The sequence below is a fragment of the Cydia pomonella genome, chromosome 10, assembly GCF_033807575.1.
Source record: "Cydia pomonella isolate Wapato2018A chromosome 10, ilCydPomo1, whole genome shotgun sequence".
Classification (NCBI taxonomy): Eukaryota; Metazoa; Arthropoda; class Insecta; order Lepidoptera; family Tortricidae; genus Cydia; species Cydia pomonella.
In genome coordinates, this window is record NC_084712.1 from 22,079,855 (window position 1) to 22,224,033 (window position 144,179).

At 39.7% G+C, this 144,179-nt stretch overlaps 6 protein-coding genes across 11 annotated transcripts in view; 4 read left to right on the forward strand and 2 right to left on the reverse strand.

Moving 5' to 3' along the window:
* Positions 1-969: 969 nt before the first annotated feature.
* Positions 970-57,256, forward strand: LOC133522432 (klaroid protein-like). The gene is made up of 13 exons (XM_061857778.1): positions 970-1,613; positions 3,290-3,491; positions 19,172-19,278; positions 27,827-27,982; positions 36,449-36,638; positions 36,964-37,156; positions 38,136-38,242; positions 39,285-39,405; positions 46,194-46,796; positions 47,500-47,670; positions 50,372-50,484; positions 50,792-50,994; positions 52,912-57,256. Exons 1-13 carry the CDS (start codon positions 1,459-1,461, stop codon positions 52,985-52,987), a joined length of 2,397 nt encoding a protein of 798 aa, XP_061713762.1. The 5' UTR covers positions 970-1,458; the 3' UTR covers positions 52,988-57,256.
* Positions 57,257-58,874: 1,618 nt separating this feature from the next.
* Positions 58,875-61,101, reverse strand: LOC133522431 (actin-5C). The gene is made up of 3 exons (XM_061857777.1): positions 60,946-61,101; positions 60,064-60,424; positions 58,875-59,954 (listed from the first exon to the last, which is right to left on the reverse strand). The coding sequence occupies exons 2-3, from the start codon at positions 60,411-60,413 to the stop codon at positions 59,174-59,176; spliced, it is 1,131 nt and encodes a 376-aa protein (XP_061713761.1). The 5' UTR covers positions 60,414-60,424; positions 60,946-61,101; the 3' UTR covers positions 58,875-59,173.
* A 7,961-nt stretch (positions 61,102-69,062) lies between these two features.
* On the reverse strand, positions 69,063-71,453 carry LOC133522422 (actin, cytoplasmic A3a). The gene is made up of 3 exons (XM_061857761.1): positions 71,336-71,453; positions 70,201-70,561; positions 69,063-70,093 (listed from the first exon to the last, which is right to left on the reverse strand). Exons 2-3 carry the CDS (start codon positions 70,548-70,550, stop codon positions 69,313-69,315), a joined length of 1,131 nt encoding a protein of 376 aa, XP_061713745.1. The 5' UTR covers positions 70,551-70,561; positions 71,336-71,453; the 3' UTR covers positions 69,063-69,312.
* Positions 71,454-104,368: 32,915 nt separating this feature from the next.
* Positions 104,369-105,087, forward strand: LOC133522424 (uncharacterized). Its single transcript, XM_061857768.1, has 2 exons — positions 104,369-104,575; positions 104,675-105,087. Exons 1-2 carry the CDS (start codon positions 104,484-104,486, stop codon positions 104,976-104,978), a joined length of 396 nt encoding a protein of 131 aa, XP_061713752.1. The 5' UTR covers positions 104,369-104,483; the 3' UTR covers positions 104,979-105,087.
* A 159-nt stretch (positions 105,088-105,246) lies between these two features.
* Positions 105,247-129,189, forward strand: LOC133522423 (zinc finger protein 853-like). 6 transcript variants are annotated; one of them, XM_061857764.1, is made up of 15 exons: positions 105,247-105,603; positions 108,467-108,605; positions 109,361-109,472; positions 110,673-110,774; positions 112,924-112,935; positions 115,503-115,583; positions 116,140-116,234; positions 116,893-117,011; positions 117,141-117,165; positions 118,177-118,275; positions 118,690-118,828; positions 119,997-120,225; positions 121,482-121,648; positions 122,292-122,467; positions 125,167-129,189. In XM_061857764.1, exons 2-15 carry the CDS (start codon positions 108,483-108,485, stop codon positions 125,302-125,304), a joined length of 1,617 nt encoding a protein of 538 aa, XP_061713748.1. In that variant the 5' UTR covers positions 105,247-105,603; positions 108,467-108,482; the 3' UTR covers positions 125,305-129,189. The 6 variants fall into 6 exon arrangements, 5 of the variants coding, with proteins under 5 accessions (XP_061713748.1, XP_061713751.1, XP_061713746.1 ...); XR_009800056.1 differs by lacking the exon at positions 117,141-117,165 and adding an exon at positions 123,591-123,647 and having other exon boundaries at positions 105,255-105,603; positions 116,893-117,036; positions 125,167-125,284; XM_061857767.1 differs by lacking the exon at positions 112,924-112,935 and having other exon boundaries at positions 105,249-105,603.
* Positions 129,190-130,938: 1,749 nt separating this feature from the next.
* Positions 130,939-144,179, forward strand: part of LOC133522425 (transcription factor E4F1-like) — a 15,717-nt gene continuing 2,476 nt past the window's right edge. Inside the window, exons 1-9 of the mRNA XM_061857769.1 lie at positions 130,939-131,358; positions 133,774-133,899; positions 134,783-134,945; positions 135,388-135,546; positions 135,746-135,874; positions 137,589-137,749; positions 138,181-138,325; positions 138,413-138,509; positions 143,571-143,764. Of these exons, the coding sequence (XP_061713753.1) occupies positions 133,783-133,899; positions 134,783-134,945; positions 135,388-135,546; positions 135,746-135,874; positions 137,589-137,749; positions 138,181-138,325; positions 138,413-138,509; positions 143,571-143,764 (1,165 nt within the window). The 5' untranslated portion in view covers positions 130,939-131,358; positions 133,774-133,782. The remainder of the gene's footprint in view (positions 131,359-133,773; positions 133,900-134,782; positions 134,946-135,387; positions 135,547-135,745; positions 135,875-137,588; positions 137,750-138,180; positions 138,326-138,412; positions 138,510-143,570; positions 143,765-144,179) is intronic.

Here is a 144,179-nt window from a genome sequence, read left to right on the forward strand (position 1 = left end):
TGTGTTAGTGTATCAGTGTGAGCATTGTGAGAGGGTGTGTGAATGTTGGGTGTAAATATATGAATATGTGTATGGTGAAGAGAGTGAGTTCAGATTAGTAGACAAGAGACCTAACCATATCAACGGATACGAAGTTAGAAGTTTGGGATTAAATATTTAACAATTACATCTCTCATAACTAATATCCAATGTAGTTAATTTGCAAAACAATAACTTCAATAAGATACATAAATATACATTTCATACTACAATTTTATCCTTACTGGTCCTGGTTCCCGATTGCATCATCAGCAACTGCTTCTATACTTATCAAAGTCTAAAAAAATTACATTAAGGGTTAGAGAAGTGAAAACTGTACCTTTAGTTTAGACCGATACGATGGAGTGTTGTCTAAAAATCCATTAAATAGGCAATCAATTATTTTACTTCCATCACTATTTAGAATTCGTCGCGGTAAATACTTCATTATCTGAAAATAAAACAGACGTATTAAGACAAAACTTTCGGGAGGAGAATCATGATTCTTTGTGAAATTACGACATACCTGATCAATATTTTGATTGCATAGTTCACGTAACTCTGGGCGTTTCGTGTTAGTATAGCCAAGTTCCTTTAATTTCGTAAATACCTCGTTGACTTCCATATTATTTTCAAAATAAATTGTAAATAAACGTAAAACAGTCCCTAAAGTCAATGACAGACAATGACAGTACAGACAAACCTCCCGCCAAAACTTTTTTATTTCAATCGGGCATACGCAGTGTATGTTCGACTTCGACGAGCGTTTTGTCTGAATTATTTGCTGAGGGGGGAATCAGGAGGAATGTAGCCGGAACAAGTAAATTTTCAGTTACTTGCATCGTGTAAATGAACTTTTAATACTTTTGCTTGAAGTTTGACCGCTTGAGCAAAATTTGCTTGCGCAAGTACTAACGCGGAGGCTTTGTGTTTTTATGGCCTTTTCAGTCATAGACAATTAAATCGATATCGATTTGAACTGTGGCAAAGAAAACTGAACTCAAACACAATTTACCATAGAGAACCAACGGTTCTACTCATGTTCTACTGCTAATGACGTCATCAGTTTATGTTTAGCGTGATAGCGAGAGCTTACTGGCAGTTACGAAATTTACGAATTTCAACGTTACGGGTTCGTTTTATATACAATACATTATTTGTATTAAATTTTTTATAGTTAAGTAACACTATACAATTATAAATATCTCATTGTTAAAGTGATTTATAAACTCAGTGTTGTTGAAAGTCAACAAGGTGTTGTTACGTTACTTTTGGCGGCATCACCGAAGCCACCGAAATAGATTTCCTTGTGCAATATCAGCGCGTATCAGTGATCGATGAACTAATCTGCATATGGACCGGTTCGCACAAATAGGTCACGGTTTGTGAAGATGTCGAAAAGGTGATATCGTGAAATTTTGTGTCACACGTTTATCAGAGATGGAGGGCTCAACCGTTAGTGGATTGCGGTCAAGGTCGCGGTCGAAAACTCCCTTCCTGCGATCGAGCTGCGACCATGAGCACTGCACGGAGACGGAGGAGCACACACACAAGTCAGGGCGGAAAACACCCATCAAAAGAAGCACCCCTGTCAAGTAAGTTTTAGACAAACTGGTTTGTTTTCGCAATCCCACGCGTTTTACAATAAGATTGTTTTCTTTTATTTTGAGAATGTTATTGTTAGGAATTAGGAAATCTAGTTCCGTATTTACTTTTGAAATTGTTAGGTTATGAAAATCTTCAAGGTACAATACAAATACATAGTATGAATAGGTACTCAATGTTTTATGAGTTGCATGCAAGCTGATTTAGAAGAGCAGGTGTTATGTTTCAGCTGCTTATTCAAATTGTAAAATAATTTATAAATAAACATAATGGGCAACCAAAAAGTGGAAGTCAGGGTAAATTTTTGTCTGTATGTTGTTTATTCACTTATCAGTTCTTATTGATATCACATAGAAATTAGCTTGAAGTTGATATCATTGAAACAGATAAGTAATCAAAGTGACATCATGGGTTTACATGTTATGTTTACCTAGTGATGTCATAAGCTACAAAATCCCATTATTTTGAGGTCATAGTGACCTCATGAGAGACCTTACCTTGAAACATTGTCACTTGACAAATGAACTGATTTTATAACTTCAGTGGACCTTCACTTGTATCCTTGATTTTATGATCTAGGGCAGTTCAAGTTTGATTTATATTCATGTTCTTGCTTGCTCACATAGATTGTAGAACCTAAATTTCCATTGTTACACTTAGCATAATATTTACATAAGATCTTGCCTTTTACTATAAGTACTTCGTTTTTTTAGCATTAGAAAGAAAGTCTTGCGACCTTGACATGGTTTTTTGTTGAAAAACACTTGAAAAATAAGCCACATCAAATATGTAACAATTTTTATAAATCATTTACAAGCATTTACATTCTTTTGCTTTCATTTCATAATTATTAATATAAACTAATTCTTTCAATAAAAAAAGACTGAAGATTGTATACCTGTCAATGTAAAAATAAAATAAAAATAAAGTAATAATGTTGATAGAAACCAACATTATTTATTCATAATGATAAACATTAATTAGATTATGGTATGCAGTCTGTCTAGAATTTCAGGTGTTTTGACCCTTTGAAAGCAATAATAACAATATGGAAAAGTTTTTGGCAAAAATGTCATGTTTGGTACAAGCTTTTATTGCCAACTGTACTTTTCTTACCACAGTCAACTAATACTCATTGTGACAATTCTAAAAACCCCAAACATGATTAGGTTGCGTTGATTCACAGAGTTCGTAGGGCGACCTCCTCTCTCCATCGTTAGATAAGCTCTATGGTACCATAATAATGCATTGTCACCCAACACATACATTAGCAAATTTTCAGCTCAATCGGAAAACGGGAAGTGGGTCAACTTGTGATAAAAATTATAAGCTTACTGCTTATACCAATAAGGTTGTTCAATGATACTCAGGGTTCATTCATCTTGATTTTTTCCACATTTTGTACAGATACAGAAATTTCCACAAAATTGTTCTTGAAAGGATTGCAGTAAAAAAAGGTGCATCAAATTTTATTGAAAATGTGTTATTCTCGATCTGGCGACCATATTTGATTATTATTGCCCTAAATATTTATCTTACTGCTAACTTTCATAGATGTGATCACTTTATTTCCCATACTGGCCTATGGGATCCATGACATCTATGGACTCGTAGAATTGTAATATAATTTAAAACCTGCATAAACTATAATACCGATACTTTTCAGGCAACAGCAACAAACCACAACCAGGTCAAAAACAACAACAACAACAGAAGTGATAAGAGAGGAATCAGAAGAGCTGGTCTCTCCGCCCACCACCCGGACCAGGCAGTCCTTGAAGGCTGCTGCTGACCTGGTCAAAAGCTCAGACTACTCCTCCGAAGAGAGCCTGGACAGGCTCCAGGGGCACAGGAAGGAAATATTCGAGGTATGTTTATTATTATTATTATTTTTATATAGCCCTTTGTTCTGAACATGATTGTTCTTTTTGATAGTAAGTCTTGAATAGTCATATGAAGTCTCTTAGTTCAGTGTGCCTGTCGGCAAAGGCCTTCTCCAACTCCTTCCAGTATCTCCTCTCTCTTGCCACCCTTGTCCAGAGTGGTATCCCACTGTATGTATAATTTCATCTTCCCATCTTGTTAATTGAGGGCCTTGCGATCTTGACCCGTCTGTAGGGTGCCACATGAGAATTCTTTGGCTCCACTTTTCTGTCTTACATCTTATAGTGTGACCTGCCCACCTCCATTTTTGCATATCTATGTGGGTGAGGATATTTGCTACTTTTGTTCTAGATAGCTCTTATGTCAGAGCTGCGGTTTCTATCCTGTAATTTTACACCGAGCATGCTCCTCTCCATGGCTTTCTGGCACTTTGCAAGTTTATCTCTTTGTTTTTTAGTAAGAGACCAAGTTTCGCAGCCATAAGTTAGACACGGAAGGACACATGTGTTGAAAGTTTTGCTTTTTATCCGTATACCTAGGTTGCATTTCATGATTTCTTTAAGTGACCATTATTTGCTCCAGCCGGATGCTATTATTTTTTCGATTTCTTTGTCCATTTGGTCCTTGAAAGATATTATTTGACCTAGATATACGTATTCCTCAACATAATCTAAAATGACTGTGATTTCTTGAATCCTAGAATTTGTCATCAATCTAGTCTTGTTTGAGTTAAGTTCCAGTCCCACGGCTCTATTTCATTGATACTGAGCAACCTAAATTCTTAATTTTCTAATTAAAGCAAAACCTCGCTAAAACAGTTTTGATTACCAAAATCGCGTTTTAAGCGGGAAAGCGTTTTAACCATGCAAATATGTCCAGAAACAACTATGCAAATACGGGACCAGTGTAAAATGAACATATGAAGCTGATTTTACTGTACTTTTTTTAGAAGGAGATAAGTCAATAGAATCACTTCTGATTTTGCTTTGACACCCTTTTTTTTTTGGAAATACGCCATTCAAAGATAACCAGAAATCTTTTAAGCTGTATATGTACTAATATTTTTTTTACTTTTCAATACGTCAGAATTGCCTCGCGCGTATGTTTGCTCTGTGTAAACCCGTCTTATTAATTTAAAAAAATGTATGTCATTAATTATGTGGCGGAATGTAATTGGAATATACTGTATTTACTCAACACAACTTGTATCTATTTATAATCTGCATTCTTGCAAATAAATGTATTTATGTTTCCAAATAAATCAACCATAAATCCACTTAGTCAAATGACCTCTGGTAGAAACTAATTGCAAACAAATAAGGTCTAGTGTTGAGGTCAGTATGTTGCTCTTTGTACAGGGTTAGTTACATTAATTAGGTGTATTTAAGATGTGTATTGAAATATGAAATACAAGCGGGGCCACGGGTACTAGAAAAGCAAACATGCGACTTCATGGAACAGAGTTGGGTAGTTCTAGTTAAAAGCAAACATGCGACTTCATGGAACAGAGTTGGGTAGTTCTATTTAAAAGCAAACATGCGACTTCATGGAACAGAGTTGGGTAGTTCTATTTAAAAGCAAACATGCGACTTCATGGAACAGAGTTGGGTAGTTCTATTTAAAAGCAAACATGCGACTTCATGGAACAGAGTTGGGTAGTTCTATTTAAAAGCAAACATGCGACTTCATGGAACAGAGTTGGGTAGTTCTATTTAAAAGCAAACATGCGACTTCATGGAACAGAGTTGGGTAGTTCTATTTAAAAGCAAACATGCGACTTCATGGAACAGAGTTGGGTAGTTCTATTTAAAAGCAAACATGCGACTTCATTGAACAGAGTTGGGTAGTTCTATTTAAAAGCAAACATGCGACTTCATGGAACAGAGTTGGGTAGTTCTATTTAAAAGCAAACATGCGACTTCATTGAACAGAGTTGGGTAGTTCTATTTAAAAGCAAACATGCGACTTCATTGAACAGAGTTGGGTAGTTCTATTTAAAAGCAAACATGCGACTTCATGGAACAGAGTTGGGTAGTTCTATTTAAAAGGAACAGGTTTAGAGGATTCCTAAAATGTTTTCAATCTCCAAACGCACATACATTGTTGTAAAATAACAATAGCGTTCATGCAATTCATGGAGTTCAGGACACAATGCAGTTGACACATTTGTATTACAACAAGATAGGAGCATAAGTGTGCATTAAGATCAGTGACAGATGTAATAGCAATAATATTCGCGAAAAAACTAAATTAATAGACGCAGGACAACACGCTCTACAGCTGAAATGGAGATGGGCGGGACACGTAGCTCGCATCACAGACAGAAGATGGACAAAGCGGGTAACTGAATGGGCGGGCCCTATCGGAAAAAGAGGCCAAGGGAGACCCAAAGACCGCTGGATTGATGAAATTCAAAGAATTGCTGGTAGAGACTGGAAGCTTAAAGCACAGAATAGGAAAAAATGGAAACAGATGGAGGAGGCCTTTACCCAAAGCGGGGCCATGTAAAGAAAAAAAAAAAAAACACTAAATTTAATTACTTTATAAAAACTATATGTAAATTTGCATGGAAATAAAAGGGCTTTATTATTATTATTATTTATTATAGTAGTGTTTCTACTTGAAATAGATTAAGATTTTACGAAGACCCACACGGAAGCACCATATCACCAACGCTCTCCCTCGACGACACAACCTACCCCACCTGCCTTCCAATATTGGCTCTAGGCTGCATAGCCGGCTGATTATAACTATCCCTTTCCCATCCCAAGAGCGTGTCACTCCCCATAAAATTACGTCCCCCGGTATGCCGGCTAGACCGGAGCAGGCATGTCCCTGGCCGGGAGCGGCGTCTCTTGTCTTGTCTTGTAGTAGTGTTTCTATACTTGAAATAAAAGCTGAAAATAATTTAATTTGTTCTAATACTTCTTGTGTGTAAATGCCTCTCATCTACCAATCGATCCAATTACCTAAACTATCGGTCGCCTCCTCATGACCATCGAACGTTTAATCCCTTATAATAGGGTTTCGGCAACATGTCGATTTCTACCGAAAGAAATGTCAAATATAACGGCATCAATGATTAAAATCTAATTTACTAAACGTACATTTACAACGCACATCTCTGTTGTAGATTTCTGTGTAGGTTCGTGACAGTGACTCGTTAATTTGGGGAATAAAATGATAGGCACATTCAGTAACGATTGTAACGATTGACATATATCTAAGGTCGGGCCTTACGGGTACTAAGAATGGTACTAGTTCAGCGGTGTCACGAATTCGAGCCAATCGTGCAGTCTAACGCAACTAGTTGCGACCAATCGCGCGCGTGATGCGAACTCGTCAACCAATCGCGTTATGGCGTTAGACTGCACGATTGGCTCGAATTCGTGTGCGTGACACCGCTGTACTGGCCCCATTCTTATCCATAAGGCCCGTCCTTAGATATATATGTCAATGATTGTAATACAATCTATCAAAATTAGTGTCCTAGCGAAACCCGTTTTTTTTGCTGAAATTGAAGATTCGGTTTTGCTCAAGTTTCGTGTGAAACCGAACCTTCGGTCGAAGCAGAACCTGCAGAAAACTTCAGTTACAGTGTCACCTAAACAGTCAACTAAATACAGTGTCGTCGCAGCCGAAAAGGTCGACAGGGTTTTGCCGTTTTTGGCCGAAACATGATGTTATGCGGAGACCTTAGTTGAAATCCCCAAGCACTAAGTATGTCTGGAATGTCTGGTTTGCAGCGCTACTGACTGGATTTCCTCCAGACTTTATATTTCTGGCTACAAGACCTTGGTGTCTGAATAGAAAAAGCGAAAATCGCCTGAGTACATATGTCCTTGATCCTAATTTGCTTTCCTGTTAAATCGTCATCTATAGCCTAGCTATAGAGATAGGCCACTTATGGCACTGGTCCCACCGCCGGCTACAAACTATAAGCGAGTGAAACTATAAACTACAAACTAGTGGGCGAGCGGCGAGAAGCGAGTATAGTTTTACTAGTTTAGACGCTGAGCTATAAGCGAGTGTTTGCGTGCGACGGGCGATTACTCGCTCCACTAGCTCAGCCGGGTGGCCCAGCATAAAGGTAAAAAACTTAAGAGGGCCCTATTCGCCAATGACCTATACAGGGTGGAAATAGATTTTGGGTCAGTGAGTGCAGCCACCAGATTCCGTACTGCTAAGCGAAAATGGTCTTAGAAGACCTTCCTTCTATTTCAAATTAATAAAGATTGGCGTTTAAAGATTTTTGAAAAAACATACGGGGTGCGAGAAAATTTTTGACAAACTTTTTTATTATGTCTATCGATTCTATTCCTATCCAGTATCAATAGTTTCCGTGGGTCAGCTTTCGGTAATGTACAAAAAAGTCAGAAATAAAAAAAAATGTTTTCGTACATTTACTATGAAGAAAAATTTACAATTGAGTGTTACAAAAATAGGTACCTTATTAGTGCGGTAGAGACAGGTAGATGCGATTAACCCGCAATTTTTTCCTTTATATAATAAGTTCGATCGACCACTTGCAAAGTATGGTTAACTATGTACAAGGTATATTTAATTGCCGCAGCCAAGGTGTTAAAAAAAAGAAAATCCTAATCAAAATGTTTGTTAAATAAATAGATCTCTTTCAATTGGCACATGGCACACGTCAAAATCTATCAATCTAAAAAAAGTATAGAATTTTTTCATTTTCGTATAAGCACTTGCTTATGCTCGGCCTCCTAAGGAATGAAATCTTGATATCCTCGGAAAAAATCACTTACTTATGTTTATACTATCACCGAGAAAAGTGGCTTGCTTCCATCTAAAAATGCAGCTTTTTTCATAACATATTCTATGATCCTAGCAAGGGTCGGGATTACACTATCTGAAGGAAGGGGTGTATGACTAAACATACTGGACCCTTTTTAGGGTTCCGTAGCCAAATGGCAAAAAACGGAACCCTTATAGATTCGTCATGTCCGTCTGTCTGTCCGATTCTGTCACAGCCACTTTTTTCCGAAACTATAAGAGCTGTACTGTTCAAACTTAGTATGTGGATGTATTCTATGAACCGCATTAAGATTTTCACACAAAAATAGAAAAAAAAACAATAAATTTTGGGGGTTCCCCAAGGGTTTTTGGGGGTACTTAGAACTGCAACTGAAAAAATCTTTTTTCATCAAACCCATACGTGTGGGGTATCTATGGATAGGTCTTCAAAAATGATATTGAGGTTTGTAATATCATTTTTTTCTAAAATGAATAGTTTGCGCGAGAGACACTTCCAAAGTGGTAAAATGTGTGTGTCCCCCCCCCCGTAACTTCTAAAATAACAGAATGAAAAATCTAAAAAAAATATTATGATATACATTGCCATGTAAACTTCCACCGAAAATTGGTTTGAACGAGATCTAGTAAGTAGTTTTTTTTTAATACGTCATGAAATTAAAAAAAAAATTTTTTTTCATCATACCCATACGTGTGGGGTATCTATGGATAGGTCTTCAAAAATGATATTAAGGTTTCTAATATCATTTTTTTCTAAACTGAATAGTTTGCGCGAGAGAACCTTCCAAAGTGAAAAAAAGTGTGTCCCCCCCTGTAACTTCTAAAATAACAGAATGAAAAATCTAAAAAAAATATATGATATACATTACCATGCAAACTTCCACTGAAAATTGGTTTGAACGAGATCTAGTGAGTAGTTTTTTTTAATACGTCATAAAATTTTAAAATAAATTTTTTCATCAAACATACGTGTGGGGTATCTATGGATAGGTCTTCAAAAATGATATTTAGGTTCTCAGAAAATATATCACGTGTAATTCTTTTTCAAAGCAGGGAAACCAAAAACAACAATCATTGTTTTCATTTTTCTACTATTTATTATTTACTACTATTTCATTAAATCAATTTTTAAGTAACATAATCAAAAATTTAATCAGATCAAATAATCCGCTCTATTTTATATGCGTAAGTATTTACCCAATAAAAAACATTCATCGCACCAACTTTAAAACATTAATAATAAAAGCTCGCATAGCATCGCATATTTTAGTCAAAAATAGGCCAAATATGATCACATGATTTCTGGACGACCCCTAAGGTCCACCCATGGAATGGAGTTTGTTAGTAAAGTAAGGACGCGAAGCACAAAGAATTTCGTACATTGTACACCCGCCTGTATCTAATGATGCCGGCGCGCCAGCGGGACAGCAATATTATTATGCGCGTGCGATAGAGATAGCAAATGATGGATCAATACTATCGTAATAGGGACCGTGCGCGTTGGAGGGTCTGCCATCTTTTGGCCTGAATCGGAACAATAAACATGTAAATTTACACGTGACGTGTTTTCTTGTGCATAGTAGGTTCTGCCATCTTGTGGGCTACATTGGAACAATAAACATCACATTTACGCCTCGCGCCAAAAATCTGACGGCTCCTGTGCTGCCTCCTATAGTTCATGCACGCTCCCTATAACATTGGCTCGTAGGATGCTACCGCGACATTCCAAGATGTAAGTTGATCTACATGGCTCTAATAATGTCCGTAATATTCAGAATGCAGATAGACGATTATGAATAACGTACAAATGCCAAATTTCTGAATTTCGTGTTTGCATTCCCATCAAATTCCGCGGAGGGCGCGCAGCTGCACTTCGTGACCATTACTCTGATCGTTTGTAAACATTTGCAGACCGCCTCATAATGGACGTATATGGTCACTATAGTATGTCCTTGTTTATTCAGTGCTAGTAGTGCTACCTCTAGTAAGAGCTGGCGATTGGCGGCGAGTATATTTTTTTTACTTCGCGGGCGAATTTCTTTGTTAGACTAGCTTATTATTTTTAACTTGAACCTTGTTATATCCTTTAGCGGCCCATCATACGAGGCAATCGAACTTGAATTAATCAATGGCATTAGAATGTAGAATTAATTTTTTAGTGTTTTAAATCGGCATTTCATTGATATTTAAATTTCATTAGCGATAATTTGTACTAGTATTAGGACATTGAACCCCAAGAGGGTAAAGTAAATTGTGTTTTTTCGTTTTTTTAAGAAAGCAGTCAAACGAAGGAATTGCTACTTTATTTGGTTTATGAAAGGTACTAATTAAATTAAAACGGAGTGTACATTGTAATGTACAAAAGGTCTTACGAGTATAGGCAATGCTAACTGTCAAAGATCACGTGAAAACCACATCTAGGTAATGAAACTAAACATTATCCGGTATAAAAAGTTGAATAGAAAGAAGAAGAGAATCATATAGTATTAAAGCTATTTTTTTTATTTATTAAAATGTCCCAAAAAAGTATGGGTTTGAAAAAAACCGTTAATGCGATTCACATTTCACATTAAGGGTTTTGTTAAGATAACAGTAGCTCTAACAGTTACTTCATTCATAACCCGATTACTCTGAAAGACTGTTTAATATGAGCATAAGAGGCTTTACATTAATAAATAGATTAGGAATCCATATCAGTCTTGTTTTATTGCACTCGACATTCTTATCGCTCCATTTTACATCAGACAAACCGCTGGTCAACATTCAATTACAATTATATAAAACACATAAATAACAATCTAGCAATTAAAAACAGACTCCCTCTCAACCCTAGCTATTTACAGTTAAACCTTAAAAAGAATACGTTAAGATCTATTTTAGATCGTCGCATTTAAAAGCTTGTTCTCTAACGCTCGAAATTTATAAATGGATTCGATTTTCGAATCCCCCACGCGGTTTATTTTTAACCCCGAACGCATATGGGCATTTCCCGCCAAGCAGTCGGTCGTCTTGTAACGAAGTTTACATACGTTTAACCTTTGAGTGTACTTAGTATTTGGCTATTTACGGAGTAATTGACCTGGTTTGAGGAATATCAAGGATGCGAGTGAGGTACGTTTCTATGGAGATGTTTGGATTCTTGGAATCGATTGGTGTGCGAGATGTGCGCTTCGTATTGGGTGAGTTTGTTAATTTTGTTTCTTAAGGAGAATTAACAGGGAAATTAAAGTCATAGAATTTATATGAGCTGTGTTTAGTGGTATTCAGTCTCAATATGTTGATGATAAGTGTTTGTTTTATATTTGTGTACGCGAGTGAAAGAGATGGTAAAGCTTCATCGGTAGTGTGACAGTGTGGAGACAGTGTTTAAGGTACAAATATGTTTATGGCAAAAAAAAAAAAACATTTTCGGTACAAGCTTTCATCGCTGTCTTTACTTTTCTTACCACAGGCAACTAATACTCATCGAGACAATTTTAAAAACCCAAAACAATTAGGTTGCGTTGTTTTATCACAGAGTTCCCATGGCCACCTCATGTCTCCATCATCAGATCAGCAGATTTAGGCTTTTCAAATGCGTTAACTAACATTTTAACTTTGGATAATTATGGTCCGAAATAACCCTTATTTTTTACAACGAGATATACTCCTCAAGACGTTTTGTTATCCTCAAGTTAGAGCTATCTTTGCGCATATGGATATTATGTTTATCGTATTACGCATAGTTATTATGTGTTTATCGTATCCATTATTATCGCCTGTGATAGATTATTATCAACTTCCGCGCCTGTTTCGTACTAACCGTTGCCGACATCCCAACCTAGTAATGTGGGGCCATAGAGACAGCGTTTCTACTTGACCGGACACAAGCGGTCAAACGCTTACTTTGTTTAGTAGTCTCATGTTTATTTAGGATGAAACATCCACTAAAGATGCGCGTTACTATGTAAATGTTTACTATTTACTTACAATCCAACGAACTGATTTGTGATCTGCCATATAACATTTTCACAGTAGGCTGGTTTAGACGGCACGCGAACGCGATTTTAGTTACATTGCGGACTATTGAGGTTACATCCAATTCGCCGACCGATCAAATACCGCAATGTAATGAAACTCGAATGCGAGTTCTCGCACCGTCTAAATTAGCCCAGTGTCATAATAGTTTTACTTTTTTAATCAATGTAATGCCAATGTCGTGTCGTAGTAAATGTAAAAATGTTTTACAGAGGGTCAGGAATCAAGTTGTTCTATAGTAAAGTGGAGTTCAATAGAGATGGCTATTGGATGGATGGATGGATAGTTCAATTAACATATATTTTAACTAGTAATTGATATTTAAGTATATAAACTGATGATTGTCCACAAAAAGTGCGAAATTACGAAGAAAAGACAAAAAGTTTTGTTTTAAATAAATAATTTAATTAATATTTCAATAAAAAGGCAACCAAGCATACGGCACCCTGCCAAATACTTATAGGTTATAAATAAATAAACAAATATTTTAGGACATTATTACACAAATTAACTAAGTCCCACAGTAAGCTTTAATAAGCCTTGTGTTGTGGATACTTACGCAATAGTATTTTATGCAACAGTTGTATAAGAAGGGTCAAAAAAGGCGAGTGGCGTGAGTTACAATGTGAGCCGGAGCCGAAGGCGTAGGCGAACATTGTAAAGGAATACGCCACGAGAATTTTTTGACCTACTTATACAACGTTGCATACAAAATTTTTCCTACGAGTAGGGATTGCAATCCGGTCCGGCGGATCCGGTAATCCGGCCGGATCCGGCACTTTTCAGGAGCTACCGGATCCGGTCTAAAATCACCGGATCCGGACCGGATCCGGTAAAATAAAAAAACGCCTATATACAGCACGCACTGTGCGTTTTAGACGAGGAAAAGGCGACGAATGAGAGGTATGAAGTTTAACAGAGCAAAAAACGAAAGATTTTATTAAAATTTAGTTAAATAAAAATATATTTATTATGACGATGACTGGGAACAGAAGATGCCTTTCATGTTGGTGACACGATATGACGATTACAGAAATATTGTAATAGAAGGAAAAATTAAAGGATGGAGATGCCTTGGAAGGAATTTGTAATTTATGCTCAAGAGAAGGTTAATGTTGTGTCATAATGTTGTGATAGGATATTGAAAGTAAACAATGAGCAGGATTAAGTCGGCGGTACTCAATCGACTAGAGTTGGGTAATAATATGTGTTATATGTGTGAATGAATATATGATAACATTGATAATCTTTAGTTTACTCCGATTATATATATATATTTCTATTCAAATTTAAGAGAGAACTTTTGTATTTACAATTTCATCCAATCTTATGCAATTTCCTTCATCTCCTGGTACATGCTAACGTCTAACCAATTCTTTATTTGATCCATGTAATTTTTCTTAGGGAGTTCCTTTCCGCGATGGATTTCAATCCTACACTCTATTATTTTTCGCATGAGATTGTCGTGTCGTGTTCCATTCCCTATAATTTGTCTGATATTATTTTCTATAAATTAAGAAAAAGTTAATTTTTTTAAATCATACAGTCTACTACTTTCTCGGGCAAAAAAATGAGGGCAAATTTAATATCATTTTGGTTAATAGTAAAATTTCTTATTTTCTTACTAGAATGGATAATATTTTTTACACGTTACAAAGAATTCAATCAAAGAACAGTTACGAAAACACTTGTGAATGGTTAAATATAATAAATGACCGATTTTATATTTTGTTTTTAAAGTGATATTGACAGTGTCACACTTTTTACTACTAAGTTCTATTTTATTGTTATTAAGAAGTTATTTATTAACTTCAAATTATAGATTTAGGACTACGTATTACGCAAAAAACTAGAAAAATATGTCATTTAATTAACTTTAATATCCCTATACCAAACCGGATCCGGTCCGGCCGGATCCGGCCGGGTTATGGCCAAAATCCGGCCGGATCCGGCCGGATTGAAAATCAATCCGGTTTGCAATCCCTACCTACGAGTCAACAAAAATAAATCTTAATTTTGGTAAACAAATTACAGCAAAAGTATATAGCCAAGACGCGCGAGCATACCTTGTTACGCGGCCGGCCGGTCGGCGACACCTCCTCGTAACTCATGAGGCCCTGGTACTTGCTACTTGCTAAATTAATTTTTTGGACAGTTTTTTCTCAATTTTGGCCACCGTAGCCTACTAACAAGCAACGCTAAGCGGTCTTCGTAGTCTATGGGTGTTGCTATATTACGGATGTCACATGCGTGTTTCTGACTTATGAAGTAATTATTTTTACTATGCAACCAAATTAATATTTTGTAAGTTGGCATCAATGCACTTAATTTAAAACTGTATTCGTTTTGGTTTTGTTAGGTTGGTAGACATTAATCGCAGTAACATTATAGCTTATAAAAGCACAAGAGCTTTTATGAGGAATAGACAATATAGACTTTTCTTGAAATCTTTTATGTATGTTCTTATATTCGTGTTAATGAATGCATAAATGACAGATAACAGTAGAGGAGTAGGAAAAGATTATAATATACAAAACACCCATGACTCAGGAACAAATATCCGTGCTCTTCACACAAATAAATGCCCTTACCAGGAATTGCCCTTATCGGCTCACTACCCACTAGGCCAGACAGGTTATCAAAAGGTTAGGTTATATGTCAAATGCTAACAAAATCTGTCACATTTATTTCAATTATTTGCCATTTCTATTGAACCCTACTTTACAGTTGTGTGCAATATAATAGCAGTACACTCTGTGATGAAGACCGTCTTATAGAAAAGTTTATTTTTTTCTGGATGACTTGGGTTTAGATGTAAAGCTTTGATTGAAAATAATAGGAAAGATTCTAAATTACAATTATAGTACACAATTGTATTTTTTTCGTAGGGTTTTACGTTTTTATAGGAATTTCCGCAACTTAGTAAAAACAGCCGATTTTAATTTTTTTTTACTTCCAATATCATTCAAGTAAAGGTTACAGTTAATTTTGAAACAATATCAAGTAATGCAGAATAATGATATAAAAAGATACAATATTATTGATCTAAAGTTATAGTTTTCCCTTAATTTACATTTTCTTATGTATTGCTATTATATTGCACACAACTGTACATCGTGCTGATATTTGGTAATTTTAGCTGGTCAAGTATATTCTTTACACCGTTTGTACCAACACGCTGTAACTATAGACCCAACGCCGTTCTCCGTTCCTATGGCCCCACAATCAATGCATGAGTCAGTGCTCTGTGCAGCACGCTTCAATTAACACTGAATTCGCGAGCCACTATGATGTCATGCTCGGAGCAAGGCCATGGCGATGACCGGTAGCAAGAAGTTTGGGCTACTTGGTTGGTGCGATCACTTCGCCGTGAGAGCACTTCAATCGGTGAGAGAACACTGCAAATTATGTATATGTAATGTAATGCTTATTAGTCACAGAGAAAAGAGTTCGAAATCATCTGAGCAATCGCAATATTCCATTCGGTATTATAATACTTTATCGATATGATTTATTATTTATACTTTTACCGTAGACCTCATTATGTTACTAAGATAATTAGTATTTTGAACTTCTACATTATCCTTATTAGGTATCATTTGTATTCGCTTTGTTCACATATGTGGTTGCAATAGTGCGTAATCTTAGTTTAGTATTATGTCACTACCTGTGAGTTCCTATGGCTTCCTGTATCTACTATATTTTTTCTATGTTAATGTCACAGCTGTTGGAACTCCAAATAAATAAATAATAAAAAAAAAAAAAAATCTTATATAAACGTTGCCTGTCTCCAGCATCTTTATTAAAATGTCGTATTCAGCTTCCAAATAATCCGATTAAGAGGATTAAACTTGTATTTGTTTGGCTTGTAAGTTTTATATAATCCGACAATCTTGGAGGATTTAACAACTGAAGTCGCCTTTAAGAGCTAAGCCCTCTGTCAAAAACCTGGGCCAATGGTCATATGTATTGTATGGTCCGAAGTTTATCTGACATGGCATACGTTACGTACAAAGACCCATACAGTAGACGTGCCCCTCCCCCGCAAATTCTGCAGACTGTTTTGTACAGAAAAGTTCAGGCAAGGCGTCTCCAGTTGTCAAAGCAGTCCTCCAAGCCGACAATTGACAAACCAAGAGAGATTATCTAAGGGTCGATTTACCAAACGGTCTGTCAAAATACATTTATATCGAATGATGTTGATCAGTTCCTTACTTGTGGGTGATGCTATTCCTAATTGATTTGTAACTCTTAAGGCCCTTCACGTACGCTTTTTAAGTATATCCGGAAGCAAATTACCGTTAAGTTTATTGCCTGCATCCTATTTTACACTGTTAACGCTACTCGCTCGCTTCAGAATGTAATTTGATCCTCAAATTGGATTAAACAGTTAATTTCATTTTGGTATAAGCTTTGTGCATTACCGATGCCGCAGATATTTTACTTAGAGGCCTGAGTTCGTTACTTCCGCTAGAAATACGCGCATGTAACACCTCTGGCGTTGCAGGCGTCCATAGGCTGCGGTGACTGCTTACCATCGGGCGGGCCGTATGCTTGTTTGCTACCGTCGTGGTATAAAAAATGATTGTAGAAATCTAATTCAACATTATAACATTTATGATTTATATTTCGACAAATAAGTTCATCTCTTAAAGAGAGTAATATTTTTCAAGTAGGCATATTGCAATGCGCTTATGAACATCCAATAAAGCTACACCGGCTCCCTATACCACTGCCCGAGAAGATTTAAATCCCTAGTTAATTATCCCAATATGGGACTTGCTGGACGTAACATTCATCACTTTTAAAAACATTTGCAGCTGACTGTACAATTTGACCCAGAATTCAAAAAGGTTCACTAATTTCACTATACGTGAGAACGTAAAATCATTATGTCACGTTATGTGTAGGTTGAATGCACCCATTTTCACCCAAATTGGATTAGACTGATTTATGATAAGCTGTGGTAACGACCCCAGGTTATTACAATGGCTCTGACGTTCGGTGGGCGTGGGCTTCTAGTATAATAACATTAAATTATTTTTTGTAAAGCATGCAGACGCTTTTCAGATAGATTTCCGTACATTGACCCGCATGTTGCTATCTCTATTGCACGCGCACAATTATATTGCTGTCCCGCCCATGATGCCTGTTGTTAATGTCACTGTGCGAGTTTGACAGCAATATAATTACGCGCGTGCAATAGAGATAGCAACAGGCGTGTCAATCTACGAAAATCTATCTGGAAAGCATCTCTTATTTTGTTGGAATTCTTGTGTATCCTTATGAACAGCTCGAAGTAGTTAGAACTTAAATTGATTATTCGTTTATTTTGTCCACAAGGAACAGTAACCTGCAATATATATATAGTCCTCCACATCGATTTCGATGACGGCGACCTCAGCAATCAAGGGTTTTTTCCTCTTATGAGCTCTTATGTGGCTGGCCAGGCCAAACTTGCTCTTAAACACCCTTTCACATTCCCAACAGTATAGTTGACCGGCCGCGTTGTATGTATACACGTAGGAGGGCTTAGGTCTATCCTTGCGTAGTTGGCGTTTTACGTCTAATGTCGCGAGGCGGTTTTCGTCAAACGACTTGGTAGATTCGAAGATGGTAGACCTGCAATAATATGTATCTGGCACGGCGAAGGACACAAAATACGTTAGGGCCTCTTTGATTAGTGTTTAATGCGAGTTTAATGTTCTACTTGTGTCTAATGAACTTAACATTAATCAATGTGCAAACAAGGCCTTAGATAAATTTTTATGGTTCTGTGACTAAACTCGTCTCAGATAGGCAGTTATTTTTGAGCGGATTGGGTAATAAACTGTAGGTACCTATTCCACTATATCACCGAAGCGTATTTTTTTGTGTAACCTTGCAAAAAATATCTACTATGGGCTCTATGAGCTGAAGATTTCGCGTTAAGCTTAGAAAATGTAAAAGTGAAAAAGTGACGAATGTGTCCGGGATCTGCAATATTTACAAGGAAAGATACCCAACTGGCCGGTGCCGATTTAATTTATATTTATATATGTTATAGAGTAGTCTAAAATAACGGACACGTATTTTTTTAGCTGCCCAAACTCAACCTATTGGGAGAAATTGTCCTCCAGAGTACAAAAAAAATACTAAATCTTGTAACTCCTATAGAAAGTGATGCTCAAGAAACTTGCTGGTTAATAGCTGGTTTGAGTATATGTTTGAGAGCAGGAAAAAATAATGAGCACGTGAAATACGTGTCCGTTATTTTAGACTACTCTATAACATATATAAACATAAATCAAATCGGAACCGGACAGTTGGGTACCTTTCCTTGTTAGTTCGTTGAGTCGTTATCCCAGTGAACTCACAATGGTGTTAAGCGCCATAGACGCTATTGACGCTTCATAATAAAAAAATCCTTAATGCAAAAAATTCCGAAAACTGGATCGACAAATAATATATTTAATCATAGAATCTGGTCACAACATTTCACAAGAATCGGTTGAGAATTGCGACCTGTAGTGAAGGACATCCGGACGTACGAAAGCAGTTTGCTCGAGTCAAAACGGGGACCTTCGCTAACGCTACGGTCAATTATTCATCTTTGCATTAACTAACTAGCAGTGGCCCAGCGATCATTTAACTCTGTTCCTACGGCTTTTGCATTCGCAAGTTCCTTATTCAACACGTCTCGCCCAACGGATTTTTTAATTTGACGCATCTTAGACAGCTTACGCATATCCCACTACACGGTCTCTTGAATTAAGCAGAGAGAGATCGTTAATTGTATGATAATTATTCTCTCGTATATAGCACTAGAAACTCAACGGTTAATTTTACATCGGTATAGAACAGTTGTTTAATTTAGTGTTTTTGTCGACAGAACGAGGTGAACAGCCAATATGAACGAGTGTCCACCACCAGCCGGTACCAGACGCTGGCGGACCTCACGCTCAGTCCCATCCACGCCGCCAATGTCACCGCCGACCGGTAAGTACCACCCTGTCATTGACAATTCGTAACGCTTACTGCAAAGTGTTCCGATGGTCAGTTAACACGTATGTTATTAGTTATTAGTAGGTACTAATACAATTATTGTTTATTTAGTCACCTGCAATAATTTACGGGCTGAATATATAAATCATACTGAGCAACTTTTACTATAAGACCAACCCTTTTTTTTTTTTTTTTGTTGACGCAGGGGTAAATGCTTTTACGCATCTCACCCCGGGCTGGGGAGGCCCATTGGGGGGTGGTATGTGGGACTCGCTCCTTCCTTTTCCCCCTCTGCTATTCAGAGGGGGGTGGAGGAGAATACCCACTAACTTCCCCTGCGGCGTTTCCGTCCATGCCGTTAAGGGAGGTGCAGTGGGCTCGCAAGCACGTCACCTCTGCACCGCCCCGGCAGTCCCGTTGAACCGGGACTTAAGTCCAGTTCGGGGAGAGTCAGCAAACGCATAACTGAGTCTCCCCCCTCCCATGTAGGGCCACGTTGTGCGGGTCCCCTACCCGCTGCCCTACTGGGGCATGGCACGGTTCACACTGGCAAACCGCCCGCGCCACCCTCCGAATTATCTGCACCGGCTCGGAAGCGCACTCGAGGTACTCCTCGCGCTCCCGTTTCTCGACCTGTTTAAGGGCACTACGTTTCCATCGGCTGTCGATCCATCTCATGTTCAGGCACACTCGGGGTGGCCGCAACGGCAGCTGCGGGACCAGCCGTGAGGGCCTCCTTCCCTCTAACTGGTGGGGGGTTGCAAGCATGCCCACCCATCACATGTCCGGCCTTTAGTCCAGCATGGTGGCATACAGCACACCACGGGGCCAGCGCCGTGCAGTCTTTCCTTATGTGGCCTGGTTTGCTACACCTGTAGCACCAGTCTCCTCTTACCACCGAAGACGGGCACAAAGGCCTCGTATGTCCCGCCCCCATGCAGCGGTAACAACGTAGGGGTAGCTGTTCCATAGCCTCTACACGCGCCGCTGACCACCCGAGCATAATGCGTCCAGCCGTTGCGACCGCTTTAGCCGCTGCTAGTGGGCAGCGTAGAATGACTGAGCCAGACCCATTGGCCGCCATTCTAAGTGCCCCAACCGTCACCTGATCTTTATGGCAATTGCCTCTGACGGCAACCTCCCTTTGTAGGATCTCCGGGGTGACGGACTCGTCAAACCCGGAAATCTTAATTTCGCCCTTTTTGAGTGGCCGGTACACTTCAGCCACGTCGCCTACTAAAGCCCGGAGCCGGTCTGCCAGATTGTCGGCCGCCTGGCTGCTCTGCGCTCCGGGGACCTCAATTATTCGCGCCCCTGTGGCCGTCTTGCGCACCTTGAGGTAGTCAACCCCAAGTTCCGCCAATTGTAGCGTGGTGGCCTTTTCCATAACCGACCTGTAATCGGTTGTAGCGTCAGGCTTAAGAGCCACAACGACCGCCGCCATAGTTGGAGCCACAAGTTTTGGGGCCATCCTTTTTTTTGGGGCTTTACCCCTGGTCATAGTCTGCTGCTGTTGGGGCTGGGGAGGGATAGGACCCTTGCCCTTGCCCTTGCTCTTCTTGACCACCGTGGTCCATCTTTCCTGCGGGGGTGCAGGCGGCGGAGGCGGCGGTATGCTCGGACGAGCCTTTCTCCTTGCCCTGGTAGCAGGGGCCACCGGTTGGGATTTTTTGGCCCTTGGTTCCGGTACAGGTCTGGTTTGGATCTGCCCAGCCGGCGTTGGTGGCGGCTGCAACTGGGGCCTTTCTGTCACTCGGGGCGCCCCTCCTGGTGATTGGCTGGACGCAATCCGGGAGACCGACTGAGATGTCCCCCTACTTCTCTTTGTCGGCCTTGGGGCGCTAGTCTCGTCAGCTTGGTGTTCCGTCACTTCTGGGTCCAGGGGCATCCTCCTCCTATCGGATGCCAACGGTGGTCGGAGGATGGGCTCAGGTGGTAAGCGTCCCTCCACCCTTTCCAGGCGGGCATCAACCATCCTTCCTAGGGACACGAACATTTCGCGCGCGAAATTTCCTAGGCGAGCGTCCATAAGAGTGCCCAATTCTTGAAGGAGGGCATTCGTGGTGTCTTCCCTCTCTGTCGTAGGCTCCTTCATCTGATTAACAGCCTTGTGGAGCGCCTCGGTTTCTAGGCGGAGATTCTCCAACTCCCTTCGTAACCTTTGGTTGTCCGCTTTAAGTGATCGGACAACCTCTGACTCCTCGAGCGACTCTGCGATGTTCATTAACCTTTTGCACGCAGAGTTAATACTACCCCATGTCTCGCCCTTGAGGTTTTTGCTCCTGGCCGCATCGTCCATAATGCCCTGTGCATGGGCCTTAATGCGATCGCCAGGAGTTTTGAACACCTCTTGACTGCTACGGCGGGGAGTGCAAGATTTGCGCACCGGAACCTCATCTACGCTATCTGAGTTCTCTCTTCCCCTTTTTTCCCTTCTTCCCCTATTCTCCCTTTCTCTTTTCCCGCTCAGTCTACCCGCTCCATCAGCCTCCTTGAGACTGGCTCCGTCGTCAGTAGACATCTCTGAGAGGTCCTCCTCCACGCCAAATTCCTCCCGATACTTCTCCATAGTAGGGGTGGAGGAGGGATTCTCCCTCCCAAAGTACCCCCTACTATATTCCTCTGAACTTCCATCCCTTTGGGACCTCATATCGGTCCCCACTCCCCCAGAACACTTATTACCCCCACTTTTGATCCGCTCCCTACCATCCCCTCCATTATTCCCACCTGGAACCGGGGTTTCCCCCTCAACAACCGTTGCCTCCTTCGATATTTTAGGTGCCGATCGACGAGTAAACCGTCCCTTAGAATCACGCGACGGCGATCCGCCACCCTTCAATCTCAAGATGCCCAAGCTCGAGCGTATTCCGGCATTCTTGGTGATATGTGAGTCCTTCACCAGTAACCCTTCTCCATCGTCTCTGTCATCCCGCTCCGGTAGACTCTGAGAAGAGCCGTCTTTTGTTTGGCCCTGAAAAGGGCCGTTTTTAGGTTGGCCCTTAGAAGGGCCATTTTTAAAGTTTGGTTTTTCAGTCAAATTTGCCATGTAAATCCCACGAGAAGGGGAGAACAAAAACTCCACAGGGGCAGAGATCCCCGTACCCAAGCTGTGGCCCTATATACTCTGTGAGGTCGGGCGGTTTCACAGGTTTGGCCACCAGTAGCTGATGAGCACCCCAGCCGCTCTAAAAAGAGCACCCCAGCACGGTGAACCGCCATGCGGGGGGTTGTGGATTTTTTATTGAGGTTAACTCCTCTCGACCCGGCCGACCAAGGCAAGGTCCTCGGTCCCATCAAAGGCTGCTAGACATGACAACAACACCTTATCATTTGGGATAACGAGTTTTGGGACGGTGGCTAGGGCCTGTCCACCCGGTTTCGACACCGAAAGCAGGTAAACCCGTCCCCCCCCCCTCCCTGCTCCTGGTAATGTCCCTCCCTCTTCGCCTGCCCGGTTTGGGTAGCCCTGTCCGGTATAGCCTAGGAGATCATAGAGACACGCCAAGAGCATCCTACCCCCGCCCCTCCCGGGATGTTCCCGGGTGTCGGGTTATTGGCAGCACCAGTAAGCAATCCCACGCATGAAATCACTTACCGTTGCCCCCAGGGCGCACCAGCCATAAGCCATTCCCTTGACTGCGGATCCGCGAGGATCAACAGAAATTGGAATGACCCAGACCCTCGTGGAGGTTACCCGACCTAGCGCCCCCTATAAGACCAACCCTGAAATAGCGAAAAAAAAAAAAAAAAAAAAAAAAAAAAAAAAAAAAAAAAAAAAATTTTGCTCTCCCATAGAAAATGTCAAGGCCAGACAATGTATGAAACAGCCAATTTATTTTCGCGATTTCAGGGTAGCGTAGGTCCATAGGAAAAGTTGCTCAGTGTGACCTATACATATTTTCACCCCGTAAATTATGGCAGGTGACTAAATAAACAGCCTGTATAGTACATCTACTTGATACACGGCGACAGTGACGTGACGAGTGACGATTGTCCAGAGGAGCGCATACGACGGGGCGTGCAGCGTGGCATCGAGCTTTCAAGGGGTTAGAGCAGCGCACTGGGGCTTACATACGTTTGCACCGCACGCGCCGCTCGCTCGAGCGTCCAGGCGTCCACTCGGTTTGCGCGCGAATACCTAGGACTAGGAAGCAAAAGGAGATGGCCGCTCAAAGTATTTAGGTTTTATCTGTGAATCTTACGAATAGTGACAATTTTTTTTTCATGGCCGCCAAATCTCTTAGAACAAAACTAGAAACAGGTAAAACCTACACCTGCGCCATCTATAAAAACTTTTGACAGGTGCCAACCCCACTGAATCCCATCTTGCTGTACTGTACCTATGTATATGGTTTTCCGTTTAGTAAATGAACTATTCATATTCTATCTCTCTCATCGTATGCAATCTAGAATAGCGCCATCTACAATTAGCTTTCACCGGACTTTCCTATAGCGGTTACAACTTACAAACGCAAGTGCGTACGTGACGTTATGGTGTCTTGAGATACTGTTTGAAAGTTGTTGTTTAATACTAACACAACACACGCTGGCTCGATGCCAATTTTTTCCCTACGAATATATTTACGGTGCAATTTGTGACGTAAACCGTAGTAATAGGTCGTGGCGGTTACACCGGCTGTCATATTTATGAATGCCGCAACTCATGTGCCGTCTAATTCATAATAATTACAAACTCCAAGGTCAAAAACGTTCAACATTTTATTTTTGTAAGATAAAAACTGTTTTTTCTTGCTAGAAAATGTTTTTATTTTGTTTGTACTTCGTCATAAATATAGGTTTTGAAGCATTTAGACCGGAGACGCCATGTCTGTCATTTTCTGTACAAAACTGGACCCGGGTATGTCCTTAAACTACGTCCAAAAGAGAGGTATGGACACTGTAAATGTCATCTCGCTTAGTGTGGTAGGGCACAGCACAGCGGATGTCATTCCAGATCTAGAACAGAGCCCAACTGGGGAAGTACCTATACCCTAGTCATAGTGTTGTGTTCCTGCCGGTGAGTAAGGTTGCCAGAGCTCAGCGAGGGTGCGGGGTGTTAGGGTCGATGACGCGTATGTAACGCCTCTGGGGTTGCAGGCGTCTATAGGCTACGGTAACCGTTTACCATCAGACGGGCCGTATGCTTGTTTGCCACCAACGTCGTATAACTTTTTAGTATTTGTTGTTATAGCGGCAACAGAAATACATCATCTGTGAAAATTTCAACTGTCTAGCTATCACGGTTCATGAGATACAGCCTGGTGACAGACGGACGGACGGACAGCGGAGTCTTAGTAATAGGGTCCCGTTTTACCCTTTGGGTACGGAACCCTAAAAACTATCTGCCGATTTTTGCGGGCGTAAAGCTGACATGGCGTGTCAGATAAACGTCAGTCCGTACAAAAGTATGCACAATTGTTCAAGGTTTTCGGCAGGCTCTTAAAGGTGACTCCTCCCTAAATGCTCTTAGATACGGTAGATTATGACGAGACCGATTCACGAAGATCACGAGTTCACCACACCACACGTGTATGCTCATTTGTTTGACAAGTCACCTTTGGGATGGATCCGCCAAGTATCAGCTAGCCACCCTAGATTCTATAGACAAACGCGCTAGGAAGCTTATTGGGGATGCGAGATTGGTAGAGGCTAGACTGCAGAGCCTAGAACACCGTAGAAAGGTAGCCTGTTTATCGGTATTCTACAGGATACATTTCGGGGAGTGTGCGATGGGATTACATAATCTTATCCCCCCATCTCCGTTCTGCCACCATGGGACTAGACGCGGACTTGCGTTTCACCCTTACGTCGTTACTTTACCACTGATTCGCACTAAACGCTACGCATCCAATCTAATAAAAAATCGCATCTAATCTTTAAAGCAAGAGTGAATAGGCTACTACTGAATCGGTGAGCTCCATCTTAGGCCCTGTCTTCACTTTCCATCAGGTGTGACTAGAGCCAATCGCCGATCAGTTTTTAATAAAAAAAAAAAAAAAAACCAGTTTTATCATGCGAACGGCTAAGGAGTGGAATTCACTTCCTGCAAATCTATTCCCAGTCCACTATAACTTGGACCTTTTTAAATCGAGAGTGAATAGACATCTTTTAGGTAAGCATGTTCCATCCTAGACTACATCGGCACTTTCCATCAGGTGAGATTGTGGTCAAATGCTTACCTTTTCGTAATAAAAAAAAAAAGTACTTTTCCACGAACTAACCCACTCTGTTCCATCTAACAATTTCTTGTATGTTTCCCGGGGTGCGCTTTATTATCCTTATCCCGCGCAATGTGGCCTGTATTTCCGAACCGATGCGACCTTCAAGAAAAGTTCAAAGACCACAAGAAGGGTTCAAAGTCGGATCCTAATAACTATAGGCCAATATCTCTCTTGCCTACTCTATCGAAGCTATTGGAGAGATTAATAAAAGATAGGCTTGTAAGACACCTATGTAAATACAATATTTTGAATACTCGTCAGTATGGGTACCAAAAAAGTAAGGGTACTAACGAAGCCATAAGCACCTTAATTAAAGATGTTACTGAACAGTTAAATGATAAAAAGAAAGTCGCGGGTCTCTTCTTGGACCTCAGCTCAGCGTTTGACACAGTGAATCATAGCATACTCTTACTCAAATTGCAGCACTATGGCGTAAGGGGCAAAATGCTATCTCTTCTTCGATCCTATCTCAGTAACAGGAAGCAGTTTGTAGAAATTAAGTGGTTGCTAGATTTTACTGAAAAAAGTGTTAAATCAAGAACTGCTCCGGTGTATAAGGGCGTTCCTCAGGGATCTATACTAGGCCCAATCCTGTTTATTTTATTCACAAACGATATGATACAATATATGTACAACTCCTTGCCATGTATTCAGCTAGTTGTGTTTGCTGATGACACAAATGCTTTGATATTTGCTGACAAAATTATGGAACTGTGTGAGAGGGTTAACAAAGCTCTTGAATTATTCAGCACATGGTTCAAAGTTAATAGTCTCAGGCTCAATTGCAAAAAAACAAATGCACTACTTTTTCGCACCACAGCAAGAAATAACGATTCGCTGAGCATTAATCTTGAAGGTACTACGATTGACCAAGTAGAATTAGTAAAATTTCTTGGTGTACATATAGACTCAAGGCTGAGCTGGAAAGAAGAGACGTCTTCGTTGACTGCCTCACTTAGCTCAGCATGCTATGCACTCAGAAGTCTAAGAGATGAACTGATGTTGTGTCAACTTAAACTGGTATACTTTGCGTTAATTGAATCAAAAATACGTTACAGTATTAAGCAATGGGGCAATAGTCTAAAATGTAATGTACAGTCTGTTTTTATATTGCAAAAACGTGCAATTAGAACTATGGCAAAAGTTCCTCAGTGGATCTCATGCAAAGAATATTTTAAAAATTTCAAAATCCTGACTGTTCCAAGTCTCTACATTCTTGTAGTACTCAAAAACCTGGTAAAACAATTATATGAAATCGAATCTCCTGTGGAAAGGGATCTAAGACTGGCCACAAGACGTAAAAACTTGCCTAATTCTATTGTCACTCGACTAAAAGTTGTGAAACAAGCTGAAACATATCAGGGAATAACTCTTTTCAATAAGTTGCCGTTGGACCTAAAGGCTGTAGCAAATTCATACATATTTGGCAATAAACTTAAAAAAATCCTGCTAAACCAGTGCCTGTATTCAGTAGAGGAATTTATGACTAGTGCAATTGATTGACATGCCATAGCAACATTTACACTTTATGTTAATATTAAGTGATTATGTAAATTTGTAGGTTTCATTAGAATTTAAGTAATTATACATATAAATCTAGTGTAATTTGTGCATGCTTAAATCTGAATATTAATATGTTAATTCTTACTTGTGACCTGTTTTTGTTATTTAAATTGGATATTTTTGTACTTGTCCTAGTCTTTGACATAGATATAGTGTAATAGTTACTCTGTATAAACTTTGTCTTTATTGTTATTGTTCTGTGTTATATAATTTCAAACACAATCGTGTATTGTTTAATGAAATAAATAAATAATAATAATAATAATAAAAAGAGCGTACTCCCATCTTACTATTCTGGTGTTGTGGGTGTCCATGGGCGGCGGTAATCGCTTACCTTCAGGTATTCCGTCTGCTCGTTTGCCTCCTATATCATAAAAAAAGAAACGACTGCCATCTGACCACATATCTGAACTTCCAACTCAGAGGGGAAACTAGACTATCAAGCTTGAATCACACTACCGGGCAAACCCAAAGGTTGGGGCGCCATCGCGCGAAACGATGCCGCCATAACTTTGGCCTTTGATCTATTAGATGGCGCCACTTTTTGATATTTAACAAATTAAACACATATCAGTGAAAGGATAAGGATCAAAGTCAAATGGCGTTCTAAAAGTTTTAATCATGTGTCGAAAGATGGCAGTAAACTTATTGTGGCCACAAAGTTTTCTTTCATGATCCACCTCTATTTTAAATTCTCTTTGACAATATCAATGTTTCCAATCTCGATCCTTGTACTAAATCGATTTATTATCCCACAGATCAACGCGTTTCAGCAGCCCGGCGCACAGCGCGTGTTCCACGGACAGCTCGTTCGCCGAGCAGGCCCTAGCAGACGCCACCTGCCTCCTGGACCGCGACCCAAACCGCGAGCACCTGCCCTACCGCCTGTACAAGATGGCCGGCGAGTACTGGAAGTGAGTCATCCTATCGTTGTTACAAGGACAGCTCCGAGCGGGCCCTAGCGGACCCCACCTGCCTCCTGGACCGCGACCCCAACCGGAAGCACCTGCCTTTCCGCCTGTACAAGATGGCCGGCAAGTACTAGAAGTGAGTATAAACAAAATTAATCGCCCAAGAGCATGGTTCACGGTTACGGATTATCACACTGGTGCGGATTCGCACGTCGCTCCGGTGTATGAGCTTGACAGCGCTATGCTGTTATAAAGCGACGTCCCGCTCGCACACCGGAGCGGCCTGCGAATCCGCATCCAATGTGAAGACCGCCTTAAGGTTCCATAGTTATTATTATTATTGGTGTGCTGGTAAAGGCCCGCAGTCTTTGAGAGCCACATCGACCAAGCAGTGATCTATTGTGACGGCACTTTAAAGTTCATTACTAACGCCCGTGGAATCCAGGAAGTTCTATTCTTTGGGCCGTAATGTTCTACAGTTGCCCATCGAAAATACTATGAACATAAGAAGCAAAAGAGAGTATCTTCGCACTATTTTTATTTATTTAATAAATCTTACAGCTACCTGTACAGTTTCCCAATGCGATAGAGGCAGGTACTTATATAAAAAATACTAACTAGGTATACCTATCAGAGGCGGCGCGTCACAAATATTCGTAGGTAACCCGTAGCTAAATTTGCTTTCCTGTTCTCCATGAACCGATCGTTAAAGTACTGTTTTGACGACCAGTTTGGCCTAGTGGGTAGTGACCCTGCCTACGAAGCCGATGGTCCCGGGTTCAAATCCTGGTAAGGGCATTTATTCGTGTGATGAGCATGGATATTTGTTCCTGAGTCATGGGTGTTTTCTATGTATTTAAGTATTTATAAATATTTATATATTATATATATCGTTGTCTAAGTACCCTCAACACAAGCCTTATTGAGCTTACTGTGGGACTTAGTCAATTTGTGTAATAATGTCCTATAATATTTATTTATTTATTTATTTATTTTACTCAATGGGCTGATATCAGACAAGCCGGTGGGAATCGAGTTCTTTGAACGATCCGCCACTGATACCTATACTATAACTAAGAATAACAACACAAACAATGTAACTTTTGCAAATTCATTTTCGGAACAATAAAGTACGTCAGTTCGAACGTCGCTACTAACTCTGTGCTACAGACCTTTCCACGTACAAACCTATATATATAAGTGGCTAGTGCCATTTCCCTTCTAATTACGTCATATATATTCTAATTACGTTATAATAACTAATTACGCCATTCAACCAAGACCAAGGCACAGACTCTCCGAGTCAAATAAAATTACACTATGACAAGGTTTTATTTGGCTTTCGCTATGTTGCGGATTTTCAGTGGCACTAATTTATTTTACTGGCTCTTTGGCAACAGACATTGAAAGTCATTGAATGTCACCGATGTAAACAAGAAGAAAATATTCCACAATTCTAAACAAATTTACCACAAAAATGCCAAAAAAGATTGTCAAAGATGCAAGAAAGATTTTTGAATAGAATAAAACATTTGCATCAAAAAACCGAACTAGTGCGAGTCGGACTCGCCCACCGAGGGTTCCGTACTTTTTAGTATTTGTTGTTATGGCGGCAACAGAAATACATCATATGTGAAAATTTCAACTGACAAATTATCATGATTCATGAGATCGGAGTCTAAGTAACAGGGTCCCGTTTTACGCATTGGGTACAGAACCCTAAAAAAGAACTAAGGATTGTATAGCGTTCCAATAAACAATATTATGAAATTGGGAGTTGACATGACCGGTACTGATATTATATTCAACTATATATGACGGACGCACATTATTGCCATATGTATGCTACTCGTAGCGACACTATTTCAGGGCCAAATAGAATCTGTTCCGCGAGCCAGGATCAGATTTCCATTCCTTCCGCGTGAAAACTCGTAAAGTGGTTAAGAGCGATGTGTAATGAATCCTCGTGGACGTCAGCTGCCGCTCCGTTGGTGGGTTGAGGAATAACAGCCGAAAACGTAAAAAAGTTAATAAATTTAGTCTTCGTGTCCCGATTGTAGCTTTGTCAGAAGATTGTTGAAATGTGACTCTGAATTTAAAAAATCGCCAGCCGGTTTATCGCGGTGGAAAGCCCGTCAGCTGGTTGCATGAACATGTAAAAAATACGCGTCATAACTTGTTATGATAGTGATATCAAAATCATGAAACAAATTTCAATAAACGCCTTACGGAATACGCATACTTTGCGGGTATAAAATAGTTAGGCGGTTATTTTTACATGTTTTTTTTATTCGTAACAGTATATAACCAGAATAGTGCAGTATAGAGGCAGACCGAGAAAGAGATGGCGGGACGACTTGGATGCGTTTCAGCGGGACTGGCGGGACCTTGCTCAGCACAGGGAGGATTGGAAAGCTAGAGGGGAGGCCTTTGCCCAGCAGTGGGACACACAAATAGGCTAATAAAAAAAAAACAGTATATAAACTATCTTGTGACAAAGTATCAACCTGGAGGCGATGATTGATGAAATTTGCGCCTGGCCCGCGGTGTATTATTACTCCATGGCCTTCAACTATGCCATAGTCAGAGGAGGCGGTGACGTAAAACACTAACTCCAGTAATCCCTAAAATATCTCATAATTGTCAACACGCAAAGTGCATTAAAATCTCCATCGTGAAATTCATACACATTTAAAAAGATTTCTAGAGCACACTCAAGGCCGACAGAAATAGATTTTTCCTGTTTTTGATAATGAATAAAACGAATTAGCTTTTTCCTGCCTATAAGTATTCATGGTAGTGTAGCATTTACAACGGTATTGTGTGTACTTGTTACTTATTTATCCGACTACATTTCATAATATATAATCGGAACAAATATTGGAATAGTTTTCAAATTCAAGATGCGCAGGTAACTTTTTTTTAATTACACTCATCAGTGACTTATTATATAAATTCTAAAACTCAAAACTAGCATAAAATATAATATAAATAATTAACCAAATAAAAGATGCTGTAGATACTTTCTTAACTAAAAAGTTTGAGGATGACATTTTCTGTTTAATTTAACGGGTACTTTTCTACACCCAAACTACCCACCATCAGCTAAATCAATCAATTCACCAGCTGGCTGGCAACTGACATGTTTATTTAAATGGTTATTATTTACTAATTGACATTGAGTTTATTTTTATTATATTTATTGACATTCTATTGATAACATAACGTGTGATTTTAAAAATGGACGTGATAACAGTAACGGACGTCGAAACGGTTGAACTGACCGTCACGTAAGTGATTTTACATTTTATTCATACATTTTTAAATAATATTGCGAAATGTAAGATTTATCTTGTTCCACAGTTATTCGTTTTGTGTTATGTTTATATTCTGTGTAATTTGTCTTCTTGCTAACTGACTTCAGAAGTAGGGAAGTTGTGTTATTTTAAAGTTAATGCCGGAATAAATAGTATGAATCTCGACTGTTGAACAGTAAAATCAACTGACAGATTTGACTCTTGATCTTCGAACTGCATTTCAATTGTATGCATATTAGTAACTTGTAAATTTATTGCATATTAATGACACCAAAAAGGGTAGAAAGAACTATAAAAGCAAAAAGACTTTAACCGGGTATGTCCTTAAACTACGTCCAAAAGAGAGGTATGGGCAATGTGAATGTCATCTCGCCTTGTGTGGTAGGGCACAACACAGCAGATGTCATTCCAGATCTAGAGCAGAGCCCAACTGGGGAAGTACCTCCACCTTATAGAAAACCGCAGCCAAATAACACTTGACCCTACTCATAGTGTTGTGTTCCTACCGGTGAGTACCTAAGGTTGCCAGAGCTCAACGAGGGGGGTGGGGTTAGGGTCGGCAACGCGCATGTTACGCCTCTGGAGTTGCAGGTGTACGTAGGCTACGGAAACTGCTTACCATCCGGCAGGCCGTATGCTTGTTTGCCACCGACGTAGTATAAAAAAAATCAAGAAAATCATTAATCCCTGTGCAGAAAATAAACAACCAACTTGTCTTGTTACTATCTAAATATGGAGGTGGTCTTTTACATGCTATACATATTAATTTTTCGTATGGCATTTAGTCGCTTAATTATCAATTATAATACAATATCTAAATTCTTCACCCATTGGGCAGCGTTTGTATTAGGCGAGTTAAGGTCTAGGCCGTCTAGGGCCTCTCCGACAAATTTCCGTATCGGGCAATTATGTGTAATGTGGTGAATAGTCTGCACTGGGGCCCAGCACTCGCATACTGGTGAGAGTAGTGAGATGAGGTAAAATTTAAAAACCAGTAGTATAATGTCATACCTCTCTACCATATAAAGACATAACGAAAAGTACAATAACATACTTCTTTCTTTCATTGATGATATGAAATTCAAGATACTTAATAACAAAGCAAGTTCAACACCGCTAAATAACACATTTTAAAGATTGGATGATGTTCTTTTTATGAACGCAACATATACTTAAGTGTTTCTTTAAATAAATTCTTGATGGTTCTTTTAATTGGATACGTAAGTGATACTTGATAAACTAATGACCCGGTTTATCGCAAGTTGCGAAAAGAAAAATATAGATACAAGTCGTACCATATAATTCGTGTGTATTTTAATATCACGAAAACAATTGCACTTTTTGAAGATCTAATAATAAACTAAGCAGGCATGTTGATTCCCTTAAATATCAAAACACAGAATTGGGTACTTGACACATGTTGAATATAATAATAAAATTTAGCAAAATGAATAGAAAATTAGCCATCCATTATTAAATTGGACCCGGGTACGTCCTTGGACATTGGAAGTCCTTAAACTACGTCCAAAAGAGAGGTATGGGCATTGTGAATGTTATCTCGCTTTGTGTGGTAGGGCACAACAGAGCCCAACAGCAGAGCCCAACTGGAGAAGTACCTCCACCTTACAGAAAAGAGCAGCCAAATAACACTACTCCCTACTCATAGTGTTGTGTTCCTGCCGGTGAGTAAGGTTGCCAGAGCTCAACGAGGGGGGGCGGGTTTAGGGTCGGCAACACGCATGTAACTCCTCTGGAGTTGCAGGTGTACATAAGCTACAGAGACTGCTTACCATCAGGCGGGCCGTATGCTTGTTTGCCACCGACGTAGTATATATATATATATATAAAAAAACAAGTGGAATTTAAAAAAACATATTGAGATAGTAAAAAATACAAGGCACCAGTCTCAAAAAAATACTTTTTATTTCTTCAAAAAGAAAAAAAGAACATGGTACCGTTCGATTCCTTACATTTATTAAAAAATAAATTGTATGACAATTATATACATAAACGCAATATTTCAGGATCAAAATAGCAATTTTCTTGATCGTCCATACATTTAGGACAGACGAATGTAATGTGAAGTCACATTACAATATCATTTTGTTAGAGGCGTTTCAATCGTCGAGTGCGAGCGTCAGACTTTAACTCTCATTTCTGACTTTTGTGTTGCTTAAATGCCATGAGCCCTATATAGACATTTGTTCCTCAGGACAATCAAGATCGATTGACTTTATTTACAAAATACTATCATGTAGCCAAATCACTGTGTCGTATTTTGTGTTACCATAATCTAGTCGATAGTAAAATAATTTTAACGACGTAGGTATGTAGTTCTTATCTTTGTAACCTACATGATGCTGAAATCCGAGCTTATTATAAAACGTACCAAGGATGCACTCGCAACGCTGTCGCCAATCCTCCGTTACGTGCTGCCAGACAGTATTTCCCGTCATGCACAATAAATGAGTTCTATTTCTATATTTGCAACTGCAAAATGCCAAAGGAGCGCGGCGCCGGGCGCGGCGCGACGCGACCAGTCGCAGTGTTTGTAAATGTTCACCAGACACTTGCTGTGTTCCTAAATCTATTGTTGTAAAAATGTACTGCTAAAATCATGACCGTTTTTGTAAAACCTTTGCCGTAGTAGTGAATTGGAAGTTGAAATTGATTTAGTGAGAGTTCTTTGACATATTGAATTACATAGGTATCTAATAGGTCCTGAAGGATTCTATAGTACCATTGTCAGATGACGCTATAATGAGTAGTTGTGAAAATTTTACTTGTGGGGTAAAAAATTGAAGTGAAATGTTTGGATTGTGAAACGAAATGTGTTTTGCCCTGCCCAGATTACCCGAAAGGGTATAGATTTTAAAATGCGTCACGTTAACAAAATTCTGTAAACTCGGTAAAAATCTAACAGTAAGAAGTGGACAACGGACAGTACTTGTACAGTCAGCGTCAAATACTTTGTAGCAGTCAAAGTGGCCAAATAGTTTGGTACACCATACTAAATATATGGTGTACCGAACTATTTGGCTACTGTGGTTGCTACAAAGTATTTGACGCTGACTGTACAAGTAAAACTTACTATTCATTTTAAGTTGTGTAAATATTAGAATCGAGATTGCTCACGTTTGCAGTTCAAACAAGCAATTGAACTATTATTTCGACCTAACACATAGTAGTGTATATTCCAATTCCAGTTATTTGTTAATATCAACAGTCATTAATTAAGAAGTTAAGTATCTTTTCAAGGAATCGATAAAAAGCCAAGACAGGAAGTTGCCTACACTGGCTTCAATTACCCTTTTCAAACATTTATCTTGCATTTTATAGTTCGTTTATAAAAGGTAAACAAACTTAACGTGTCTTTATTAAAAAAGGCTTTTTTTAAATTTGATTATATTACTTATGAAAGAAAAAGAATGTAAATAATCTTATATGATTTATAATTGTTACATATTTGCTATTACTTATTTTTCAAAAGTGTTATTTATAAAAATTACATGTCAAGATCGCTTACCTTCTTTCTAATGCTAAAAAAACAAACTATAGGTATTGTATTGTATCAGCTTATTTTGCTATAATAACTCTGTCCCTTAAATTCACAATAGTGTGAATTGATACGCTCCAGCCCCCGTTCTTAGACAAAACCTTGACACAGTTTACCCGTGGACAATAATCGCAACGTACACATAATGTTAGCAGTGATAAGAGCATTACACCTCACACGTAACGCATGCAAAGTGAGTGTAATGTAACAAGTGTTGTTGTGTACACCCGTCAGTTCCGCACCGCCGGCTGCCCAGCCATGTACGGACTGCGATGCGCTGAGATCATCAGGTACGCGTGCTTTATGCAATGTTTACAGGAGGCTTTTAACCTTTTGAACGCTTTATGTCATACACACAAACATCACTCACACGCTAAGCTCCCGGGCGCAAGCGAGCTAATGTAAACCTAACTTTAAAATATTTTTCGTGTTATGGCTCCATCAAGGTGTTGATGATTCTGCTAATGTCGAGGTTGGATAAGACACGGCTAGTATATGAATCTTATCATATTACGGTCATAGACAGTGTTCGGTGGAGTATCCGATAAATCTGCAAAGAAATACAAATTACCACTAACTAATAGACTACATACGACTATTACAAAAAACAATATGAACACTACACTATGTACAGAACAAAGTACAGTTAAGTATTAAATCTAGGAACTTATTGTACAATAATATGATACATAATACCTTTTAAGATTATTTTATAAACCTTACTTGAAAGTGTGAAGGTTACTTTGACAGCCTACGTCATGACACCTGTATAATAGGAACGTCGACTTTAGGGTTTCTTGTCGTTCAAAGTGTTAAGCTAAGTTTCGAGTCCGTCTATGGTAAGTGCTACGTCCAGATTATCACGGACGAGTCAGTTAATGTTAACTCTAGTAGTCTCGCCGAAATTCCGAATGAAGTCTTGAAAGAAATCTACATTTTGTATTTTAAGAAATTGGTTTAAATTATGGCCTAATATTATAGAACCTTTTCCTTGACAGAGAGTCAAATATTAAACCTATAAAATAAACTGTCAGCTTGACAATTGATCAGTCATAAATATTCTGTAAACAATTTGGTGTTACAGCTCTGTGTTGAGAAACTGATTAAATAATTATAGGATTATATAAATATCAGGAATTTCCAATATGAGAACTAGACGCACGTCAGTTCGATTGCGGGAGCGGTCAAACTCACTTACGATATGGTTAGTAAATACCTATTTATTGTAGTATATTCTAGATAGTCCTACTTGACTGGTTTATGTATACTTACATTTCGTTTTATATTTATTTCAGTTCGGCAAACCCACGTTATTGTTTAATTTTCAGGTTTGGTCCTCACGGAAGTTTTGCATAATGTCGTATTTTTCCTATCATTAGTGTCTGTCTTTCACTCTGCGAAGAAAATCGGAATAATAGCTTCGATTAACTAAGATTTTTATACCATGATTACTGTACAATCATAACATTCATAACATAATACAACTCGCTCATGATAAGAGGATAGTAGTAGTGGTACAGCATATCAAATTCGTGTTGACTCCTAAAACGCGCACTACAAGACGACGAACTAATAAATTTTCAAATGTTTTTCTAGTAAATATCCCAAGACGGACTACACCTACTCCCCGCTCTCCAAGGACCGCGTGGAACTGGCGCCGGGGCAAGTGGCCGTCCCCAACATGTCGCGGCGGTCGCTGTCGCAGTTCCGCGTGCAGGGGCCCAACACCAGCGCCGACGAGGTGGACGTGGCGGCCTGGACCAGCAGCTGCAGGAAGAGATACACCGTGAGTACACAAAAGTACTTCAAAAACTGGTAAACATAAATCTTAACTATTCCTGAATAGACCCTATTCCGTTTGCGCAGAATAAAGGGGTTGGTTGCCAATGCTGAGTGTCGTAGATCAATTCGCTGTGGTTGATACAAATAGCCTTAACTGGCAAAAGGCCTTGGTTCTACTCCTTACCTCAGGCGGCGGCGGCAACACGATGACAGAACGCTCAAACGTATCAACTCGCTAGATAATGCTCGCAGATGGAGTTTAGAAACAACCAACGGATTAACTAGCGGGCAATCTTTCTCTTATGTAATTGTATTCTTGTCTTTCACAGTCAATAGAGAGCTCGGACGACGAGTCGTACTACCGCGGCAACGGCGGCTACGCCCCCGCGGAGCAGCGCTGGTGGCTGACCCGCCTGCTCGTGGCCGTCGTCACCACCCTCACCACCCTCACCACCGACACCTACCGCCGCGTGGTCGGCCCGCCGCACCGCTACCCGTACACGGAGAGGAGACCGCAGCAAGGTACGCATGTGTTTATAGTAGACGCAAACCAAATGCTATCTCTCTCACCCTATTTACGACCACGCGAGCGTGAATGAGAAGTTTTACGGCCCCAGTCTACTACTCACATTATGGTGGGGGCAGATACTATAGGTCACAAGAGGCTACGGAAACAACGCTAATGGATTATCTCATGGCTAACGACCTTTGTGATCAATATTTACAGTCTATCGTTGGTCTATCGCACTGCTATCCATACATGGAGAGGAAGGAGATCGCAGCACGGTAACCCACTTCTTTTTTTTCTTTTTTTTTCTCTTTATTTTGGCACAAACAGTCATTACAAAAGAGTTACATTTGTCTTATATTACATATAATAATGACAATACAGTGCCGAAAACGTTATAGATTATACGTTATACTTCTATATGAATCATACTGGTACAGCCAATAGACAATTTAGACTGGGGGTTTTCAAACTACGTTCTCTTACTTTTGGTCTGCAGAAATGAAGCAGGAAATCGTGAGAAAACTAGATGAATCCTAGTTCGATTTAGGTTAGATCGGTGGCGCTTTCAGCGGACCCCAGACTTATCAAAAGGGTGCATAGAAATATCTAAATATACATTCAATTTGACAATAAAGTTTTCAGTTAGCGTTGACATGTTATTTTTAACAGACTTCAAAAAAGGAGGAGGTTCTCAATTAGACTTTTTATTTTTTATTTATGTTACTCGATATCTCCGAGAATCGTGAACCGATTTTCAAAATTTTTTTTTTAATCGAACGGCTATAATCCCGAGATGGTCCCGTTGGCACCAAGTCGGGGTCTGATGATGGGATCTTGGAGAAATCGAGGGCACTCTTCAAATGTTATAGGTACATGTATGGCACTTTTGGTAATATTTGAAGTCGGTTTTATTTTTTGTTAAAAAGTTTTTATCGTTTAATATGTGCTTAAGTAAATAAGATCAGAACAGTAACAGTGTTATAATTTCAGCCGGCATAGTGTCCCGGAGCGCGGCCGCGGTCGCGGCGCCCTTCTACTGGATCTACAGCGCCATCAGCAGCGTGCTCACCACCACCGTCACCACCGTCACGGAGACCGTGAGTATTGCTCGTGTCATTACATTACATTATGTGGGGTACCTGGAAACATCTTTGGAGTAAGGTTTTTATGCGTCATCATTGCGGTTTAAGTATCGCGTCTTTGCAATACGCGCTACACACCTCAATTAGCTAACAAAAATAGTTATTTGTACAACAAGAGAGCAAAGTTTGATATTTCTTTGAGTGCTTATTTTGAGTCCCGTGCAAGCGAAAGATTCTATAATAGATCACGAGCGTAGCGAGTGAATCTAATTTAGAATCTTGAGCGTAGTAAGAGACTCAAAAGCGCAGGAGATGTAAATAACTTTGATCTCTCATGTAGTACACAAAAATGTTCACGTCGGCATGTGGTGGGAACATATTTGGAATGTAAAAATACAACCTAAAAACATTTAATCCGTCTTCATCACTATTTCACTCATGTTTTCTAACAATTAAGTTTAATTACCGCAATAAAACAAAATGAAAGAAATTTCAGTAAAATAATACGAAAATAATGAAATAACAAACATCAATTCAATCGACAACTTTTCTTGTAAAAAAAAAACTGTAAGATACGGTCCTCTATACTATTTTTGTCAACTATAGTAGTGATCGTTAAAATACGTAATATATGGTGTTTTTATTTAATTTTAAACTTTTATTTCGTTAATTAATTATTACGAATGAAGACTCGTAGGTTGTTTTGGAACAATGCGGTCTGACTTATTTCATGGGTCTATTATTAACCGTTAATATACCGTTGAATTACGTGTAAACTTTTTTGTCTCTTTCTTTTTGCTAATGACATGAAAGAGACAAAGACAATATAATCCAAATATTTCGAACTTGTACTAATACAAGTTCGAAATATTTCCCCGTCCCCGAGTCGTTCCGAGAGAGTCCCCGCCTGCGATACTTACCATCAACAACAATATTCTTGTGGGGCTTGTTTTCCTCTTTTTAGTGTGCAGTTGGGTTTTTGTTATTTTATTAATAATTAATTTTTTGATAATACTTTTAAGAACAACATGATGAATGTACATGTTGTTGTCTCCAGTTATCTCCCGGCGCCGCGGCCGCGAGCGGCAGCAAGCGCAGCGCGCGCCGCGCGGCCGCGGAGAAGCGCTGCTGGTGGCCGTGGCTGCTGCTCCTGTTGCTTCCTCTGCTTGGATATGGATGTAAGTCTCTCTCTCTCTCTCTCTCTCTCTCTCTCTCTCTCTCTGTCTCTCTCTCTCTCCACAGTACACATTCTCTATACTCATTTTTCTTTCAGATCATAAATTTTATAACGTGACTTAGGTAAATTTTTCCTCCTTAATAAATCTTAATTACAATTAATTGAGTGCACTTAATTACAATGCTGTCAACATATTATTGTACAGTCATCGTCAAATACTTTGTAGCAGTCAAAGTGGCCGACGGTGTGTACCGAACTATTTGGCGAGGTTGGTTGCCACAAAGTATTTGTCGCTGACTGTACAATATTAGATATCATAGGAATCCTAGCATTTCGGAAGAAAAAAATAATTACCACTACTTTTTTTATAGGTTTAGTATATTAGGTAATTAAGTTACTAATATAATATGGAAATTTAATTCTGCAATAAATGTTTATTTAATCTAAATTGTAATCTTTAATAATTTTTAAGAAAAAAAGCCGACTCTAATGAGGGAGACAGGTGAAAGAATGATTATTGTAGTTGAAATTAAAAAGACAGCGTCCTACGCCTAATTATGTAGAAATGGCGGTAGCATGTTTTTTGTTTGCCACTGCACCCACCTTGACACATTTCAGATTTGCCCTATGGTTGACTGGTAAGATACCCGCAATGGGATAATTCGACTGTATTTAAAATTAATTATTTCACACCATGCATGAAATAAAGCACCAGATAATTATTAAAAAACTAAATAGGATAGAAATATAAAAATGTGCCTCGAAAACCTAACTGCTTGACAAACATGCAAAGAGAACAAATTGCCAACTGTGAAGTATGCATCATTGAAGAGTTCCGTTCTGTTCATCATCAGCAGTTCCACTTCATCAAATGTCACTTCTACAAATGTAAATACTTGATTCGTTGATGAAAATACTAAGATCACTATATATATGCCTTTAACATTTGAGGAGTTCCCTCGATTCCTCATGGACCCCATCGTCAGAACTCGAACTTGACAAAAATTTGTCTTGAAAATCTAATTTGCTTAACAAACACAGCGAAGAGGACAAATCGCCAAACGTGTACTATGCGTCGTTGAAGAGTACCATTCTGATCATCATCAGCAGTTCCATTTCATCAAATGTCACTTTTTTAAATGTAAATGCTTGATTTGTTAAAGAAAATACAAAAATCACAAATGCATGCCTTTCATATTTGAAGAGTTCACTCGATTCCTCATGGACCCCATCGTCAGAACTCGAACTTGACAAAAGTTTGTCTTGAAAATCTAATTTACTTAACAAACACAGCGAAGAGGAGAAATCGCTAAACGTGTACTATGCGTCGTTGAAGAGTTCCATTCCGATCATCATCAGCAGTTCCACTTCATTAAATGTCACTTTTTTAAATGTAAATGCTTGATTTGTTAAAGAAAATACAAAAATCACTATATGTATGCCTTTCACATTTGAAGAGTTCCCACGATTCCTCATGGATCCCATCATCAGAACTGGGTTTTGACAAAAACGGGACCAATCTGTATATATATAAATTCAAACAAAAAAATAATTTTCAAAATCGGTTCAGAAATGACGGAGTTATGGAGTAACAAACAAAAAAAAAACCATACAACCGAAATTGATAACCTCCTCCTTTTGAAATCTTGAAGTCGGTTAAAAAAGGGTATATAGACTTCATTCCATTCTGCGTCCAAACCTGAGTGGGCCTTTCAAGAACCATTGCGATCCACTCGCATATTTATCATATTACGATATGCTCAAGAGTGTCGCCAGCCCCAGCCGCTGGACCAGGGAGGAGGGTTTAGCCTGCTCCCCTTGGCGGTACCCTTAGATATGTAAGCGCTTCGCTGACCTGGTCTGGAACTCGTCACTCACAACTCTACAAAAGTGACAATCCTTAGGGTGCTTATTTCATTAAATTATCATTTCTAGTAGACTTTTCCAAAAAAGGATGGCACTAAAAATAAACTATAATCTGTTCCAGAAAAACGTTGGACGTTAATCTTGGTTATGATTATGAATACTATGATACAATTTATTCCCTGTGCATATTCGACATTTACAGAAAGTATATTTTATTTCAATGAAAATAGAACAACTTTCAAAAATTTATTGTGTTTTATATAAGAGGAAATTAATTAATGCTTTTTTTCCTGCAACTCAAATATGATAATCAGCAATGTATCATTTTGGTGTCGTGAATAAAGCACATGCCAAGTTACAGAGCTCAGAACCGGTATCTAAATACATGTTAATATTGTTCCAAAACTGTTATTTTATTTCATTCATTTAAAATCGCTCAATTGATTTATCACGAACTAAAAAAACTTCTTATCGGTAAGAAGAGAGAACAACATTTTAAGGTCCACAGGGAATGATATAATACTGGTTAATTTTAGTTAAACTCGTTTTCATCGGTAAGAGAGAAAGCAATATTTCTATCTTACTTAAATGTTTTTAGATTAATTTCGGTGCACAAAAACGAAACGAACAAATATAGGATAAACTGGTATCTCAATAGAACAGTTCTTTAACCGGTAACCGCAAACGGAAACGAAACCTTTTTCGTTCCTGGGTGAACGAACGAAAACGGTTTGAAAAATAAAACCGTTCCCGAGCCCTGGAAGTTCTCACAACACACTCGCGCAGATGTCATTCCCATTCGAACCGACGAGTAACCGAGCCGAATTCCTTTCAGCGTACTACACCTACGAGAACCTGGACACGATCGCGCCCAACTTTACCGATTTCCGTCTCGACCTCTCAGAATTCACCATTACCTTCCCCAACCTCACCCTGCCGGACATCAACATCACTCTACCGGACATCCGGGAGAACCTCCCGGAGTTTCCCGAAGTGTCCAAAGCCTACATAGAGTACAGAGACATCGTGCAGAACAGGATGTCGGACGCCTCCGACTACATGAAGGTTGTCGCGTCCAGCTGCCTGGAGGAGCTGCGGCGCGGCTGGCGCGGCGTGCTGGCCTGACTGACGGAGGACGCGGCGGGGCCCTAGCAGTGGAACGACAGCGGCGCCGCCTCGGAGCCCATACACAGGAGCCCCTTGCGCGTCACGTCGCAGGGCTACGTGCTCACTGACCAGGGCTATATTCTGGACGGACCCTTCTTGATGCTCCGCCGCTGGGACGCCTAGAGCCTCATCCGAGAGAATTCATTGGAATAGAGAGATACAAGTCTAAGAAAAAAACGTGCTCCTTATTTTGACATCTAATACAGATGGCGCTGTACTACGCCGTATGTTTTGCGGCCACTGAATTGTCAAACGTCAACTTTTACCGCAAAATGTATGGAGCTGTACAGCGCCATATCGTTTACTTGACAAATTCGAAGCATGGAATTGTCTTGGATTTTACGCGTCTTACTCAATGTATCTGTGGCCTGAAGTAAGCTGGTATCGACCGATCCCTTACCGGCGAGCCTTTCAGAATCTGGACACTTCTTATAAACTAATTCCAGTTACAGAATTCGCACGTAGAAATTCCTCTGAGTACGAGGGATTTCATCATTTTCAACTCTTACACGTATCATGTTTGGTTGTCTCTAGACCATCTCTTCCTGGATTATCAGGGAACTAGGTTTTAGATGACCTATAACTTTGCAGCAAAAACATTGTGTGGGATGTTGCATTTAGATAGAAATTTAATTGTATAGGCTAAGTGTTTAGGACCACTTAATAAAAAAGGGTTATCGTAACATTAGAAACTAGGAGCACTTACACGTCACTCTCGTTGTCCGTATGACATTTAGTTTGCATTTAGACAATATATGTTACATATAACAAGATATAATTATTGTGTACTGATGTGTCGTTTGGAAAATTTACAAAAATGCGCAATTTCCATTTTTAAATGTGTCGTTTGGAAAGTTTACAAAAATGCGTAATTTCCATTTTTAAATGTGTCGTTTGGAAAGTTTACAAAAATGCGGAATTTCCATTTTTAATTGTGTCGTTTGGAAAGTTTACAAAAATGCGGAATTTCCATTTTTAAATGTGTCGTTTGGATAGTTTACAAAAATGCGGAATTTCCATTTTTAATTGTGTCGTTTGGAAAGTTTACAAAAATGCGGAATTTCCATTTTTAAATGTGTCGTTTGGAAAGTTTACAAAAATGCGGAATTTCCATTTTTAAAAGTTTAATATTTTTGGATAGCAATCGAATCCAAATTTTCCTAAAATTTCTGGGAACTTTTACGACTGTTTTGGAAATTTTCAGCAACTTGCACATATGTATTGGTGAGCTTATAAACATATTCATTTAGAACCTTGCATTTTCCAAAGGTTACCAAGGCAGTTATTGATAGCCTATAAACAAACTCGACAAATACGAGAATATTGTAATAAGGAATATTACAGGAATATCTACGAATTTTCTTCAATCCGACTATAAAAATGCAAATATATTTTACATAAATTGTTTTATACAGATGACAATCCTGTGACCTGTTTATGTGCAATAAAGTGACATAAAAAAATCAACGAAGATCAACTCTGGTCCTTCATTGGACCGGCAATCCAAAGATGTGGGTTCGAGTCCCACGTTGGCCAGAGTTGATCATCGGTGATTTTTTCATTGTGATTGACATCTGTATATACAATTTATAGATTGTGATGTGGTACGTTCCACAATAAAAAAGAAAAATAAATATTTACATTTAAGTATATTTTATGTTAAGTGCCCAGAGAACGATCATGTTTTCGGCACCTTTAGTCTAAATGCAAACTAACACATTCAATATATACTATAGAATCAAATAGAGTACTTAATTATTATTATTAATAATTATTACAGTAGTTCCATGTATGCAACGTATTATGCGGGGCATATTCAATATAACTTTAAGTATCAAAACACAAGGCAATGAAAACTGGTGCAGTGACACGCGTCTAATACTAAATAGTACGGTCACTTGAACCCACGCATGTTCGGTTCCTTGCCACGCACTTCGCACTATACGCGTCTGTCGCATATCTGTCTTTTCACCGACCACTTTCTGCTCCTCATGCTAAGAGTCATGGAAACAACATATAGCTTTCTCTGTCTGTCTCGTCAGAAAGTATCCTGAAACTCCGTAAGTATAGCCATAGATATCCGCAACATATACACAGCTTGGCATTTAAATATGTCGAGAATCTGGCAAAACTCATTGCGTCCTTTTCATTGCTGTTGTGTTTGGCTGTGTGTTAGAAATTCAGACAGTGTGTGTAAGGGAATGTATTTTTTTTTGCTTTCAGTGTCTATGATACATATAATGCTTTTTATTTTCTTTTACTTACACACACTCTTAAATTATATAATAATTATAAATGTGTCATTAAAATATTATATGTTAAGAGTACAATATACGAATTATTATCATTATTACAATATTCACATAAATTATTCAATGTTGTCATCGATGTTTAATTTATAATTATATTAAAATAATAATATATTCCACTTACCATATTCATAAAATAGTATTATCCAGTGAAAATAAATATTTAAATTATTTATTTAATTGCAATTAATACCTTATGTACCTTTGAAGTAATAAGTGGCCATAATTTGGAGTATTAACCGATTTTTCTGTACCTGTTCTTTGACCTTTTAGCCGCCACACGTACCTACTACAGCTAGAAGTAGTATTTATTTTGTAAAAGGGGAAAAATACGACGGCTTTTATTTTTCAGTTCGTGATGTCTCGGCAGCTATCCACCTAAGCCCACAAGGCCTAGGGGCCCCGGCAACCTGGCAATATTTTGAGATGGAGAAGGGGGTTGAGTTTAGGGGGGCCCCTGGAATTCCAAGAGCCATATCAAGTGCCTAGGGGCCTGGCTATATTTATATATTTTTTAATTGTTCACTTAGCTACTTACGACCACTTTCCTTTACCCAAAGCCGATTTTTATTATTTTAATTCATTAATTATTACGTGTACTGGTTACACGTATTTAATTCCCGTATATCGGAGAGCGGCGGCTAAGAGGTTGAATTAGCTTAAGAATTAATTATTTGTCCTCTTCAGTGACTAAAATTAAATGCTAATTTTCAGAAAGACTTAACCCCTAGTCATAAATTCGATTTGTTTTTATTGTTAAAGAATTTGGTGTTCTTTCTAATTTAAATAACGCCGATGGCGTCACAAATTATATTATTTTACATTCAGTAAATTCATTGCTTTGCTTATTTTAAGTTTAGAATAAGTTTTAATGGTGTTGACGCATATCAAAGTTGCCTAAGTGTCCCTATCCTAATACTTATTTGATATTATTCTACGACGGTGCAAAACAGGCACACGGCCCTCCTGATGGCATGCGGCGAAGGCGTCACCAATACACGCGGGTACCTAGCAAGTACCAAGTTACCGACTTCAAAAATGTTTTTTTTTTTCTTAAGCAGCATACACAATTTTCGTTAATTTCTTAAATGTATGCGACTTTGATATGCTTCAACAATATTGTTTCGGGTTGGTATCTAATTTGCGCAATTTATATATTAATATATGTCAATATTCATAATAGTGTAATAACCGGCTATTTATGACATAATTACATGATTTCCTATGCAATAATGTTTTATTTCCACCACGATCCAAACCGGGGAAGGATAGAGGTCACCTTACAAAGATGTTCTGATACACTTTAGGTGAGTCGCTCTTCTATTTCTATCACTCATATATCTCTGTCCTTCCCCGCCTGTACCTTAATATATTATAGCTATTATACAATCGGGAAGGACAGAGCAGTTATAACCACTATTCTTACTAATCAAACTTATTTTTCCAGGTTACAATTATTCGGACTATATGCCTCAAGAAATTAAAGACACGTACAAACCTCCCGTCATAGTCCAAGACGCAGACTTGACGAGAAGAGTCGCCGCTCTAGAGGACTGGGCGCTCAACGTCGACGGCAGACTTCAATACTTCGACCAAAAACTATCCAAGTTCGATAACCTCGAGCAACAAATTGAACAATACTCTATAAAATATCTACAAAACAATCTAGTCCAAATAATCAACGCCGACGGCAACAGCGAAGCCGTCGCTGCCAAATTAAAGAATTACTTCGATAAGCATTACATCACCAAAGAACAGATGCAGAAAATGAGCATAGAGATACACGAGCGACTGATATCTTCATGGAAACCTGAGATGGACGAGGATAAGATAAGATCGTTAATACAAGAGTACCTAGCAGTGTTTGAGAGGCGGCAGATGGAGGTGATCGTGGAGAGGTTCAAGGAGTACGTGAAGGAGGTGGAGGTGAGGAGGGAGGGCGGGGGAGGGGAGTTCGACGCGGAGGCCGTGAGGAGGATCGTGGCCGGGATGCTGGACGTGTATGACGCCGATAAGACCGGGCTGGTGGACTACGCGCTCGAGTCCGCAGGTGAGTTCATTAACACACAGAAAAACAATTTGTCTCTTCGGTTTCCGAAAGTTAAAAATTTCAAGGTATTTTTTAGGAAAAGTAAAATAATTTAATCCAACTTCTTTGACGTTATGAAGTTAACCCCTTGTATACCGGAACGCAGAACCGCGTACGAGGAAGCTTGTACAGTCTGAGCTATTAAAATCGCAGCCAACTTAGCTTGGTTTAACTGTATTGGAAAAAAAAATATGCCGCGGCAAACGAGAGGTCAATTACGAAAGGATTGGACAGCTATCTTCTTCTTACCTACCTTCTTTCTATTCTTACCTAATAAGTTAATTATCTTGCTTATGTAAATAAAATAAATAATAAATAAATATTATACGACATTATTACACAAATTGACTAAGTCCCACAGTAAGCTCAATAAGGCTTGTGTTGAGGGTACTTAGACAACGTATATATAATACATAAATATTTATAAATACTTAAATACATAGAAAACACCCATGACTCAGGAACAAATATCCATGCTCATCACACGAATAAATGCCCTTACCAGGATTTGAACCCGGGACCATCAGCTTCGTAGGCAGGGTCACTATCCACAAGGCCAAACCGGTCGTCAAACAACAGCAACAACAATTTATACTTACTACTACTACTACTTACTACTTATTTAACAAGAACTTATAATTTTGATCTGATGAATTTGTTCCAGGCGGACAAGTGGTGTCCACAAAGTGCACGGAGCTGTACCAGATCAAGACGAAGCAGTACTCGGTGCTGGGCCTGCCGGTGTGGTGGGTGTACACGTCGCCGCGGTTCGCGCTCACCCCCGGCGCCATGCCCGCCGAGTGCTGGGCCTTCCAGGGCTTCCCCGGCTACCTGGGTGAGTGCCACTACTGACCGGTATAGTCCTGGGCCTGCCGGTGTGGTGGGTGTACACGTCGCCGCGGTTCGCGCTCACCCCCGGCGCCATGCCCGCCGAGTGCTGGGCCTTCCAGGGCTTCCCCGGCTACCTGGGTGAGTGCCACTACTGACCGGTATAGTCCTGGGCCTGCCGGTGTGGTGGGTGTACACGTCGCCGCGGTTCGCGCTCACCCCCGGCGCCATGCCCGCCGAGTGCTGGGCCTTCCAGGGCTTCCCCGGCTACCTGGGTGAGTGCCACTACTGACCGGTATAGTCCTGGGCCTGCCGGTGTGGTGGGTGTACACGTCGCCGCGGTTCGCGCTCACCCCCGGCGCCATGCCCGCCGAGTGCTGGGCCTTCCAGGGCTTCCCCGGCTACCTGGGTGAGTGCCACTACTGACCGGTATAGTCCTGGGCCTGCCGGTGTGGTGGGTGTACACGTCGCCGCGGTTCGCGCTCACCCCCGGCGCCATGCCCGCCGAGTGCTGGGCCTTCCAGGGCTTCCCCGGCTACCTGGGTGAGTGCCACTACTGACCGGTATAGTCCTGGGCCTGCCGGTGTGGTGGGTGTACACGTCGCCGCGGTTCGCGCTCACCCCCGGCGCCATGCCCGCCGAGTGCTGGGCCTTCCAGGGCTTCCCCGGCTACCTGGGTGAGTGCCACTACTGACCGGTATAGTCCTGGGCCTGCCGGTGTGGTGGGTGTACACGTCGCCGCGGTTCGCGCTCACCCCCGGCGCCATGCCCGCCGAGTGCTGGGCCTTCCAGGGCTTCCCCGGCTACCTGGGTGAGTGCCACTACTGACCGGTATAGTCCTGGGCCTGCCGGTGTGGTGGGTGTACACGTCGCCGCGGTTCGCGCTCACCCCCGGCGCCATGCCCGCCGAGTGCTGGGCCTTCCAGGGCTTCCCCGGCTACCTGGGTGAGTGCCACTACTGACCGGTATAGTCCTGGGCCTGCCGGTGTGGTGGGTGTACACGTCGCCGCGGTTCGCGCTCACCCCCGGCGCCATGCCCGCCGAGTGCTGGGCCTTCCAGGGCTTCCCCGGCTACCTGGGTGAGTGCCACTACTGACCGGTATAGTCCTGGGCCTGCCGGTGTGGTGGGTGTACACGTCGCCGCGGTTCGCGCTCACCCCCGGCGCCATGCCCGCCGAGTGCTGGGCCTTCCAGGGCTTCCCCGGCTACCTGGGTGAGTGCCACTACTGACCGGTATAGTCCTGGGCCTGCCGGTGTGGTGGGTGTACACGTCGCCGCGGTTCGCGCTCACCCCCGGCGCCATGCCCGCCGAGTGCTGGGCCTTCCAGGGCTTCCCCGGCTACCTGGGTGAGTGCCACTACTGACCGGTATAGTCCTGGGCCTGCCGGTGTGGTGGGTGTACACGTCGCCGCGGTTCGCGCTCACCCCCGGCGCCATGCCCGCCGAGTGCTGGGCCTTCCAGGGCTTCCCCGGCTACCTGGGTGAGTGCCACTACTGACCGGTATAGTCCTGGGCCTGCCGGTGTGGTGGGTGTACACGTCGCCGCGGTTCGCGCTCACCCCCGGCGCCATGCCCGCCGAGTGCTGGGCCTTCCAGGGCTTCCCCGGCTACCTGGGTGAGTGCCACTACTGACCGGTATAGTCCTGGGCCTGCCGGTGTGGTGGGTGTACACGTCGCCGCGGTTCGCGCTCACCCCCGGCGCCATGCCCGCCGAGTGCTGGGCCTTCCAGGGCTTCCCCGGCTACCTGGGTGAGTGCCACTACTGACCGGTATAGTCCTGGGCCTGCCGGTGTGGTGGGTGTACACGTCGCCGCGGTTCGCGCTCACCCCCGGCGCCATGCCCGCCGAGTGCTGGGCCTTCCAGGGCTTCCCCGGCTACCTGGGTGAGTGCCACTACTGACCGGTATAGTCCTGGGCCTGCCGGTGTGGTGGGTGTACACGTCGCCGCGGTTCGCGCTCACCCCCGGCGCCATGCCCGCCGAGTGCTGGGCCTTCCAGGGCTTCCCCGGCTACCTGGGTGAGTGCCACTACTGACCGGTATAGTCCTGGGCCTGCCGGTGTGGTGGGTGTACACGTCGCCGCGGTTCGCGCTCACCCCCGGCGCCATGCCCGCCGAGTGCTGGGCCTTCCAGGGCTTCCCCGGCTACCTGGGTGAGTGCCACTACTCACCGGACTATGAAAACTGACTGCTTCCTGGGACAAACATTAACTGGAACACAACCACTTTGTCTGTTGTCCTGAATTTGGTAATGGTAGAAATTTCTAATAATATTCTGTAGATTCGCATATGAAAAATGTAGATTTTTTAAAAATGACATATCAATACCTTGAGAGAGTGCAGAGAACGTGGAGACCTGATTGAGACATACAAAATACTAACCCAACACTATGACCTCAAAGATTTTCATAAGATGCTAGAGCGCAATAACAACCGTCTGAGAGGTCATCAGTAAAGCTGGTGTCTCGCAGGTCCTACAACAATCCTTATAGACACTTCTTTAGCAACAGAGTGGTCAAAGCTTGGAACAAACTCCCAGAGGATATAGTATCGGCCCAAAGTGTCAATGAGTTTAAGAATAAATTAGATGCGCACAATGCAAATTCTACTCAACACTGAAAACTTTATTGATGACTCTGGATACAGGATTTTTTCAACTGCCTGCCTGCTTTACAAATAATAATAATAACAATATAACACTATCTTCCAGTGGTCCGCACGTACGCCGTGGTGGAGGTGACGGGCTTCTCCGTGGAGCACATGTCGCGCCTGCTCGCCGTCGACGGCAAGATCGAGTCCGCGCCCAAGAACTTCTCCGTCTACGTGAGTCGCACGCCGCTCCCACTGGAGCCTTTCATATCCCAGCCATCCCACAGTCGAGTTCATACATATAAATGTGAACCAATCCAAGGCTTCAAAAATAAATGAGCATAGAAAGGTAGATATGCATCTGAATACATTAACCAATCAAAAATATGTACACATGTCAAATATTTATAAATACTTAAATACATAGAAAACACCCACGACTCAGGAACAAATATCCGTGCTCATCACACGAATAAATGCCCTTACCAGGATTTGAACCCGGGACCATCGGATAACTATTAACTTGCAATGATTAACCCAGGGCCTCCACGGCGAACAAGACCCGGAGCCGCACCTGTTCGGCAACTACATGTACGACGCTAACGGCACCGCCATCCAGCACTTCCCCGTGCAGTTCCCCAAGGTCACCGACATCGGCGGCGCGCCCTACCCCGTCGCCTACGACATCGTGGAACTCAGGGTCGAGAGCAACCACGGCAACCCCACCTACACGTGCGTCTACAGGTAAACATAACCTTCAACATCTTCATGCTTTGATGTTTACAGGAGAGTTGCAGGCGTCCATAGGCTACGGTGACTGCTTACCATCAGGCGGGCCGTATGCCTGTTTGCCACCGACGTGGTATTAAAAATAGTAGTTTATGTGACTGCTACATAATAAAAGGCATTAAAATACAAGAGTGTGGGTTTAAGAAACGAACGAAGTAGTTTCTTAATAGGATCACACGAGTGTTTTAATGCCTAATTATGTACAGTTACATACACTATTTTATCTACACACATATTATAAACTTTCTATGATATATTCACCAACCAAAATTACAGCCAACGTTGCTCTCTTGGCGGAACTCGCGGATATATGGTGGCATCACAGAAATATTTAAAACTAATTAAAAGATAAACTGTACATCAAATGGCGGTAAATGAAAACTTTTTTCACGCATATAACGCATCTGTAGTTTTTTTTAATTCAGAGATAAGAGTCGGGGGTCTATTTCTGTATCATTTGATACAAACTAACATGCGAGATTTGTCAAAATTGTATGCAATTGACATTTCATTTCGAACAAAAAAGCATCTCGACTTATTTTAGAATATAGGTTCGTTCTGAACGAATTGTTGTTTTTTCAGAGATGTTCCAAATTTAAATGTATAACCACATTGATTTCGATGTAATTATAAAGCAATAACAACATTATCACCAGGGGTCGGACAAAAAGTGCGAATGACGTCAAACCACTTATAGGATGATTTCAAATAGTATTTTTGATTTTCATAAACAATTATCACGTATCATTTATCAATCTCTTTATTGACCTCTTTATTAAACGATATCGCCACTTGAAATGAGTAAGTACGTTTTTGACTGACACATTGTCAATCAGATGAACAGTCAGCGTCAAATACTTCGTAGTAGTCAAAGTGGCCAAATAGTTCGGTACACCATACTAAATATATGGTGTACCGAACTATTTGGCTACTTTGACTGCTACGAAGTATTTGACGCTGACTGAACAATAAATTGACTTCGTTATTGTTTAGCTATTGTATCCTCACGATTATATTTAGCTAAAATTTATATTTACTAATATATAAGAAAACGCTCTAAAATGTCATCTTTACTCGAATATTGTGGCAATTTTCCGTTTTTGGAGGTACGTGACAAACACGTATACTGCTAATCTTACCTACTGTTCCCACTTTTGACTATTAAACCTATTTATTTGAGGATCCCACAGACTTGTTCTAACTAATTTTAAATAATTATACCTTATGGTAACAAGTTTCGTGAAATTTATTTTATTCACTACATCACCCTACCACCTGTATTATTAATTCCATGGATTTATTTACGATTATTTTGTTACTTCATTAATACTACTTTGTTACTACATGTCACACGGAAGTTTAAATACAAACTCAAACATCACCTGTGTGCAAGATTAAGTACGTCATTTTTACGTCATCCGCACTTTTTGTCCGACCCCTGATTATCACAGATAAGAAATTTGTTGTAACAGTTTATCGTGATGTTGGCCATTATTTAAGGATTTTGAAGGCATCAAAGAGGGTTTATGATATGTGTGTAGATAAATATTGTGTGCCTTCGATGCCTCACCTGCCAAGAAATTATAAAATGGCGGACGAATGTTTGATATGTCACCGCATTTAAGAATTATTTCGCTTAAAATTTAGTTTTTTCTTCGCAAGTGTGATGAAAAACATTGTGTGTAACTCCGGGGGTAAGAATATTGCAAACTCGGGTGTTTAATTACCACCCTCGTATCCAAAATTTCACTTAACCCCTCGTTGCACAATGTACTATTATTTTTGTTGACGGTTGTATGCAGACATTGTAGACGTTTTCCTTCACCATAAGTTTCACTTTCAATAATAAAATGTTTTACTTACTTTCTTCAGGTTCAGGGTCCACGGGAACCCTCTGTCCGACATCCGCGCCGCCACGGAGGACAGCATACGCGAGAGCGAGACGTAGCGATTGCTCTCACTCTGGGGCTGGAGCGAACGCAAGTGTACAAACTGACCGGATTAATGTTGTGTTGTGATTCGCTAAAAACAATCTGTTTTAGGATGAGTGATTTCAAGATCAACATGGCGATGGGTCAATGAACTATGTTACGTAAAGTGAAAGTGTAGTTTGTCGTGAGTGTAAGTTTTGGTTAAAAGTCAATTTGCCAAGTAGCTTAAATGATCAGAAAACCACAAGGAAGAGATGACAAATATTTGCTATGTATGCTAAAATAGCACTGCGCTAACCAACAAGGCGTAATGTAATTTATGACCGTCAAGACAAGTCATGTGAAAAAGAATCTTTTTATTAATACCATGACTGTAGCAAACAAGCATACGGCCCTGATGTTAAGCAGTCACCGTAGCTTATGAACGCCTGCAACTCCATAAATGTTACATCATGCTTTTTTTTATACTACGTCGGTGGCAAACAAGCATACGGCCCGCCTGATGGTAAGCAGTCTCCGTAGCCTATGTACGCCTGCAACTTCAGAGGAGTTACATGCGCGTTGCCGACCCTAAACCCGCCCCCCTCGTTGAGCTCTGGCAACCTTACTCACCGGCAGAAACACAACACTATGAGTAGGGTCTAGTGTTATTTGGAGGTACTTCCCCAGTTGGGCTCTGCTCTAGATCTGGAATGACATCCGCTGTGCTGTGCCCTACCACACAAAGCGATTCACAATGCCCATACCTCTCTTTTGGACGTAGTTTAAGGACGTACCCGGGTACGCTTATCTATTTTATTTATTTGACAGTTTGACCTAAGACTTACACTTAGACAAGTTAGACATTTTAGGTCGTTCGATCGTCAAGGAAAAAAATGGAAGTGAAAACTGTACGAATATGACTAGTGAATAGACGTAGTGTGGTAATGTATCCGTGTAATTGCGCCCTAAGAATTGTAAGGTCCAAAGTACAAAGTATGATTGTTAACTATTGTGACTTAAAATTATGTGCTTAGTATTATGAGAACCTGTGACTATGTATTATAAAAAAAAATCTCGTTTTTACAATTAGGAATACCGCACAATGCCGTTTTATACGCTTAGCTCTGAATTTGTATGTTTATTGGTAAGGTTTTTTTATTTTTAATCGTGTTTTTTAAGTTATTGATAAAAGATTTTACTGTAATTTGTATGGTTTTAAGTGGTTAGGCTTGTATTAGGTTATTGAAGGAGCTAGTCCGGTTAGTTTTTAATAGATTTTATGCCTTAGGGTTAATGTTTATGTTCAATTGTGTCTCAAAATTGTCTAAATTAGCGCTAGAATACCGCATTTCTCATTTGGTCTGTAGACTTATTAACGCTTACTTCCAATTCTTGTAATATCGTCGGGTGAGAATACGTTTACCATACGCCACTTACATTGGTTTGCAGGAGAGGGAAGAGAAGCAAAAAAAAATTTTTTCGAAAAGAACATTTTAGGAAATATTGAACTTATGTATCATTTAGGCACATACGTTTACTATTTATAGTACCGTACCAATATTTTGAATGTAGTGGTAATCATGAAATAAAAGCATTTTTATTATTGCCATATCCGTTTTTGATGAGTAAATGTACAAAATTTTGGATATGGCACAGGATAATTTTCTGTTAACAGAGTGTAAAATACGGATATCGCACAATATTTATGAAAAATATATATTTCTGCGGAAAGCGCCAACTTTGCTCCCGCTGCGCTAAATAATATAATATGCGAACCACGGGAGGAAACGTAGGACATTCCATCCCGCGTGTTTGCCACCCTCGCCTTCGGCTCGGGTAACAAATTTCCTACTTTTCCTCCCTTGGGACACAAATCACTATTTTTTAAACCGATTAGTGTCCATTATAGCATATTATTTGTTATTTTATAGTTCGTTTTTTTCTCTTGACGTGGCTTTCTATTTAAAAACGCTTTTTAAAAATCAGTAACTATTACTATAAAAGCAAAATAATGCATATGATCGACTGAGTGTATGATTTATAATTGTTACGTATTTGAAGTGACTTATTCTTAAAGTGTTTTTTAATAAGAAGACACGTCAAAATTGCTTACCTTTTTTCTAATGCTGCTCAAAAATACTTGCTTTTTACTCAAAAATGGATATGGTACAAACGTAGTCTCAACAATCTCCATTATATTTTTTTTTTATTTACACACTCCCCAAAATATGCCCATGACTAGCCTTGAAGCATTGTCAAGCACCGTCTACTGTTAGAAAGACTTGTCGTTCTATTGACTACGTTTAAGAGAGAATATTTTACGGCATTTTCCTACAAAATCCTGTTCATTCTAGCAATTTATCTCGAACTAAGATATAGTAGATATAAATCAATCATGTCTAATTATAAACTCAAATTATTTATATAAGGTTGTTCTCGAAAGTAGGTGTAAGTTAGAATATCGCATTAACATATTGATATCTATATATGTAGTTGTATGGGTGTCCGTCATCCAGTTAAAACAAGCTTGCAAATATTTATGTATGTTATTTATTGCAATGAAGTTGATCAAATGATCATTTCCTATTAATATTTCCGGTCAATTTACGTGGGTGCCTGTACTTCACTTAAATAGAGATGTATGTTCCTTATCCTCAGACGAAAATGTGACCTCTGCTCTGGCCCTACCTGGCCTGAACCCTTTGAACGCCAAGAACCCTTAAAGGCGTCGTAAGAAATCGTGCCCGTGGCGCCAAGAACGCTTTTAAGTCGTTTGTCAAACTAACCTTCAACGTTTCCAGTATGGTTTATATTTGCCAGCTTATGCCAGAGATATAGCGTGTGCATGACGTCCTTGGGTTCAACAGATGGCGTTCAACAGGTTAAAATGCTTTAAATATCGAAACACTGACGATTATACCTAACACAGACCAAGTATGTAATAGTTATATGCATGTTACCATAATCATTTTGAACAAATCCTAAATATCCTAAGCTATTAGTGCAATCTCCATACCAAATATTGAATCGATTCTAAATTGACCTTTTATTATTGGGTGCTTGTGAACGGGAAACGTGTGTTATTGTTGTAAATAAAATAAATAGCAATGCAAAGATATAGTAATTTCTATCACCACCATAACTGGTACAGTCAGCGTCAAATACTTTGTAGCAACCAAAGTAGCCAAATAGTTCGGTACACCATATATTTAGTATTGACTGCTACGAAGTATTTGACGCTGACTGTACGTACATGTAAGCTCATCAAGTGCCTTACTAATTGTTTATGCATCTACAATATCTGCATATAACATGAAACTAAACGGCGTCCAAAATTCCTAAAAGGTAGAAGTACTGGTGCTCGACCCTGCACTAGTCACCGACATGGGCACTTTATTTCATGGAAATATAGGTTAAATTTGAACAACGAAGATATTTCTGTATTCGAACTTAATCCTTGTCACATTGACAAAGTTCCCAGGTCGAGTACTAGTGAAGCGTCGAGCACTAGTACTTCTACCTTAATACTCGCAATATACAGAATTGAAAACAATTGACAATATTACATAGATACTTAGTGATATCAACATGTACAGTGAAATAGTTTTGTAAACTAACGTACTGGAGAGGCGTTTTATGTGCACTTCATAACTTAATTCCAAGACAAATTGCTATAGCAAAAACTGGATGCCAATGGTTGGTGTTTTGAGCGCCAAGCTTGTCTGCTGTAATCTGACAAAGACCTCAATACTGCCCTCATCCCAATAGCGGTATCGCAAAACAAATACATATGAAAATTTAATATTCAAGATAAAGAATTTAAGGTATTTGTATGCATTCAATTTTAGGCAGAATAAATCCTATAACTTGTAGAATGTATATTAATTATTTTGAGTATTTCGTCTGTAATGATATCTATAGAGAACTGTACAAAATTGTGTTCATAATGTTTGATTTAGACTAACATGTTCACCCAATAATGTGCATGTATGTCATTGACAAAAATAAGTTCACTGTTGGACTAAAATAAAATATCGCATGTTGACTATAGTTATATTAGGTGTTAAATAAAACGATTTGTGTGAGATCAGCAGCTATTTATATATTATAATTACTTATAACAATGTTTTCCTGCACATGTATCGCGACACCAGTTTCCTAAGAATAATTTACAGCTTTTAATAACTATTTCTCCTAAGCCGACTCTGTTTTATTCTTTTTGATAATAAATGTTTTTAATAAATCCTATAATAATTACGTGGAAACATTTGTGATGTTCAGAATAAAGTTTTATCGAAATGTGATTTGGGTATGTTTTATTATAACCCTAAACTAAATAAAATGCCAATTTACAAACCACGAAGTGAATTATGGGTATAAGTCTGCGTTTCCACCAGAGAGGTGCGTGGATGCGTAGGGAGGGAATAGATTTAGTTTACTTCCAATAGAATCATTTCGTTAGTTTTTTTCGCTCTGCGTGTTGATTCTTAATAAATACATCCCTCGCTACGCATTCTCGTACATCACTAGTGAAAACGCAGCCTTATGGTCTTCCATAGAAATGAAGCTTTTGGATATTGTGAATAAAATAATAGCCTAGACTCCATCATATACGTAGTCTGTTCGGAAAGAGAAGAGTCGTGGAATGTAATTGGCCCAATACATTCCACGACTCTTCTTTTTGCGAACAGACTATAGTAAACACTAAACAGTACACCCCTAATGGAACAGGCACCAGTAATTGGATGCTATAGACAAATCCTGTAAAACAAGTATTTACCATCAGTTTTTAATCGCTGGCAACATTTTACCATAAACAAGAGCCAAAAAGCTGCTAAGTTCAATTTTTCATGGATATTTGTTAGTTTGAAAATTAATGGCGCCATACATCCCATGACTGGAGCAAAAAACCATAGTTTTAATTGGTTAATAATATTGAAACCAATTGCAGTACCTTTCATTAAATACATAGAAAACAAATAGATAAATTGGATTTTCATTCAACTTTTAAAGCATAACCCTTTTCCAGGCCGCACCAATCTACAAGGTTTTCCCAAAAAATCCTAATATATTCATTCCAATTCAATCGTACTATGCCTGGGAAAAGGGTTAAAGCGGTAGGAATTTTACAGATGTCGGTGAAATATTAAAAATACACTCCAAATTTTCTCTTAAATGTCCCATGATTGGTGCTGTTAACATAAGAGCACTTTCCCACTGAACATCCCGTTTTAGTAAGTTTGTGCAGTAGGCAAACAGAATGCTCGTGTGAACGTTACATTTGCACGTATACTATGGTGGTTACGGGGTGGTAGTTGCGTTAACACTGCCACTTACAAAAGAATGCTGTTGGCAACAAAAAATTACACCTAGACGCCTTATTCTCCGATCATACAGACCAAACAAGCAGTTTCATTAGTACAACTCCAGATACAGGCTTCGAGTACGGAACAGTAAGGGCCTCCGCTAGCTGGCGCGGGTGCACGGAGCAGACGAGCGGGTTAACGAAAAATAGTATGAGCGACGCTAACTGAAGCGGACGCGTGCGGCGGATTTCACCTACAAATAGCACCCGCGTGCATGCACACGCGGCGGGCCGTCCGCGTCAGCTAGCGTAGGCCCTAAACATTATTAAGTTTACAATTGGTAGGCTCGATATAGTTTTATTCAATTGAGTGAATCAAATTAGTAATATCTACTGTGAAGGTAGTTAGGTAGAACAAACAAGCATGATAGGTTATGAAGCAAATATGCGTTTTGATTTGGGCTGGAGCTATTGTGGGGGCTATTTCCTTGAGCTGTGCGCAGCCAAGTTAGTCTATTTTTGTACATGGGTCAATGTCGGGCATTGCCCTAGCAGACCGCGAGAGGAATCGCGCGACTTACCACTCCTAACGATACAAAGGGAAAGTGAAAGTCTGGTTGTAATTTTTCAAATTTTTTTCGTGTATTTTCATTATTTTTTATAATTTATAAATGACCTAGTAAGAAAGTAGTCTTATCCGTTTCAGCACATACATTCATGAGATTCATTCATGATATTACAAAAGATCCTTTGGCGAGTGCAGTACCGAGGCCGGCGGCCGAGGCGCTCCGCGGCGCCGCGCGCCGGTTGCCGTCACTATTACGATTTAATTACAATAATATCTTACGTACAATTAAATTAACGGTGATTACAAGCCCGAGCTCAGCAGCCGGCCCGAGCCGGCCGGCCGAGCCGCTTAGAAGCACTTCCTGTGCACGATCGAGGGGCCGGACTCGTCGTATTCCTGTTTGGAGATCCACATCTGCTGGAAGGTCGAGAGGGAGGCGAGGATCGACCCGCCGATCCATACGGAGTACTTCCTCTCTGGGGGCGCGATGATCTTGATCTTCATCGTGGAAGGAGCCAGTGCGGTGATCTCCTTCTGCATGCGGTCGGCGATGCCGGGGTACATGGTGGTGCCGCCGGACAGCACGGTGTTGGCGTACAGGTCCTTACGGATGTCGACGTCGCACTTCATGATCGAGTTGTAGGTGGTTTCGTGGATGCCGCAAGCTTCCATACCCAGGAACGAGGGTTGGAAAAGAGCCTCGGGGCAACGGAATCTCTCGTTACCGATGGTGATCACCTGACCGTCGGGAAGCTCGTACGACTTCTCGAGCGAGCTGCTGGAGGCAGCGGTGGCCATCTCCTGCTCGAAGTCGAGGGCGACGTAGCAGAGCTTCTCCTTGATGTCACGAACGATTTCTCGCTCGGCGGTGGTGGTGAAGGAGTAGCCGCGCTCAGTGAGGATCTTCATCAGGTAGTCTGTGAGATCGCGACCGGCCAAGTCCAGACGCAGGATGGCGTGGGGCAGCGCGTAGCCCTCGTAGATGGGCACGGTGTGGGAGACGCCGTCGCCGGAGTCCAGCACGATACCGGTGGTACGACCAGACGCGTACAGGGAGAGCACGGCCTGGATGGCGACGTACATGGCAGGTGTGTTGAAGGTTTCGAACATAATCTGGGTCATCTTTTCTCTGGAAAAGAAAACAACGATTCGTTAGCATGGCGCTCAGATGTCATTATTAGCCGATAACAATAAAGACAACTTAGTGACGAGCACTCTGACGCGAGCGAGACACGTACCTGTTGGCCTTGGGGTTGAGGGGAGCCTCCGTGAGCAGCACGGGGTGCTCCTCGGGCGCCACACGCAGTTCATTGTAGAAGGTGTGATGCCAGATCTTCTCCATATCGTCCCAGTTGGTGACGATGCCGTGCTCGATGGGGTATTTCAGGGTGAGGATGCCTCTCTTGCTCTGGGCCTCGTCGCCGACGTACGAGTCCTTCTGTCCCATGCCGACCATGACGCCCTGGTGGCGCGGCCTGCCCACGATGGACGGGAACACGGCGCGCGGCGCGTCGTCGCCGGCGAAACCGGCCTTGCACATGCCGGATCCATTGTCCACTACCAACGCAGCAACTTCCTCGTCGCACATTGTGATTTAGTCTGGAAAGAAGATAATAAACCATTACAGAAAGGACCCTTAACTTTAGAAGTTAATTGTTGTTAAAAAGATTGGCTTATCTAATTAGAAAACATTCATTCATCCCATACATACAACACAGACGGCAACTTTTTATTAGACTGGTAGTTATAAAATAATGAGTGCAGTCGTGGGCAGAAGGCACACGAAGCCTTATCGAGACACAAGTGGGCGATGCAAAACGAACTGAAACCAAATAAGGCTCGATCTAGAGGCGAGGCGCGAACGTGGCGGTTGACGCGGCTGCGGCTTGACCGCCTTTTGCAGATGGCCGCGGGGGGTGCCGCCGATACTTTCGAAAATTTAAATTGTATCGCGAGATATTTTTAAATTAATTCGGGAGCACTGTCACGATCGTCGACCACGCCCTACCGCAACCGGCATCCGCCCTTAACCCTTCGTCGTGTCACTGACCGCACGCACTACACTCGATCCATGCACCACTCACTCATCACTTAACACACTAGATGCTGCATCAACTTACTTTTAATTTAATATCCTATTATAAATAAAATAAATTAATTTGATTGCACAGCCTCGGTAATGCTGCACAACGCCTCAACTCGAGTTCACTTCGTGGAATGTCGTCGAGCGCGGCCCGCGGAGTATATAAATGAAAGTGGTTATCGGGCGCCCCTTCCCCGCGCCGCAGGCTCTCGGCCAATCGCACAATACGTGAGGTTTCGTTACCATATATGGTATTGCGCTGCCGAGAGCCTGCGCGCTAAGGCTCTCGCCCCGCGCCCCGCTGATAGCGCCGCTCATGCCTCTTGATAACGACAACATTTCCAACAGAACACACACTGCATACACGACTACTCAAGGGATAGTTCACCCTCTACCTACTACTACGCAGTCTAATTGGTTGCAATCTTTGACTACGATAAATAAATAACGGTCTCGAAAACTTGGCATCGGTCCAAAAAATCTCATTCAAATCGTATCAGACGGTGCAGCAGACGAAAAACGTCAGATTACCAATTTACCATTCCCCTTAATGATTTTGTTATCAGGTTATCATTTGAATAGAACTTTAGTCATGACCCTACAATTGACGATTTTTCGGTTAGAGTAGGTAACCGAATAACCACTTTTTACTTCAGTTTATTAACAGCAAAATTACAAATCGTTAGTTATAAAGTACGGGTCATTGATCACAATAACAAAAAGCAATAAATAATCAAGACTTACCAGGAAAATTAGCAGCGTACAGAGAACAATACTACAGCAATCGCCGATCCGTGAGAAATGCCGGCCGGTTTCTGTCGCGCGCTCGTGGAGGTCGATTTGCTTCACTACGCCGGCGCCGCGGTATAATCGACTCTCCCAACGGACCTCAGTTTGGTGCTAAATAAACTCAAATAGCCGAAGAAATAAGGCGCTATGGCGGATAAAACGGCCTTCAAAATATGTCTAGTGACAATCTTGACTAATAAATGTCAGTCAATTGTTCGGAATTTGTAAATGGAACAACAAAATGTTTCAAGACCATCGATAAAATATGGACTCGCCTGACCTCCCCACTCGTCGCAACAGACTGCTTTACCATATATGGGCATGGAGAAAATCCTGCGCTGTGATTGGTCCGTTCCAGCAAGCAACGGTCGCAATACAGAAAACTCGCACACAAACAAACTAAGCATCTATTTGTTGGTGTGTGTGTCTAGGGTAATCCAACGATTCATTCAATACATTGTATCTATCGTTTTTATGGTGGTAACATTGCGATGTTGCTATTTTTCAAAATATGAAAAATGCAGGCTTCATTATAAATTCCTTTTCAGCTATGTGCATTTGTGATTATGTATATGGGGTCAAGGTAGTTTGACGTTATCACTTATCAGAATTGCGTTGTGCGAATGGGCACCGTACTGCAGATTATAATCACGTGAATGCATTCTTGCATTAATCACGGGTGATGTAACAGTTACTTTATTACCTACTCACTTCTATTGATTGCTTAATTAGACTATCATAGGAATATCATCATAGATTAGGAGTTTTTAAATATGACAATGTAATAACCTACGACAATGTAATAACAGCATTTTTAACAAAGGCCATGCCAGGATAAGCTAAGTGAATCTGCCCTCAGCGAGTTTTGGCTTGTAATTTTTTTAATGATGTGGCTTTATATTAGTAGCAAGTAAGTATGCAAAGTAGGTTAAGTAGGACACATTGCCATACAAAAAAAAAAAATTTTTAAGTACTTTTTCGTTAGCGACACCTCCAAGTTTTTCACCAAAGCTAGCCTCTTTAATAAGCTTCAAAATGAATGTATTTACTTTATTTTATCTATGGTATAACAGGGTATTTTTTTAAATTGAATAAATACATCACTATATATTTTCTTTAGCCGCTCGAAGGAATTAAAACTTTTTAATTACTTATTATTTCTTAATTTTTGTAAGTGGCCAGTGTTAACATACACATTTCTCTAAAAAGTTTTTAATCGATTAGTTAAAGTTAAGGAGCGGGTAAAATGTAAGTATAGTGATCATATTATATTCTTTGATAGTGATGTATTCAATTTAAAAAAGCGGCCAAGTGCGAGTCGGACTCGCGCATGAAGGGTTCCGTACCATTTAGGACGTATTAAAAAAAAATCTACTTGCTAGATCTTGTTCAACATTTTACCACTTTGGACACACATTTTACCACTTTGGAAGTATCTCTCGCGCAAACTATTCAGTTTAGAAAAAAATGATATTAGGAACCTAAATATCATTTTTGAAGACCTATCCATAGATACCCCACACGTATGGGCTTGATGAAATTTTTTTTTTTAAATTTTATGACGTATTAAAAAAAAAACTACTCACTAGATCTCGTTCAAGCCAATTTTCTGTGGAAGTTTGCATGGTAATGTATATCATATATTTTTTTTAGATTTTTCATTCTGTCATTTTAAAAGTTACAGGGGGGGGGGGACACACATTTTTTTCACTTTGAAAGTGTCTCTCGCGCAAACTATTCAGTTTAGAAAAAAATGATATTAGAAAACTAAATATCATTTTTGAAGACCGATCCATAGATACCCCACACGTATGGGTTTGATGAAAAAATTTTTTTTTTTAATTTTATGACGTATTAAAAAAAAACTACTTACTAGATCTCATTCAAACCAATTTTCGGTGGAAGTTTGCATGACAATGTATATCATATATTTTTTTTAGTTTTTTCATTCTGTTATTTTAGAAGTTACGGGGGGGGGACACACATTTTACCACTTTGGAAGTGTCTCTCGCGCAAACTATTCATTTTAGAAAAAAATGATATTAGAAACCTCAATATCATTTTTGAAGACCTATCCATAGATACCCCACACGTATGGGTTTGATGAAAAAAGATTTTTTGAGTTTCAGTTCTAAGTATGGGGAACCCCCAAAATTTATTGTTTTTTTTTCTATTTTTGTGTGAACATCTTAATGCGGTTCATAGAATACATCCACTTACTAAGTTTGAACAGTATAGCTCTTATAGTTTCGGAAAAAAGTGGCTGTGACAGAATCGGACAGACAGACGGACATGACGAATTTATAAGGGTTCCGTTTTTTGCCATTTGGCTACGGAACCCTAATAACAACACTGTCACTACAATGAATATCATGTCTGACATATATTTTATTTTATGATATATAGATACGACTTACAACGGGTACATGTATGACAAATACATTAGGAAATCATTTAGGATCAATCCTCACCAACATATATTTATTTATTTAATTTATTTTATCTTTATTGTACAAATAAAGAAAAATGTACAAATGGCGAACTTAATGCCAAAAGGCATTCTCTACCAGTCAACCATTAGATCAAACCATAAACAGAGACATTTGTATATGTTGGTGCAAATTAATAACAAGTAATAAGGAAAAATATAATATAGTAGGAATATATAGTTGTTTACAAACCTATGGTTTTTAATTTTTGGCATAAAATAGATATCTTTGGAATTTTATCAGATTGCCACTCTTGTTATATAATTTATAAGTAGTCCAATAAATCACGATACATAAACATCGAATTTAATTCACTAAACAAATCAAAATGCCCATCTCACTACCGGTTTGAATTTATAAGAGAAACTTTATGTAAAATATTTATTAAAATTAAGTAAGAGTAACGTCCCGTAACTAGAAAATATTAATCAATTCACTAGAAAATTTTGGTACCTGCGTAACTTTCGTTTTCCTTACTATTTAGTGGTATGCAGTGAATAAATTTAATAAGAAAATGAATTAATGAACCCTTCATAAGTTCAAATTAATGTGATACTGGACAATAGTAGTCAAGGTATTAAATATCTATACGGATAAAGTGTCAAAAATATGTACACACTACCTTAATGCATATAAGGGCGCATATACATATTTTTGGCACTTTGTTCGTGCCAATATTTAATACCTTGACCACCCTTGACTGTACTTTATACATACCTAGTACTCGTACATGTTTATTTAGTTGACTGATTTAAGTTGTATTGGTCTCTCTTAATAAACTGGCGCAGGAGCAAATTATTTTAATTCTAATTATATTAATAAGTAATAACGTAATGCTCCATTTTTGTGTAAGATTATTAACTGCCGTTAGGTCTCATGTAAGCTTAATAGTTACCTTATCCCTACATATGTTATGTATAAATTAAACATATCGTAAGCACCTGGTACTCCTATAAGTCAACAATGTCTTTAATTAATTCTTAGCGTGTAATATACCAAGGCTAAGTCTTGACCTAGAAAAGTTAAAACGTAAGGAAGGAAATAATTTGCTAACTTGAGAATTTCAAGTTCAATTCGTCGGTAAAGACTAGTGTAGACTGTAAACCTGCTAAATGCATTTTTGAAATTTACTTATTTTTTACTTTAATGTCTATAAGATACAAATTTATCTGTTTTCAAAAATTATTTGGCAGGTTTACACTCTTAGCCAACGCTGCTGATGCTGACAAACGTACTATTACGAAACCTGATCGGCTTTCAAGAGTTTCGTTATGCTTATGACCGAGGACGGGAATTGTATTAAAATTACACACTTAAAATATAGAGTAAATACGGGTACAGTCTTGGTCGTTTAGATGAGTCATTGGTGCATGCGTACTACAGCGATGAGTAACCCACAGTCTTGTCACACTTCATTTCTTGGCCAATAACTTAACACTTCTTAGTATTTATTCAGCAGTTCCACAGATATGAGATACGTATTTATTTTTAGTCATCGGTAAATGATTAATGCCTCTAACTTTATGAATTCGAATAGGTATGTTTTATCAACTTCGTTTAATTGATTACTTTACTTCCTAAAATTGATTACGTGAAGCTGATACTTGATAACATTCCAATAGGGTTTAAGTAACGGATTTGATATAACAGTAAATAATATTTCTAGGTTTTTACAAGTGATAATAATTACTGGAAGAGCATTTGACTCATTTCCGCCAGTCGTTATAGGGATAATGTAGAAACAGTCGATCGAAATGATTATATTTGGTATTATTTTTCTTACACACATAATGATTCAGACTGAGTAAAGGAAACTTGATGTACGGACAGAATTTCAATTGACTTGTAACGCCATTGTTTCCAGTCTTATGATTCCATTGGTATTGATGTTAACGAGTCATGTGTTTGTAGAACCTTGGTGTTATTGGTGACTAACACACAAGTACAACTCGCGATTTAATCGTAGATTATTAACCAAGGGATGAAAGGCACCCACTTCTGTCAAGAGTCCGAGACTGAAATGGTGCCTTTCACCCGAATTAAACATTGTTTTCATTTCGAATACGAGGAAAGTAAAATGTATGTGCATTTAAAAAAGACCCAGCTAAGTATAAATTTGAATGGAGAGTTATTAGTTATTAGAATAGAAATCGTACAAAAATTCCATCTAAATCCAAAATTTTAAATTTTATAGTAATAAAAGTACATAAGTACGTAGAAAGTACAGTGCCCTAGAGCAGAGACGTATTATATAATTTTCTACATACATTTTAGAACAACAACGACCCACTTTTAGAGCATGAGACATGAAAAAGATCTTTTGGGTCAATTTCGGTTATGTTAACGTAGGTAGGTGATTTGTTTCTATTATCGAGAACTACATGTTTATTAATTTGTTTAATACAATTATGGTTACGCGGTATTGCAACATTAAACTACCAATACGCCGAGAAACTTATGTAAAGAAAATATTTAATTTCAAGAAAAAAACATAACACAAAAGTAGGTACAGTCAAGTGTAAAAATATGGGTGTACACACACATCTTACTAAAAATATGTCCCATAGCATCTTATTCCAGTGTAATAAGACTAATAAGAGCGTAACATATTTATGAGACGATTTTTTCGATACTTATTTTTGCACTTGACTGTACAAGATACACAGGAAGAACAGATGTAAACTGAGTCATATATCGGAATTATCCGATTAGATAGATCAAACATGGTGGTTAGCACCACTGCAGGTGGCTGTAACATCCCCTAATCCCCATCCTAAAATAACTGTTTGGGACTTGGGACTGGGACGCGTGGTAAAAATACAAAAGGGCATTGACAAAGGACTGACAGCGGGGTTTGATAGACCTTTTTTACTTATCAACCTGTTTCCTTTGTGAATTATTGAACAGACAAAAATATCATAGAACATGTACATGTTTCCAGTACCTAAATCTCATTTACATGCAAGTATTTCCATTTTACCAAATTCTAAAAGTAAAAACAACTAACGAGCCATTCAATTAGGACTAAATTCAATATAAAAATCATCTACTGCAATAAATGTCCACGCAGTATCGATCCAGAATTCCAGACGAATTGTATTGGAAGTTCTAGATATATGTAGCGCTGTTGGTTTTCCATATACTAAAATAAAATAAATAAAATGTAATGTACCCCGTACCTGAACATTGCTATTCAGTTAGTATACGAAATGCACCGCAAACCACTGCAATATTATATATCTAGATTGCATTATCTTTATCAGCTCTATGTTAGGCTAGAAGCTACCTTAATAAGAGCATATAAGATGCAGCTTTGATTGTATCTAAAAGGAACGCATGTCTAGTCGAGCAGACGCATTGTGGGGGCGTCCAGGGAGAAGGGGACGGGGAATCGATCGTGCGCAGCGCTGCGCCCTTGACCCTCGCGTCGCCGTGCAGCTGGGGTGGCCTGTACTCGTACCTATGCATGTGTGAGAGGATAGGGAGTTCCTACACCCGAACGCTTTCTGATCACTCTGCTGTAATGTGTATCTTCGACATTATAAAGACTTTACTTACCGTTAAGAAAGCGAAATACGCGTGAGAAAGCGGCCAGCGAAAATTTGCGAAGTAATTCAGCCACAGAACGATCTCTCGCTAACATCCCGTTCAGTTTCGTCCGGTGTTACTCACTTTATGATTAAGTCGCCGATTAGTCAAGTTTCCGTATGATTCATCTTTGTCCGGCTAGTGGGTATACTGTGTATGGGTACTGGCTAATGTTTATCTCATCAGCTGATATTTGCATACCTATCCACTGGTCGCTAAGTACCCACGGCCCGTAACGTAGCGTTCTCAGCGTCTCCTGAAATAATTATGTGACGTCACGCACTCACCAGACGGAACCACGCCGTGGGTGTGTCGGTGATCTAATTATATTGGGCACGGTATTTCATTAACTTCACAATAGGTCAGTAATTTTTATTTTTATCATTGCCACCCGGAAATGGGTTACGTTTGTAAACACGTCCCGTTACATAACTGACCTGGATCGTAGTGTAGTTATTGTGTCATTGAACTACAACACGACTTCACGCGAGACAAACTAAGACGATGCATGTTAGGTCAATAATCGGACTATTCCAAAGTTACATCAAAAGTAACTGTTATTAAAATGAAAATTGAAGATGTTCCCAGGAGAAAGAACGGTATATATAGTTTGCGAACAATAATACTCTTCAAAATTATGACTGGTCAATGGTCATGGAAATATTAAATGGATGGGCCTCACCCTCACAATTAGCAATATTAAAAGTATCGAGCTACCCATGTACCCATATTGACTAAAAACAGAGTCAATAACTTTCAAATATAACCGTATTCCATTCCAGCAAATATGTTGAATGAAAAAAAAAGTTTAAAATTGCTAATTTATGTTCAAATAACTAAACTAAACTAATAAGGAAGTCGAAGACTGATTTGACTTTTAAAACAGAGTCGTTTAAGAAGATCCATTCTAACTAAACCTGCCGGGCGCATCGCCTCGGCGGCGTGTAGGTAACAGAGGGTCTACCGCGAACCACGTTTCGACGTGTTGCCTCTTTGTCGCACTTGTAAATTCGTACGTGAGTGTGACAGGGAGGCAACACGTCGAACGTGGTTCGCGGTAGGCACTCAGAAGTTATTGACACGTTATCTCAAGTGCTCTACTTTCTTTTACCTCGTAGTTTCTTTAAGTTTTTATAACGTTACTGGTTACGTTTCTAAGTACATATATACACCTGGACCGTGTATCTTTAGCGACTCATCATTAACATACTAGTAGCCTGTGTCATAATGGACATAGTTTACTGTTCAAGATATATTGGCGCCTTTAGGAGCAAAGTAAATAAAGTGCTTGTTTATACCGGTATATAAATTATCTTTTATTACAAAAGACTTGGGTTAGTCACGTAACAATAAATAAAAATCTTTGTCAAAAACGAGCGAACATGCTTCGCTGAGTTTACGTAATATGCATATTACGATACCTTACATCCTATTTAAATACTGTACTTAAATAAAGATCACAAGCGTAATTTGAGCCTCCCGTTCTGGGTCTCGGTGTAGGGCATCATAACTTAGGAACAACAGTCTTACTATGGCGCTTAGAAGCACTTCCTGTGGACGATGGAGGGGCCGGACTCGTCGTACTCCTGCTTGGAGATCCACATCTGCTGGAAGGTCGAGAGGGAGGCGAGGATAGATCCACCGATCCATACGGAGTACTTCCTCTCTGGGGGCGCGATGATCTTGATCTTCATCGTGGAAGGAGCCAGCGCAGTGATCTCCTTCTGCATGCGGTCGGCGATGCCGGGGTACATGGTGGTGCCTCCGGAAAGCACAGTGTTGGCGTACAGGTCCTTACGGATGTCGACGTCGCACTTCATGATCGAGTTGTAGGTGGTTTCGTGGATGCCGTTAGCTTCCATACCCAGGAACGAAGGCTGGAAGAGAGCCTCGGGGCAACGGAATCTCTCGTTGCCGATGGTGATGACCTGACCGTCGGGAAGCTCGTACGACTTCTCGAGCGAGCTGCTAGAGGCGGCGGTGGCCATTTCCTGCTCGAAGTCGAGGGCGACGTAGCAGAGCTTCTCCTTGATGTCACGAACGATTTCTCGCTCAGCGGTGGTGGTGAAGGAGTAGCCGCGCTCAGTGAGGATCTTCATCAGGTAGTCTGTGAGATCGCGACCGGCCAAGTCCAGACGCAGGATGGCGTGGGGCAGCGCGTAGCCCTCGTAGATGGGCACGGTGTGGGAGACGCCGTCGCCGGAGTCCAGCACGATACCGGTGGTACGACCAGACGCGTACAGCGAGAGCACGGCCTGGATGGCGACGTACATGGCGGGTGTGTTGAAGGTTTCGAACATAATCTGGGTCATCTTTTCTCTGGAAAAGAAAACAACGATTCGTTAGCATGGCGCTCATGTCATTATTAGCCGATAACAACGAAGACAACTTAGCGGCGAGCACTCTGACGCGAGCGAGACACGTACCTGTTGGCCTTGGGGTTGAGGGGAGCCTCCGTGAGCAGCACGGGGTGCTCCTCGGGCGCCACACGCAGTTCATTGTAGAAGGTGTGATGCCAGATCTTCTCCATATCGTCCCAGTTGGTGACGATGCCGTGCTCGATGGGGTATTTCAGGGTGAGGATGCCTCTCTTGCTCTGGGCCTCGTCGCCGACGTACGAGTCCTTCTGTCCCATGCCGACCATGACGCCCTGGTGGCGCGGCCTGCCCACGATGGACGGGAACACGGCGCGCGGCGCGTCGTCGCCGGCGAACCCGGCCTTGCACATGCCGGATCCATTGTCCACTACCAACGCAGCAACTTCCTCGTCGCACATTTTGAACTAGTCTATAATAGAAACAAAATGCATAAATTAAAATTCACACTTTCGTTTTTGGTTTGAAGACTTTCAAGTTGAGGTTAAAATCTGATGTTACGCAACGATGTAATTTTTTTTACCTATTACGTCACAAGATATGCCTATCTACTTAGTAATAAAATAATTATCAGGCACGTATCTCTATCTCTTGAAAAATTCTACTTCACAATCACGCGCTCGATGAGATAAGATACTAAGGTAGGTAGTGGATAAGCGTCTTAATTTGTAACGGTACTAACGGTTATGTGATATCCTGATATCGTACATTGATTAATGTTGAACCTAGATCCAGTTGTTAAAGTTAAACACTTTTTTTTTATCGGCACAAAAATAACAAGTTCCAAGATAGTTTTGGTAGCTTAAATTTTAAATAGAACATCTCAAAATATTATAACTGTATATTGGAAAAACATAATTAATTATTAACTTTGAAGAAACCGCATAAGTGAAATTTATAAAACTAATAAATATTGTTGTTGTCTAATTAAATTAGACGAATGAGGCGAATCAAAATGTCAACTTTGGAATTATAGGTAAACAAATATAAATTTTAGAAAAACGCAAATTTACGCAAGTTATATAGTATCACATCACACGTTAAATAGCATTATTTATCACGTTATGTAACCGTAATCAATACAAAACGTAACTTTTAGTACAAAAAAAAAAACAAATTCACTTAATTCACAATCAAAAGTCAAGTAAAACTGAACTTTGTAATTATAAAAATGTATTAAACTTACTTTTAATTTAATAAATAAAGTAAAGTACGACCGTTGCCTGCGAAGCACCGCGCAAAATGAGGCTGCCGGGCGAGAGTTTAACTATATAAAACGTTTCTTATCAGAATTAACACTATCAACGCTATATAATATCCACCAATAGCTGACTAGCTCAATTTTCGTGACCATATATGGTTAGGAAGGCAAAGTAGGCATTTTCACATACCACTGATACTGATAGTGCCTTGATAAGGGATCGTAAGTGCTTATCGAACGATAGGTGTAAAAAACTTACGTGTCACGGATTATACGGGCGCGTCAATGCAATAATACCTTTACAATCTTACTGATCTCGACTAATAAATATCATTATAACTAGAATTTTATTGAGGTTTTAATTTAATGCGTACATATTCGTATTACCATGGAATTTAGTCATGTTTTGTTTGTAACAGAAGTCGATTCAGGAAAATATTTTCATAAAATACGTATAGGTATCAAGCGGCTTGTTAAATATAGTTGCTGATTTTATTTGTAATGTGAGCAAACGAGGTAAAACAATAATTGAAACTCTTAAATATTATGTTTCTCGAATGTTCACCAACGACTAAGGTTAACTGTACCTACTGTTTTACCTACCAATCTGTGGTCTAGTGATGGTTCGGTTAAATAGACGTAAGTTTTTATTAGTATCTATTACCAAAGCTCAGCGAGCTTTGCTTCGTTATCTTCTTTCCATCCCGTTACACCCTCCTGCGGTGTAGGGCTCGAACCATTTTCTTCCACTGACTCCGATCCTGGGCAGCTTGGGTAACCTACTCCCACCCCATCTCCAATACACTCATCTCTTGCTCCACGGAACAGAGCCTAGTAAATTTGGGGCGACTATGTTACCCGTTTTCCGGGTTTGCTTCGTTATGCAACGGAAAAACGAACAGACAGAACAGAAGGCTAAAGTGGTTCTGTATTAACTATAAAAGCCGAAATCAGCACAAATAAAAATCGGAAGAAAATAGTCTAACTCCATACTTTCTGTACCTATAGGTTGAGATGCGGCAATGGAAATTGTCAAATGGACAACTTGATTACTTCTGTGCCGGTGGCTAAAAATATTCATAGCCATGCAAATACATGAAAGTCAGGATATATTCCAAAAATTGTGTTTTCGAATTGGTGTGTTCAAAATCCGTAGGTTTCAACAAAAGGGTTAACCGGAAACAAAATAGGTTTTTTTTTCATACGATAAAATAGGCTTTGGGTTTCTGAAAAAAGAAATTGTTTCACATGACGCAAAAAGAACTGAAAAAAAGGAAAGACAAAAATGATTATGCGCTTTCGATTATTTTAAAATTAACAAAAGTAATTACGTTTGATACGCCATTGCACAAACCTCCACAATGATATTTAAAAAAAATGTTTCCTATTTAGTTGTGGAGCTCCTCGGAATTTCAGACACTTTTGAATCCGTGTAAAATTTAATATCAACACTTTAAGTCCATAGTTATTTGTTTTACAGCTTCCCCCCCTGATTCATCAGATTCATCACCCTGAATCCTTTTTGACGTGAACGCCGCTCCTTTCCTCTCGGCCGCTGACGTTCAGATCTGACGAAAGGTGTGGGGTTATTGACCTTTCTCTCTACTGATTAGCATTTGCGAGCATTCGCGGATCCATACTGAATGTTTCGATGTTGTTATTGACAGTAAACATTTTAATTTTTAACACACGCCTTATTAAAATTACTTGTCTAAAATTTCAACCATCCAAACCTCTGTCATATGTGTCATGGGGTTAAGTTAAATTAAATTTATGGAATAGAGCTGAGGGATGATTCAGGGTGTCAGTTCAGTAGGTACCTACCTAAGTATGTACCGTCAAGTAGGGTAACTTTACTGGGGACAGGATTCCCTAAGTGTAATTTAAGTATACAATTTTTGAATCAGGTTTTAGCAATCTTATATGGTCTTAAAGTCAATTATTATTACAGAAAAAAATGTCTAAAGTAATGCCAGTTAATTACCCTACTTTACAGTTCCTTGACGCGTTTCTGGACCATCATTTCTCCAAAGCTATAGGGCTATATTAGGTATTGATCATTGCACTTCACTTACACGCATGTTCCACCGGCACAGAATAAATAATAGGTACCTTACCTTACCTACTACGTACAGAAGGTTCACTGTAGAACAAAACCCCTGTTTAGGGAGTGTGGTTTATGGTAAAACGTTGCCTAAACGTTGTTACATGTGTTGTTAGCATTATTGTTTGTTATCATTGTTTCTACAACTAGCTGCGATGCTTTGTTTAATACTTCTTTTTTAGACATATTTTTTTGACTTTGCGACACCAATTTTGGTGGTTACCCCTGCCACTGATCGAGATTTATTGAGAGTAGATATAAGTACAAGTATACATAGTAGTAGTAGTAGAGATGAAGTGCAAAAAGACCTTAGCGAACTCGGCGCCGTCGACTGGACAGAAACGACTTTGGACAGAGAAGCATGGCGGTCTTTGGTGTCGGAGGCCAAGATCCACTTCGGGTCGCTGCGCCACAGCAGTAAGTAAAAGTATATACATACTTAAATAGGTAGGGTCACTATATCGATTATATGTATAGAAAACCCACTAGAGTGCTGGGTGACTAAGGTCAATCGCTGGACAATCAAAAAATGACATACCCATATGGCCACTAGAGGATAATATAAAAGCCATCTTCTCATTATTAGACATGCAGTGTCGATGTTTAAAATTTATTTGTACACTTACCAAAAACACCAGTCATTCTAACCAACATGGTGCTTTCTCCATGATTTGGCATTTTAGATGCTCCCCACAGTCCTCACTATCAGCATCAAACGCCTCAATAACGTAGCATTTATACTTTTACTTAATGATAATACGTAAACCTTATAGCAAAGACATAAGCTCCACGTGGTATGAAAACTTTTAATGTCTTTCGAGATAAAGTAAACAACTACTAGAGTACTCGAAAACTGGGTTAATGTCACTAGGTACTCGGCTCGCTACTGCTTAATTGGCGTTAAGACAGTTTAATTCTATTTAATTTGCGTTTAGTACTAACCAACGTTAGAAATGAAAGTCGGTGCTTCATTTTGATATTGAGTCTAAGTTGAAATCTAGAAAACTAAGAAAAAACTGTACTTACCACACAGTTCGTTTCAAAAGAGAAGTTTGATACAATGCCAAACCCTGGATAGGCGTAAGTAATTACCCCTTCCACCCTGCCTCCTGTCTAGCTTGGTTGAACCGTAATATAAGATGAAAACCAATATTTTTTCTTCCCTTCCTTCCCATAGTCCCTATTTCCCTAAGTATTTATGTGTTTTTCTTAGTTTAGGCTGATCTGTAAAAGCTAATCTATATTTCCAAATAAGTATAGGTAATAGCTTAAGAATCTATAATCGTCTAGTTAATTTGTACAATTTTAAAGAATATTCGGTCGTAGAAGTAAAAAAGCTCTTAACAATTAATATGATGAATTTATCGTTTTTAGACACAGAAAACATTATCAAGATAACATCCTAACATAACACACACATACCTCCTCCCCCCCCCAACACAATCTCTCTCTCTCACACACACAAACACACACACACACACACACACACACACACACACACACACACACACACCCACACACACACACACACACACACACACACACACACACACACACACACACACACACACACACACACACACACTGTGCTGACACTAAATAAGAATTAGGCTTTATAAGCTTCTCTTATAAGTTATCTGCTTGTATTATATCTATTACTAAGCTTTATTAATTTTAATTTCCTTATCCTCCTTTTTCTTTCTCTGTTCAACATGGTTGCCAATAGCCGCTTTTGTAATATATTTAAGTAAATCGTATAATTTCCCTCACGGGACAGGCTTTGCCTAGTGAGGGGGTCAGAATAAATTGTAACTTGCTCTAATTATTTTTTTTGGAAATAAACTATTTGTATTTGTATTTGTATTTGTATTTGTATTTAAGTATAAATTTAAAAAAAAAACTCTCAAATGTTCAATATAATATAATACTCTTTGCCCACTCCAACTATGTGTCTTTTTTTTTAATACCACGACGGTGGCAAACAAGCATGCGCGTTGCCGACCCTTTAAAACCTTGTACACTCCTTTTTTGAAGAACCCCATACTGTAGACCCTTGGGAAAACCTCAGAAGGGAGCTCATTCCACAGCCGGAGCGTCCACGGGAGGAAATTCCTCTTGAACCGGTTCTAAGGTGTGAGGATGAACACCCTGCCGACGGCGAGCGGTGCGGTGATAGAAAGCGGCCGCTGGCATCATGTCAAACAATTCCTCAGAGCACAGCCCCAATGGGCTGTACAATTACAAGCGGTAGAACATTACACAAGGAGGCAAAGTCTCTCCTTAGACTTAAAGGGTCAATACCGCTTGTGAGTTTGGGATCGTCAACCATGTCTGACTGAGCATCTTCAATCTTCATCATCTTCCTCACTTTGTCCCGGCTTTTTGCCGCGGCTCCTGGGAGCCTGGGGTCCGCTTGCCAACTAATTCCAAGAATTGACGTAATAGGCATACATTTTTACGAAAGCGACTCTGTCATCTGACCTTCCAACCTAGGGGGAAACTAGGCCTTATTGCCGGGAATATCCCGGTTTCCGACCGATAAATATGAACAAGAAATCGTCACTGGGTTTCCTTTCCTACCGTCAGTTTTTTGCGGACCTAATGAGGAATTTCCGTTGAATACTTATACTTAATGTCCGTCAGGATATTCCCGGGAAATCGGTTGGCTATAGCGCAGCAAAGTATGGAAATTATTTGTGTGAACCCCATTATATTATTACGATTTATGCATTACTTATAGTTAACAAATGTTTTGGTCATTTCCTCTTTTAGGTAATTAGTTAAAATATCGCGAGTTATCTACACTGCAGAAATTACCTACGATATAATATGTTATCTACTTACTCATAAATCTTGAAATTGTTCGAATTACTTACATGATCGGTAGTGTAAGGTCGTGCGAAAATACCTCCACAGAGACAGGATACCCAGAGCAGCTGACCACATCGCTGTCTTCAGTATTCAATCACCCAATTCACCCATCAATGACAATATTTGAACCGACAGGACAGACCGACCGCGTCACATGAATTGCTATTTACATCGATGTTGCTATGAGTATGACTCACGCGAATAACATATGATAGTGACTCATTCGGCCCTGTATGTGCTTTATTTTTATTGGTTGACGACATGTTTTTGTTAAAATATGTTCGGTTTAATTTAATTCGTGCACAGTTTAAAATAATTCCACTTGAATGTTTTGATTGTGTCTAAGTTTGGCGCATACGATCAACTCATTGATCTGTACTGTACCCCTAGTGTAAATTTATTCGATAGCGAAACGTGACGTACGCATTTGCGTTAAGCGTCATTTTGTATGGGATTTTGAGTTTCCAAAACGTTCCACTTGGCGCGCAGTGTCTAAATCCCATACTAAAGAGACTTAACGCAAACGCGTACGTCACGTTTCGAAATCGAATAAATTTACACTAGGGGCTCTGATGTAAATTCTATTTTTGAATTCCAGATACTACAATAGTGTGTGTATAGTTCGATTGCCACAAATTGTGAGACCGATACCATCAAGTGGGATAACTGGGGACAGGACTACAGCAGAGGGGTAACATTAAAGATAAATACTCCACAATTATATGTAAGTGGCTGAGAGTAGTACTTACTTATACTTTCCACAATCTTTGAATCAAGAGGTCCCAGTCTTAGGGTGAAATTTCACAATCAAAAAACATACATGTCTAAAAAGTTAGGTATCTCTCTCCAGCCAATTACCCCATTTGACGATGACAACTTAATTTTAGATTTTAGTACAAAATAGTTACACAGCCAGCAGTGGCAGCATGGTTCCATTTTTATCACTTGTCACTCTGCCCTTCACTTTCGCGCTTACATACTTGTTAGAACGTGATAAGCATGGTGACAAATGATAAAGAGCTGACCATCTTAGCCCTACAGGATGATTGTGTAGCTGGTAAGCCCATATCACGCTGTCATTTTAAGAAATATATTTGGAATAAAAGCCTACATGATGGAGGGTGTAGGACACTAATATTAGCTCTGTGGTATAGTAAAAGTAAAGCCAACGTGCCAAGCCAAGCCAAGCCAAGCCAAAGTGGCAAAAATATAAAGGAAGACAGAAACTATATTCCCATAGGATTTATTTTCAAATTCAAATCTTCAAATAACTTAATATACACATCTTATACGTCATGTTTATTACGCCAGAAACCGAAGACAGCGGGTTCTCAGTCCAAATATCTGTCTGGAGTGCAGCAAGGTAATTTATATGTAGATATAAATATACGAATAATACATATGTATGTAATAGGTGCTGGGGCGGCAAATGATGACTCACAGTCCGTTGCAAGGGGTGTGGAAAATCGATGGCAGACGAAATCGCCATACAAGTGCACCCTGCTACAGGGACGATCGACTGCACCCACTTTCACAAGCTTTTGCTAATGTCAATATTTGCACGCGTTTTGCAGTCTTTCACTTACATGAATAAGCACTATTAGTCTATTGCCCACGATAGATAACCATGCAATACTAAAGGGGTAAAACGAAACAGCTTAATAACCTATGTATACTTAAAAGTTTTTAGTTGATGTTTATTTTACGATGATCATGATGATGATTTATAGTGTTTTTTTTTTTATACTACGTCGGTGGCAAACAAGCATACGGCCCGCTTGATGGTAAGCAGTATCCGTAGCCTATGTACGCCTGCAACTCCAGGGGAGTTACATGCGCGTTGCCGACCCTAACCCCCTCCCGCCCCTCGTTGAGCTCTGGCAACCTTACTCGCCGGCAGGAACACAACACTATGAGTAGGGTCTAGTGTTATTTGGCTGCGGTTTTCTGTAAGGTGGAGGTACTTCCCCAGTTGGGCTCTGCTCTAGATCTGGAATGACATCCGCTGTGCTGTGCCCTACCACACAAAGCGAGATGACATTCACAATGCCCATACCTCTCTTGTGGACGTAGTTTAAGGACATACCCGGGTCCAAATAGTGTATCCCACTGGTAAAAGTTTAGCTCGGTTTCATATCGGAATCGGTTCCGATCTCTTTAGGTACTTGTACAGTCAAGTGCAAAAAAAATTAATGAAAGTATCGTCTCATAAATATCGTACTACGCTCTTATTACACTGGAATAAGATGCTATGGGACATATTTTTGAGTAAGATGTGTACACCCATATTTTTACACATGGCTGTAAGATTTTACAGTGACTTATTTAAATGAATTGTTGTGTAAATAATATCCGTTATATGACTTCTTTAGTGTAGTAACTGTTATATTGTCCTTATTTACAGGAAAAGTATATAGCAGTGAATCAACATAATGATAAACGTGTGGCGCGGCCGATGACGCATCCTCCTTTTAGGGCATCGTCCGTTTGACCAGGCTTGACCTGGAATATTTCTAGTGCTTGTCATTTATTGGGGCTATATCCGGCATTTAAGGTTGTCCGCATTACTTGATGACGGAGTCAGGGAATTATCCTCTAAAGATAAAGAAAGTTTGTTTTTCGAGTAGGCATATTACTTATACAATGCGCTTATTTATGAACGTCAAATAAAGCTACTAACTTAATAACTGATATTTGAATGTTAGATGGCTGAAGTCAAATAAGTTATTCCATGTAATGTTAATCCCATCTGACAGATTTCATGGATATATACGTGGCCATACCATAGACATTATTTGATTTCACGATTTCAAGTTTAAATAAAACCATGAGATGTACATTCAGATCAGACCGATTGTCTGGTAGAGAATGCCTTAAGGCATTAAGTCCGCCATTTGTGCCTTCATGTATTGTGCAATAAAGATTAAATAAATAAATAAATTATCCTAATCTACATATCTATAGAAACTGTTCAGTCTAATATACATGTGCATGTCCGGCTTCGCACGGATTACACAAAACCTTAACAAATTATACATCTAAACCTTTCTCAAGAATCACACTATTGATAGTTGAAAACCGCATGAAAATCCGTTCAGTAGTTTTTGAGTTTATCGCGAACATACAGACAGACAGACGCGGTTGATTTAATAATAGGCGTACAACTAATAGTGTTAATTAACCCTAAAAGTAGGTATGCAATTTAAACACACGATTTACAAATACCACCCCTCACCCTAATGACGTGGCCCTATTAGTTAAAACTATACCCATACCTAAACGGGTATGGTTTGGAAAAAAAAAACAAATATCCTGATGAAAGTAGGTATGAACATCACCCTAAAAATTATGACATTTACTAGACACTCTAGACATCCATTATTCTAAAGCAAATACAATTTATCCACCATTCACCGTAACCATTATCACGATAAACTATAAAAGTGCCCATTAAATCCCTTATTCCAATTAATTCCAAACCCTTCCATGGGCCACTAGCGGGTTTCAATTATTTATATAAAAATGCAAGTCTTGGAGACCATTTACATCTCTAAGGATAATTTTAATGATCGTTTTTAGGGTTCCGTAGCCAAATGGCAAAAAACGGAACCCTTATAGATTCGTCATGTCCGTCTGTCTGTCCGATTATGTCACCGCCACTTTTTTCCGAAACTATAAGAGCTATACTGTTCAAACTTGGTAAGTAGATGTATTCTATGAACCGCATTAGGATTTTTACACAAAAATATTTTGGGGGTTCCCCATACTTGAACTGAAACTCAAAAAATCTTTTTTCATCAAACCCATACGTGTGGGGTATCTATGGATAGGTCTTTAAAAATGATATTGAGGTTTCTAATATAATTTTTTTTTAAACTGAATAGTTTGCGCGAGAGACACTTCCAAAGTGGTAAAATGTGTCCCCCCCCCCCCCCCCCGTAACTTCTAAAATAACAGAATGAAAAATCTAAAAAAAATATACATTGTCATGCAAACTTCCACCGAAAATTGGTTTGAACGAAATCTAGTAAGTAGTTTTTTTTAATAAGTCATAAAATTAAAAAAAAAAAATTATTTCATCAAACCCATACGTGTGAGGTATCTATGGATAGGTCTTCAAAAATGATATTTAGGTTTCTAATATCATTTTTTTCTAAACTGAATAGTTTGCGCGAGAGACACTTCCAAAGTGAAAAAAATTGTGTCCCCCCCCCCCCCTGTAACTTCTAAAATAACAGAATGAAAAATCTAAAAAAAAATATATGATATACATTGTCATGCAAAGTTCCACCGAAAATTGGTTTGAACGAGATCTAGTAAGTAGTTTTTTTTTAATAAGTCATAAAATAAAAATAAAAAATATTATTTCATCAAACCCATACGTGTGAGGTATCTATGGATAGGTCTTCAAAAATGATATTTAGGTTTCTAATATCATTTTTTTCTAAACTGAATAGTTTGCGCGAGAGACACTTCCAAAGTGAAAAAAATTGTGTCCCCCCCCCCTGTAACTTCTAAAATAACAGAATGAAAAATCAAAAAAAAATATATGATAAACATTACCATGCAAACTTCCACCGAAAATTGGTTTGAACGAGATCTAGTAAGTAGTTTTTTTTAATACGTCATAAATGATACGGAACCCTTCATGGGCGAGTCCGACTCGCACTTGTTTTAATTATATATATCTCTGACACATAAAGACTTTTACATCTCTAAAGAACTTTAGTATTTGATGTTTTTATTTTTGTATCATAGTTTTTTTTTGTGTAATTCGGCATTTACAGATTGTATACATCTCTAATAAAATATTTTATATTTAATTGATTCCATATTTGTAATTGTATTTTGTAATTTTTGGTAATTTCTATTGCTTATAAAAATTTGTCATGTAAAAGTGTCCCTGTGGCCTATTTGCTGAATAAATGTCTGATGTTTAATCTCCCCATATGCTGTGGTTATGCCCAACTCTAGCTTCTAGAGCTTAAGCTGAGGTTTTTAAAAAACCCTTGACACTGCCTAAGTCCGCTCTGTTCTACCTTTCAACTGTGGAATGGAAACGGTTGTTGCGTGGATCATAGACATCTTCCAGCTCGCATTGTCTTGTCTAGTGAAGCCAATGAACTTGGTGATTGCATTGCTTATGCGAGTTATGCGCGGTGCGAATCGCGACCTTGGTTATGTGACGGCCACGTGCGCGGAATTCGAATGCCACATTACATTGCACATTATTTCTTTACTACCAACTGCCTATTGTAATTTGACCCTCAGTTGTAAGATAACTGTTGGAAATCGGAGATAAGACTTATACCGGTCTGTGAAGTGGATATTTTTGTATCTGTCTTCAAACGTTTTACTACATCACAGGAAGTCCGGCCAGGGGTTCTATGTTCTATAGAATGTTTAAAAAATCAATAGAACTACCAAGATAAACTGACGTGGATTCGGTGGTTCAACTAGATGATGACGTCGTATAATACATGTAACCAACCCCTAGAATCTCTATAGATGATACCATTCCCATTGGAGTTGGACGATCTAACATCCATCGCGATCCCTGGATGATATCAGTAATTAAGATCTTAATTAATTTCTGCATGATCCTATTACCTACTCGATTTTTCTGTCCAATAAATTCACCTTGGGGATTTAGCTATACACAATGGCAATCACCGAAGAATCTTACAAGATCTAGGCTAGGTCATATATCTAATGTAATCATTACTTGTAGACATTCTCTCAGGTGATCTTAGTGGCTATCGTGAAGTTCTGGAAATCTTGAGTAAAGTGAAGTTGTCTAAATTCAGCAACTATTTAATTACGATCTGTACCGACTGCGAAACTTTTAAATTTCGAATTTAAAAAAGAAAGTCTATCTATCTCCATCTAGGTAGACCATCTCGTTTACTTGCATATATTCATATATCCGTATGTCGAGCGGCTGGGATACAGTAGCTTTACCACGACTTCCTTAGCAGTGTCAGACTGACATGTTCGATAATATCTGCGTAACTTACTTTCTAAACATCTCGCTCGCACTAATATGCGAGTACGAGCGAGATGCATGGAAAGTAAGTTACGCACGTTATAACCCTAGCGAATATTTCAGTGTGGTCAAACTGGTGGTAGGTAGCCATACTAATTATTTTTCCCGTGAGATTCAAATACGCAAATAGACCAGTCGACTCCTTTATTTGGAGCATTATTGGCACCATAGATATAAGATCTATGATCTGAGAGCGCAAAAACAGAATAAATAATAGTTACTACGGTACAGAAAGGACACTTTCCACAAAGCCGAAGTTTGACAGCGATTCAGGGCCGAATCATGTTGTCCCTTTCTATAATGTATGGAACTATCCCTTTCGGCTATTTAGGGTTGTCAAAATTCATGTATTTATATTATCTGTGGTCGTGCACGCAAAGGGACGTCAAGTTGTGCCAACCTTAATATTTGCTCGGAGCAATGCTGAGCCGAACGGAGTCGAGAAAGCACAAACGCTCTAGTTTCCTCCCCCTGGCATTGGAAGAAGATTCTAGAAAGTCTAAAGTCGTACACCGGTGGTATATGAGGTTATTTCCTTTCTCGAACTGTTGCACTAACGTCCAGTCATCATTCACGATCACCTTCGCCATCTAGGTTCAGCAGCCGTAAAAGGCCTACGCGCAACGGCGGCCATTTTTGGTCGTCTACGTAACATCAACGACGAACGCCTTATCCAGACTGCGTTTTCACATTGCTTGGAGTGCTGGGCGAACTGACTGCTCAAGAGAACCAGTTAAATTGGGTACTTGACTTTTTTTTGTAAATAATGTCAAACGATCTTGATTTTCCTGAGGATCAAATGTCTATATGGGTCTCATGGCATTTAAGCGACACAAAGGTCAGAAATGAGAGTTAAAGTCTGACGCTCGCACTTGACGATTGAAACGTGATGTGACGTCACATCATATAAGTCTGTCCTAAATGTATGGAAGATCAAGGAAATTGCCATTTTGACCCTGAAATATTGCGTTTATGTGTATAGTTGTCGTACAATTTATTTTTTAATAAAATGTAAGGAATCGAATGGTACCATTTTCTTTTCTATTTTTGAAAGACAAGAAAAAAATTTTTTTGTGACTTCGGAGCCTTGTGTTTTTTTTTTATAATCTCAACATATTTTTTTTTAATTCCACTTTTTTATAATGGATAGCTCATTTTCTATCCATTTAACTAAATTTTGCTATAATATTCAACATGTGTCAAGTACCCAATTGTGACTTAAGGCCTGCTGCGTACATCGAAATGCAAGAGCGATAGAAGGCAGAAAGTTATATATAGAAATTTGGGCGTTCTCGGTAGACACTCCGAGATAGTAAAAGGGACCCTTTGTTGCAACCTAGATGCCGATAGTGCATACATTGCGGCCATTGCGGGCAACGAGTAGCATAGTGTGGCTGGCCTAGACGAGTGTGTGGTGAGTGTGGGGTAGGGGTATACTATTTGCAAAATTCTGGATTATTTTGGAAGAGCGACTTTTTACAAACCGCCCACGACATCAAGACACGACTAGTTATAAGGTCATAGGAAACGACATCATATGAAATTTGCGGTGGGGATTATAAAAAATAAGACTGTGACAAGGACAAACAATCATAGCGCTTTCTCTGCTACTCCTAATGAAAGTTCCATAAGAGCATCTCGTACGGTCATCTGCCGGCTCTAGACATTTTTATATGTCTTTCTTTGAATAATAAGGTTGATTTGATCTCAATTACTATCATAATAATAAGCGAAAAGAGATACGTTTTGTGTTTAAATATTAAACAATTTTATTTAAATAGATTTTATTTAAATAATTAAAAAACCAGGCGAAGATACGAAACTCGACGGTACGTTGCGCCACTATGTAAGCTATTGAAATATGCCACCCCAGTTTGTACCAATACCATAATGAAAATGCTTCGGTTTCTTAAGCTGGTAATAGAACAATTGGCACGAACTCGAATGATCCCACAGTGCCGTTTATGGCTAAAACAATCTTGTTATAGATTTGCTCTACCAGTAAATCAAGTGTTACTGTTAAGTAAATGTCATAATTTCATAGATGTTTGACGTTTAAAATAACACTTGCACTGTCTGGGCTGGCAAAATCGCTGCGAACTTATCTTGGTCTGACTCTAGTTGTCTATTTTCCCCAATAAACTATACAGTATAAATAAAATACTAATTAATATATAGATATATAAGCTATAGGTAGGTAGGTAATTAGAATTATCTTGTATTCTATGAATATTATAATACCGCTACGAATGGATTTACATTTTTAGGGTTCCGTACCCAAAGGGTCAAACGGGACCCTATTACTGAGACTTCGCTGTCCGTCCGTCCGTCCGTCCGTCCGTCTGTCACCAGGCTGTATCTCATGAACCGTGATAGCTAGACAGTTGAAATTTTCACAGATGATCTATTTCTGTTGCCGCTATAACAACAAATACTAAAAACAGAATAAAATATATATTTAAGGGGGGCTCCCATACAACAAACATATTTTTTTTGCCGTTTTTATAAATAATGGTACGGAACCCTTCGTGCGCGAGTCCGACTCGCACTTGCCCGGTTTTTAAAAAGTAGCATAAGCATTCACTTGAATCATGTTTTAACAAATACACATCTCAAATAAGTTATCCTTCCTGCAAGTGGGGCAAATGACACAGCTAATACTCGTACTCGTAAAGTAGTTTAAAAATAAGTTAAAAATATAACCACCTTTTGTGTATTTTAGTGTGTATTGTTTATACAAACACGGTTGATTTATAATTCGAGATTTTCAAGGAACCTTCGAGGAGATAATACTTAATTTGTAACAAAAAAGGTTAACGGGGCTCAAAAATAAATGGTCTTCAACGGACGCTGGTCATTATACTCACCTAACATGGAACTCTACCCTGAAAAGCGTAATAAACCATTTATTTTGACCCCATGTTAATAGAGTCTTAATTGATCTAAAATTAACTCTTATATTTGCTCGTTGAAGTTAAATAAATAAGGAAATACCTCGAAGTAAATAAATACTTAAAAAAAATTGTTTTAAAATTTTGAAAAAATAGGAAAACCTAGTTTTTCATTGTGTCAATAACATACAAAAAAATCATGGAGAATGGAAAATAATTAGAAGTGGAAAAACGTTTTCTCTTTTTGTATGGACGATCGTGATAATACTGATAATATATTTACAGTACATATGGTGCTACTTTACCGCACTAGTGCGCAAATTAGCATATTACGAGTACGTTACTGTGTCAAACATTTAAAGGGCCATATGTACTGTAAAACGTTGTACGATACATGTACGTGCGAATAGGTAATTCCCAACTCGTGTCGATTTAAAACACTCCTTTCGGTCGTGTTTTAATGTATGGCCACTCGTTTTGAATTTCCTATTTTTCGCACTTGTATCGTAATGTACTATTCCCTATTAATTATTACAACTGATGCCGCTGGCTATAGGGTAGGTACAAGTGTTGCATACACTGCGAACAGTGCGAACTAACAAGGCAGGGCGGAAGGAAGTAGGATAATGATAAAAACTCAGCAAGTCGTGTCAAGGCGGTCGAGTTTGCTCAATAACGACGCCATAATATTGTAACTTCCACCATCTTTATTTGACACGTTCTTATTATTATTATAGTCTAATTTGTTTAACCACAAAGTACTACGCCAATTATGCCATACATTTTGCCAGTAGGTAGTTTAATAGGTAAAAATTACTTAGAGATTACTTATACATATTCAACTTATTTTTGCAGGTGAAAAACTTAAGAAAACCGGCAAAGTGCGAGTATTTGCGCCCTAAACGGTTCCGTAGATCCCAAAACTAAAGTCACGTTCCCGCTTCATCACAGCAATCCCATTCTTTCATTTTATATGTCAATGTCTTTGATTTTTTTTTTTTAATTTTCAAATCTAAATCAACTGGACGGTCTACTACTCGTATATAAACAAACACTTCATAATGCCTACGGCACAGCTAAACAAAGGTCGTTAAACTTGTTGATTGTCGCCCATTATTGACGGGGGTTGTTTACCCCTCGGTGCTAATGAGTCATATTCATTCTGACAATATATGTAATTAATACTCATTACTACATTAGAGAGAGTAAGTAATTAAGTATCTAAATAAATACAAAAGTAAACTAATATAGGGGCCGTGCGCGTTAGACGATCTGCCATCTTGTGGCCTAAATCGGAAACTTTTACTTGACATTGACACTTCACATCAAAGCAGGGGGCCTACCGCGAAAACCGAAATTCGCAAATTGCGTGGATCTTACTCTCACTAAGACGTAATTAGAGTGACAGAAAAATGCCCGCAATTGACGAACTTCGATTTTCGCGGTTATAGCCCAGGTGGCCTACTGTTCACGAACGCTACCTTGTGCGTTGTAGGTTCTGCCATCTTGTGGCGTAAATTAGAAACTTATGCTTGACATTTGAATTTCGCGCTAATTAACACAAGGGATCTTGTGCTGCCCCCTACAGTTCATGGACGCTCCCTTTTGCGGAAAGCACACAAACAGACTGTCAATCTAAATTATAACGACTTTTAAATAAGCTCTTATCTAATACCAGTTACTTCTATGATATGAGCATAGCAGATAAAAAATACAAACAATTCATTTCTGTCAGTAAAAATTTAGGTGGGTACTTATGTTCATCCTCACACCCTAGAACCTAAATGGTCACGCACTGTGCGGTTTAAGATGAACTTCCTCCCGCGCACGCTCCGGTTGTGGAATGAGCTACCTGCCGTGGTTTTCCCGAGAGTCTACAGTATGAGGTTCTTCAAAAAAGGAGTGTACAGATTTTTAAAGGGTCGGCAACGCGCATGTAACACCTCTGGAGTTGCAGGCGTCCATAGGCTACGGTGACTGCTTACCTTCAGGGGGCCGTATGCTTGCTTGCCACCGTCGTGGTATTAAAAAAAAATTACTTAATTCAATTATAACTTCCCACAACATACCTACCAAAAACAAACTAATAGCGTAAATACATAAACAACGAAATCGTTTCGCTTTGTAAAACATTTAATTTAGCAATATCCAAATACGTAGTGATGGTCTGATACTTAGATGTCCAAATTGTCAACACAAATTTAACAAATCTACACCTTATTCCATTGAGATACGATACAGCGAAATATGTTTAAGTTTGACGTCATTTTTACGTGGGATTCACAAGTACCCAAACTTAACAAATTAAGCAGATATGGTTTTCGAAAACTATCTCTAGAATCATAGACAGTGTCTAGAATGTAATCTTAATCGGCAAGGAATTTGATATAAATAGTAGTGACTAATCGTCTAAACATTTACAACTGATTTACGTGCCTCCCACACAAAAGGGTGCATTCATTTTAATCTCGATAAAAAAGTCGCAACCGGTTTGGATTTGAAAAATACGCGCCGATTCAAATGATTACCGGACTTCGCAAAACAGCCATGTCTTTGGCCTCTTAGGCGCGCGTTCCATTTCTGTCCGTTGAGTTTCAAATTCAAATCACAATGTCCGTTGTTTTATATCTGGTTGTATATAGGTATACCTAAATGTTCACGTGGCGGATGCTAAGATAATAAGCTATGCTACATTAGAATAAGTACCTACTCTATTGTTCCTTATAGATAGGATTCGAATGCATGGAAAATAAGTGTTCCGTGAACCAAGTTTGGCAAGGAACACTGAAGAACTAGACAACACCAAAATTGCGTTACCTTAAGTAGTAAAATTACTCATAAAATGTATCTACCAAGTATTTTGATTCTTTTTTTATACCACGTCGGTGGCAAACAAGCGTACGGATCGCCTGATGGTAAGCAGTTACCGTAGCCTATGGACGCATGCATCTCTAGAGGTGTTACATGCGCGTTGCCGACCCTTTAAAAACCTGTACACACCTTTTTTGAAGAACCGCATACCCTCGGGAAAACCTCGGCAGACAAATAAGTCGCCAAGGAAACCTGAGGGCCTATCGCGAAAATAGAAATTCGCGGTAGGTCCTCTGGAGTCAGAACTGGTGCGCAAACTTGTTTGGTCGCCGCAAACAAACATAATATAAATAGGTATAAATACTTACATTAATGACGCGATTTGGTCGTCGGTGACTTCATAATCAAATTCTACTACCGAATTGCTTCTTCCAGAGAAGAGATTAATTTAATATGATCTCGGTCTTGATTAATAAGTAACGGTATGCAGTTCCTTCTTGTAATTTGCATGAGTATACATAGAATTATAGATACGTGCAATGTTTGATGTATCTGACCGAAGAATTACATAAAATTACGAAATTTTATTAAATATTATTAAACACGATTACTTACTTCAAACCATTTTTTTTATTAGGGTCATCAGAGACTAAAGTAGAGTGGAGACCACTATACTTTTACCAGAGACATCATAGACAAAACCAAATACGGAAGGTAGAGGCAAGGAACTAAATCTCTATACAACAACGCCAACACCAACAACACCACCAGACAACCACCAACAACAACAACCAACCACCAATAACAACGACACCAGAATTGTATATACCATATTCTATGAAATAAATTAATTATGAATTATATACCAAAAAGTGTCCGACAAAAAACCATAAATAGGTGGCGCTACAATACCTAGAATACTTGAGAAAAAAAATCTAATCATAGACAGCGCACTTCACTGCGTCAATAATGTCTAGGTTCTTAGCTACTCTAGCGCTACTCTGGAGAGATTTGGAAGTATTATTTATAGCTGACAGCTGGACACTTTTGCAACAATCTGCCTAAGGAGTTTCTGTTCCTTGCCTCTACCTTCCATACAAAGATATCTAGGTTAGTGTGCGTTATCGTAGTAAGGCCCCCATCGCGCATCGTCCACAAAAATCTCAAATGAGTACTTATAGATGGAATCTATAGTAGTAGTAGTAGTTATTGATAGTTTTTCACGAATACCTAAGTAAGTTTGTTTTAACATACCGTAGGATGAGTGTGAGAAATACCTACCTACTCAGTAGATAAACGTGTTAAACTACGGAGTAAACGTACTCCTAACATTGACCTTGATCCAACTGTCGGGCCTCGTTTAAATTTCGAACGTTACTCCATTATCTGCCAAACGTCAGCATTACATCATCAAGACAATCGAGTTGTCATCACTACGTCAAACAAAAACAGGATTCAACATTAAACCGTTGATATTGATTACTGATGCAAGCACATCATATTTGATTGTTAGATATTTAAGAAATGACTCATTTGTTATTCTATTAGTTGATTGGTATGAGTAATTTATTTAGGTCATTACAATAGAAATTACATAAAAAAATAGCAAAACTGTTGGGTTGTTGTGTGTAGTGTTGATTAATACTACAAACTTATGGATGACAGCTTAGGTAACTCAGGTAAGTAAAGTAGGTACAGAACGCAGTTAGGTACTTCAATAATTCAAAAGTAAAAAGTAAGCTCAAGCGTCAGACTTAGTACTTGTAGTGATTCGTTCAAGTTTTGCGTGCTTCATTATTTAGGACAATAGGTCGATGGATATTTTGTATTGATTAAAGATATTTCAAGAGCATGACGATTGCTGAAGATACGCTAAATCTTTTTCGCCACCAAGTCAATCCTCTTACTCTTCATAAATATTTTGTATATTTTAAATAGGTATGGGATATTCGGGATTTGTACTTACCATAAAGTCATCAGATTAACGGAAACAGAAAATATTAATGGAAAATAGAAGACATAGGTACGGTCGAGTTGAACCATCCATATTGCTACCTTCTCTATACTACATTTACTAGGCTATAGTATGTTTAGTAGGTGAGTATATGTTAGTTATGGACTAAAATTTATGAGTTTGTACATTTTTTATTTGCCTTGTAAATAACTTCCAAGTTTTAGCGCAGGGGGTTCCAGTTTTCACAAAAGTGTCTGCTATCTGAACTTTTACTAGGCTTTTGGGTCGATGTTTTATATGACGTTTCCTTCACCGAAATGCTCGATTTCAAAGTTTGGCGGTAGCTATTGAATATTTCAAGTTTGATTATTATTCAGTCAGACTTCTCTTTTAAGCATCTGCAATAATGTGCTCCAGTATACGCTTTCTTTATCTTTAATTACGCGGCGTGCTCAGAATCCGTGCCAGTAATGTTACAGTTTTTCACCGCCTTTACACAACCACCAACAATGCCACGTTACATTCAATTATACGACTCGCGAACAATCGCGCGGTTCTCATTAAAGAAGACCTCTCGTGAAAGTGACGAGACTATATATGAATAGAGAAAGTATTACGAACTGTATGTGAACAGCCGAAGTCCGATACGAAAGTAACTAGACGCACATCTCCATATTTCTGCGCTAATTAACACAAAAAAGAGCGATCGAACGTTTCAACGGGCGAAACGCTATTAATGCTAACAGTATTAACACTTACGAAGATTCAAAATAAGCGTACGTCTGATGGTATGTGGCTGTGGACTATGTGGACCTGTGGATGCATGCAACTTTAGAGATAAATCGAGCTTCCTGAAGAGAAATGAAATTGCCCGTAGCTATTAAGTACTTATGTTAATTAATAAATTGATGATGGTTTTGTAATAATAGTTTATATTTGCATGTCTTTACTAAACTAACAAAGCATGTGAAACTCAATACCTCTTTTATAATACTTTTGTACTGACCATGTTTTAAGCAAATAACATTTCTGATTTCTAGGTATGTATCTAAGGTTTGCTTATATTTACTATGCTGACATAATAAGGTTAAAGAACAGGACAATTTTACGACACAGTGCATCCTCAGATGCTCTGCTAAACTTACTTATCTTCAGGAACACAATCTCTCACATTAGATTTTTTCAGCTTAAGTACATGGTTATATCAGGGGCGGATTAAGAAGGCGCGGGGCCCTTAGCACAATAGCTCGCGGGGCCCCCCGGTTTGAAAAAAAAAGATAAGTGCGAGTCGGACCCCGAGGGTTCACTACCGTCATAAAAATTTTACGATGTCTTAATTTTTTTAGACTCGTTGTCGATTAGTTTTTAACATGTTATGCAGTGTATTTTTTAGGGTTTCGTAGGACAACCTAGAAACTCTTATATAAGTAGTTTCACCATGTCCGTCTGTCCGAGGGTTTGCTCCGTTATCTTTAGTGCTAGATAGCTGTAATTTGGCATGGATACATAAATCATGCATTGCGACAGAACGAGTAAAATAAAACTATTAAAAAAATTAGGTTATCTCCCATACAAAATGTGTTTACTTTTGTTTTGTTTTGTGGCGTGGCGTATGGTTGGATAAGGTCTTTCAAAACGAATAACAGTCTCCAAAAACCTTTTTTTATAAAGTTATTATTTTCGGAAATAATCGCTCCGAAAGAATAAAATGTGAACCATGGGGCCAAAAAATCGTGAAACAACAGCTTAATAAATACTTTCAATGAAAACTATAGCGAAAATGATCGATTGCAAAAAATCATCTCTTCTTACTAGTAAAAAGACGTACAGTCAGCATCAATAGTATCGGATGAAACAACGCGCCAAAAGTATCTGGTATTCCATATAACTTTTCCAAATATAGATAAATCTCTAAAATTTATATTCGAAAGTATATCTTTTACCGTCTTAATTGTTCTACATATAGAACCACCACATTTTGTTAAGCCGTTTCAGAATGGTAGATATTTTTGAATGCTTGTTTGATCCGCTACTTTTGATGCTGACTGTACAAAGCGCTGCAAAGGTTACCCCCTTATGCTACTAATAACCCCCGTTTGGCCTTTTTTGACTGAATGGTAACAATAATAAATATAAGATAAAAAGAAAAAATAACGGAGCCCCTTCACAAGAAATGTTTTTTTTTGTGGCTGTAGTTCGTGTCATCTACGAAGACGCGCCACACTCCTCCTCCCAATCGCCAATAGTACCTACAAATGTGGTGTGCAACCTTTTACTAGTATAGTAGTTCTGTCTATACACATTAATTAGTAGACATAACTACTACATTGCCAAAAAGTTGCAGATTTGTACTATAAGCGATTAGGAAGAAGAGCGGGGCGCGTCTTCGTGGATGACACGAACTAAGGTATATGACGCAATTTAAAATCCGAAGTATTTTCCTTATTTATTTATTTTAAGTAATTCCGATTATTTTGCCATTTTAAAAGAGCCTAATCTTAATGAAGTTGTGTTATTTTATCATAGTTCCTTTCTTCTATATAGGTTTCCTCCTTACCTTCGGTTTTCATCATCAGATCAGGTCGATTTTGCCAAATTTTTACAAATGTTGAAAAAAATAGTTTGCAGATGGTTTGCAGATTTTGAAAACAACTTACGAGTATGTAGGGATAGTGCTTAAGTTTAATAAAAGCTTGTAAAAATAGGTGAAAAGCGAGTAGGACCTAAGAAGTGGGAACTAATGGCTAAGTGAGCCAAAAAACAAGGCCGAAGGCTGAGTTCCACGAGCTGAATATCCGGACCACCCGGTTTCGTAGCGTTCCCGTGCCAAGCTGCAGGAAAGCAGAGCCTAGAATGAAACCAATGCTATAATGTGAACGAGGTCGTAGGCTGAGCTCCGTATAAGGGCGGAGGCCCGGAGCCACCATGCAAAGCCTGAATTGTAGGAGAACAGAGTTTGGAATTGAACCAATGTGATCTCGGCTCGCCTGCTGCTCGGCCTTAGTTCTTGCTCGAAAGTACGGCTTGCTGGGATCGGGATGCGGCTTTGGGTATCGGGCCCTATGTAGGGCTTTACATCCGGCCTATGCGAATGCAAAGCTCTGCATAGGGGCCCCGCTGTTTTCTTTTTATAACATTTTGACAATTAGTTCATATGTATCACGGCTTTGCAGCAACTCGGCATATTTTGAGCGCCCGGCCAGCCGTAGAGGAGCGCGTCCTTTGACCTACTACGGGCTCAAAGCTGATCATCATTAGGCACTAGCTGTAAGGTGCAATGTTATTTGAAATAATAATTTATAAATAAATCATCCTTCCTTGCTTTTCACTAATATGTTTTTAAACATAGTATCTTCTTTTGTTCGTTTCCGAGCTCTGTTTCCTGCAGCTTAGCCATGCACAAAAGTTTTAAGACACCCAGCAACTTCGGTTTAATGCTAAACTCTTCTCTTGGTCTTTGCGTAAGCCTAAAAATTATTTAAATTGGGTATCGTCATAAAGAAAAATAGACAGGATATTAACAAATAATAATAATTGATCAATATTGTTACTGACTTACGAAAAAAAATACATTGTAAATAAAATGTGGTAGTACAAAATATCGGACCGCGGGGCCCCCCTAGGCGCGGGGCCCTTAGCATATGCTTTTTCTGCTGTTCGGTTAATCCGCCACTGGGTTATATCTAAGCATAATGGCTACATCCAATTTATCCATATGGGTCAAACTTTACTTGGGTTAGTGCTGAAGCTTTTGAGGCTTTGAGATCGTGTCCTAATTTGCTCGAAATTGCGTCATAAATTTACATTGATTGCGATTGGGCTCGTTTAACTTGTCTCTTTTTGGACATTGTGTTTAATACGTATCGTAATAGCATAATGAAATATGGGTCACGCTGGGCAGGTTCCCACGCCCATTTTCTATTAACAATAGCTACGGGTGTGGATAGAGCGTGATATGTCCATATATGGCGAATTCCTCCGGGCATGCAGTGGAGCGGATAAAAGATCGCGTGCCGATGTGCGCGGCGAACATATGCTACTTGATTTCAAATGACATCCCTGTCAAAACATCTTAGCAGCGACCTGATGTAAGGAAAGATTAGTGGGGCGTGTCAAAAAATATTCGTGGGCAGCCGGAGCTGTTTTAGCTTTCGTTATCCACATGATCTGTGGGAAGACTGTTGGACTGTCTGAAAATTAGGCAAGCCGGTGGAATTATCGAGTTTTATGGACGCTCCTCCTCTAACATCCATCCAATACCGTACCGTTTCAGCTCACAGGTACTTACATAAAATATAGGTATGTATAATGATTATTGAATTGAAAACTAAATTTATTAAGTTCTTTCCTTATTGGACTTATGTTCAAATTTCACGTCAGCTAATATTGTTGTAATATGTTCCAAGCTACCTGACATTGTTCCGTTTTAATCTGCTGGTTTAGCCTTAATTTGTTGTACTGGATGACCTATTCACAAGATAAGCTCGAGGAAACAACCTTGCTTGGCTTAAAAGGTAACACCTTACTTTAATGGTAGTTGTGTTCCAATCAGGTTGAGGCGCATACGACTAAATATGGGATGTATGTGCTTAGAAAAAGACGCGAAACCTTTCTGATGTTTTTAACAAACAAACGGGCAAATATGCGGACCATCTGGTGGTAAGCTGACACTGCACGCTGTCGTCTATGTGTGCTTGAGCTTCTGACTTAAGAGGTCTTACAAACAAGTTATTACGATAATATATAAGATTCGATGTGCCTATTGAACAAACGGATTTAATTCAATTTATTTATTTCAGGTCAAAATAGGCCCATATAGTTTGTTAGTAATTACTTATATTAGATTAAATTACATTATTTAAATTTGGCTATTAGCACAGTACATCCTTGGGAGCTGTGGCAACCTCATTTAACATCAAGAACAAACAATAAAGTCGGACCAAACTAACTCTGCATAATTAATGTCAAATTTCTATAAAAGTATGACCTTTATAATGACAGTTCCTCACTTTGTTCTATTTTATTTAATCTTTATTGCACAAAAGAAAATGCAATCGTACAAAAGGCGGACTTAACTTAATACTATACTTAAGGCATTCTCTACCAAGTAGTTAGGTGCAAAGTTAGCTTAGATGCACTGCACGGACTGTGCTTAGATATTAATATTAAGCTGTAACTGTATATTTTTCTGACAGGTACAAATTCATTTCCAGTTAGTCCTGTTTAAATCCAGACTCCAGAGATGTTTGGACAAGACTTTGCGACATCAGCTGGCTAGTTTAAGACATAAACAAATACCTATCAAATAAAACACGGTCACAGCCAGGCACGATACCTATGAAAAATAGTCAAAAAATTATAAACCTAGCAATGCTTGATTATACACGTCATATTTATAATAAAATGGGACACATTAGATAGTTAATGTTATTGATAGCTGCAGCATTTATGTTACTGTCACCACGTACCACGGTACACTCGGAGATCCCAGGATCCGCGACAACCTGATCCCAAGAATTGGTACAAGCGCCACTGTGGTTAAAAAATAATGACGACACTGCCTTATACGTTTCTCGTGTAATAAAAAATGCACACTCGGTAATCTGACGTATATGGCAAATATTTGTTCATGACCGTCCTGTGAATGTTCAGCATATTAAGAGCAAGTGATAAGGAAATTATGTAACGCATAGCAATGCGCGTTGAGAAGACCCTTTGGGCGATATTACAATTTCTAGCGAAGTAATTCAGTCTTGTAGAATCCCATGACAAACGTGTTGGTATGCTTTGTCCATTTTTTATATAAAAGGTGTGGCAAAGCTTAATAACTATTCATATGCTGCCTACAATATGGCAACATCTCAACATGGATGAATATTGGAGATTAAATCTTAATTAAAAATAATAAAGTTAGGTTTCCGTTGAAGATTTAGGTGCCCGAGTGGTCGTATTGCAGGCACCAGACGATATCGCTATAGTGGCTAAAGTCCACGCAATATATATAACAAGTCAGATTATAACTTACTATCAAAGATGCATTGCGTGCTTCAAATTTGACAGTTAAACGACATGGCGCTGTGCAACTCCATATATTTTACCGTAACTCTGACTGTCAAAACTTCCTGCTGCTTTTTGTTAAAGACTTTACCTCTATTTCGCTTTGTTTACTACATAAGTTAAAGGTACAACATAACTCTCTTATAAAGAAATGCATTTGGCATTATACTCGTCTCTATACGCTCACTAACGCACATGTGACGTCTTTATAATCGCAGGTATCCATAGAATACATGTTCACTAACAATCTTATGGCCCTCGCAATATACCACAATCGTAAGTAATAAAACCTGCGAGCTATCCAATCCAAACAGCGGGCTATAACGGCATCTCGTTAATTTGATATCTACTCTCTCTGCATCAGCATTGAGTTTTTTGAGTTCAACACCCGATTTCGGACTCTTGCACTAATTAGTTTAATTTGGCTGCACTTGCACAAATTCCTATTTAATTAAATCAGAATGCCTATATGAAATATGAAAGGTCTATATTTAATTCAGTCACTTTTACCGTTAGTAACTTTAATTAACGTAGGTAGGTATAGGTAATTATAGTGTTATTATACCGCTTCGGTGCCAAACAAGCATATAGTCTGACGGTAAGTGAAACTTGACATATGTAACTCCTGAAGTATCACATGCGCATTTCTAACTCTTTAGAAAAGTGTATACTCTTCACTCTTTTAATTATCTTGTATTCCATGTGTTTTTTTTATCTACATGAGTTCTTAATTAAGTCCCCTTTAGTTTTAAGCCACTTAGTTTACATTGTTTCTTGGTAATGTAAATACTAATGTAACATTGTTTTCGTATTTGTTAAGGATAATAAACTACCTATTGCATTTTCCTTTATATGTTCTAATTATACGTTAAACATCATGCGTCCATATTTATTTGTTTTAAATAGGCACACCAACATAAACGGTAATTTAATGATAACTTCCTCCACTTAATATGTTAAGTATAATTATAATGAAGATACTATACAATATTTCTCTTTCTTTACGTGTTGGATCGGATATCATACAATACAATGCAAATATTCTTTATTGCTCACTAATATGAAAAGAACATAATGACATACAAATTAAACACACAACTTAAACTATGGTAGACAACGGGCGGTCTTATCGCTAATGAGCGATAATAATCAGTGTTCGCAGTAAAAAAAACTTTTGCTCTCTAATTTCACAAACTCTGCACCAATAAAATAAGTACTTCATTAAAAACTTCAGTTAAGTACATTCAACTGATATTTCAGAAAACCATATTCGCTGCCATAATCTCAATAGAAATATGAATCAGTTGTCATGATTGTTTTCCAAACAAATCACGCTGTCACGTCATCTATCATGTCATTATATTATTATAGGTGCGTACAGAGCTTCTTTCGATAAGCAAATCGTATACCGCGCATAGGTACTTAAATCTCAGGTTATACATACCTCGTGACTGTTCTCGTTGACCATAAAAAGAACAACAACCGCCTTACATTGGTCTGGTTTGGCCAAAACGACTGCAAACATTTTTGGTACGCCCCTCAAAACCAAAGCTGTTTACAAGGCCCCGCTGGGATAACGCACATTTTTATATCCGCTATTCGAAATTTAAATTTCCTTACAATTTGGTTGCCATGCTCGATTTATAACACTTTCTACTATAAAATTACGTATACACATACATAATTAAATTACGTCAACAAGATCATACCATATGATAATAATACCTACGTACTCTTTGTAGCTTTTGTTCCCAAAAGCTTGTTGTATTGTATCTAAACGTTTAAAATGATTTAAGTACCTACATAACGTAAGATTAAAACAATGCACTAGATTAAAAACTTAATCTTTTTATCTGGAAATTATTCTCACGACTTTTACCGTGTGAAATGTGAATTTATTTGGCTTTAAATAAAATGTTTGCCTGTGTTACATAGGTATCACCTATGTGTTACGTGATATTTTATAGCCCTTGCACCTTGCACGTAATAATGTCGCCCTTCCATCCATTCCATTCGTTTTTTTAGCGATAAGACCGCCTGTTGTCTGCCTCTACATTTAATCAATTTTTTTTTTTTCTTGTATCTTTTTACTGAGGTGTGCCAATAAAGAGTATTCTATCTATCTATCTAATAGCAAAAAGTGGCGCCATCTAATAGATAAACTTAAGGTAACGCCCGGTAAGATGCCGCCACACATCAGTGAAAGAATAAGGATCAAAGTCAAATGGCGTTCTAAAAGTTTTAATTATGTGTCGAAAGATGACAGTAAATTTGCGTCGCTACGAAGTTTTCTTTGAAAATACATCTTTATTTCAAATTCTCTTTGGTATTAGTATGTTATGTACGCAGTACGTTGTCGAGTCTACCATGTGGTAGACCACATGGTAGACCTTGCAACGCCACCTATTATAATTTTTTAGCAGACGTTACGTCAAGAACCAAGAAGCAAAGCACGTGTAGTGACATCTATTGGTTATTTTCCAATCTAGCATATCAATTAAGTAGGCTATACACGTTACGCCTAGACTCCCACAAAAATACCAACAAAGAAAAAAGCCATATATAAGCCACAAGTAATGAAAGGCCACATTACGAAATAAATCCTTCCTCAAGGAACTTTGAGATGGACATACGATGTTTACATTTATAATTATAACTGAAAACACGATTTTTTTTTCTCTACGTCGTGTGAAGCAAACTTAATGGGAATGGCGCTGTTGTCGCAATCATTAAAAAAAGATACGAAAAAAGCGCGGGAAACGTGAAACGCGGCGGTCCAGTTTTAGGTTTCTTGTAAATTTAATTTCCATTTTAATATTATAGATCAGGGAATCAGTAATTTGTATATAATTTTTCACATAGTTTGTATATATTGTTGTATTTGTATATATAATTAGTGTAATTTCGTCGTAGTTGGTAAGTTTTTTCGTATATATGTAATGGGGGATGACGATCCTCCCGACCCTGGAGGTGATAACCTCCAGGTCGGAAGTAATGTTATTATCGATTCAGCAATGGACACGGACTCTTCTGTGGGGAGCAGAAGTGAATTGAAAAGAAATAAGAGTCACAAAAGATGCAAAACATGTAATAAAAAAAGAAGGAAAAATAATGGCGGGGACTATTCGTGCGATTGTCAGAACATCATACAAGAAACCCAAGCTCCTTCAAACTCTAACATTCAGGTTACCAAAAACTCTTCGGATAACTTAAATACAAAAAATGACTCTTCTAATACCAAGGTTGGCAGGAATTTATTTTCATCTTCCGATGTTGCTCCCTTCACGGTGCACGTACAAATGAAACAAACAGATGCAAAATCATCTCTGCACCCGGTGTCCTTTGGGAAATTTTTACTAAAAAAAGGCTTCAGAAACATTATAAATGGAAGTGTTAAGCGCATTGGTAGGACACGTATAGCGATGTCGTTTTCAAATTACGTTGACGCAAACTTATTTGTTACTGATACGTGTCTTGAATCAGAAAATCTTACCGCTTACATTCCGTCGTTTTCTGTGACCCGTATGGGCTTGGTTCGCGGTATTCCAGCACAGTGGTCGGAGGAGGAAATAGTTTCCAACATTTCCGTGCCCATGGGGTGTGGAAAAGTATTAAAAGTACGACGTTTGAACCACAGAGTTGTGGTTAACGGTTCTGTTACCTGGCAACCCTCAGAGACAGTTGTATTGACATTTGACGGTCAAGTATTACCGAAACGAGTCTTTTCATGCTACAACTCTCTTGCCGTTGAATTGTACATTTTTCCTACCATTCAATGCTTTTTATGCTGTAAATTTGGACATACCAAAAATAACTGTCGTTCGAAGCCTAAATGTTTCAAGTGCGGGGAAATGCATCCTGGAAATACCTGTGCAGTGGAGGAGGAGGATGCCATTTGCTGTTTATGCAATGGCTTTCACTTTGCCACAAACAGGTCATGCCCAGAACATGTAAGGCAAAAAGAAATTAAAGTCAGTATGGCAAATAACTGCATCTCCTATGGAGAAGCCGTTAAACTGCACCCAGCTATATCGAAATCGTTTGCTGATATGGTTAAGTCACAACCACATATACAATCAAATTTACCACATAATAGTACTCAAAATTCAGTTACAAACCCTAGTTCGAATATGCGCCCTCCTAGCCATAGCAGCAGAAAAACTATTTTGTTGAAACCTCGTCCTTCTGTTAAAAAGACTACCCATGGCTATGATGTGGCTGCACATCGGGCCATAATAAGTGAATACTCCATCCCTTCTCCTGCAAACGGTTGTGCTCTACGTCAGGAAACAGAAAAGGAAGAACGAGTAGTAATCGCCGAGTCTATTGAGGCCTTAAGAACTCTTTTGTCCATGCCAAACCTTACTTTACCGTCCCACGTTGCCCCTATGATTGACTCTCTTACATTTGCAATTAAAAACAATGGACAATATAATACAATGGAATTGCAGAAGCATAATCAATAAAAAACATGATTTCATTCATTTACTAAATAAATTTAAACCTTGTGTTTTTGCCCTATCTGAGACATGGCTCAAGCCTGGAGCTCTTCTAAGAGCTACTGGCTATTCATGCCTCAGAGAGGACCGTCCTGACGGGTGGGGTGGAGTAGCTTTACTCGTCAGGAATTCTGAATCATTTTCATCTCTTCATCTCCCATCTCATAGTGATGATTTTTCAATTATTGCTGCCATTGTAAATAACATCTGCATCCTCTCTGTATATATTCCTCATCAATCATCTTCTATTTTTAATGAATTAGAACAAATAATTTCCTCTCTACCTAGGCCCTTGTTGATTCTAGGAGATTTCAATTCACACCATCAGTTTTGGGGCAGTTCAGTATCCAACTATAATGGACATCGTGTTTTAAAAATCTTAGATGATCACAATCTTTGTGTCCTAAATACTGGCTCTCCAACTCGCCGTACAGCGCCTACAGAATCACCCAGCGCTGTTGATCTATCCATTTGCTCTGCTGAACTGGCATCTTCTTTCACCTGGCAAACTCTAGATTCTACATTTGGTAGTGATCATTTTCCAATTATAGTCTCATTTCCTTCATCTACACGACCATCTCCGAAACCTAGCCCTAGGCTTAAATACAATCTATGTAATGCTGACTGGAAAAACTTTAAATGCTGTGTAGAGAAGAAATTATTGTTTTTGCCTAGTTTAGATGATACTGACGTAGTTGGTTGCTCGGTTGCTTTGGCCCGGGTGATCACAGAAGCAGCTGATGATGTATTTCCTGTAAAAAATACTGTAATTAATAAAATCCCCTCTCCTCCTTGGTGGGATCAGGATTGTTCCCAAGCCATTAAACAACGAAAGGAGGCTGAAAAACTTTATCGTCATTTTATGACTACTGAAAACTTTGAGTCTTACATGCAGGTCGCACGTGATACTAAAAAATTGTTACGTAGGAAGAAATATGAAGGTTGGAGACGATTCTGTGCGTCTCTCAATCCTAATGTAAAACCTTCCATAGTTTGGAACAACATCAAAAGGTTCAGACATGCATTCAATGAACCCTCAAGGCGTACACTGCCTCCTAATCTTGCACAACAATTTATAGACAGACTAGCACCTTCATCTGTTCCTGAAGAGTTTGTGTTCCAACCTGCAACCTTTTTATATGATCCTTCCTTAGACTCCACTTTTAATTGCCCTTTTAAAATGGAGGAACTAAAAGGTGTTTTAAGCAATTTAAAAGATAGTGCTCCTGGTGAAGATGGTGTGCCTTACTCATTTTTAGTAAATGCCAGTGATGGCATACTTACTTATTATCTGAGCATAATAAATTCGGTTATCCAGTCCGGTATAGTCCCAGATTCATGGAGATCCCAGATAGTTATTCCTATTTTAAAACCCAATAAACCAGCATCAGATGTTTCTTCCTATCGCCCTATTGCCCTTTCCTCAGTATTTGCAAAAGTAGCTGAACACTTAATTAAAAACAGGCTAGAATTTTTTGTTGAAAAGAACCATTTATTATCTCATAGTCAGTTTGGATTCCGAAAAGGTAGATCTACTTATGATAGTTTGTCAATATTAATTGCAGATATACGACTGGCATTTTCTAAAAATGAGTCAGTAGTAGCTGCTTTTCTGGATATAAGTGCTGCTTATGATAATGTATTAGTTTCAGTGTTACAGGAAAAGCTTTTCAAGTTAGGCATTCCACAAATGTTAAGTCATTTTGTAATAAACCTTTTATCTGAACGGTCCATCAGTCTTATAAATGACAACAATAGAATTTCTCGTTTAGTGTGGAGAGGACTACCACAAGGGTCTGTATTAAGTCCATTATTATACAATATCTATACATCTGATTTAGAGTCATCTCTAAATGGTACTGTTAGGGTCTTACAGTATGCCGATGATTTATTACTTTATTCATCAAATCTTTCTCCTGAACAGGCTAGTAGATCAGTCACTTGTTCCTTATGTTTCTTGAGGTCATGGTTAGATTCTAATGGTTTAGAACTTTCTGTTCCTAAAAGTGTTGTAGTTTTATTTACTAGAAAACTATTTCCTCCTCCAATCAATGTGCAATTTGATAACTACTCCATTTCAGTAAAAGATAAAACTAAATTCCTTGGTGTCATTTTAGATAGTAAATTAACAGGCCTCCCACATTGTGAGTACATAGTTTCTAAATGTGAAAAAAATATTAATATCCTTAGGTGTGTTTCTGGAGTTTGGTGGGGTTCCCATCCTTTTTGTATGAAACTAATGTACAATGCCTTAATAAGAAGCATTTTAGATTATGGGACATTTTTGTTAGAGCCTGGATATGTCGTTGGCTTCCAAAAACTAGATCATATTCAATCTAAAGCCTTGAGAATAATTTGTGGTGCCATGAAATCAAGCCCTATCAATGCTATGCAAGTTGAGTGTTGTGAGCCTCCGCTCCATTTACGACGCCAATATCTTTGTGATAGATTTATTTTCCGTTGCTCCCAATTCTCTAATCACCAACTCTGGATTATCTTGTCTAACCTTCTACTTCAAATAAGTACATCCAACTATTGGAAACACAAGAGCCCTCCTTGCTTAATCAAAAGTTTTCAAAAACTTAAATCTATTTCAGCTCCCACTGTTAGCTCTTCATCACTTCCCATTTTTCAGCATGAATATGAGTCTCTTATACTAGTTCCACCAGTTCTCCTGGATATAGGTATATCAAAGAATGATATAGATCAAAATCAACAATTTCTGAGTTTTATTGATACTGATTGTCAGGGTGCTAACCATATGTATACAGATGCTTCTAAGATGTCCACCAATGGTTGTGTCGGTATTGGTGTGCTTCACATTCAATCTAATATTTACCAAAAGATAAAATTGCCTCCAGAATCCTCTGTGTATAGTGGTGAGTGCTTTGGAATCCTTAAAGCATTAGAGTTTATCATCATAATGCATCTTAAAAAAACAGTCATTTTTTCAGACTCTTTAAGTTCTCTTCAATCAATATCTAAATTTCCTTTCAAATCTAAATCTAATAACCCAATTATTTATCAAATCCGTAGTCTACTTCAAAAATGTCATCTTAAAGGTTACTCGGTTTCCATTGCCTGGATCCCTGGACACAGAGGGATTAAAGGTAATGAAAGGGTGGATGACTTAGCTCGAGATGCCATTAGTTCTGGAGACATGTTTCCATTTAAGAATGTTGTTGAAGACCTGTTGGCACTGCCTAAAATATACCTAAGAAAGGAATGGACAAAATTATGGGCATCTGGTGCGGGTGCCACTGCGTTACATTATCGGAGCATACAAAGATCAATTCCTGCCAAACCTTGGTTTGCAAAAATCTCTTTGCCAAAGCCTGCAACCAGTATGTTAATTCGAATGAGATTGGGTCACGTATGTACACCGGAACACCTGAAACTACAAAATCGCGTGGCCAGTTCCGCATGTATTTGTGGAGCTGATCCCGCTGATCTTAATCATATATTCTTTTCAGGTAATTGTAACCTGTATGACCGTTCTATATTATTAAGACAGCTGTCAGATTTAAAAGTTCCGTTTCCCACATCTATTAGAACACTCCTGTATATTAATAATTCTTCTCCATATATATTTAAATCATTGTATTCATTCCTTTCACGTCATAATATAAAATTATAATATATTACCATTCCCTGATCCTTGTCCAAATTCCGACATATCCGTTATAATGTAATCCTTTAATTCCGTTTCCCCGTTTTACTCGTTTGGCTGAATGCGCCAGGAGCGCGATGCCATAAAAAAAAAAAAAAAAAAAAAAAAAAAAAAAAAGATACGAACAAATGAATGAAGCATAGAAAAAGAAGCATTTGTCATACTTGTCACATACTAAATATCGTAATTTTGAATCAGCTGTTTATTTGTCTGCAGAGCGATAAGGGCCCATGACTTTTGGAAAAATCTCATCGTTTAACTGGAACACATGTACTGGACCAAACAATGGAAATTATATATTCAGAAATATGACAGAAAATAGGTAAGTATCATACAACAACACTCGAAAATGTAGTTACCTGCCTGTCTTGTCTTTAGGTTTGCGTATATTTTATATCAATGATTAAATTCCTGTTTTCAGAAAAAGAGCAAGGGAGGATGACATGTGCGAATTTATGCCTTTATCTAAGAGGATAAATAACTTGCATATAAACAACAACCTTGCCAACACAAGTACTTCCCAGGCCCAAGAATCTAATATGGCCAATAATATCAACCTCGAAAATGGAATCTCCTCACCTAGTTCATCGTCCGATTCCGAAAGAAGACCTAGTTATGATCCAGGAATAAGTGCTGCCCAAAGCAGTTACTACTATGAGAACAAGCTGCTGTTTGAATTGCATTTAGAAAGAACTCAAAGATCAGGGCAGCAGTACCCGTTTTAGTGGTCCTCGTTGTGTACATTTCGTGTGTATTTATTGTGAAGCATGCCATAGTATGTATGTAACTTTATATTTAATATTAATTAATAAAATTAAACCTTAATATTCATCATTTTTTGTTGCTAATTTGTGCTGTGGATGATTTTTTCAAGACTCACTTGTCAATGTCAATCATTCACCACGTTTAACCATGGAAAAACGCCCCAATAATCCAGTTGTGCAAAACTAGGATACCACTATCTGCTTGAATGAGAAAGAGTTAAGGGCGGGTAGATTAGTTTCTTACTCTACAAAATAACTGCGTCCTGCTCTTGCAGAACTGAGTTTAGGTGTTAAAAAAAGCGCAATAGTGTTTTCAGAAATTGAAAAACGCCCCATGGTCGTTGTGAAACTTGATGAACTTGAAAATTTGATTTTAGCCAATGGCGTGTGAGTAGTCTACAAAGGCCGGGCGCCCTCTGGCGTGATATTTTCTAATCTCAATAACAGTAATGGCGGACGGACTTCAATCCATTTGAGAGAAAGGATACGATGCTGTTTACATACACTTGATAAATGATATAATTAAATTGTGATCGGGGAGAACCTTTTAAACAAAACATTGGTGTTCATACCACAATTACCCGAGGTAAGTGTTATTCTGGCGTTTGTTTATTACGTGAGAATATCCGTGACCTTATTTCCGAATCGTGTTGTGGCAAGCGGTACTATATTGTACCGTTAGTCGAGGCGCGTGGCCGCGAGTGTCGTCTACAGAGTGCCGGACAGAGCAACCCCTCCTCTCGCGATTTCCTGGCGGTGGAGGAAGGAGTCGGGAGCGGGAGTGATTTGGTGTTCGGAGGTACATGGAGGGGATCCCGCACCTTGGTGGGGATGCGTCGCGTGCGTGGTGGGCACTTGCCCGGCGGCAAGGAGTCGGAAGGGGTGAATCACCTTTTGCAAACTGCCTGCCCTCGGCTATGATCAAAACTTCAAAAACTTTTATTAAAATCCTTGTACTTTGTATTCGTTAATTGCGTAACTAAAAATTCTAAGAACGGCCATTTTTGGTAGAAGTCCTTTGTCGTGTCGTGATTCGTCGTCAATTCATTCATCTTTGTTATTTTGATTGATTAGTAGCATAAACATCCAAAATGTTTTGTTTACCAAAACTAACAAAGCATCATAGGTGCATACTTTGCGTATGGACATTCCTACGGGAACTCTGAAAACTGTAGTTTTAATACTGTATTGAGGTCATTGACACTGTCATGTAGGCTCGTTCGACTTTTCGACCATTAAAACTTTCTAATAACTTAATTGTTTGAAAAAGTTTTAAGTCCTTGCTTTGAATAATAAAGGCGTTTACGCTAAGCAACGCAACAAAAATGCGCATTTTCGAATGCATGAAACTAATAATAGCGTCAAGTTACCCAACAAGCAAGTTTGCACTCACTGAACCGGAGCCACACCTTGTATGTCTTGTGAAAGTTCAGTAAAGAGAAAGTGAGTATCATGTTAGACACACGCACACAGTACGAGAGTGTCCCGCGTATAGCAAACTCGCCTGTCTAGTAAACTTTCTTTAACCCACTTTCTTCGTCTCTCGTTGAATAAATTTTAGTGTAGTGTCGCGTTTGGTGGCCGGTAGTGGTATGCCGTAGCCCTACCATCCCAGCAGTCCAGGCCCCAGTGGTGGGATAGTGGGACGTGGGGATCGATTTAAGTGGGACAGTGTTTTTTCCCGCGCGGCGGCGACGGCGACATGTGTGACATGCAGAAAATGCCTACCAGAGATGATGCTTCTTGGTATTGATGTTTTCACTTTTTTTGTAGTGATCATGGATACGGAACAGCAATTTTATTATTTTTATTTATTCATCAGTTCATCATCTTCATACATTAGGGTTTTCGGTGCGGGAATGTTTGTAAAATAATTACCAAACTATGAATTAAAAATAGTCAGTAAGCTCCAAATGCGCTTAGAAATATTAAATTAGTATCGGATTTTATAGGTTTTACCTGTTTTTTGGCTAGTGTCTCTCATTCCCGCACCAAAAACCATGATGTATGATCTTTATTGAAATTATTTATCAAAATGTGTTACAGAACTGATATGCACTAAAATACACAGATTCAAATATTACATAAATGTTTCCTGCTTTCACTTACATATTACGCACATATGACAAGGCAAATAATCAAATATTTGTCCCATTTGCAAACCCCAATTATTTCACAAGTGCCTAGTTATTCTACATCTAGTAAAAATATTAGTTTCGATGTAATCAAAATAAATTACTTTATATCAAGTGAAACGTTAGTGATTCAGAATACATTTTAAACATTATACAGCATAATTAAATGAGGATTATTTACTTTATTAAACCATAGAGTTTGAATATAAATTATTTCTTGTAACAGTATAGCAATCACTTAAATTCCTGATTGTACAGTTGCAATTGCACTGGTATCTGTTATTCACACCGTTCAGACGCGTTGTTGTTATTTGAATTGCAACTGTACAATCGGGACAGAATTAAATTAAATCCTAATAATGTCATTAATACATATCTATGTTCATATTTAAAAGATGGAATAATTTAAAACTGAACATTTGATTGTTATTTGCTTTATAATATGATATTTATTTATTTTATTCAAATTAATTACACAGCATTACAGTATCAATACCAAGGCACTGTGAACTACAAAACTATATGCCCTTGCCAAGTCCAGAAGATATTTATTTTTACATGCGTCAACATGATTCTGGTTAGATAAAAATATAAACACTTGCCAAGAATACACTAATTGCCAGGGTGCTCACAAATAGCTATATAGACACACCTCCATTATCAAGGCATTATACAGATACTGCATGTTGAGATATTTTTGAGCACCTTGGCTGCTCTGAAACCAAATGTAGCCACCACAAACCATGGAAATTCTAAAATTGACTATTAAAATTAAAAAATTAAAATTTATTTATTTAAGACAACATATGGTCCATAAATGTGTTAGTTATAGCTTATAATTTATGTTAGTAACAACCGTAACGTAATAAAATATTAATTGGGAGAATCAACTTTTTAGCGTCACTCGTTGCCATGGTTACGATTAGTTGTCCAGGGGACAAAAGTTCATTAAAATACTGATTTTATGGTACTTCAATGTATTAAACTTGCGTTTTTGTGGTCGTTATAACCATTGTCCATAATGGGCCCCCTACTAAGCATGTTAATAGAACGGCATACAACGTCTCTTCAAACAAACTGTGCCACTGTTGTCCCTTGGACAACGGGACAGGATAACAAAACAAAAAAAGTTGATTCACCCAATTATGTATAAACAATAACGACTTTAGTGTTCCTGTTGCTCAAATGCCACAAGAATGATAGAGATGGAACTCTAACTTGCCTCAAATCTTAATTTCTGCTGTCCTAGTCTGGATTAGGATATTTATCTGAAAACAATGGAAATAAAATGACCCTCATCTCTTGATGTTCCAGTGACGAAGACTCGGAGATGAATTTCGCAGCATTCTCCACAGCGAATGCTGCGGGCACACACTTTGTGACCACCACTGGGCAGCTGCCGGTCAATAAGCTACAGCAGAATGTTGCCAGCAATGGAAGCACTTTGCAACAAGTATGTTGTGTAATACATGCTATATTAGCTTATCATCATTGGGAGGAGTCTGCCTCCCTTACAAGTCAATATGGCTCATATTTTTCCACGACTCAATGTGTAAGCGACACTGATGGGTAACTCCATCATTACTATGGCTAAAGTTTGTTTCTGTTGAGGATGCGAGTTTGTTGTATTCTAAATTTCTATAATGTACTAAAATGGATATGCCTAATACAATGTGCCAAAAGTTATAAAAATGTTAGCATACATTACAATCATATCATGGCCGCATTACCAAACTGAGGCGCGGGCGTAACGGCAGCAGTGCACATGTGCTGAACAGTTTAATTTTATTGTTGTCTATCGCCTCGTACGACATGTTTAATATACTCTTTGTATATGGTGAAGACTTATTTTTAAAGAAATGGCCAGTCCACAGAATCCGCTTAAACCGAGGAGGCCTCATTCCAGTAGTACAGTGAAAGAAATTGTTCCCTGTGGCACTTTGTACGGTCAAGGAATTTAATTTCCTACCCATTTCGTACCTTGTCACAGTGACAAACAACATGAAACTCGCTAGAGACCTCATGCTATTGTCACTGTGACAAGGTACGAAATGGGTAGGAAATTCAATTCTTTGACTGTACCTTGTCACAGTGACAATCACTAAGCCGCTAGGGATCTCACCGTATTGACACTGACACGGTATTATTAACTTGCACAGAAGTGAATCTCGTAGAATGTACATGAACAGGGTCCTGGTATGGTCGCAGGTGGTGGGCATGGTGGGCAGCGACGGCGGCGTGCAGTACGTGCGCGCGGACGGGCTGCAGGCCGCGCCGCAGCTCATCACGCTGCCCATCTCGCTGCCCGGAGCCAAGCCAGGTTAGTTACTCTAACTTTAAAACAAATCGCATTAACTGACTACTAGACAGGTCTCCGGTAAACATACTTCTGTCTAATTCCCTGCCATATGACATTATCATGTAAGACTTGTCGGTGGAATAACTTCCATGTTTGGCAGTCCCCTGCCTTCTCTTTGACAGCATGATACGACACGACATTGAGTTTTTCCTTTATTTGATTCATGTGCAGTCAGTTCCCTAACATAAGTATCCACTTTTCTATACAACTTAGTATGGCTACTTGTTTACTTAAGTTGGGGAACCGACCGTACACTCTCCTTGGTTTTCCCTTCTTCCTCTTTGCTTCGACTCTCCCTTCTATGATGTTTTTGATAAATTCGTCGTGTCGTAACAGATGCCTAAGCATCTTTCCTCTTCTACATTGACAGCTATGTCTGTCTGTAGCGGCGAGGTGAGGTTTATGTACAATGTAAGGATGCATGCGCCCCCGCGTCAGATCGTTATAGTCCGTGTCATCCACGATGATTCGCAGATTTATCAAATATAACCTTTATTAACATGACTCGATTGTTACTTATTATGTAACACTTGGTCACATGAGCCTGTGGTGGTGGCCGAGTGGATATGACGTCCGACTTTCAATCCGGAGGTCGCGGGTTCAAACCCAGGCTCGTACCAATGAGTTTTTCGGAACTTATGTACGAAATATCATTTGATATTTACCACTAGCTTTTCGGATAAGGAAAACATCGTAAGGAAACCTGCATACATCTGCGAAAAAAATCAAAGGTGTATGTGAAGTCCCCAATCCGCATTGGGCTAGCGTACTTATAGCCCGAGCCCTCTCGCACATGAGAGGAGGCCTGTGCCCAGCAGTGGGACGTATATAGGCTGAATTATTTATTTATTATTATACATGAGCCTGGTATGCCCATTACCTTGTATGGCCACTTTCTATCCATGAATGTTTGCAACTATTGCAAATGCAAAAGTACCTCGTTAAGTCAGCGAGTAACTATCTAATATTTTATTACTACTTTGCGCTTAACCATTGAAATTCAAACAATTTTAATTATATTTAGGTATGGAGATAAAATTTGAATTCCAGAGGATATAGAGTTTTTGCCATGGGAACCAGCATTCTACGCATATATATACGAAGTCACGGGCGCGACGCGAATGTGTGAATCTTCATTAACATGTAATTGTCTGTATCCAGGCGACCCGCAGTCCACCGTCCAGATCCAAGTGCTCAGCCCCAACATCCTGCAGCAGCAGCCCAAGTACCAGATGCAGATCCCCATCCAGGGCTTCCAACAAGGTAAGGCCTGTTTCTTACAGCTCAACTATTTTTAATTGCGCGACCATCTCCAAACCGGTACCCACATCTAATAGGGAATATTACGTGAAACTCTGCCTAGGGGGCGCCACTACCATCGCAATCTGAGGTTCTACCGCGAAACAAGAAAATCGAAATTTCGTTATCTAACCTCTCTATCACTCTAGCATATTTGACTGATGAAGAGGCTGATACTAAATTTCGATTTTCGCGTTTCCCGGTAGGCCATTTGTAAACAAACCACCCGGATGCATCAATGTTATATTTTATTATCTGTAAAATCATGTCTATTAAAAACAGTTGGCACAGTATGTATAAGTTACTCTATGGTTTACGAAAGGTGCTAGTGCTGCACTCTGGCAGCAGAACATTGCAGTAATACTCCCTATTGATAGTTAGGTTGGCCAGATAGGGTAGTATTTTGATCAATCAAACTGATAGTATAAAAACACAGATTTAAAATGTTTAGAATAATCGTATAGGATGCAACGCGCATGGACACGGCTATAATACCGACTATCTGAGCGATGTGAGTGTTTTTTGAATCAGCGAGCTGCTTAAAAATGTGTTTTATCCCTATAAGGGCTCCTCTATACGATGGCCCAGCGTAGGCCAGTCTAAGGGACGCAGCTATGCGATGGAATGAGATAGCAATATCACTTGCTCCCTCTAACGCATAAATGCGTCCCTAGGAGTGGCCTACGCTGGGCCATCGTGTAGAGGAGCCATAAGACTGGCCACGTTGTGTAGTGAACGGGAGAGAGTCAATTTATTAAACCGCAGACAAAAACAATTCTAGTTAGTTCCGAGGGCTGCTACTTGTGTATCTGGACCACTTACTGGAACTATATTTAAAATATTTGTATATCGTCAGGTGACAAGCAAAACTCACTAATTACCACCACAAGTTCATAGCCATAAAGAACCATGTTTCTACTAAAATAAGGTTGATTTTTGTTTCATTTTTTTTAGTAATTAGTCAGTTTTGTTTGTCACCTGACAATATAACATATAAAAATTGAACTCTTCGGAAGCTACAGTATGTTTCATATATCTATCAATTGGTTTTACATTGTAGCATCATCTTAAAAATTCCTTGTTTCATCTTCAACGGATTTACTTGTGAAAATTTACGTGCGATGATTTTATTACGATTTTCGGCGTGGGTAAACTCTAAAATAGTGCATGAACTTTTTTCCACTTTTGGGGCGTAAGTCAATATCAATGTTTTAGTGAGTTAAATTGAGGTCATCATATGCTTATCCGTACGAATTAAAAAAAAAAAAACGCTCAATATCAGCTGTTATCCCACAAAATATAGATGCTGTGCGCGAACTCATAATGCAAGATGCTCATTGTACATATCCCAAGATAGAGGCATCTCTTAGCAATAGTATGACGACCATTTGTAAGATATTATATGAACATTTTGTTTAAAAAAAAGATAAACTCGCTGAAAAGCCGTTTTTGCGTACAAAATGCACGTTTTCTATGACAAAGATTAATGTTAGTTTCTGAGCAACATAATTATTATTAATAATTAGTGGAAACTGTGTGTAATCTGATTAACTATGTGTGTTGTATTTGCCTGTTTGATTCCCAAAGGTTTGAATAAATTAAAGTTCAAAATGCAAAAAGGGGTATGAAAAGTGGTTTCAACATATGCTGAAGTGCATCATTTATATTGGTGAATAAATAATCAATAAATAATAATAATAAATATTATAGGACATTATTACACAAATTGACTAAGTCCCACAGTAAGCTCAATAAGGCTTGTGTTGAGGGAACTTAGACAACGATATATATAATATATAAATATTTATAAATACTTAAATACATAGAAAACACCCATGACTCAGGAACAAATATCCATGCTCATCACACGAATAAATGCCCTTACCAGTATTTGAACCCGGGACCATCAGCTTCGCAGGCAGGGTCACTACCCACTAGGCCAAACCGGTCGTCAATAATAAGGCAATAAAACCATTTATAGCTATAGATGTTTGTTATTTTTTGTGCTTTCGGATACATAAGTAGCAGCCCTCATAGATCCTTAGGAGTACAGTTAAAAGACTGCTATGTAAGAATGGTGTCCGCACTAATTCAACATTTTCCATGTCCGTAGTCGCTCTTAGAGGTAAGTAGATGCGGTGGTAAGTCGGATTGAGCTTATTTCACTTGATTTTATATCTTATCACAATATTACCATGCACTGTCATATCTAAGGATTTGTTGTAAGGATTATTAGTTTCTTATATTTACTATTCAACTTAACTTTTGTTGCGTCTTTGTAGTGTTGATTTATTGTAAATCAAACAATAAGTACTGGATGAAAATTAGTATTAAATTATTTCTGGTTATTTTATTCACAAAATTTATCAAATAAGCTTAAAAATTAAATTTTAACAAGCAGTAACGTCTGCGAACGATGCTAATAAGCTTAGAATAAATTTAAGAGTGGAAATATTACTGTCTTGGGTGAGACTTGAACTCACGGCATCTGGATCGATACTACAGCGCTCTGCCATCTGAGCCACCAAGATCTCATCCATAGGCAGTAAATTTTTTCACCATATGGGTCTAGGGGCTCTAGCGACTACCGTAGAGGCCGTGAGTTCAAGTCTCACCCAAGACAGTAATTTTTCCACATTTAAATTTATTCTAAGCTTAAAAAGACAATAGCATTGTTTTCATAAGATGGCACCGGTTTGGCCTTGTGGGTAGTGACCCTGCCTACGAAGCTGATGGTCCCGGGTTCAAATCCTGGTAAGGGCATTTATTCGTGTGATGAGCATGGATATTTGTTCCTGAGTCATGGATGTTTTCTATGTATTTAAGTATTTATAAATATTTATTTTATTATATATATCGTTGTTTAAAGTACCCTCAACACAAGCCTTATTGAGCTTACTGTGGGACTTAGTCAATTTGTGTAATAATTTCCTATAATATTTAATATATTTATTATGACCACTTCTGTTTAGTAGCACTGATTCTAGTTGTCACCTACACTGACTTAAAAAAATAAGAAGATGGACGAATATGTTCTTTACCTAACTTCAGAAATTTGCGTGGTTAGATGCACTATTTATTATACAATGGTTATACACGAGTGATAGTTTATTTCTTTATTACTGTTTACTATTGCATGCGGGCATCTTTTTATTTCAAGCAAGAACTATATATTGAAGAAAGTACTGTAGTAGGTTAGTTCTTTATAGCTGCGTGCATGACCGGCACAGTCCTAACGGTTATGGGCAGGGCCCGTACTTTTCATGCCGTTGACAGAAAAATGACGTTACACTACATAAAGTATCATTCCAATTAGTATTTTCGTAATAATTAATCATTTATCATCTTGAGGTAAGTACATATACTTGACAATCAGTACAGAAACGTCTAACTGACTTTCATCTTATTGTCACTCAAATAAATAATAGATTATTAATTTATTAAATAATACATATTTTTGATTTTTAACAGCTTAACAAGCTGTTATTCTCGTAACAAGTATTTATTTTGATACCCGTCAATAAGTAATTTATCTAAATTTGTAGTATTGTAAAACAACTCCCTGTATGTTAAATTACGTCATTTTTGCGTCAACGGAATGAAAAGTACGGGCCCTGGTTATGGGTCACGCTAGTCACTTAACAGTTCTTGTATGTCATATTCCCTCTGCGTACGATTCACATACTGTCATGCACTTCCTACCTAGTCAATAGCCGGGCCCACACAGAGCGAGCATACGCGCGAGGCAATTACCTCACGCACAAATCGGCCAGTGTAGACGTGCTTCTGCCGAGGCGGCGCGCTCGGGTGAGGACAACGAATGCGTCGCCTCGGTCGAGACACGTCTACACTGGCCGATTTGTGCGTGAGGAAATTGCCTCGGGCGTATGCTCGCTCTGTGTGGACCCGACTAATTAATACAGCAGTTACATTAAATTTAATATTTAAATAGTAGTAGTTATGGTATACGGCTCTATGTGGCGTTGCTGTTTAAATATGAAACGTTGCTATTTAGATAAGGCCCGCATGCGGGGTGCGGGAGATTTCCATAAAGCATACCATAAGGCCCGCGTTTGGGGAACTGTTTTCAGTGGTCGATAGGGCCCGTATGCGGGGTGCGGGAGATTTCCAAAACGCTTGCCATTATTAGTTTCACTAGTCATTATACCACCTTAGCACCTTACTGCCTGCATGGAGTCACCCGCATGCTGTAACTATCAACTTGAGTTTCACTAGTCAGTTACACGCATCAGTTACGCTTTTTATCGACAGAGTTATCGACCAATGAAACTGAGCCATGTACAGTTATTTCAGACATATTGGAGCGACCAAGGTGCTCAAAAATACCTGTACATGCACTTTAACATCTTGATAATAGAGACTCAGATTTCTGTGAACACCTCGGCCGCTCTCCGATATATATGTGATGGAGACAGTTCACAAATCCATGAGGGTTCCGTTTAATAAGTTTGCTTTCATGATCCATTGGTATCGCTTGGTGTTACATGATGGCTGGAAGGTGTCGTTAGCAAGATCACTGGCACACGCGTGCCCATGGTCTTATAAAAAGAGGATGTGGGGGAGAAAAAGCAGGAAACGGACCCTGGTCTTCGAAGCATTAGTGTAGGATGCAACCGGGATACACGCTAAGATTCGAGAGGGAGCTACATGACGGGTCTGTGGTTGTTGCAGGCGGCGCGGTGCTGACGGTGGCGTACTCGCCCGACAACAACGACGCGGGCATACAGGTGCTCGGCAACTCGCTGCCTGAAGGTGAGCATCCACTCCTCGTCTAACCCCGAAGGCCCCATACGCACTTGCGGTTGCTACCTACTTCAATTTTAGTATGTATACACAGATCTAGAATGGGAAGCTATTATATGACCATTTCATGAGTGCAGAGGCAGACCACAAATAAAAAAAACGTTACCACTTTTAAGATCTATAGCGGCCGCTAGCGGCTTGAATATACAAAACGGTACGCCTGTGCAAGTTTGAAGTAAACGTCATAATTTTATAGAAGTTTGACGTTCAAAATAACGCACTGTCTGGACTGCCAAAATCGCTGCCAACTTCTGTCTGACAACTTACTACACTAAAATTCAGTCAGCAATTAAAGCTTGTACCAAATCTTTTTTTTTTCTTAAAAGTTATATAATCTAGTGTTTACGTGTATATGTAAAAAAAATCTTATTTTTTAACTGTAAGTTTGTCTAAGTTTAAATCCATACATTCTTAGCATGTACCTTTAATTACGAAGATGTTATTAATACATATTGTCCTTGTAAGTTGCTTGTAAATAAAGATGTACATGTGATGTTGTCGACAGGGCTGCAGATGCTGGCGGCGTTGCCGCAAGACATGCAGCTGGTCCAGCAGATGCAGGACAACAAGGAGCAGATCCAGCAGACCATCCAACACCAGGTACAGAACATTCTCCAACAAAATATTGCAACCGTGGTTTGACATCTTCTTCAACCTAGCGTTTTCCCGGCCTAGCGCCAGGGTCCGCTTTCCTACTTAATCTTGACACACGCTGTGACATCAAAATTAAAAAATTCAAGTAGGCCTCAAGGGCTCTTTTATAAGTTAATATAACATCAGTGACATCATATAGTGACATGAACAACATTTATATGATGAACACTGTTGTCCACGTGACAAAGCTAATGTCACTTGTGACGCGCGATTGTAAGATACCTACAGTATACATAATAATCTGCATTGAGGACATGGAACTGCCGCTGTATGACCCTAGTTCCTGGTCAATGAAATGTCAATCATACAAATACACATTCAAAGTACGCTTATATTTATAACATTACATAAGAGTTTAATGCTAAGTAAAAATCACAAAAAAGTTTTAATTTTTTAGCTAAAAACTCGAATTTGTTAATTTATAATTTTTTTTAAATATATAATAATAATAATAAAAAAATGTTGTGTTGATAAATGTTAATTATGTTTTATATTTTCCTATAGATATAGACAATTACTGTGACCTGTAGTTTTTATTATTAATAAATTGATTATGATTATTATTACTAAAATGTTAGTAGATATTTACCGATTCATTTTCCAGGTGTTCATAACGCCGAACCAGCAGATAGTGATCAACGGTCCCGAGGACACTAAGCTGAACAACAACAACACCATCACCAACAACAACCAAGGCGTCACCAACATCGTCATCAAGGAGGAGTGCGACGACAACGCTAACGACGACGTGAGTTGAACTTTACATGATCACAGCAGATATACCAAACTGAAGAACAACAACACCATCACCAACAACAACCAAGGGGTCACCAACATCGTCAACAAGGAGAGGTGCGACGACAACGCCAACGACGACGTGAGTTGCACTTTACATGATCACAGCAGATATACCAAACTGAACAACAACAACAACACATTAACAACAACCAAGGCGTCGCCAACATTGTCATCAAGGAGTTGCACTTTACATGATCACGTGAGTTGCACTTTACATGATCACAGCAGATATACCAAACTGAACAACAACAACAACACCATCACCAACAACAACCAAGGGGTCACCAACATCGTCATCAAGGAGGAGTGCGACGACAACGCCAACGAAGACGTGAGTTGCACTTTACATGATCACAGCAGATATACCAAACTGAACAACAACAACAACACCATCACCAACAACAACAACACCATCACCAACAACAACCAAGGGATCACCAACATCGTCATCAAGGAGGGGTGCGATGACAACGCCAACGACGACGTTATACAAGAAAACTAGATCACAAGTTTTTATTAATGGTAGATTAGACAGACTGCTGTCTGGTTTGTTTAGAGTATCAAATGTTAATATGGGACCCATTGCATTAAAGCAATATAAAAGTCAGAAATGACAGTCTTTACACTAAAACGCGTATAAGGTGACATCACGATCAAGTTGAATCCGTCTTGAAGTATTTCATATATTTTATTGCGTCCATGTTCATTTCTACATAGGATGGTATTAAAACATAACATAGTCGGTACATGCCACCCTGTTAGGGCATGGCAATAATCTTAATAGGTACTAGTGGTGACTATTTACAAATAATAAACTAAACTAAACTTGTCATTACATAATTTTAAAATACATTGTAAATTCATTATAATAATAGACATCTTAATTAATTGATTTGTATAATTAATTATCATAAAAGCTTAATAATAGTCAATAATAAGTATGGAAAACAAGTAAATTGCTATTTTGATGGTGAAATATTGCGTGTATGTATATATTTGTTTACATTTAGTATGTTCTGTATGTTATTGTGTTATATTTGCATAATTTAAAAGCACTATGCAAAGTTTAAAAATGAATGTATTTCGCCAGGAGAGCTCGCAGGGCACGGAGTCGAGTGAGAACATGCAGTGGCAGATCAGCAGCACGCAGCAGGACCTCATCAAGTACCTCAACCAGTTCCAACCGCAGGTAACATTACTTCACGACTACTTTACTGGATTACTCAATCAAGATTTTCGATAAATCTTGTATAGTTTTCGACATATATTAAATTTCCTTGAATAATATCCTGATCATATTTAAAGATTAAAATGTCCTATAAATTTTTCTAGAATTCGCCTAGTTTCAGAGTTAATATCAATTAAAAAACAAAACTTTTTTTGTATTGTTGCTTAGTGCAGAACGCCTTTAGATCTTGTGTCTATATTTGGGAACTCCTTTACAATAAAATGACTTGAAAGACTGTACATTAATTTACGAAGAGTTGGAGAATTCAACCCGTATGAGATAGTTCAAAATAGGGATCTGGATCCGAGATTTTCGGTTCGCGAAGTTTGGACCCATGTTGGTTGTATATTTCTGTAACCTTGATTATATTTGCAGCAGCCAACGCTGCCGGTGTCGCTGCAGCAGTTCCTCCGCATCAACCCGGCGGACGGCAAGAAGGAGCCCACCGTGGAGATCGAGGTGCTGCCCATGGACCAGGACAAGGAGCCCATGGCCGAGGCCGTCGTCGGAGAAGGTATGGACAGATTCAGCTATTTGATCAGCTTGACGTTCTGCGGTGCGACCAACTCTGTACATTGTATAACTTTCATCTCGGGCACGTGCCTGACTGCGGTTTTATTGCAACAATAAAACAATTTTAAACGCATAGCGACCATACCCTATATATGTATGGTGTAACCCTATGGGGTTGCCATACGTCCCGTATACACGGGACTGCCACCGTATCGCGTCGCGTCCCGTATGTTTACCCGTCCCGTTTTTGTCCCGTATCAATACCGCTGTAGAATACGTATATAAACCATTACTTTCCCATTGTCCCGTATCCATACCGAATAATTATGGCAACCCTACCTATACACCCTCGGACACCTTATCTCCGAACAGAACAATCTTGAAATGAAACTCAAAACATAATGGGCAATTATTTATTCAGAAATAGGGTAACAATTTCTTTGAGGGGATTCGTAGACGTTCGAAGTGTCCACCTCCTGGTCCGTGAGTCCGTGAGTTCGAAGCATAAAAGTCACAGAGAATTTTCCATAATTACTGGAGAATTAATAACGAAGGTAAAAATTGTCTTCAAAAATTTACTTTTTTTTCAATTTTTTTACAAAACGAGGTCGTTGATCTGTACTTTTTTTATTCTTAAAAGACAGTACAGGATATCAGCTAAAAGATGACATCAAAATGATAGCCCTAATTAAAACACTTCACAAGTTACACGACTCTAAACCAGACCTTCTGTAATGAGCATCAGCTTAGTTCCAAAGAAACATTGCCCGCCGCGCCGCCCGAATTATCATTTGGAAAATTGGAATTAAAGCCACTTAGTTCGACGCACATACAGGTCTTGTTTAGACTCGTGTAACTTGTGAAATGGTTGAGAATAACATAGATATGGGGGGTGATTTGTCGATAAAATTCATCGTACTATACGGGGTTAACGGCTCCACTATACGTGGACAAATACATTGTGTATCGTTGTCTGAGTACCCACAACAAGCCTTTTTGAGCTTACGGTGGGACTTAGTCAATGTGTGTAAGAATGTCTCTATAATATTTATACAGCACTATATATGCCTCGGTAGGAATAGGGATTCTTTGTCGGACTCCGCTTCGCGTCGTCTGCCAAAATGAAAACTCCACGGTCTCTGCAATAATGTAGTGTGCTGTGTTTCCAGACGGCTCCCTGACGATCCAGCCGAAGAAGAAGAAGAAGTACAAGAAGAAGGCGCCGAAGCCGGCGCGGCCCAAGCCGGGGCAGGTGGTGATCGCCAGCGCGGCGGACGGCTCGCCCATCTACTGCTGCCCGCGCTGCCACCTCGCCTACCCCGACAAGGAGCAGCTCGAGCTGCACCTCTCCGTGCACGACATCGAGCGCCGCTTCATCTGCGGCCTCTGCGGCGCCGGGTGAGCCCCGAGACCCACTCATATTCATAATCGCTATTTCCTACCTGCAGTCTGTGTGGGATAAGTCGATCTAGCTAGATCGTGTCTCTGGGAAAACGCGCATTTTTGATTTTTACGAGTACACGTTTGCCGAGCAAGGCTCGGTCTCCCATTTAATATTTAAAACATATATTGCATAGGTAAGAGAAGAGTTATAGAATGTATACTGTATTGTAATATATTGGTACCCGTATATTCCACGATTCTTCTCTATCCGCTCAGACCAGTGAACACAGTGGAGGGAAACTGCAGCGTTCGGGCGCGTTGAAGGGCCTGCCATCTTGTGGCTTGAATCAGAACCATAAACATGTACATTTTCACGTCACGTGTTTTCTTGTGCATAGTAGGTTCTGCCATCTTGTGGGCTACATCGGAACAATAAACATCAAATTTACGCCTCGCGCCAAAAATCTGACAGCTCCTACTGTACAGTTCATGCACGCTCCCAATAAGAATCACTTAAATTTTGACAACCCTAAACAGCCGAAAGGCTATCCCTCATGAGTCATACGAATAACCGTCAAATTTCGGTTTTGTAGGAAGTTTGCTTTCTGTACGGTAGTATTATCAAAGAGAATTTGAAATAAAGGTGATTGTCAAAGAAATTTTGTAGCCACAGTAGATTTACTGACATCTTTCGACGCATGATTAAAACTTTTAGAACGCCATTTGACTTTGATCCTTGTTTTTTCACTGACATTTGTTAAATAACAAAAAGTGGCGCCATCTTACCGGGCATAGGTTATAAAGGTTGTGGCGCCATCGCTCGAAACGATGCCGTCATACCTTTGGCCTTTGAACTATTAGATGGCGCCACTTTTTGATATGTAACACGTATCATCGAAAGAATAAGGATCAAAGTCAAATGGCGTTCTCAAAGTTTTAATCATGTGTCGAAAGATGGCAGTAAATCTACTGTGGCTACAAAATTTTCTTTGACAATCACCTTTATTTCAAATTCTCTTTGATAATACTACCGTACAGAAAGCAAACTTCCTACAAAATCGAAATTAGACGGTGATTCGTATGATTCATGAGGGATAGCCTTACGGCTGTTTAGGGTTGTCAAAATTTACGTAATTACCTTATTGATATATTTTCTTTGACAGTCCACCTCTATTTCAAATTTATTCTGTGATATTAATGATTTCTATTGCGTGACTTTTCTTTTCATAGATTTGCCGACCTCTGTATTGTGCAATATTTTTTGTTGACAGTTTAAAACGTAAGGAGCACTTGGAGCGGCACAAGCTCGGGCACAACCCCGAGCGGCCGTACGTGTGCGGCGTGTGCCGCAAGGGCTTCAAGCGGCGCGAGCACCTCAACCTGCACGCCGTCATACACTCCGGCGTCAAGACCGAGGTCTGCCCCGAGTGCGGGAAAGGTATGCTCCTTACTTCATTGACGACCGGTCCGGCCTCGTGGCTAGTGGTAGTAACCCTGCCTATGAAGCCGATGGTCCCGGGTTCAAATCCTGGTAAGGGCATTTATTCGTGTGATGAGCATGGATATTTGTTCCCGAGTCATGGGTGTTTTATATGTATTTAAGTATTTATAATTATTTATATATTATATATATCGTTGTCTAAGTACCCTCAACACAAGCCTTATTGAGCTTACTGTGGGACTTAGTCAATTTGTGTAATAATGTCCTATAATATTTATTTATTCTTACACTCGAACAGGCGTGTTATGTCACAAAAATGTAGTAATGTCATTTATAAAAGAAAGCAATTAAATTGTCAAATTAAATGGCGGCTTGAGACTGATATATAGTTTAATAGGTAAAGTAGTTGTAGTGCGAGGAAAAATGTGGCTTGGGCACGGTTCACTGGAAAAGTTCTAGTTGCACACGTTTTGGACTGAAGTAGAGTACGGTTTATTGTTTAAAAAAAAAATGTAGTTGAAGATGTCCAGCGTTTTTCGACTTAAAATATGTGAGTGCGTCGTTTTTAATATATTGAAGAGCTAAGTTGGATTTTCACATTAAAATGGGTAATCTAATTGTCGATACGTGTGTTTCTCAGGTTTTTACCGCAAGGACCACCTGCGCAAGCACATGCGCTCGCACGAGAGCAAGCGCCTGCGCGACGACGCGGCCGAGGGCGGGGCGGGGGGCGTGGCCGCGGCCGGCGCCGCCCCCGCGCCCTCCCCCGCGCCCTCCCCCGGCAACAACTCCGTCCTGCCCGAGATCACGATACACGTGAGTACATAATCTCAACACTTGGAGTTCTTCCCTCGTAACTCATATACCTGAGGATGTGGTGACCGTATGCAATTGTTTTTATGCGGCCCGATTCTTTAATAATTTGACTACCCGGACTAATAATGCTGGTAGAGGCATCGTTGCAGCACACTGAAGTCGGTTTACTACACTCTCCCTCCACATAAAAAAAAATATAAGTATATATATTGGGTCTTTACCTTTGAAATTTGCGTTTTTGTTCATAAGTATTAGTCATGTCATAGTTTATTTATTTTAATAGTTACTTCGAAGTATTTTTTAATTTCATTAGTGCGCTACATAACAACGATTTTACATACAATTATTTGCTACTTTTATTGTTTTATGTATTCAGAATACCGCCCTGAAAACAGCTCTTTTCGTGTGCTGCCGGCTCGAGTATTGAAATGACTTATATTTTTCTGACGGGACAGATTAAAAAAAAAAAATGAGAGAAAATGTGCCTTAAAAATGTCTCAGATTACTGGCAAAAATTTGTTTGGTTTGAAAACGCCATCACAAAATTCATTGTATGATAAATCTAATTTCGTTAAAGTTCTCCATACAAAACGCCAATTTCATAGGTAATGACCTAATATATATAGCTAATAATACAATACAAATCCTCTTTATTGTACAACTTCAGAATAAATAATTACTAACGCTAACGTTAAATAAAGCGATAACCGGCTCCGTATAATTCTGACTGACCAAAATTAAAACACTTCACACATTGATGATTCAATGAATGAATCTTTGCTAATATTATTTACAAAGATTTTCACCTAGTCGATTGGAATAGATCATAAAAATCAACTTTGTACATCAACTGGAAGTATCATTTAGTCCGAAAACTGATCAAAATGGAAAATTGTCTCGAATTAAGTCAGTTTTATCGTCATTAAGAAAATATTGCTTTGCTTAACAATATTGCACAAATTCTAAAATATGCTCTGTTATGTTCGCGAACTTCTTATATTTATTGTCAAAATTAAGAAATCCTCCATTATATACTGTCTGGAAACACATATTTCCATTATCATCGTCATTAATGTATTATCAGCCTATTCAAAATTATATTATTGGTTACCTAATTTGACAGGTCTAGCATTTTGGAATATGCACTTCACAGGGACCACAAATTAGTTAGGGCATGCATGTACGTATTTTACAATTTTATATAGCTATAGCTGGTTTGAAAAAACACTACGTTACTTCGTATTGACTTACGGATTTTATTATTATTCGTTTAGTTTTAATAATACCCTTTTCACACGAAATGATTTTTCGTACTATTCCACTAGATTGGAAATCAAATTGCCTTTGTCTGTTATGTCATATCCATTTTGACACGACGACCTGGTAAAGCTCACGAAGGTAATTTTATAGTATTTTACAGTACATATGGGGCTACTTTATAGCACTAGTGCGAGAAGTAGCATATTACGTTACTGTGTCGAACATTTAAAGGGCCATATGTACTGTAAAACGTTGTACGATACATGTGCGAATAGATAATTCGCAACTCGTGTCGATTTAAAACACTCCCTTCGGTCGTGTTTTAATTTATCGCCACTCGTTTCGAATTTCCTATTTTTCGCACTTGTATCGTAATGTACTATTATGCAACAGTTGTATAAGAAGGGTCAAAAAAGGCGAGTGGCGTGAGTTACAATGTGAGCCGGAGCCGAAGATTGTAAAGGAATACGCCACGAGCATTTTTTGACCTACTTATACAACGTTGCATACAATATTTTTCCTACGAGTCAACAAAAATAAATCTTAATTTAGGTAAACAAAGCAAAAGTAGGTATATAGCCAAAACGCGCGAGCATATCTTGTTACGCGCCCGGCCCGCCCCGGGCCGCGGCCGGCCGGCCAGAGACACCTCGTAACTCATGAGGCCCTGGTACTTGCTACTTGCTAAATTAAATTTTTGGACAGTTTTTTCTCAATTTTGGCCACCGTAGCCTACGGAGACTAACAAGCAACGCTAAGCGGTCTTCGTAGTCTATGGGTGTTGCTATATTACGGGTGTCACATGCGTGTTTCTGACTTATGAAGTTATTAATTTTACTATGCAACCAAATGAATATTTTGTAAGTTGGCAGCAATGCACTTAGTTTAAAACTGTATTCGTTTTGGTTTTGTTAGGTTGGTAGCCATTAATCGCAGTAACGTTATAGCGATTAAAAGCACAAGAGCTTTTATGAGGAATAGACAATATAGACTTTTCTTGAAACCTTTTATGTATGTTCTTATATTCGTGTTAAGGAATGCATAAATGACAGATAACAGCAGAGGAGTAGGAAAAATAATAAAAAAACAATCTAAAATTGGTTAATTAGAACTTGTACCATCCGATTCGATTTTGTAAGTGTGGACGGACAATTGTAGTCAAATCTTAATCTTTAATGTGGAAGCAGTTTCATAGCTATTTAACTGTTTAATTAGTAAAATGTACGGGTGTGACCTGTATAGTACATTACGATACAAGTGCGAATTACCTATTCGCACATGTATCGTACAACGTTTTACAGTACATATGGCCCTTTAAATGTTCGACACAGTAACGTAATATGCTACTTCTCGCACTAGTGCTATAAAGTAGCCCCATATGTACTGTAAAATATTTTTTACCACTAAAGAAACTGAAGTAAAAATATCGATGTCGGCAGGTGCCCACGAGCTCGAACATGCAGCCGGTGCAGATCAACATCCCGCAGCACGTCGTGTCGGCGCTGCAGGCGCGGGCCGCCGCCGACACGCGCGCTGCGCACCAGCACGAGCACGAGCACGAGCACGAGCACTCGTGACCGACACCGCCGGGTGACACCGCCCCCGACATAATGGCCTAGGCGAGCGTACTAAGGCAGCTCCCCGAACATAATGGTTTAGGTGAGCGTACACAATGGATTATAGTAGTGACCGACACCGACAGGCTAAAGCAGATATTACACTACACGGTATTCAGGGCCCGGTAGTTAGGAGGGCGTGGCCCCTTGCAAGGACGTCGATTTATTACACTGCACTGAATACCGGCTCCCTCACTCTCTGTGTTTAGTCTGCATTCGAACGCGCGCGGATAGAGACGTATTATGGCGCCTGTTTTATCTAAACCATTAAAAAAAAAACAATGATTGCCGTGGCTTTATATGTATAATAAAACTTCTTTTTCTTACGTAGACATGGCGTCTAATCAAAATGGCGACCGGGGTCGCACGAATCACTCACTATCACTACCTGCACATGCTCACTCCACGCTAGCCGCGCGACGACTGAGTTCCCTAACTGCCCTAAGTATTATTACACTACTCGATCGTAAGGGCGGTCAGGGAGCAAGTTAGGGACCCTTACTTTCTAACTCTTATTACACCACCCTTAGTTAGGATTCGGGTGCCTGAATACCGTTTAGTGTAATATCTGCTTAACACCCACCACACTACTGAGGCAACCCCGAACATAATGGACGAGATGAGCGTACGCAATGAACTATATTAAAGACCACCACATACAGGTAACACCCACGCCGCCTGTCTGATGTTAATGAAGCAACCACCCGAACATAATGGAACAGGCGAACGGCTGCTGTCTTCGAAAATCGGGTAACACAGTGTTTATACGCACTTGCGCAGATTGCTATTATGATATTGATAACAGATAAAATGGCAACAGATAAAATGTATCGCTAGCCTGGGCCGAAAATTGACCACCGATCGTGATCTGCTAACAACCGTAGAGACGAGCGGTGTCATCGAAATTTAGATACACTATTGTGTATGGCTATTTACATAAACTTATCAAGACTGTCGGGCAGCTTAACTGAATAGATACTCAGACACGCAGTACTCGCTCCACATATTGTAAACAAATACGACCTGTGTTATTTTTAAGCTCGTGTTTGCCAAAATTAAAACTTATATAGACGCACATAAATTGTTCAACACTTTCACCAGATATTTGACGGTGGTAGCCGCAAATGGTAGTTATTTGACTGCGGCGAAGTTATGTTTCGTACCTATTCGTATATATGGAAATTCGGTCACAGGGTGAGGCGCCCGTCGCAATGAGATTGCCTTTATATTTAACGAAGTCACTGCCAGGGGGCGTGATTTTTTATAACGGTGAACGCATATATGCGTTACTGGCAGTGAATGTGTTAAATTAGAACTTAGGATAAATTAATTTTACTTGACATGTCTGTGAATCAGTATGAAATTTTTACATGACACCAATTTTACACTTTTGTATCTTATACATCTCGATCGATCAGATAGTTTATTTTTATAGTTCTACTTAATCTCATTTGTATATTCCATAAAAACTGTCTGAATTATTAAATATGTTTACTTTAGTCACTTAGAATACAAACTGTACAAAAGAAGTATGAACTTTCTTTACCGTTTATAATTTTCGTCTTTGTACGATGGCGGTGAAAATGGTTCCTATTTGATCGATCGAAAAATATAAATATTTATAAACATTTGTATTATGATGCTGGTAAATCATAAAATCATTAGATATATAAGATCATCCAATCATGTTTTTTAGTATTCTCGAATAAAATAATTCATTTTTTTTTGATACTTCATTAGTTTTCTGAATGCGATGATGACGAGTTCTCAATGGAACATACAACATATCGTCATTGTAATATTATATTGACATCACATTATTGGTTACATGAAAACTCCAGGGAAATAAAGGTGACTATAGTTGTTTGTGGTACAAATGCAAAAAGTAACGTTTTTTGAACGGATGTTGATATTGTAAAACACGAACGAATTTGAGTAAAAGAAGTACACGCTATATTCATATGTAGGTACTGACTAGGGACTCCTTTATTTCCTGGACTTTTCACATGTTTTACATTACATACCAAAATAATATCCTGAGAAAATATTTTATGAAATAAGAACCTAATTGAATGCTTAAAGATAATGTTTCTCAATATGACAGTTCATGTTGTACTTTAATGGAGTTGACATATTGTAATTGCATGACAAGGTGATATGACTCTAGCTCAATATTGTAACATGACAATACTCGCACAAACTGAACATAATGAAATGATCAACTTCCACGATTTGAGGCTTATATTTCCAAAAACGACGCAGAATATGACAATGTAGTTGTGATATTTTTGTAAATATACGCGTCTTTCTCTAAACAAAGATTGTGAAACTGACAACATATCAATATTCTCAGTTCTATGCCATTAGGAGGTTAAGTCGCGTGTTTTAGTTTAAGAGATTATTTTTGTAAAAAAACATAATTTAAATTTGAACTATAATGCGTGAGTTTTGAATGGCTGGTGACTTATACCGATTTCTTTGGCATTTCGTATCTCAATTCTTGTATTAATGTTTTTTTTGACAAGATAGATGTTGTATATTTTCGGTGCTCAATCATATTGGTTATTTACGCCAGCACTTAATTGTTTTCATGTTTAACACGTTTCCCTTAATTTAAATCAAAACTTCGACTGGTATTTAAGGATATACTTACTCTGTTAAATGCCAATATTTTTATTCTATGTTCCATACATACATTCAAATAATGCATTCTAGCATTCAACATATTGAAATGATTGTCTAATCTCTTTTTTATGGAGACCGGGAACATGTAAAACAATTATCATTTGTAAATTTATATTGGGAATGTCGCCAGCCGCATCGGTCATTGTAAATATCATTCCTACTGTGATATTAAACCACGACTGCCAGTCCCGACGTACTGTTAATATCGACAGTAAATTTTTTGGTCCCAATCACTATTCAGGTTGGTTAGGGATTATAATATAATTTTAGTTTAACAAGGCTTAAAATGTTTATCTACATTTTTTTATCTTATTTTGAAATATGTATCTCAAAAGTTCATTTATGGTTTGTAAGTGCATGGCAAATATGGTGTGGACACATCTTTCTCAAAAAACCTTTCGATTTTTTTTTGTTTAATGTTAATAAGTTTCGCTGTTCTCCGTACGATATTAACAAAGTCAGCTTTAATGTAGGTGTAAATGTTTTTTAGCGTAAGCGTATATTGGTAGCTGAGGACGCAACTGAGGGACGGAGTTATTTGTTAGAGCGAGAACTGCCTATGCGGTGTGTAAATACATTTAAAATGTATATATGACGCGTATATGTTGTCAGAATAGCAGAGTCAAATAAATAATTTTTTATTAAATGTTCAAAATTTAGATCCTGTTTCTCAAAGTCGAATAGAAATATCAAGAAATATTCGTTTTAAATATTTATAGTAACACACGACAACGAAACCTAACGAATGACTGTGTTCCTCAGTTGGGCCACGTGTACGTACAATTGTACATACATATTGTCCAGGTGCTATGTTTGTATCTGACTTTCCATTTAGTATAAGGACATGACGTTATGTGTGTTGCATACAAGGACGGATGCATCACGTAAAATCGACAGAGAAACTTCTTTAAATCAAACATGAGTCCTGGTTATATGCGAATGTGAATTTATTCGCATGAACTAGTTTTTTTCTCAAAAAATGTATTTTGTCCATAGATATTGGCTAGTTTATTTTTTTACTGTAGTTGAAATTAGTTGCAAGTATTATAAATATAAGAGTAGAATAAGTGCTTCCGTTGGGAGTTTAATGTAAACTTTTGTATGAAAATATTTATTGATAAGACAACATCAAAATGATTACAATAAAATCACAGATTTTTACCATTATATTTCATTTATGAGATGTTCTTCCCGCCCACATTAGTTTTACTCTACTGGCCCAATGTGTAGCAACACTAGAAACTCATTTGAAGTTGGATTTAAAACATTTATAGGTTAACCTTTTCGCAGCCATTGATTTGATATAAAGTAAGTATATTTCATGCCCCACACGCCTTGATATGTTATACGGGTTGTTTAAGTGCACTGCCAAGCCTGCAAGCCAAATGGCAAAAAACGGAACCTTTATGCATTCGTCATGTCTGTCTGTCTGTCCGTCCGTATGTCGGCCACTTTTTTCCGAAACTATAAGAAATATACTGTTGAAACTTGGTAAGTAGATGTATTCTGTGAACCGCATTAAGATTTTCACACAAAAACAGAAAAAAAAAACAATAAATTTTGGGGGTTCCCCATACTTAAAACTGAAACTCAACATTTTTTTTTATCATACTTATACGTGTGGGGTTTCTATGGATAGATAGATTTTCTAAACTGAATAGTTAGCGCGAGAGACACTTCCAAAGTGGTAAAATGTGTGCCCCTAAAATAAGAGAATGTTAACTTCTAGAAAAATATCACAAAGTATGTGGCATTTGAAAAGCTATTTACACGGATACAGTATTAATAATTATCATATTAAATACGTTAGTTATGTTAAGCATTCATACAATTACAATGGTCCCTTACACCATACAATTTAAATTAATATTTCAGGAGTAATTGTAAATTAAAGTTTTATTTCGAGCCATATAACTTGTATGAAATGTTAAAGACGCTATCCGCAGTTAGTTCTAATTTTTACCACCTTATGCGCTGGGATCGCCCACCCCCACCCCCACCATGCACTTCGCACGGTCCCAATAGAAACAAATTGGTTCTTCGAACCAGATGATGTTTTTTTTTTGTTGCTGATGGCCATGCAGGGTATAATGCCCGCTCTCCACTCAATAAGGGTAATGACTGGAAACGGAGGCAACGGACTGAGCAGACTGGAGTAAAATGTGTGGAATCTTGAGCATAGATAGGGTTTTTTTTATACTACGTCGGTGGCAAACAAGCATACGGCCCGCCTGATTGTAAGCAGTCTCCGTAGCCTATGTACGCCTGCAACTCCAGAGGAGTTACATGCGCGCTGCCGACCCTTAACCCCCCCTCCCCTCGTTGAGGTCTGGCAACCTTACTCACCGGCAAGAGCACAACACTATGAGTAGGGTGTGGTGTTATTTGGCTGCGGTTTTCTGTAAGGTGGAGCTACTTCCCCAGATGCACGTGTGCACGTGGGTTAAACAAACTTTGCCATCGAGTGAAACAAAATATTTCACCACACCAACGCGAGAAAAATAGTACTTAACTGTAAATCATTTTTTATTTGCTACTCTTGTGGATAACATGCAACTTTCTCATCAGTTTTTCAAGAATAAAGAGAGCCTTCACGAGCTGGTGCGGTCAATATATTATTTAGTATTCTCGAGTTTAGCAACTACTTAAGATGCTGTTGGTTTAGAGAGTGGAGTTTTTGAAAACTGGTACCGTTTTTAAAAGAAATGCTTAATATGGACTTCAAAACTTCAAAAACTTAAACAGCAATCTTGAGGACATTCTGTGGGGACTTCAGCGATTCGAATCCCGATTTTTCGTCTAGAAATAATCACGAATAGGTATGTACCTAATTTACATACTTTACTCTTTGTAGGTATGTCTAAAACAAACGAACAAAATAGGTCTAAAACACTAAAGATTTGTATTTGTATCTATCTATACACAAAATCTAAAAATATGATAATTGCTTCTAACAATGCGCAGTTTTATTTTTGATGGAACAGCGATTACTTTTTTCTTTTTCAAACTTACAACAAATTAAAATTCAAAAACATTATCCGCGGACCCGAGTGAGAGTGAGAACCTGAACCTATGGGGCCTTAAACAACAAACTGATTATTTCTACGAGTAAACACGTGTTAAAAAAGGTGGTAAAAGTCGCTAGTAAGTTAATAAGCAACCCATGACCCATACCACGAGTCCGTACAGCGCACCCTCGCCCTCAACAAGTCACAATGCGCGCGCCGCCGCGCAGCGCGCTGCGCACCCCGCCATTTTAATACACCACCGTATTTCAGCAACACCGACTCGAAAAACATCATGAAAACTCAACTCAGACCCGCAGAACAGGTAAGAATTAGCATATAAACCCTTAAAATGTAAATTTCTAAACGTAGAGTGACGGAATGGGGAATTTAAAGCGAGTGGTGTGGGAGGGCCGGTAAAAATAGAGCGATAGAAATGTAGCCATTGGGGTGAGGCAATATGGCAGGGTGTGAGCACCCCCATGGTTTCCTCGACCTCACACCACGCGTAACAATAATTATGAACGAATGCAGCTACCTTTACTTGGCTCACGAGATCGCCGTGTGGAATGGTCTTGTTTTGAATAACTTGATTTTGCAGCGAAGTATTTCGGTCAATATGAATCTCCGACACCATAACGGGGGAATGATATAGGTATCTGATATTACGTAAATTAACAAGGGTCAAACGTTGCAGACACGGCGCGCAATATTAGGATGCAGCTAATTACATTCTGTGGCTGCGACCCTATATAGTAGCTTGAGGCTTGCTGCCCTCCCCCTCACCTTTATTATTTTAAATTAATAAATATAAATATTATAGGGACATTCTTACAATTGACTAAGTCCTCGGTAAGCCAAGAAGGCTTGTGTTGTGGGTAGTGTTGGTAGGAACTCAAGTCTTTTAAGTCTAAATTGAAGAACTCGACTCGTTTTTACGAGACTCAGAGCTTAAAAAACTTCTGAGTCTTTTAAGTCCCGAGTCGAGTCCTTTATTGAGGCTTTTTAAGCGCAACTCAAAATGACTCGAGTCTCCGAATAAAGACTCAGTCAAAAATTTTATAGGTTTTACCTAAACTACAGTGAAGGAAATAGGCGTTATTGTATGATTTATGTTATGTACATCCATGAATTATACATAAAGACAACGCATTTCGAAATTATTTGTAAAAATAATACAAGTTCTACAAAAGACTCAAGACTCTACAAAAGACTCGGGACTCTAATAAGTCGAAAAGAACTCTAGTTTCCTCTTAATTATAAGAGTCAAAAAAACTGAGTCGAGTCTTAATGCAGAGGACTCAAAAGACTCGATTCTTAACCAACACTAGTTGTGGGTAGTTCTGACAACGACATAATATACAAATACTTAAATACATAAAAAAATATCCATGACGCAGGAACAAATATCTGTGCTCTTCACACAATTTAGTTGTTAGATATAGGTACTTGATTTTTGTCTGTTTGTATATTTAACTTATTACTACATTATTGCATTGGGTTCCGCCTGTAATGATAATTGTATGTGTGGAAATAAAATAAAAAATCCGCAAAAAAAAAAAAACATATAAATGCCCAACCGGGATTCAAACCCAGGACCACCGGCTTCATAGGCAGGGTCACACTACTATAGGGTCGTCAACATTTTACTTAGGGTAACTTAGGTATTACGAGTAATATTTGATCTTTTATACCGGTGGCCTAGCGATAAAGGCGTGCGACTTTCAATCCGGAGGTCGCGGGTTCAAACCTCGGCTCGTACCTACCAATGACTTTTTCGGAACTTATGTACGAAATATCATTTGATATTTACCAGTCGCTTTTTGGTCTGGACTTGACAGATTACTAATACCGGTCAAATACATTATTCGCGATATGTTTATTAATTACATTTCGCAACAAATGCAACTCATAACTTAATAAGGAAGAGGTGCTTTCTTTATTCTGAACTTCTTATGCCTAGGCCTATTTATAGTATTTTCGAATCGATATATCGAAGTTTTAGTAGGTATGTAATGGGTACCTACCCGATCCGAGAGAAGGCCTTTTTAAATGTACACTAACATCTTCTTCTTCAACCTAGCGTTTTCCCGGCCTAGCGCCAGGGTCCGCTCTCCTACTTAATCTTCTCCACTTTGCCCGATCTTCGGCATCCTCAGATGTGAGATTGCTCTCCACCATGTCCGCTCTCACGACCTCCAGCCAGCGCTTCTTAGGCCTACCGCGGCCGCGTGAACTAGGGCCTTGGACAGTGAGGTTGAGGCATCTATTTCCGACGTAGTCTACTGGTCTGCGGCTTATATGGCCATACCATCGGAGGCGACTTTCCTGCAGCTTATCCGCTACGTCACGAATTCCAAGGCTGCCACGAATGTGTTCGTTACGTATGCGCATAAATGTACACTAACATACATTTTTTTAATTTACTCATAACTAAAGCTACGGTTGTAAGGATACAATGGGTTTTCTAGCATATACAATACAAATCATCTTTATTGCACAACCTCTGAAACAAAAAAATTACATGAAAACACATAAAAAACATGAAGATAGACGTAAACAACAGGCGGCCTTATCGCTACAGAGCATATACATTCATGTAGGGGAAATTTTTCATAGGTAGGGGCGGAAAGACTAGGTACATAGTTGATATTAATTTCAAAATAAAATCATTTACAAAATCACTTATACTTGAGTGTCCCTCGCCCAGAAGAAAATAAACCACGATGAATAATTGCAGTGAAACAAAATGAATTTCACGCCGTTTACCGGACACATCCCGACGGCGGCGGCTATCCCCACAATCCAGCACTTCGCCGCCAAGTTCGGGTACGAGGGCACCAGCACCATCCAGGAGAGATACCAGGTGAGGCTTCACTCATCAGCTCTCATTCAGCAGCATATTATTCTGACAGTGCCATCTCCATGCAGCAGTTCACCGCTAAGTTCGGTCATGACGAGCACCATCGTGCAGGAGAGATACCAGGTGCATAAACACTTCATTATTTCGTATTTTAAGTACATATTATGCATCTTCAGAAATATTGCTCGATATTTTTCTATACATTACGAGGATCGGAGCAACATCTCCAGCCAGTGCCCGACGGTGTCTGACAGTAGAGCTCTACCCACACGGCTCTTGCTGGGAGCAGCGTCGGTAGCCTTTTGTCGTTGACGCTGCTCCGGTTAAGGATCCCCGTAACGGATTGAAACATGTCCAGCGATATTTCTCTCCTAAATATCTAGTCATCCCTATATATCTATCTCTCATCCCGTCTATCTATCGTCTATCTATCATCCCTTGATTATAAATAATAATATAAAATAAAAGCCATTTATTCACACTAAGTTTATTTCCTTTGCTTAGTTGTGGACCGCTCTTTGGGTCTGATGGCCTCCTCCAACTCAATCCATTTGCTTCTGTTCAAAGCTATTGCCATGCATTGCTTTCCCGTAGCTGGGTTAGGTCGTCAGCCCAACGTTGCTGCGACCGGCCAGACCACCGCTCCCCTGGTGGTCCTCTCCATTTGGTTGTTTCAATGGTCCACCCTTTTTTTGTCAGTATAGCGTGATATGTGGCTAGCCTGGCGCCATTTTGGGAATAAAGCTTGTGTGGGAGCGTCAACTACTCTGGTCTTTTGCCTACTTAATAGATATTAAGCACCTATTTTAATCCGTATTTGTTTATAAATCGGTTTAGGTACGGTTATTACACTTCCTAACTACTTACACATAAAATTTATTAACAGGGAAATGTCCAGTTCGTGACGCCGGCAGTCGACGTCAAGTTCAGACAGGCAGAGATGGTGGTCCCGGCGGTGGACGTGAAGTTCCGACAGGCGGAGATGGTGGTGGTGAGCAGCGCGCCTGCTGGCGCCGTCACCCTGGCGGGGATAGCGCCCATACACACTGGTTAGTTCACCGATAGATTTCGTCTACCTTTATGGTGGCTTTTCCACTCCACACTGTGGCTTTCCAAATTGTGCAGTTCTAGCTTAGAAAAAGTCTATTACTTGGTACTTAGGTAGAAGTCAAATTAAAGTCTTATATAAGGAGCTATAGAGGGGTAATTTTTACGAAGAGCTTGTTTCAACGCAAAGCTGCGCCTTTAAGACTCTCTGAAGATACCCCAACATACCCCTTTAGATTTTATATTAGATTTAGAAAAGAGGATGGCGGAGAAGTTTGGTGGGTAGTGGTGGGAAGATGGTCTCATAAAAGAGCATGCTGAGACGAAGCGGTGGGGAAAAAATTGAAATACGGACCCTGGTCTCCGAAGCAGTACTTATTTAGCTAAGTATGCAACCGGGATAAACGCTGAGAGACCTATTTAGTGTTAAATTCCTTGTTCCAGTGAACAGCGGAGTGAAGTACCAGACAATATCATCTTCCACAGTGAACTTAGGCAACGTGTCGTACGGACAGACGTACGTGCAGGAGCCGAAGGAGAAACGAGAGTATCGCGAAGAAGACATCATGGCTACTATGATGCAGCAACAGGAGACAATCACAGGTCAGTGTTTACTTATTTTAACATTCAGAAAACAATGGTCATCACGTTACTACACACATCACATCGCAAGCCTACAGATGTTCACGTTGCGTAAAGTTTATTTTTATTTGTCACGTTGACATTTATTAGGCTTTTGTTTAGATTTATGAGGAGTATTTAAGGAGGAGGGTTAGCATGCAATAATTGATGACTTCAACAGTGACGGGGGCGCCACTGCAGCAGGGCCCGCAGCAGCTGCTGGTGGTGCTGCACGAGCCCCGGGAGGCGGCCGCGCTCGCGCGCGCCATCAAGCAGGAGGCGCGCCAGCCCGTGCCCGCCGAGTTCATCAGTGAGTTACTCTACTTGCCTCTACTTCCTTCCTTCAGGCGGCTGGTGGTGCTGCACGAGCCCCGGGAGGCGCCATCAAGCAGGAGGCGCGCCAGCCCGTGCCCGCCGAGTTCATCAGTGAGTACTCTACTTGCCTCTACCGCCTTCCTTCAGGCGGCTGGTGGTGCTGCACGAGCCCCGGGAGGCGCCATCAAGCAGGAGGCGCGCCAGCCCGTGCCCGCCGAGGTCATCAGTGAGTACTCTACTTGCCTCTACCGCCTTCCTTCAGGCGGCTGGTGGTGCTGCACGAGCCCCGGGAGGCGCCATCAAGCAGGAGGCGCGCCAGCCCGTGCCCGCCGAGTTCATCAGTGAGTACTCTACTTGCCTCTACCGCCTTCCTTCAGGCGGCTGGTGGTGCTGCACGAGCCCCGGGAGGCGCCATCAAGCAGGAGGCGCGCCAGCCCGTGCCCGCCGAGTTCATCAGTGAGTACTCTACTTGCCTCTACCGCCTTCCTTCAGGCGGCTGGTGGTGCTGCACGAGCCCCGGGAGGCGCCATCAAGCAGGAGGCGCGCCAGCCCGTGCCCGCCGAGGTCATCAGTGAGTACTCTACTTGCCTCTACCGCCTTCCTTCAGGCGGCTGGTGGTGCTGCACGAGCCCCGGGAGGCGCCATCAAGCAGGAGGCGCGCCAGCCCGTGCCCGCCGAGTTCATCAGTGAGTACTCTACTTGCCTCTACCGCCTTCCTTCAGGCGGCTGGTGGTGCTGCACGAGCCCCGGGAGGCGCCATCAAGCAGGAGGCGCGCCAGCCCGTGCCCGCCGAGTTCATCAGTGAGTACTCTACTTGCCTCTACCGCCTTCCTTCAGGCGGCTGGTGGTGCTGCACGAGCCCCGGGAGGCGCCATCAAGCAGGAGGCGCGCCAGCCCGTGCCCGCCGAGGTCATCAGTGAGTACTCTACTTGCCTCTACCGCCTTCCTTCAGGCGGCTGGTGGTGCTGCACGAGCCCCGGGAGGCGCCATCAAGCAGGAGGCGCGCCAGCCCGTGCCCGCCGAGTTCATCAGTGAGTACTCTACTTGCCTCTACCGCCTTCCTTCAGGCGGCTGGTGGTGCTGCACGAGCCCCGGGAGGCGCCATCAAGCAGGAGGCGCGCCAGCCCGTGCCCGCCGAGGTCATCAGTGAGTACTCTACTTGCCTCTACCGCCTTCCTTCAGGCGGCTGGTGGTGCTGCACGAGCTCCGGGAGGCGCCATCAAGCAGGAGGCGCGCCAGCCCGTGCCCGCCGAGTTCATCAGTGAGTACTCTACTTGCCTCTACCGCCTTCCTTCAGGCGGCTGGTGGTGCTGCACGAGCCCCGGGAGGCGCCATCAAGCAGGAGGCGCGCCAGCCCGTGCCCGCCGAGTTCATCAGTGAGTTACTCTACTTGCCCTCTTGCTGTACCCTCGTGCGCCAATTGACTTATTTGGTGATCAAAGGGTTTAACCTTAGCTTTTTCTTTTTATGCAGCGCGGTTGGCTACCATCAGGAGGATGGGTTCCGTTTTGAGCGACAGTAAACGAGCCCGTTTTCGAAGTTTTACCGCCTTATCTATATGGTTCAAATTAATATATCTCTTTCAGAGATAACACTGTCTAGAAAAGTACCTGACTGAATGGCCATTCGACCTAATAGTCTTACCTTTGGTCATAAAAAATACTATGTATACGATTTTTTATTAGTGTTGTATGACTCGTATCTCGCAGGTATCGGCGACGTGTCGGACGCCACGTGGCAGTCGCTCGGCGGCGGCGTCGCCGACTATTTATCGGCGTTGCCGCTGCCGCTGCACCACTTGCTCAAATACTCGGACAAACGCGAGGAACCAGTGCTGGTGCAAGTGCCTAGCACGCCAGTAGCACAGCAGGTCAGTTCACTTGCTCAAGTACTTACTCAAGGTTGCTCGTTTGCCCAGGTTGACCTTGGGGTGGTTCCAGGCATGTTCGATCGTGTGAGACTCATCGAACACACTAATATATCTTTGTTCCTCATCATTCGTCGTTTAGATGTGTCCCATCACCAAGGTCGGGGTTCAGTAGGTACGTACTAATAGACCTAGATGTACACAATAGAGTTGAGTGCAACGATTTTGATAGCACACGCAGTGCAAGTGTTATTTATACGTCATAATTTTAAAGAAATTTGACGTTTAAATTAATAATTGCACTGCGTGTGCTTTCAAAATCGTTGTAGACTTATCTTGTTCTAACTCTAGTATACCTAGGTGTAAAATGTACCTAGAGATATTAGTAGGTATTCTTTTACACACTTTGTTTTTCATAGTGAGTTTCTTTTCAGATCCCAAGTCCCACAGTAAACACGGTGGTGGTACAGACGGCGCCGGCGACGCCGCCGCCGCCAAAGAAGAAGAAAAAGAAGAAAGCCGCTAAAGAGAAGAAACCCCGGCCTAAACCCGGAGAGATTCGCCTCACTACCGCCCTTGGTAGGCTGCTATTTACCTTTTAAGCAGTCGTCAACAACTTAATTAAGACACTTTAAGTTGACTTTACATATGTTTATGCGTCTGCAGATGGCAGCACTCTGTATTGCTGCCCGGAGTGCCACATGGCATACCCAGAGCGAGGACTATTGGAGCAGCATCTGGTCGGACACACCATGGAAAGAAGGTGGGCTACATGTCCAGGATACGACGTGTTGACAGCTAAACTGTTTAAAGGCCATGCCAAGATAAGCTAAGGAAATCTGCCCCCAGCGAGTTCTGGCTTGTAATTTTTAAGCATGATGTGGCTCAGGATTAGTAACAAATATGCAAAACATCACCCACCCAAACAAAAAAAAATATATATGACCTCTTCTTTTTTGAAAAAAAATCTAGCCAGCCGATTTTGACGTGCGTCACAGATTTTGTACATATACTAAATACACTTATATGACGTCAACAATAGGATATATTGCCATACAAAAAAATACCGTTTAATTTTATTAAATAAAAAAATTACAATCCAAAAGTCGCTGGGGGCAGATTCACTTGGCTATATCCTGGCATGGCCTTTCCGAAAAGAAAAAACTGGATTCACTGGATGTAACTGAATCGGACGATTAGCAATCCGAGGTCGATTTGTTACGATTTTGATATTTTTATGATACGCTTTTGACAATCGCTTAAGCTGATAGGTCCTTGCGGGTTATTCTCATCAGTTACCAACTTACCAACAAGTTCTAACAACTTATGTTTCATTCCCAATTGTTACTGCCAAAATATTTTGATGTTAAATACTGACAAAAATACCTAGGTGTGCACTGGTGACAACTTGGTGACAATAACCCGTTCCTGTGCGCGCGCATTAGGCATTTCGCTCGCAATGTGATATGCACTGCCAGCCGTTCTTCGTATCTTAAGAGCCCTTAATCCTTGGAGCGTTCTCCGATTTCACGAAATAACGCTCGATAGATGGCGTTGGCGCTCGGTACGCGAGCGCCGGCAACGCGACGCGCGTTTCAATGCAGACTAGAATAATCTTGATAGTTTTCAATATAATTTCAAGCAATATTAATTTTAGTGTCATATGATATCATATGGGCACTCTTTATTTTATTGTATATGCACAGTAGTTTTTTTTTTTTATGTACACTACTACTAAGTGTACAGACTACATAGTGTACTATAACCCTTGCTCTTTATTCTGTCTCTTTCACACCAATGGAAAATTAAGAAGTTACTAAATGACTGCAGGTATAAATAAAGTATATTAGTGCGATAGAGAGACAGATAGTGTTTCGTTGTCGTATCGTAAACGATTGGCATGTCGGCCACACACTTGCTTAGTGCCTAGCCAAAATACCAATCGTTTGCGTATATTAGTGCGATAGAGAGAGAGTAGTGTTTCGTTGTCGTATCGTAAACGATTGGCATGTTGGCTACGCACCCATGATACCTAGCCAAGAAGCCAATCGATTGCGCATATTAGTGCGATAGAGAGACAGATAGTGTTTCCTTGTCGTATCGTAAACGTTTGGCATGTTGGCTACGCACCCATGCTGCCCAGCCAAGATGCCAATCGTTTGTGCATATTAGTACGAGAGAGAGACAGATAGTGTTTCGTTGTCGTATCGATTGGCATGGTGGCTACGCACCCATGCTGCGTAGTCAAGATGCCAATCGTTTGCGCACATTAGTGCTATAGAGTTTCAGTGTTATTTGAAATCACGTTATTATTTTTGACCCGAATGAAGTCCATCCAGGTTCTTATGATGGAGTCAGGAGTTGGTCACCAGAACTCCTAATCTACTCATTATAATTCCATCGTGCTTGGGCTCAAAAGATTTGCCCTGACGAACACCATCGATCTAGATGAGGTCCAGGGTCTCATGATGGAGTCAGGAGTAGGTCACTAGAACTCCTAATCTACTCATTATAATTCCATCGTATTCGAGCTCAATAGATTTGCCCTGACGAGTACCATCGATCTAAATGAAGTCCAGGGTCTCATGATGGAGTCAGGAGTTGGTCACCAGAACTCCTAATCTACTCATTATAATTCCATCGTGTTTGGACTCAAAAGATTTGCCCTGACGAGTACCATCGATCTAGATGAAGTCCAGGGTCTCATGATGGAGTCAGGAGTTGGTCACCATAATTCCTAATCTACTCATCATAACTCCATCGTGTTTGGGCTCAATAGATTTGCCCTCACGAGCACCATCAATCTAGATGATGTTCAGGGTCTCATGATGGAGTCAGGAGTTGGTCACTAGAACTCCTAATCTACTCATTATAATTCCATCGTGTTTGGGCTCAAAAGATTTGCCCTGACGAGTACCATCGATCTAGATGAAGTCCAGGGTCTCATGATGGAGTCAGGAGTTGGTCACCAGAACTCCTAATCTACTCATTATAATTCCATCGTGTTTGGGCTCAAAAGATTTGCCCTGATGAGTACCATCGATCTAGATGAAGTCCAGGGTCTCATGATGGAGTCAGGAGTTGGTCACCATAATTCCTAATCTACTCATCATAACTCCATCGTGTTTGGGCTCAATAGATTTGCCCTCACGAGCACCATCAATCTAGATGATGTTCAGGGTCTCATGATGGAGTCAGGAGTTGGTCACTAGAACTCCTAATCTACTCATTATAATTCCATCGTGTTTGGGCTCAAAAGATTTGCCCTGACGAGTACCATCGATCTCGATGAAGTCCAGGGTCTCATGATGGAGTCAGGAGTTGGTCACCATAATTCCTAATCTACTCATCATAACTCCATCGTGTTTGGGCTCAATAGATTTGCCCTCACGAGCACCATCAATCTAGATGATGTTCAGGGTCTCATGATGGAGTCAGGAGTTGGTCACTAGAACTCCTAATCTAATCATTATAATTCCATCGTGTTTGGGCTCAAAAGATTTGCCCTGACGAGTACCATCGATCTAGATAAAGTCCAGGGTCTCATGATGGAGTCAGGAGTTGGTCACCAGAACTCGTAATCTATTTATCATAACTCATGGGCCTCATCTAGATCGATGGTGTTCATCAGGGCAAATCTATTGAGCCCAAACACGATGGAGTTATGATGAGTAGATTAGGAGTTCTGGTAACCAGCTCCTGACTCCATCATGAGACCCTGGACCTCATCTAGATTGATGGTGCTCGTCAGGGCAACTCTATTGAACCCAAACACGATGGAGTTATGATGAGTAGATAAGGAGTTCTGGTGACCAGCTCCTGACTCCATCATGAGACCCTGGACCTCATCTAGATTGAAGGTGCTCGTCAGGGCAACTCTATTGAGCCCAAACACGATGGAGTTATGATGAGTAGAGTAGGAGTTCTGGTGACCAACTCCTGACTCCATCATGAGACCCTGGACCTCATCTAGATCGATGGTGCTCATCAGGGCAAATCTTTTGAGCCCAAACACGTTGGAATTATAATGAGTAGATTAGGAGTTCTAGTGACCAACTCCTGACTCCATCATGAGACCCTGGGCCTCATCTAGATCGATGGTGTTCATCAGGGCAAATCTATTGAGCCCAAACACGATGGAGTTATGATGAGTAGATTAGGAGTTCTGGTGACCAGCTCCTGACTCCATCATGAGACCCTGGACCTCATCTAGATTGATGGTGCTCGTCAGGGCAACTCTATTGAACCCAAACACGATGGAGTTATGATGAGTAGATTAGGAGTTCTGGTGACCAGCTCCTGACTCCATCATGAGACCCTGGACCTCATCTAGATTGAAGGTGCTCATCAGGGCAACTCTGTTGAGCCCAAACACGATGGAATTATAATGAGTAGATTAGGAGTTCTAGTGACCAACTCCTGACTCCATCATGAGACCCTGGACCTCATCTAGATCGATGGTGTTCGTCAGGGCAAATCATTTGAGCCCAAACACGATGGGATTATAATTAGTAGATTAGGAGTTCTGGTGACCAACTCCTGACTCCATCATGAGAACTTGGACTTCATCCGGGTCAAAAATAATAATGCAAACCCTAACGTAATTTCAAGTGAAAATGCGTTTTTCAGAAAATCGCAGCCAAATAACACTAGACCTTACTCATAGTGTTGTGTTCCTGCCGGTGAGTAAGGTTGCCAGAGCTCAACGAGGGGCGGGAGGGGGTTAGGGTCGGCAACGCGCATGTAACTCCTCTGGAGTTGCAGGCGTACATATGCGGGCCGTATGCTTGTTTGCCACCGACTTAGTATTAAAAAAAAGTAACACTGAAAATCCATCAATAAGCGAGTCTGTTAGGCATACTGTAAAAAATGAACTTTTATTAAGATTTTCTAATCGCAGTATATAGCACTTCTCGGAACTCCGTAGCTGATTACGATCGCAACGAATGCCTGACAATCGAGCACAGGTCCGTCCTCTAAGCGCGCTCCGCGCGGACTGAGAGCGGGGCGTCGCTGCTGCGTGATTTATACGTGTTTTAAAAAAATATAAATTTACGGCAATGTAGGTCCCATAGTTACGATTTTTTTTTTATAGGTTAACATAAAGTTACAGTTTGCTATAATATTATTTTTAAAGCAAAATATGCGTACAATTTGCGGAAATAAAATATAATAAAACCCTGTTTTCGCCAAAAAAATGAAGAAAACTCGGAAGGTATTTTATCAGTTTTTTCAAATGAATCTTCGATTGTTAATCATTCCAGCCCCTCGTACGAGATATGTTGAATCAAATTGTAGTCATTCATGTACCAAATGATTCTTGTTTATAGCAAAATTGAGAACCGAAACGCCACATCTCACTGCAAAATTTGGAAAAGACTCCCAAAAAACCTCATTAAAAAAGAGGTTTAAAAGAGAAAATGAAAATTTGAACTATTGGAGCCCCTAGTTTAGGAAACGATTATTTAAGTACGTTATCAGTTTTTGAATAAATACTAATAGTTACGTCGTAATCTTGAATGAAAAAGGAAGCATTTTACAAAATACGCTCGTCTGTAGGAATAAGGACTCTTAACTAGTATCAAAACTATTACAATTTTATTTTTATTTTATTTTTTATGATAGAGGCAAACGAGCAGACGGATCACCTGATCGTAAGCGATTACCGCTGCCCATGGACACCTGCAACACCAGAGGGATTGAAAATTGTGAAATTAGAATCAGCTTCCTATTGCCAGGATTTTGTTATTTGCAAACCTTAGTGAACGAAAATGACTAACATTTTAAATATTGCTAGTGTTACTGTATCAGCTTTTATTTCTAGGTTTATCTGCGACATTTGTAACGCAGCCCTAAAACGCAAGGACCATTTAACGCGCCACAAGCAGAGCCACAACCCGGAGCGGCCGCACGTCTGCTCCGTCTGCCTCAAGGCCTTCAAGCGGCGCGAGCAGCTCACACTGCACTTCGTCATACACTCGGGCGAGAAGAGACACGTGTGCAACGAGTGCGGCAAGGGTGAGACAGACAGATAGGCAGACACAACCCGGAACGACCGCAATAGATTTATCGCTCATTTTACACTAATCTTTTGCTATAGTTGCTATAAAAACAACAAAACAAATTCATTTTTACCCTTAAAACGAATTAAAAGACAAACTGTACGTCAAATGGCGGTAAATGAAAATTTATCTTACGCATGTCACGCATCCGTAGTTTTTTTTATTTAGAGATAAACTCGAGTCGGAAGTCTACTTCCGTATCATTCGATACAAACTAACATGCGAGATTTGTCAAAATTGTATGCTAATCGAGCATACGCGCGAGGCAATTTCCTCACGCGCTCAGGCGAGGAAAAAGCGCGCGCCGCCTCGGCCGAGGCACGTCTACACTGGTCGGTTTGTGCGTGCCTATTGACATTTCATTTCGAAAA

What these genes read in the sequence shown, in the direction of transcription:
- LOC133522432 (XM_061857778.1), top strand. Translation starts at nt 1,459, where the DNA reads ATGGAGGGCTCAACCGTTAGTGGATTGCGGTCAAGGTCGCGGTCGAAA. An exon ending in GCCAATGTCACCGCCGACCG is followed by an intron (nt 19,279 to 27,826) that starts GTAAGTACCACC and finishes ATTATCCCACAG; the next exon opens with ATCAACGCGTTTCAGCAGCC. An exon ending in GGGCTTCCCCGGCTACCTGG is followed by an intron (nt 47,671 to 50,371) that starts GTGAGTGCCACT and finishes ACTATCTTCCAG; the next exon opens with TGGTCCGCACGTACGCCGTG.
- LOC133522431 (XM_061857777.1), bottom strand. Translation starts at nt 60,413, where the DNA reads ATGTGCGACGAGGAAGTTGCTGCGTTGGTAGTGGACAATGGATCCGGC. An exon ending in CTCAACCCCAAGGCCAACAG is followed by an intron (nt 59,955 to 60,063) that starts GTACGTGTCTCG and finishes TTTCTTTTCCAG; the next exon opens with AGAAAAGATGACCCAGATTA.
- LOC133522422 (XM_061857761.1), bottom strand. Translation starts at nt 70,550, where the DNA reads ATGTGCGACGAGGAAGTTGCTGCGTTGGTAGTGGACAATGGATCCGGC. An exon ending in CTCAACCCCAAGGCCAACAG is followed by an intron (nt 70,094 to 70,200) that starts GTACGTGTCTCG and finishes TTTCTTTTCCAG; the next exon opens with AGAAAAGATGACCCAGATTA.
- LOC133522424 (XM_061857768.1), top strand. Translation starts at nt 104,484, where the DNA reads ATGACTTTTGGAAAAATCTCATCGTTTAACTGGAACACATGTACTGGA. An exon ending in AGAAATATGACAGAAAATAG is followed by an intron (nt 104,576 to 104,674) that starts GTAAGTATCATA and finishes TCCTGTTTTCAG; the next exon opens with AAAAAGAGCAAGGGAGGATG.
- LOC133522423 (XM_061857764.1), top strand. Translation starts at nt 108,483, where the DNA reads ATGAATTTCGCAGCATTCTCCACAGCGAATGCTGCGGGCACACACTTT. An exon ending in TCAACCAGTTCCAACCGCAG is followed by an intron (nt 118,276 to 118,689) that starts GTAACATTACTT and finishes TTATATTTGCAG; the next exon opens with CAGCCAACGCTGCCGGTGTC. An exon ending in CTGCCCCGAGTGCGGGAAAG is followed by an intron (nt 121,649 to 122,291) that starts GTATGCTCCTTA and finishes TGTGTTTCTCAG; the next exon opens with GTTTTTACCGCAAGGACCAC.